This window comes from Puma concolor, chromosome B1 (assembly GCF_028749965.1).
Source record: "Puma concolor isolate L17-30 chromosome B1, mPumCon1.1.hap2, whole genome shotgun sequence".
Taxonomy (NCBI): Eukaryota; Metazoa; Chordata; class Mammalia; order Carnivora; family Felidae; genus Puma; species Puma concolor.
The window spans coordinates 103598777-103742955 of NC_141670.1; the positions used below are offsets into that span (position 1 = coordinate 103598777).

Consider the following 144179-nt stretch of genomic DNA (forward strand, 5'->3'; position numbering starts at 1 on the left):
GATTCCTAGACCCATGTATTGTACCTACTGGGGACAGAGCACCATATCAAAGTCATCTGATAATGTTTATTGCAGGATCCTGGAGGATAATGTTGTAGCCTCCAAAACTTTAGATAGTGATATGTGCTGATGAGAAAAAAAAAAAAAAGAAAGAAAGAAAGAAAGAAAGAAAGAAAGAAAGAAAGAAAGAAAGAAAAAACAAAGCAGAGAAGCAAAGGGAAGTGTAGGATGGGATGTTTAAAATTATAGATAGGGTAGCTAAGGCAGGCCTCACCTAGCAGTGACATTTGAGTAAAGATCTAAAGGAAGAGAGAAATATAGGGTAAGTATATTCCACACAGTGGGAGCAGAAAGTGCCAGGCCTGTGGTAATAGTTTTCCTGGCATGCTCAAGGAACAGTGGTCAGAGTACCAAGAGTAGAGAAAGAGAAGCAGGGTGTTGGAGGATGATGTCAGAGTGGTGATACGTGACCATATCATGTAGGGTCTTCGAGGTCAATGTAAAATATTTGCTTTTACTCTGAGTGAACTGAGAAACCACTGGAAAGTTCTGAGGTAAGAAATGATATGCTATGACTTAGGTTTTACCAGACTCTCTGTGGCATTATTTTGAGGATAGATGGAAGGGGGAAGCAGAGATACCAGTTACAAGGCTCTCCCACTGTCACCATCCTAGTCCAACCACCACGGTCTCTTACCTCATATGAGGGTAACAGCCTTGTACCCTCATATGAGGTAAGAGACCGTGGTGGTTGGACTAGGATGGTGACAGTGGGAGAGGTCTCACAGATTAGAACTTCCAGAGGCATCAGTCACAATATGTTCTATGTCAGAGGGGTCTCTTAGACTTGTATAACATGGCAGTACGGGTTAGTCAAATTCTTGCTACATTTTGAGGCAGAGACAACCAGGTTTGCTGATACAGAATGTGAGAGGAAGAATGTGAGAGGAAATATGAAGGATGGCTTCAAGGTTTGCAGCCTGAGCAACTGAGAAGTTGGGGTTGTCATGAATTGAGACGAAGAAGACAGGAGAAGGAGCAGATTGGGGGAGTAATATTAGTACTCAGTTGTAGACACATTAAGGTTGAGATGCCTATTAGACAGTCAGCTGCTAGATGTGTGAGCCTGGAAACCATGGGAGGTGTTTTGAGTTCCATACTTTGTAATCATTAACATAGATGGAATTTGAAGCCATGAGAATGGAGACAGTTTACTTACTAAGGGTGGTGAGAATAAATGATGAGCTAAGGAGTGAGTGTGGGTAAAGAGAAACAGGACACTGAACCAAGCCGGAGACTGAACCAGATGCACTCCATGTTCAGAATTTGGGGAAAGGAGGAGGACCCAGCAAAAGAGATGGAGCAGGAGCAGAGAGATGGAAGAAATCCAGGCCACAGAGCCATCTGGGAACCAAGTAAAGAGGATGCTTGAAGAAGAGCTGCAGAAGGAATGAAGGAGCCAGGCATAAGGTCTCTGGAACCAACCAGAACTGGTTCCCTTGACTGTTTTACTCTCCATACTTAGTGTAACGTTGGAGAATAAAGTGCAGCATTAGAGAAATGTGTGTTCTTGCATCCCTTTGGAACTTGGACAATAAAGGTTCAGCTTACCACTTTCAAAGCAAGTCTGGTATTCTAGAGGAGGGACCCACAGGTATAGAAGACATTTCAAAGCACTCAGTCAGGACTGTAGTTCTTTCATTTCTATCTTTCTTAAAACACCTATTTTAACAAGTTGTTTTTGGGCCCTTGCCTGGAAAGCTAAAAAAAGCCAGAAGCTGTCTGTTGTCTTAAGCCTCCAGCCTCACCCGGTACATGAGAAGAACGTGTCGGCACACATTGCCGGATTCATGCTGGGGTGCTGTTAAAGCCTCTCACAGAAGCCCCAGCAAATAAAAAGAAGGTGGAAATTTCATTCGTTACCAATCGATTTTGAGAATGCTTTTATTTTTTTTAACTTTAAAATTTTTTTATTGTTTGAGGATGCTTTTCTGTTTTTTAAAATTTGACTTTTGAGGAGAGAGAAGTGGCAATAAGAATTTTAAAACAAATATTTTCAGAAGACAAAAAGAATTGATGCATTTTGCTAATATTTCAAGTAGAAATGTAAAATCTCTTTTTAAAAATGTAGGACTCTTTTCCTGATAATACAATATTTGGGGAGAGTATGGATCGGTCCTCTTTCCAAATACTTCCTCCTGAATTGAAACATCATGACAAATTCTGTCTGATTTCACTCATTTCAAATATATTTTAAGACAGGGGAAGCATGAGGAAGGATTAAAATAAATGAATATCCAAAGCGGTTTAAAGTAACTAAAAGTTTCCTTTTCCATAGATGAAAACACTTTAAAAGTGTTCAGTGCTGTTTATTTCAAATTTAAATTTTATTCACAGGAAAGTTATTGTAACTTTTGTACCTATGAGAAAATTTCTTTTTAAAGGTAAAGGAGGGGCGCCTGGGTGGCGCAGTCGGTTGAGCGTCCGACTTCAACCAGGTCACGATCTCGCGGTCCGCGAGTTCGAGCCCCGCGTCGGGCTCTGGGCTGCCGGCTCGGAGCCTGGAGCCCGTTTCCGATTCTGTGTGTCTCCCTCTCTCTCTGCCCCTCCCCCGTTCATGCTCTGTCTCTCTCTGTCCGAAAAATAAATAAGTGTTGAAAAAAAAAAAAAAAATTTAAAGGTAAAGGAAACAAAATGTATGTTAAAAAAATTTTTTTGAGTAGCTTATTGTGAGTAAGCAGCTTTGTTAAGCAACACATCTCTTTCTAGCATATTTTTGTTAGACAGATGTTTGTGAAAATTAATTTCTTAAAACTCTGGACTTAAATATTATCGGAAATAACTCCATGTTACTGAGTTATTGCCCCAACCTGCATTCTATAGGACCTAAGTCCTTTCACGAGCTTTTATCAGTGTCTCAGTGAATCTCTGGGTTGAGGCAACAAGCCTTCTTTATAACCTCTGTGAGTGATGGAAGAGGGACCCAGTCCTATGGTGACTTCATGAGAAACCACTTGGGGGCGACATCTCACAGACATCCCTGATGTCTGTGTCCCCAAAGCCCCAAACCTTGGTTTGGAAATTGGGAGTGGGCAGCCCCCTACTGAGCTATTTCCCTTCTGTTATCTCAGCCCTGAGGCAGCTCTTTCTCCTTGTGAAACCTGTTCCTTCACATGCTGCTTGAGGCTTTCTCTATAGAAGGATTTTTCCAAATGGAAGCTGATGGGTTATAAAATCAATTTAGTCAGTGAAAGAGGGTGGTTTTAAGAATTGCACAAGGGCAGGAATTCCTTGGTGGCTCAGTCAGTTAAGTATCTGACTTAGGCTCAGGTCATGGTCTCATGATTTGTGGGTTCAAGCCCTGCGTTGGGCTCTGTGCTGACAGCTCAGAGCCCGGAGCCTGCTTTGGATTTTATCTCCCTCTCTCCCTGTCCCTTCCCCCACTTGAACTGTTTTTCTCTCTCTCAAAAATAAATATTGAAAAAACTTTTAAATTTTTAAAAAAGAATTGCACACGGACAACAGGTATAAACTGGAACTGCTCTGGACAAAGCAGGACATGTACTCACCCACTAGTTCAAGGCCAACATTAAAGAAAATAAATTGGAATCAGGGGAGAAAAGATCAGTGTGTCACTTTTGAAAATATATGTTTCATGAAACTTTTGCTGGGGGCAGGTAAAACACATTTCTTACTGGAGTCAAAGACAAAAACGGTTGAAAAATCATCTCTCTCTAGGGCTCAGACTAATCTGTAGAGGGAGCCTTGGGAAAGGCCATTATGTTTTCCTTCTCCTTCTCCTTTTTTCTCACCTACCCAGTCTCCTTTTGCCCTAAACTTCTCCAACAAAGCGATTCTTATAGCTAAACTCTTCCTGCTTGAACCCCAGCACTGGGCCTGGATTAAGCCAAGTGCCCTGAAACATAGTGCTTATAAGATAATACTGTTCTTGCCTGGAATCATTGAGGAATATAAGTGGTTCATCTATCACAAGGGTATCTAAATATGGACTTCTGTGGAATAGAAGCTGATATCTATATCTATATCTGTATCTATATCTATATCTAATCTATATCTATATCATCTGTATCTATTTCTATCTATATCTATATCTATATCATCTATATCATCTATATATTTCCCCCTCTCGCTTAGCTCCTTGAGGGTAAGAGCCTTCTGAGAGAATAGCACCCAACCTGAGAGATAGAGGTCCTCCAGAACTGCTTACTGAGCTCCCCCGGTCTGAAGACTGGATTTTCTGTCCTGCCTCGCCCTGTGAAAACTGATACCCATGTGTCGTTTCCCCAGTGGATAACTGCCCTCTTTGTGGAACTGCTCCAGTATTTTCTCTCAGAATAAGGGCAAGTGTCCAATGGGAGAAAATGTACACTCTGGAAGTCATATTGCAACAGGGGAAGGTTCAGCCAGATACTTCACATAAAGCAACAGCACAGTGCTTGGTATCCAGTCAGTGCTCAGTAATGTTGGCTGATGCTCTTATTACTATTGAGTAAGCAGAGGAGAGAAAAACAATACACAAAAATATACTGTGTCCCTTCACAGAATGAGAGAGGGCCTTTAAAACTTAGTTTGGTGGTTCTGTTTATTAGGTAAACCATTAGTGAACTATTTTTAAGTGATATGTTGGTTCTCAGGCCCCCTGATCCACTTGTTTTTTTGTGTCTTTTCCATGCTATCTCCATACCCAGATAATGCAGAGCAGACTTTATGCCAGGTTGGGAAGCAGGAGCAGGCCCATTAGCTCCATGCTGCTTCCTCTGAAATTGAAATGCCTGTGGTTTGATTCAGGGGCCTCCTGCTCTGGGCTTTGCTGGCAGTCTGAGAGAGAATCATGGCCTTCTAGACAGATGAGCAGGGATTCTCAACAGTTGACATTTGAGGTAGGATAATTCTTTACTGTGCAGGGTTGGCCTATACACTGTAGGATGTTTAGCAGTGTGTTGGTCTGTGTTCATTAGATACCAGTAACATCTCTGCGCTGCTCAAGTTGTAATAACCAAAAATGTTTTCAGACATTACCAAATGTCCCCTGGGGTCAAAATGGCCCCAGACAGGAACCACTAAGATAGATTAAGGGCAAAAGTTAAGATAATAGTCCTATGGTATACCAGTATTAAGTGACTTTAAATACATATGTTTGGATCTCAATAATCTATATGTCCGTGTGTGTGTGTGTGTGTGTGTGTGTGTACTTAACAAGTAGCCATCTTAAAGGACACTTTTGCAAGGTTTATTACTATTGTATTATGAATATTATAATTTAAAATGTCTCACCTTTTAAAATACAGCAAGAGTCAAGAAATCTCTCCCTCACATTTCCCACATACTCCACGCCCAAGCATTGCCTTCTGCTTACAATGCACTTCCCTTCCTGGGCAAACTCCTACTCATTCTCCAACGCCCAGCTCAGATGTCACATCCTTTTTAAAGAATTCCATGTGTTCCAGTGGCATTTTATGTATATCTTCTACCACCATTTTTATATTTCATTATAATTATTTATGGGTCTATCTCCTCAACAAGGGTAGGAACTATGTCTTATTCACTTTTCCACTTCCATCCTTCACTCGGCACAGTGCCTGTCACAAAGCCACGGTAAATGGCTAAGAGCCGATTGTCAGAGAGAGAGCGTGGAAGCTGAAAATTGTTTCACTCTTCTGCTTTTTATTCACTATATGACTTTGGACAAGTCATTTAACTTAATTTAACCTCAAAAATCAGCTTCTTCAGTCAAATGAAGATAATAGTATATAGGGGTACCTGGGTGGCTCTGTGGATTGAACTCCTGACTCTTGATTTTGGCTCAGGTCATGACCTTGCAGTTCTTGAGATTGAGCCCTGTGTGTTGGCCTCTGTGCTGACAGCAGGGAGCCTGCTTGGCATTCTCTCTCCCCCTCTTGCTCTCTGCCCCTCCTCTGCTTGCATGCACCCCCCACCCCAATAAATAAATAAACTTAAAAAATATATGATACTATTTAAACTTGATAGGTAGTGTTGTGATTTTTAAACACTAAGTTATATTAGTGCTTCTTTGGGAAATAAACTGTAACCTGTGGTAGACTAGAAAGTATGAAATCCATCCTTAGAATTTTGTAGTTGGGCATAGTGTAGTTTTGACTGAGGACTCCCAGGAGAAGTTTTATGCAATATTTATTATTTTATTATGACTATGTAATAATTTAATAATGACTTTCATTAAAATATATTAAAATTTTTTTTAATGTTTTTATTTATTTTTGAGATAGAGCACAAGCCAGGGAAGGGCAGAGAGAGAGGGAGACACAGAATCCGAAGCAGGCTCCAGGCTCTGAGCTGTCACTACCAAGCCCGATGCAGGGCTCGAACTTGTAAACCTCAAGATTATGACCTGAGCCAAAGTTGGACGCTTAACTGACTGAGCCACCCAGGCACTCCTATATTTTTCTTAATTCTACTTTGACTTCCAGAAATATATCCAGTGGACTACATTCAGGGCTGAAAACCCACCATTATTTGGATATTAATGTTCTTGAGACCCCATTAGCATCATAGGCTGAAAAGGCCCGGTGACACTGGATTATATCCTCATAAGTTGGTCACTGCTGTAGGGAACATTTAATTACATTCCTGTGACTCATCTGCTTTCTGCATGTTCCACTGGGAGCAGTGGAATAGAAAGATAATGGGTCCTGGGGCCAGATGATCCACTTGTTAGTGTATAATCCTTGATAAGTTGTTTACACTCACTGAGCCTCATTTTCCTCATCTTTTAAAAATGAGAATAATAATAAAAATAATAATATTAATAATATCTCTCAATTTTTTTGAAAATGTAAAGAGGTCATTTGCAGTGGACTTTTAGGACAATGAATCTACTCTGTATGACACTGTAATGGTGAATACATGTCATTATACATTTGTCCAGAATAGAATAGAATATAAAACACCAAGAGTGAACCCTAGTGTAGACTATAGATTTGAGTACTTGATGTGTCAATGTAGGCTCATCAGTTGTAACAAATGTAGCACTCTGGGGGGATGTTGATAATGGGGAAGGCTATACATGAGTGGAAAATCTCTGTACCATCCCCTAAATTTTTCTGTGAACCTAAAACTGCTCTAAAAAATAAAGTTTACTAAAAAATAGATGTTATATGTATAAAATATCTAATAGATTCCTGGCACATAGGGAGTACTTGCCCAATATTACCTATATTTCATTCACAGATGACAGAGAACATTTATATATCATTCTGCTGTCTGTCTACCATGTGGTGTATATCTGGCTTGCTTCCTTACTATCAAAGGCTCTGATGCAAAGAACCATGAACCCATGTGAGAAATTCTTCCAGTATTATTAATAGGGGTATTATTGTTCCCTAGTGATAATAATCTTATTAAAACAATATCAACCACAACAAACCCATGCTTCTGCATGCTTCATATATACTAACTCAACAACCTTATGAAGGAAATCCTATTATTACCCCATCTAACAGATTAACTGAGGTGCAAATGGGATAATTGTGTGATGTCACACAGTTGAAAAATGGGGGAACCAGAGTTGAAAAACATAGACACTTGCCATCAGAGTACATCTTCATAACCACTTGGCCTCACTGTCCGATGGCAGTTCATTATTTTGGTCACTCCCTCAACAAACATACTTTGAACAGTTATTCTGAATGAAGACAAATAAGACTTACTGGTAGTCCTCAAAGAGTTCACACTGTAGTATGTGAGACAGACATGTAGAAACAGATGACGTCCATGTAATGTAATAAGAACAACAATAGAGTTTGCTGTTAAGTACAGCAGGAGCACACAACGTGACAGTTGTCTGGGTGATGTCTCCCTGAGAGAGGAAGGGGCCCCTTGAAGGAATTAAATACATGAATAGCCTTGCTATAGCAATGAATACTCAGCAACAGGTGAGGCTGGTCAGAAGCAGATAACTTCCAATAAACTTGGCCTGAAACCTAGCTAGACATAATTTAGGTTTTCATCACTCAGCCCATTATTTTACTGCCTGGATTATCTTCTTTAGGAAAAACAAAACAAAACAACAACAAAAAGACAATAAAATATTATGTGACTTACAAGCTAGGCGGTTGCTTATATGTGTTCCTATTATCAATAAAACTGATAAAATGTGAAGCAGACACTCAACTTAGTCTATAAAAATTAACAGATGCCGTCCTTTGATGTTTATGTCTTCTGACAAGACTGTGTTTTCAGTATTAGACTGAAGTGTGGTGATCTCAAGCTTTGCTCTGACCAGGAGGAAACTAGAAAGAAAGGTTTCAGATTATTTCCTTGCTCCGTGAGGACGTTTCCTATGTTTCATATGCTTGTTTTCTGAGTTGTTAGGGAAGATGTGAATGGCAGGATGCCTCAGGACGGTTGCCTGCCAAGTGTATTTGTGCTTTTCTCATTTTCACTGATGGCCTGGAAGGGAAGTGTGGTCTCAGAGAAAAAGCCATTATCCTAGGAAGGCCCGTCTGTAATGAATGCATTGTGGCTTTCAACCAATACATCACTTAAAGATGGATAACTGGAATGTGTACTCAGTGCCTGTGGCTTTCCTCCCAGCTGAGGGGAGAAATGAGTTCCCCAGATTTTAATGTTGCAATTTGGCAAAACAGGCCTTTCCCCACCAAAATAGATTGTGAATTTAGGGAGAGTTCTTACATAGATCTCCTAGGTAGCTGGATTAAAATATGTAGGAGGAGTTTTAAGCATTTAAAAAAAGCCAGTAAGAGCTGATTCCAAGTACGATGAAATGGCCTTAATTATGAAATAAGGTCTTGTGTGTGAAAGGAGATATTCCACGGGGATGTGCTGGTGGCCTGGAAAGAGGAGCGGCTGTCTGGGGACTAGAGCACCGCTGAGGGGCGAAGCTCTGCAGAGATGATGCTTTCTCAAGTAGTTGCAGACTGTTAGCCTAGCAGAGGGCTTTTCAATGATCTAGGGCAGTGCCTCTCAAGCTTGTTTTTCTCCGTCCTAAACACCTGACAATCATGAAATATTTGTAGTAGAAACCATTGCAGGGTTGGGATCAGAAACTCTGGGGGAGAGGAATAAGGTTGGTAGGAAGGGATGTGGTGAGGAAGGCAAGGCAGTTTTAAAAACAAATGAGGCAGGTGAGTGGGAATTTACATCCTCAGCTGTGAGGAGACACCACCGCTGTTCCAGTGAGCCACTCTCCTTTGGGACATCTGTGACTGATGCCACCATCCTCAAAGGTTACTCTGGTTCAGATGTAGGCCATTCCTACATCTCTGTTGGCCTGAAGTTTGTTCTCTGGAATTTCCCAGAACATGTCTGCTATCCCTTCCCACACGACAATTCTTCAAATATTTGGAGCCAGATCCCCTTAAACACTTCGCGTTTCTAGATTAAATTTCAGCTGTTTTTTTATCTTGCCCATCCCACATCTTTTCCTGATGTCCCCACTCTGTGCCAGGTGAAACCAGATAATCTGAAAAACAAATGCATGCTACTGTGTCACCTCGTGGTAATAAGTTACTCTTATGTCTACAGTCATAAAACAGGAAGAGGAACAGGTCAGCTTACCCAATTCCACATTTTGACACAGAAAACAGTAGAGACTTCCTGTCACACAAGTTGTTGGTGGGTAAATTAGGACAAAAATGCAAGTGTCTGAGCACTCAGCACAGCAAGGTGTGTGCAAGACCACATTCTTGGGAAACATTTTAACAGTCAACACATCAAAGAGTAACTAACTGGGGAGAAACTAACAGTACAATAGAGAATCCAGTCTCCTGTAGCTTTTTGCCTATTTAAGCACACTCCATATCATTTAATTTTACAGAATAAGATCACCCCCAAATCAGTGGGGATTCCTGTTTGTTTCTTCTTCTTAAGATAATGGTTTGTTGGGGCACCTGGGTGGCTCAGTCGGTTGAGCATCTGACTCTTGATCTCAGCTCATGTCATGATCTCACGGTTTGTGGGTTAGGGTCCTGTATTGGGCTCTGCGCTGGCAGTGTGGAGCCTGCTTGGGATTCTGTCTCTCCCTCTCTCTCTGTCCCTCCCCTGCTCTCTCTCTCTGTCTCTCTGTCTCTGTCTCTCTCAAAATAAACTTAAAAAAAAAAGATAATGGTTTGTTATTATTGCTTTGTTTGATAAAATATACACAAAAAGTGAACTGTTTTTCTCTTAGTTTTGGTTGGTAATACTCTACTTTCAAAGATGTAATTCTATGGATGCAACTTAATTCCAAAATCGAAGGATCCTTAAAGGACCAACAATATTATGTAGCAGCTATACCATTTACTATGAAGGAAAGTGAGACAAAAAAAATTCAAAGCAGTATTATTGGTATGAACATTTTGCCTAGAAATACACAAACAGTTCATATGTTTTTTTTATTAATAAACTCTTAATTTTAGGATAGTTTAAGGTTTACAGAACAATTACAAACATAGTAGAGAGAGTTCCATATACCCCAACCCAATTTCCCCTATTTTTAGCATCTTACCTTAATATGGTAACCACAACACAACTAATGAGCTAATAGTGATACGTTATAATTAACCGAAGTCTTTTCTTTATTCATATTCCCTTTGTTTTTAGCTAATGTCTTTTTTCTGTTCTAGGATTCAGTCCAATGTATAACATTACATGTAGTCATCATGTCTTCTTCCTTCCTTTCTTTCTAGAGGGAGAGACAGAGAGAGAGAGAGAGAGAGAGAGAGAGAGAGAATGTGTGGGCATGCGGGAGAGGGGCAGAGGGAGAGAGAAAGAAAATCTTAAGCAGGCTCCATGTGCTCAACAAGGAGCCTGACTAGGAGCTTGATCCCATGACCCTGGGATCATGACCTGAGCCGAAATGAAGAGTTGGATTCTCAACCGACTGAGCCACCCACCCAGATGCCCCAGTCATCATGTCTTCTTAGGTTCCTCTTGGTTATGGCAGTTTCTTTGACTTTTCTTGTATTTTGCTGGCCTTCACAGTTTTGAGAGGTGTTGATGAGGTATTTTGTAGAAGGTCTCTCAATTAGGACTTGTCTGATTTTTGTCCTTATGATTAGACTGGGTTTTTGAGTTTTATGGAGGAAGACCAGCAACAATTGTATCAGGAGTATATGCTATCAACATGACCTATAGCTGATGATGCTGACCTTGATCACCTGACTGAGGTGGTGTTTGTCAGGTTTTTCCACCAGAAAGTTACTTTTTTTTTTCCTGTTTTCCATCTCTACTCTTCGGAAGGAAGTCACTACTATATGCAGCCCACACTTCAGAGATAAGTAGTTATACTCAACCTTCTATGAGATATTTAAAGTTAAGTTTTGTGAAATGTGTAACATCTGTGTCTAGTGTTATTTATTCATTTTGTGTATGAATGTCCACCTGTTGCACCACCACTTAAAGACTGAATTATCCACTTTATCCACTGAATTATCTTTGTGCCTTGTAAAAATCAATTAACTATATTTGTGTGGCCCATTCATGTGACTTTGAAGGTACATTTGAAAGCGATTCTTGAGAAAATTAGTTGGCTTTTATTTCGGTAGTCTGTGTAATTTAATTTTTTTTTTACTTAAAAAATTTTTTTAATCTTTATTTATTTTTGAGAGACAGAGGCAGAGTTTGAGCAGGGGAGGAACAGAAAGGAAGACACAGAATCCGAAGCAGGCTCCAGGCTCTGAGCTGTCAGCACAGAGCCCGATGTGGGCCTCGAACTCACCAACCATGAGATCATGACCTGAGCCGAAGCCAGACGCTCAACCGACTGAGCCACCCAGGCACCCCTGTAATTTAATTTTTTTAAGTTTATGTATGTATGTATGTATGTAAGTCATCTCCACACCCAATATGGAGCTTGGACTCATGACCTGGAGATGAAGAGTCCCATGCTCTTCCAACTGAGCCAGACAGACGCTCTTCAGTGTAATTTAATTTTACTGAAATATTCTATGTCCACATATGTAGCTAGTATAGTAGCCTTTGAAAGTGGCACCTCTTAATAAGAAACAAAAAGTCTTTAACTTCAATTTCCTCTTCAGTACATAAGATTAGCAGAATGTTAGGGTGAGAAAGGAAAGTTAGAAACCCTGCAGTCTAACAATATTGTTTGTCCTGTGAAAAAGCAAGAGGCCCATGAAGTACTTGCTCAAGGTCAAATAGTTGGTAAGTGATCAAGCCACTGACCAATGATCAGTGACTCTGAGTACTCCAGCCATGCCTGTCCCTCTACATGCTATTCTAGTTTAAACACAGATTTCTGCCTTTATAGATCTTTCTCTCCAGCCACACTAATTCATTGATATACATATTTCTCAGGTGATTGAGTAAACATTCATCATCCACAAAGTTAACCAGAAAACTAGACTGGGAGTAATCATTCTGAGAGGCCAGGTTGGTAAGAGCATGGCACTAATGAGGTAACTCCTGAATTCTTGCACCCTGGGAGACAATTAATTGGCTTCTTTTTACTCTGTAGCCCAACTGCATTTATAAAACCTCTTAACAAGCTTGTAAGGGTTTGCTTCTGGTTACAAATGGAACTCACTGAGAAAATGTTGGAGTGTATATATAATCTACTGCTATTATTGGGAAAAAAAAATAGCTCACTGGTGCATATCCTGCTGATACTAAGTCAGGAAGATAATTTTCATATAAGAAAAGCCATAGGGCACCTAAGCCTGCATGAGTGGGCATTATGTTAAGTGATTACTTTGTTCAGAAGCAAATGGACATAGGAAGAGATAATAGTTTACTGGATAAGTGGAGAGAAAAGATTTTAACTATAAACCTGAAATTCTGATTCCACAAAATTTCTTTTTTTTTCTTTTTTTTTTTTTAATGTTTAATGTTTATTTATTTTTTGAGACAGAGAGAGACAGAGCATGAACGGGGGAAGGTCAGAGAGAGGGAGACACAGAATCTGAAACAGGCTCCAGGCTCTGAGCTGTCAGCACAGAGCCCGACGCGGGGCTCGAACTCACGGACCACGAGATCATGACCTGAGCCGAAGTCGGCCGCCTAACCGACTGAGCCACCCAGGCGACCCCCCAAAAATTTCTTAAATGTATTAAATGGATTTATAAATTTATGAATATTTAAGTTTGCATGCTAAACAGATCACAAGATGCATCCTAGTCTTTCATGTATCATCCAAAGCAGCAAAAATGATGTTGAACAATGAAATGTAGCTCTGTGAGTTGAGGGCTTATTTGTACTCTTTTATTAAACTTTATTCAGATCTACTACCATAACCATCTTGCCATCTTTTAAAATATATCTTATTCCTTTAAATTTCTCCATTATTGACAAAGTCATTATAATTAATTATAAAAGCCAGCATTTATTAGGCACCTAATATTATCCTAAGCATATTTATTCTCATTGTTCTAATGAAGTCTTCACCACAATTCTAAGAGGAAGATTACCTTACACTTCACTTTGTAGTGGTTAAGAAATAACAGCCCAGTAATTTATTCTCAAAAATTGTCATGACTTTTACTTACTACATTCCAGTGGAAACACCAACTTCTTTATGTCTCTGATCACAGCTGGCTGTCCATGAAATTGAGTCATTCATTAATTCATACTAAGGTAAAAATGATGAGAAATGTTTGATCTGTCTAGAAGAGACCTGGAGAAATCAAATCAAATGACAAATATTTCTGGCAGTGGAAATAAACTGTTGGGAAAAGGAGTACAGGAGACAGGGAGAGTTTTCCTGCTGAGGAGTCCACTGTTCTTTCAAGTACATTTCTTAAACGTTTGCCTGGTAAGACAGTAAACCATCCTGTCTGTCAACAAGAACAGTGTGTACCCAAGGATGGAGACTTGGTTTATTCAGGGAGTGACTACTGCTAGAAAAAGTCGAGACCTATGAATGTGGTGGAATTTTGTTCCAAATTATCTCCCCATGGGTGGGATGAATGAATTAACTGTAGTTCTGCACTGAAGAATTCACAGGTGGCAATTATAATAATTAAAGTGTGTCCAGGCAAAAGTGTGCAAAAGTAAGTTAGGTGGTGGTTAATATTAAGCACTATTTTGGATCGAATTTCACATCCTTGTTTTTATTTTCTATTTTTAGTCTACCTAAAATTAGACACATTTCTTCTGAGTTTAGTACTTTCTGATAAGTATTACTGGGAGCATGGCTTCAAGAATACATCTCTGAGCAATTTTGGTTAAGGTTTAGAACTCACACATTCTCATCTTTTGAGGCTATGAGAAAACAGAAAACATTTTGGTGACCTGAGTAATTTGAACTGTCAAGGTCCTACATCTCTTTAACCAAAATATTATCATCTGTGGCTATTGTAGTTGTAGGAGATGGATACTCTAGATAGCACGGTGATAAAACTGAGGCCTCTCGAGTTGGACTACATGAGTTCAAATTCTAACTCTGCCATTTATAAGTCATTTGGCCATAAGCATTTATTTACCCATCTTGTGCTTCAGTTTTCTCATTTGTAAAGTGGGGGCAATAATAGTACAGTGTTTATTTCATAGGATTATTGTGAGAAATTTAAGAATCACTTACAACAATGCCTGGAACAAAATACGCATTCAATAAATGTGAAATACTAGCTTTGTGAAATTGCTAGCTTTTTGATATATTTTGTACTCTGATATTTATACTAATAGCATCCATTTTTTCATCTATTTTTCCTCAATATATTAATCATACTTATTTTAAATGTTTTTGATAACTAAAATATCTGGATCAATATGTCCATTTCTGTTTTATCTTTATGGCTTTTAGTAATTGTTTCTGTCTCCTGGAATGTCTGATAAATATCTCCTGAAAGTGCCAGACATTGTTTCTTAAACATTGTAGAGGCTTAGGGATGAAATATTTCTCTAGAGAGGCTTTCCCCCTTCCTCTTTGAGGGAGTTGACTACTTTAATCCAATCAGAGATAGACTGCAGGCTGCATTACAGGGTTTTGTTTTGATTTTAGATTTTTTTTATTTTTTTGAACAGTGTTACGTTCACAGGAAAAAAAAAAAAAAAATGAGCAGAAAGTACAGAGTTCCTGTATGCCCCTACCTTTATACATGCATAGCCTCCCCATTATCAACATCCCTTACCAGAATGCTGCTTTTTTTTTTTTTTAAACCAAGGATGACTCTACAGTGATGCATCATCATGCATCAAAGTCTGTAGTCTGCTTTAGGTTTGCTCTAGGTACTGTGCATTCTGTGGGTTTTGACAAATGTATATGACGGGTACCCACCATCATAGTATCATAAAGAATAGTTTCACTGCCTTAAAAATCTTCTATGTTCCACCTATTTATCCCTCCCAAGCCCAAACCCCTGGCAACTATTGATCTTACTTTTGTCCTCATAGTTTCACCTTTTCCAGAATGTCATAGAGTGCATTATAGTTTTTATGAGGTTCTTTTCCACCTCTGATCCATCCCTGTTCTTAGAGAGGATGCCTCTTGTATAGACTGAATGTTTATGTCTCCCCAAAGTTCATATGTTGAAATTGTCACCCTTAATGTGGTATTATAGGTGGGGCCTTTGGAGGGTAATTAGGTCATGAGGGAGAGGTCCTCATGAATGGGAGTAGTGCCCTTATAAAAGAAACCCTGGAGAGTTCTCTTGTCCCTCCCACCTTGTGAAGACACAGTGAAAAGATGGTTGTCTATGAACCAGAAAGCCTGCTCTCACCACACTGAATTTGTCGATGCCTTGATCTTGGACTTTGCAACCTCCAGAATTATGAGAAATAATGTGTTATCTTTTTGATATAGCAAAACACCCTCCAAAGACTCCATCTAAGGACCTGGGGATGCCCACTGTGACCCTCTCTTCTTGGTGAGTTTTTTGAGACTGAAAAACCTCAGCTGTACTTACACAGGTTTTCTGCTTAGTTTCTTAATATCCTGTTCCATGCAGCATAGGAATTTGGGAAAACAGGTCAAGTGTCAAGCTTGATTTTCCAAACACCCTTCTCACTGGCATCTCAGACTCATAAAATTCCCATTTTTCTACTTCCCAAAACTGCCAAAAATCCTGTTGCCTTCTCTGCCTGTTAGTGACCTCCAGCCCACATCCATGACCTTGTCCTTGGCCTCTTGCTTAGTGCTCAGAGTAAGCAAGTGCTATTTTGCCAGAGGAAAAATCAATTGCAGAATGCCAACTCTCCTCTCCAAGTTTCTTCCTTCTCCAGAATCTTGGTGCTTAAGTCTGAATTTCCCCAGAAGTTCCTCAGTGCCTTCAAGCAGATATTGTTTTGTGTATTTTGTAAGCTTTTTAAGCTTTTGTAGCCATTCCTGGTGAGAGCGCTGGCCTTCATCTTGGCTGAAAGTAGAGGTCCTAACATACATTCCTGATAGATGTTTCTGTATTCCTTAATTATTCTATTAAGATTAACAATAATATAAACAGTTTAGCCAAGCAATCTACCTATTCTATAAACCACATCCTTGATTTTATGGATGATTTGTCATTCACAAGAATAAATCTGTACTTTATTTAATATTTATTTATTTATGTATTTATTTATTTATTTATTTATTTATCAAGTGAGCTAACATACAGTGTAGTCTTGGCTTCAGGAGTAGATTCCCATGATTCGTCACTTACATACAACACCCAGGGCTCATCCCAACAAGTGCTCTTCTCAATCCCCATCATCTATTTTCCCGACTCCCCCAACTCCCACTCCCATCAACGCTCACTTTGTTCTCTGTATTTAAGAGTCTCTTATGGTTTCCTTCCCTCTCTGTTTGTATCTGATTTTTCCTTCCCTTCCCCTATGGTCTTCTGTTAAGTTTCTCAAATTCCACATATGACTGAAATCATATGATATCTGTCTTTCTCTGGCTGACTTATTTCACGTAGCATAATACCTTCCAGTTCCATCCATGTTGTTGCAATTGGGAAGATTTCATCCTTTTTCATCACTGAATAGTATTGTGTGTGTGTGTGTGTACATCTTCATTATCCATTCATCAATTGATGGACATTTAGGTTCTTTCCATAATTTGGCTATTGTTGATAGCACTGCTATAAACATTGGGGTACATGTGCCCCTTCAAATCAGCACTCCTGTATCTTGTAGATAAATTCCTAGTAGTGCTATTGCTGGGTGTAATAAATCTGTTCTTTAGCTTGTTGTTACATTAATATATTTGATCATCTCTTGTGTAAAACTTGAGAATTTTTTTTTAATTTTTTTTTCAACGTTTATTTATTTTTGGGACAGAGAGAGACAGAGCATGAACGGGGGAGGGGCAGAGAGAGAGGGAGACACAGAATCGGAAGCAGGCTCCAGGCTTCGAGCCATCAGCCCAGAGCCTGACGCGGGGCTCGAACTCACGGACCGCAAGATCGTGACCTGGCTGAAGTCGGACGCTTATCCGACTGCGCCACCCAGGCGCCCCTAAAACTTGAGAATTTTTAAATAAATTTGAAAATAATCTGGTGATCGTACTTACATTTGTGTAGTATATATGAATTTCAACTAACTAGTAGAGATATTGTAGAAATATAATATTGTTTTCATAAGCCAATTTAATTTCAATCTTGAGCTCTCATTTTACTTGGGTGGCAGAAACTTAATCTCAGTTAATTTGTAGATTTCCCCAGGATTGTGTTTAAGTAACAAGGGACACAAATAGTTCCAAAGAATCTAGGGGGGAGAGATTGTCATCTGTCCATGATATATCCAGTGACATGAGCATCATCCTGTCTCTTCATTCAGTGGTCCAGTCTGGCATTTCTTCACCTTCACTCTTGTCCTCACAGCTCTTTTAGATCTGCTGACTCTCTCCATTTACATTGTTTTCATTCTTGAATGAGTGAGAAACTTCTGGTGCTCCTGAGCCTTTCTAGATGGATGAAATTGTTCCAACTGTCTAGACACACTACCTGTTTCGTTTTGTTTTTACAGGGCTTGCTGCGTCCCTGGAACTAAGCTCTGACTCTCTTTTGGATCAGTCTTCCAATTCCAGGGAGAGATAGAGCAATGATTCACAATGTTTCGCCCCAATATTTTTGTTTATGCTATGAGTCCTTTCAATTCTCCTAAACACTGCAGCAATAGTTTGCTTTCTGTTGTCCCAAGCATTCTCTGAAAAAATGACAGATTAGCCTAGCTGGAAAGGAGAAAGTGAAATACTGGTGAGAAAAACAAAGCAAAACAATAGTTAATATTTCCAAAAAAAAAGTTTTAGTACTATATTCATTAAGACTTTACTTATTGAGCTCCTAATATATGCCAGGCAATATGCTAGAATAGGCTGGACACTAGACTGTGATGATGAATGAGAGGCAGTCCTCACCTCAGCCACCTCCAGATCCAACAGACTTCTGCTGAAATATGGTAAACACACATCTACATACCCTCCCTGCCAAAATTACATAAAAGTGACAGTATAGGGTTTTGTTTTGTTTTGTTTTGTTTTGTTTTGTTTTAAGGCACAAACCTATAGAGGCAAAAAAAGAAATACTTACAAGTAGAGAATATGGCAGCATTGGAATATTGGAAACTAGAAAGCATATGGAAGTGGCAAAATGAAATTAACAATTAAAACCAAAGCGGACAGTAAGGGAAACTGAGAAGGCTGAACAAACTATAGGAACTCAGAAATATTTAGAACTATCAGAATCGGGGTGCAGGTGGTGCTGACAGCAGGAGGATTAGTTGCAGGTCTGTAAGAGAAATGAATCGTTAGCCAAACTTCTACTTTCCAGGTGAGAGTGTGGTTGAGTCTGCTATGGGAAGCCAGCTAAACACGAAAACAAAGAAACAAAGAAAAAATAATAAATCAACCTCACCAGAGCACCCTACCGGGATGTGTACCTGCCTGTTCCAATCAGGTTCTTTTATTACTTTATTTTTAAATATGCACAGACAGCCAAGGATTACCAGGCAATTAAGGAAAGCTTATGCCAGGACAAACAGAACCAAATCAAAAACACCTGAAGAAAATAGAAATTATGTATGGGGCAGAATAAGACTCAAAAACGAACAAACTTGATAGTTCATTTCCCCAGGTGGTAAGAAGAGATGTAGCATCTGACAACAATGAGAAAAGGCTATAGAATAAAACTATTCAGAGAACAATAAATAAATAAATAAATAAATAAATAAATAAATAAATAAATAAATAAAAATTGCTCTTTGAAGTTAAATAGTAAATTCTCAGAAAAAAGTCTGGAAGATAAACTTGATGCAATCTTCCAGAAAGTCAATCAAAAATAAAGAAATGGAAAATGGAAAAGAAAAGGAAAATATTAGAGTTCAGGAGGCCCACCACTCTAGTAAGCAGGAGCTCTAGAAAGAGAGAATGCAAAAAGATAGGGTAGGGTATTTTTGAAGAAAAATTCCTTAAATAGAGGATATGAGTTTGTAGATTGAGAGAGCTCACTTATGCCCTGCGTGATGCCTGCAACGACAAAAACTCACACTAAGGTGTGCCATTGTGAAATTTCAGAACCTTGGAGATAAAAATCCTGCAAATTCCCAGAGATTAAAAATATACAAAAGATCCAGAATCAGAAAAGCACCAGGCTTTTCACCTGCCACATGGAAAGTCAGTGGAGCAATCCTTTCAAAATTCAGATGGAAAATTGTTTCAAATCTTGATTTCTGTTCTCTGCCAAATTTTCTAACAAGTGTGAAGGCAGAATAAAGACATTGCAGATATGCAAGTTTAAAAATTTTTTACCTCCTTTTCAGGAAAATACTGGAGAATGGATTCCACAAAATAAGGATAGAAACTGAGAAGAAGATCACATAGGATCCAGGAAACAGGACTTGAACCAGGAAAGAGGCAAGGGGATGTCCAGGTAGATTGACCAGTTCCAATTTGCCTGAGCCTGAGGGTGGTGCCAAATGTGGAACTTTCAGCTTTAAAACTGGGCCGATCCCTGGCAAATTGGGATGAGTTGGTCATCCGATGTCCAGGATAAGAGTGAAGAGAAGTCCCAGGCAGAGAGCTGGCAGCAGATATGGAACAACTGGACCAGATGGGAAGGCAAGAGTGCTTCAAAAAATATATATATTTTTAAATATTTATTTACTTTTGAGACAATGTGAGAGACAGAGTGCAAGCAGCGGAGGGTCAGACAGAGGGAGACACAGAATCTGAAGCAAGCTCCAGACTCTGAGCTGTCAGCACAGAGCCGGATGCGCGGCTGGAACCCACAAACCACAAGATCATGACCTGAGCCGAAGTCGGAGGCTCAACCAACTGAGCCACTCAGGCGCCCCACAAGAGCGCTTCAGATGGGTTATCTGGAAAATACATCCAGGGGAAAAGACATACATATATATACTTACATATGTGTGTGTATGTATTTCCTGGTGAGTTTGAATGTATTAAAAATTAAAGAAATTCCTCTTTTGGGGGGAGTTTAGAAAAAAATAAAGGCACACTGGCAATGAAACCAGTGAGGGTAGTGGAGACAATAGGGAAAACAAAAAGTTATAGATGAAAGAAAGTGAAACTGGGACATTACCATGGCTCTTCTGTGGATTATATTTACATAACCCTGCTAATGTAAGCACGGACTATTGCTCCAACCAGTTCTATCTATCAAAATGGAGGAGAAAGAGGGAGGAAGAATGTGTGTGAAGAAAGTTCATAAATCATTGTCTTCAATAGTATTTTTTTAGTCTCCTAAAAAAAAAAAACGCATGTTATTTAAAAACATGGAGGCCAATTCCAGAAAAAAAAAAAAAAAAAGTTAAAAGAGTTGAAAAAACCTGCTTCTGAAGAATGAAAGCAAGTAAGGGAAGACACTTCTTAATTTCATTTTATTAAAATTTTTTTTAAGTTTATGTATTTATTTTGAGAGAGAGACAGACAGAGTGGACCTTAGAAAACCAAGCAGGCTCCGCACCATCAGTGTAGAGCCTGAGGCAGGGCTCCAACCCGCAAACTGTTGAGATCATGACTGAGCTGAAACCAAGAGTTGGATGCTTAACTGACTGAGCTATCCAGGTGCCCTAAAACTTTTAAATTTTAAACATATTAGAAAAACTTGACTTTTAAAATTATGAACATGAATGTCTTTGAGAGAATAATTATTTTTAAAAGAAGTAGAGTCAGCAGCTTATCTTTTTAACTTCATTTATGCAATATTTTACAATTCAGAGTTTTTACATTTTAATGTAGTCAAATGGATTAGTTTTTTTAATGATTTGTTCTCCGATGTCTTAATTTCTTTATGAATGTGATGTCAAAACACAAGACACAGTGAAAGAATTGTTAGAGTATGTGTAGTATATTACTAATTATGTTAGAAACATACCAAGAAATACTGTGTTTTGTTTTTGATTGGAAACATAAGTAACTGGGGCACGTGGGTGGCTCAGTCCCTTAAGCATTGGACTCTTTTTTTTTTTTTAATACAATTTATTGTCACATTGGTTTCCAGCATTGGACTCTTGATTTTGGCTCAGGTCACGGTCTCACATTCCTGAGATGGAGCCAGACATCAGTGTCTGCCTCTCTATCTGCCTCTCCCCCACTCATGCTCTCTCTCTTTCTCAAAATAAGTAAATAAACTAAAAAAAAAAAAAAAAGAAACATAGATAACTAAGGTACATAAGCAGAGAATAACAATGGTAGTACTATTCTGTATCTGTAACATTTTATATCCCTATTTTAAAATATGTGTAATTAACAAGGTATTAACTGTAACAAGGTTTTCATTGGTAACAAAGTACGCTTTAAAATTTTTCTGTAGTTTCAGATATTTAACAGTTAAAAAGAAAACCAACAGACAGCCACAATACACAGAGGCAAGGCTTACCATAGTGGAAGAAAGTACTAGTGCCAGGGAGCCCAGAGAAAGGGTAACCCAGATTGGAGTGGGGGGGAAGAGGCTGAAGGGGCTGGTGGGGGTGGGGGGGTGGGGAGGTGGTTAGGAAAGACTTCCCAAAGCAACTGACATCCGAGCTACCACCTGAGGGAAACATTGGTAGCCCTGGAGCTGTGTTTCCCTAAGAAATTAAGGGGCATTTGTGATATGTGTGTTGTGGGAAAATCACAAAGACCCTTATAAATCATGTTTCCTGAGACTAGACATCCCGAGGTAAGGGTGAATCCTAAAGGGTATTGAGCAGCAGGGCACAAGCGGATCCTGGCAGACCAGGTGAGGAATCCAGGGTCTGTATTTAATTCATAGAAGCTGGAATTCTCTACAAAATGGTCCCCACCCCCCCGCCCCCCAACCCCGAAACGATGCCTTTAACTGTCTCACTGGGCCTACCGGTTTGCTTTTTCTGCCTTCCCCTTTGCAGAGGGCAGAACACTGCATTTGTTCTTAATTGCTTTCCCCTTTTGTGGCGCAGGCCCCTGGCCTTCCCGGGCCTGGGCTTCAGTGTGTCAAATGCTCCCTTTCTGTTCCAGCAGCAGCTCCTGTCTGTCCCTCTGCAGCCCTGGTTCACAACTGTGAAGGCTTTGTCAATATGTGTTTTCCCTTTTGGTCTCCTTTCTGTGCCAGAACCCCTCCCCCTCTGCACGTGTGGGATGCCTGGACGCGGAATCACACGCGGAGCGGCCAGGACTCCTGCCCACTGCCCACTGCCCTCAACTTGTTTGCTGAGCTCCGCTCCAGGGGCCTTTCTGCTGTGCGGAGGCTCCCCTCCCTGCGCAGTGTGTTTGCTGAACCCGGCAGTCTCAGAAGGGCGGAGAATTGAATGTTTTTCTGCCCAAGCCCAGCTTCAGAGAGGACGGGGCTCGTGCTAAGAATCAGCGGGTATTTATCATGGCTCAGGTGGCTGAGGTTTATTTTCTTCAATGGTAGTTTTTGGAAATATTTGGAAATATTTACTTAGTTTCACTTGTGTGATGTGAAGGCTCTTTCAGTTTGGTTTTCTGAATCCCTCTTCTAAAAGAGAAGTTACCCTAACGGGGAAACATAATTAGATTTTGGTATTATGCACTATTTTTTAATGCTGTCTTTTTTAGTATGAAGTAAAATTTACATGTAGTGAAATGAACATAAATAAATCCTAAATTGTGAGTTTTGATAACTATATACACACATGTAGTCATTACCCAAATCACGATAAAGAATGTTTCCATCACTCCCAGGAAGTTCTCCTGTTCTTCCTTTAACTCATCTTTACCCCTTCAAAAACTGCTCTTAATTTCTGTCACTGTAGCTTAGTTTCCATGTTCCTAAACTTCATATGGGTGAAATCAGATAGAATGTATCTTTTTTTTGTGTCTCGTTTCTTTTGTTCAACATGTTTTTGACATTATTCTATGCTGTTGTGTTCTTTTCTATTGCTGAGTACCATTCCATTACATGAATATACAATTTATTTACATATTCTCATTTTGGTGACCATTTCAGTTGTTCCTACACACTAAATTTTAATGTAAGTAAACTGTTTAAAACACTTTAGAACTTTTCTTTATACTAGAGATTTTTCTTTATGAAATCAAAATTAAATTTCTGATTACCTACAAAATTGGAATTAGATTCTCTGTATTCTGTAGACTCTGATTCTTGGAAAGATAGACATTTGAATATAAAAAAAATGTGTCTTGATGGTCCCTCAATTCCCATTCAGAGTCTAAAGCCACATTAAATAATGCTAGAATTTGAACTCTTCCTTTACATATTACTTTGTGAACATTGAGCAGCTAATTCACTCAAACACATTTTTTAACACAATTATTTTTACTGTGTTTCAGAATGAAAGTGGAGAATAAAATAGTTCGTGGGTATTGTTCAAAAGCCAGGTGAAGCTTAAATTAGAAAGACTGAGCCCCCTAAACTTGGAACTTGGGTGTAGAATTTCATTCCTGTTGACTTCTGCAACTAACTATTTGAATTAATCATCTGTTGCTCTGTAACAAATTACCCAAAAACTTGGTAGCTTAAAACAGCAAATAATTTTTTTAATGTCATCATTTCTGTGGCCAGAAATTCAGGAGCTGGTTAGTTGGGAAGAAGTGGCCCAGGGTCAAGGTTGCAGTCAAGATGTCAGGACATATGGTTAAGAGGAATTTTAAGAAAGAAAAATAAGAGAAAATATGCTTAAAATGGGCTTTTTTGTTTTTTGGGTTTTTTTTTTTTTTTTTTTTTGAGAGAGAGAGAGAGAGAGAATCCCAGGAGGGGTGGGGGGAGGGGGAGAGGGGGGGAGAGACAGGGCTTGAGCTCACCCATTATGGGACTTGAACTCATGAACCCTGAGATCATGACCTGAGCCACCCAAGTGCCCAATTTACAATGGGTTTTGAAGGAGGACTAGCAGTTCATCACCTGAACTAAGAGAATGTGGCAGAAGGTAGAGGCAGGCAGGGGAGATAACAAATGCAAAACCAGGAACTTTTCAGTAGTTTGTTAGCAAGAAAGCAGAGGGAGTAAAATTGGAGGAAAAGTTCAGGAACGTCACTGTTCACATTGCTAAAGAATTCTGACTATTCCACAGCAATTTGGATCTGCTGAGATATTGATTTTAAGCATGGAGTAACACCCGCAGATTTGCATTTAGAAGGTAAATTAGAGGAGAGACTAAGAGGCTAGTAGAAAACTATTGTAAAAGCAAGTGGGGAGAGGGAACTGATATAAGACAAGGAGAGGTGTTATTAGAATCCTTCCCCTCACATGTGGTGGTGGATGGGAGAGTGAAGGATCTAGAAATACTCCGAGGATTCTGCATGAGTGACTGATTAACACTGATGTCTTTAACCAGGCCAGGGGATGTGAAAGAAAGAGTTGATCTCAGAGGGAAAATGGTGAGTTAGAGTTAGCTAAAGGATGTCCTGGTTGAGATATTATGATAGGGAAAGATAGGATTCAGTAGGCAGAAAAGGAGAGGCTAAGGCTTGAAGGTCCCTGGGTGGGGAAAAATACTTATTTTAACACATTTCTTCTAGGCATGTCTGACCTCAAGCAAACTCCCTCAGGCATAAAGTTCCCTTTAAGAATGCAACGGACACGACCTCCTGCCCCTCAGGTTTCCCTGGGAAATGTGACAAGCAAAAGACCTGACTGAAAATAAGTAGAGCATAAAATATATGACCCACAAGGAACAGTATGGCCATAGGCCACCCCTCATACAATGAAAATTAGCCAGTCAAAAAGGAATGACTAGGCATTTTGAGTTACCTAGCCAATAAGGGTAGAACCTGAGAAGGAACGGGGCAAGGAGACGGGCCCACCAAAATCCTATAAAACAAGGACCCTTGCCTATAGTCGCGGGTATTCACTTTCAAAGGTCCCCTCTCTGTAAAGAGAGCTTTCATACTATTCTTACTTTCTGACCTTGTACTCTAATAAAACTTTTTATTCTGTGTCCCCCTCTTCATTCCTCGAAGCAGTGTGACAACGGCACCCCGGGCGTTGAGGTAAAAAAATCCTGCAACGGTGTGAGTTAGCAGACAGGTAGATAAATGTGTCTAGTATCATTTGATGATTTAGAAGTATAGTTTGCCATGGGTAGGCCTGCTGCAGGCTGGGTGACTCGGTAACAAGTGGAATCCAGAGCTCTGGCTCAGCAAGGAATCCCTTATATAGATCAGTGGTTCTCAAGTAGGGACAATTTTGCCCCGCAGGGGACACTTGCCAATGTTGGGAGATATTTTTGTTTGTCACAATGTGTGTGTGGGAGGTGCTACTGACAAATAGTGGGTAGAGGCTGGAAACGCTGCTAAACATTCTGTATTGCATAGTACAGCTTTCCTTGTCCCCCCAAACAAAAAATGATCCGGCCCCAAATGTCAATAGTGGCATGGTTGAGGGTCACCGGCCTGACTCAATTGGAGGAGCATGCGACTCTTGATATCTGAGTTGTGAGTTCAAGCCCCATGTTGGTTGTAGAGATTACTAAAAAAAAAAAAAAAAAAAAAAAAAAAATTAATAAACTTAAAAAAAAAGAAAGAAAGAAAAAAATAGTGCCCTGGTTGAGAAACCATGATTACAAAAATAATCTCTTCTATGATATTCTCCCACAGATCATGTGATTATAGCGGGGGTTGTGACTAGGATCTGTGACCTTGCTGGTTCAATCAGATTTTTCCAAGTTGAACTCGGGAAAGAAAGCTTTCTTGGAGGTGGAAAAATGTGATCCTGAGATAATTGCAGCCATGTTCTTGCCACAAGGAGAAAGCTGGTCTATGGAGAGAGAAAAAATGAGACAGAGAGCTATGTGCATGTCATCCGGCATACTTTCCCTTTATTGGCATTTTTTTTTTTTTTCCTCCTATGAGCTTAATGGGGGAATGCAGTTTCCTGCTTCCATAAAGTTGAGGGCCTGTGATTAGGTTCTACCACTCAGAACCAACCATGGGACATTGATTCAGGAGAGGGTAACTTTATCAGGGCTGGGCCAGGCCTGTCCTCAGTCCCCCTTGGCTACTAAACACTGTGTATGGTTGCAAGGCAACTGTGTATCTTATAGGAAAATCGTGGACCAAGTAGCAGGCTAATGATAGTGGCAGAAAAAAGAAATCATTCAGAGCTTAAAGATTAGAGCCATGTGGTTTGGGAAAGGGAAAGGTAATATGCTGTGGTGTCACAGTGGTATTGTTGGATCGATCTGGCAGGGTCTCACCCTAAATAGAAAAAATACCATTACCACGAATCCAGGCATGTCTCCCATGAAACCTGGGGAGATTTGAGAAGTCACCCCTGCCCAGACATCCCTCAAATTGATGTCTGCCGGTATGTTTTGCTGATGACATGTCCTTTACATTATTTTACTGTAACTGCCAAACTTATGCAGCAGCATGCCTATTTTTGCTAAGGCTCCAACTCACCGTATCAGTCTGGGTTCAGTTAAGAAAAGAAAAACCACTCTGTTTAGTACAGTTGTGAAAATTTTAATATAGGGTATTAGTGGCTTCACCAACTGCTAGAAAAACAGCAGCACAGATCAGGGAAACTACCACTGAATAGCTGAGTCTGAAGTGCCAAAGACAGTAGGGATTCTCAAGAGATGGCTAGGAAGTGACAGCAATCCTCAGAAAGTCCACTAACTGTCCTGTTCTGCAGCTTTCTACTGGGAGCCACTGGTTCACCAGACCTTTTCAGGAACTTGTTGGGAATTTCCTGTCTGGCCCATGCCTCTGAGTGCAACTCTCACCTCTACTGCCTTCCAAATATTGGCAAATGCTTCTCATTGACAAATGCTAGCAAGGGATTCTGGGAAATGTAGTTCCAGGCTTCTCATCCACAGTGGATAAGGGGACCTTGTAAAGAGGTGTGGATGGTGCCCCACACTCCAGTAGTGTGTGTGGTGTGACCACTCTAGCAAGGTAAGCACAGAAAACATTCCACAAAATCCACCTTTTAGAGTTCTTGGTAGAATAGGGTGGAGAGATCTAAGCTTTCAGAGGCAATAGATCTGAGCTTCTTACAGATTTGTCTCATGCATGGAGAGTTTACCAGCAGTAGCTTCTCCACTGGAGAAGTTGGCAGTGTGATTTGGGCATTGTCCAGCCTGCATGCCCACCAAGGATCATTTCTTAATCCTGCCAGACATTGTGCCAAGGTACCTAAAATCCTTTAATAATTTTTTTTCTTTCTGGGGTGCCTGGGTGGATTAGTTGGTTAAGCATCCAACTCTTGGTTTTGGCAGGTCATGACCTCATGGTTTATGAGATGGAGCCCCATGATGGGCTCTGGGCTGACAGTATGGAGCCTTCTTGGGATTCTCTGTCTCCTTCTCTCTGTCTCTCATAATAAATAAATAAACTGTAAAAAAAAATATTTTTCTTGCTTATGATAGTTAGAATGGGTTCTATTGTTTACAGTTAAAAATCCTGCCAGACACCTTAAAAAAAAATCTCTCTTTTTTACCTAAGCTAGCTTGAGTTGGGTTCTGTCACTTGAAACTAAGAGAGTCCTGATGTAAACAGCTTTGTTAATTTGGGCTGAGAGTAAGAAGCTAGTGGAGGGGAAAAAATTTAAATATAGGTAAGAGTAAGATCCTAATTCTGGAGAATGAACCTTAAGCCTCAGATTGGAAAAAGATCCTCTCACTCTCGGAGCGAGAAAGGAAGTAAGAAAGAGTGTGGACACATGAGTTTGTAGGAGAAGGTTGAGAATTCAGGACACGTAGGCTTGTTAAGTAGGAATTAAGGCCATCTACTGGGAGAAAGGGGAAGGTTAGGATCTTAAAGAGAACAGTGAAAGACTAAAATCAATATCAGGAGAAAACTGAGCAGGAGCATATTTAAAGAGTTGCTTAGAAATGCTGAGGGTCCCACTGAGACTGATGACCCCAAATTTGCTGCAGGGCCAATCTGTGGTATGATTGGTTGTGTCCAGTGACACTCAGCAGCCCATACATCGGGGCAGGTGATGGTGGGATCAGGTCAGCGCGACACATGAGGACGGTAGGCTGGACTGAGGAGGGTGGGAATAATGACAAGATGGTGGCTGTTATGATTCCTGATAGGCCAGGGGTTGGGCAGAGAAGACAGTGGAAGCAGGAGGAAGATTGGGAGGCTGGGTGAAAAGAGAGGAACTAGAAGTTTGCATGATGTCAGAGAGTAATAGGAGATGTGGTTGGGGTGGTGAGGGAATGTGGAGGACAGGAGGAAGCTACCAGCAAGGGGGAATCAGATTGGAAGATTTTAGAGGAGAATGGCAGCGTCCAGGGTGTGAGGGTGACAATTACAGCATCCTTCAGACGGTGAATTCTCTTTATCCCCTTTCCCTCTTTATCCCCTTTCTCAGGCAAAATCCCTCTTCAGTTGTTCTTCCCTGCATATCCTTTCTCATCTTATCCAAGTAGTAAGATTGCATAAAGGGGAAAAAAGGAATACTGTAGTTCCACCCATCACATGCCTCAATCCTGGTTAGGCTGACTTCCGGGATGGACACATACCCACCCCACAAAGGCTTTCCTTGTAAGAGCCTGTTTCCTATTCTCTGACCTCTGCCCGAATGTTAATGGGATTCTGCTGTGTCATCTCATTTATTCTGTTGGATTGAGTGCTCTAACTGGATAGATCCTGTGTATCTGTTTTGTTGTTGTTGTTGTTGTTGTTGTTGTTGTTGTTGTTGTTTTTAATCACTGTATACTCACTATGCCAGGGTCTGACACAATAAATCTGTTGAATAAAGAAAAGCCCCAGATAAACCATAAACTGACCCCAGGTGTGGGGAGCAGGCTGGGGTGGGGGTGGGGGTCAGTGCTGAGAAATTAGCTTTTGATAGGAAAGGCCTGTAGCAGTCGGGCAACGGATTCATAGGGACTTAATTTTGGTTTTGGAGTGGGATGGGTGGGGACTGAATCATCAGCATGGAAGATGAGGGTGGGGTTTAGTGGTGAGAGTTTTTGGCAGAATGAGGGATGAGAAATTGAAACCAGTCTTCCTGTTATTTTTAGGCATTAAATAAATGATCTCATCTCATCCTATCCACCACCCCAAATTAGGAAAAATCAAATCGTTTTCCAAGGTCACAAACTAATAAGATCACAAAACAAAACCTTACCCGCCCAAGGATGAGTCCTCTCCGGAATTCAGAATCCTTGTCTGAGAATATTATCTATTCTTTTGACAAAATTCTCTTACAAGGTTTCCTTTTAATTTTTTTTCAATCTTCCTCATCATTCTGAATATCAATGGTTTGCAGTTAATAGCAACCATTGTTAAACATAAAAACCCCACACCACAATGGATTCATTCATCCATTCACTCACCCTTTCACAATATTCAATGTTCAGCTACTAAGTGCTGGGCGCTCTGCTAGGCGCTGGGGGTTCAGCAAAGAAAGAGAAAAAGAGAGACAGGATACTTGTACTTTTATAAGTAGGCTGAGTATTTTACTGCTTGTTATTGCTAACAGCTCTGAAGATTTCAATCAAGCTTAAAACATTCTGTCTGAAAGATTCCTACGACAATCTTTTTTACCTATTTATCCAAGACCTACATTCCCATCTCCTGGTAAGGAAGTTGATTTGCATCTTACTGGGTAAATAAAAATATTGTTTTGAATAAATAGAGTGGAAGGACATCTAAAGCTAAGAATCTCCTGAGGAATCTCTGTTTGTATTCTCTGGTGAGCACATGAATCTCAATAAGGGGAGATTAGAGTCCTCTAATAATATAGCACAGTTGGCTCAGGAAAAGGTTCTGAAAGTAAATCTGGACTTATTTTCCCTAAGGATACTACACACACTTTAAATATAAAGGGCAAGGATGAGCGAGGAGCCACTGGAATGCTCTCTGCATTCCAGGATCACAACTGGAATGCCAAAGTGATGAGGCAAACAGGGCAAAATCTCCAGAGGAGAGTGGCCTCACCTCCCCTTCTCACCCAAAGATGCTCATGGATGGATGAGCTGAGGCCAGGTAGGTGGCTTGAACTAAATTCCAAGTGGTGCTTCTGGAGTCCTTGGCACCATCAGATGGGGACTGTGGGGGCTTGCATGTCAAGAGACTAGGTTAGCTGTATGTCAGTGGGGGCCACTGACAGAAGACTCTGGATGAGGAAGAATGGGGGACAGAAGGGAAATGGCACCAGGAATCATCAGGTTGGCCCCCAAAAGTTGGGGCCTACCAGACCTGATAAGACAGGCCTTGCTGCAGTAGAGCAGTGGCACCAAAGGAGGTTAATTTTGCTTTCATTAGGAGGGTGGAGGCTGAATCATCAGAATAGGAGCTGAGAATTATAAAGTTTTGGGAAGGAGGAAGGAACATGAGGAATGAAACCAATCTTTCAAACCAGTTGTTAGACACTTTCACAAAGTAGTTCATTTAATGCTAACTACCACTTTATTTTTTTTAAGAGTATTTATTTACTTATTTTGAGAGAGAGAGAGAGATGGCATGAGTGGGGGAGGGACAGAGAGAGAAAGAGAGAGAAGGAGAGGGGGAGAATCCCAAGTAGGCTCCCCACTGCCAGCGTGGAGCTGGAGCTGGGAGCCCAACGTGGGGCTCAAACCCACAAACCATGAGATCATGACCTGAGCCAAAATCAAGAGTCAGACACCCAACTGACTGAGTCACCCAGGGGCTCCCCCTAACCAGCACTTTAGATAAGGAAACCTAAGATCACACACCTGCTGCACAGCACAGTGGGGATTTGAACCCAGGTCTCTCTGACCTCAGGGGGTGTGTTCTTTCCAGCTCTTGTCCGAGAGGCAGGACATTCCTGCTTTCCCTTTGTATCTATCCCCTACTTTACCCCTCAGGCATTCTCTTGTTTCTTTCTGCCTATTGCAAATTCACATTCCTTTCTCTCTTTCTTCTTTAAATAATTACAGTTTGCAACAGCAATATTTATTAAACAAAATTAATTTTAAAAGTAGAGTAGTTGAAAGTTTTATAGTCTTTAAAACACAAGACTCCCACTCTTCTAAAATTAGGGAAAACTTGTACTTACTTGTGCAAAGCCGATTACCCATTTGTTCTCTCTTTATCAATCATTATATTTAAGAGTAACAGTAGGTCAATGGATATATGATCAAAACACTAGAGTTGAGAGATGCAGAAACTGCAACACACAGAAGCTCAGTGACTTGTTTACAATAAATTGGCTAGTTCCTGAGTGATCCAAATAATTGAGGACAAGAGTGAAAGCGGGAAAATCCCGAGTTTACAAATAAATTGAGTTTCAAATGTTGGTTTGTAAATCAGTTATTTGACATTTGGTATATTTCCCCAATGAAAAGAAAATTTTAGGTAGGAATGCAACATGATTATCTCATCAGAAAATAGCTGGCATCTATTATTTGTATCCAAGAACAGTACAGCAAACAACCCCAAATTATTATGCAATACTTAAATTTAACACAACATAAAGACAATACACTGAGTGAGAAGGATTTTGATTTTAAATGCATGAAAGAGAAAACTTAGGAAGATGAGAGAGTTCACTGGACCATCTGAGGACCATCACTGGACCTCAGATTCTGAGGTTGACTTTTGGACACTGACCGGGGACTTTTGGAAATGAATGATAGAAACTTGTTTTTAAGAGATAGTAAAGGAAATTTCCCGAGTGCCCATTATTTATAATACCCAGGAGATAAAAAAAAAACAAAACCAGTCATTCAAAATTCATCAGTTAAATATACCATTCAAAGCAGCATCTAAGTGGCAGTTTCTCTTTATGCACTTTTCACCCCATGCACAAAAAGGTACTTTCCTTCTTTTGGTTTGCTGTACACCTAACCAGATCATCCTTTCTTTCTCAATTCTTCATTGCCTGGTAAAATATCCTCCCTCAAAGCCTAATTCAAATGTCACATCCATTTTTAAAATCCCTTGAGGGGCGCCTGGGTGGCGCAGTCAGTTAAGCGTCCGACTTCAGCCAGGTCACGATCTCGCGGTCCGTGAGTTCGAGCCCCGCGTCAGGCTCTGGGCTAATGGCTCAGAGCCTGGAGCCTGTTTCCGATTCTGTGTCTCCCTCTCTCTCTGCCCCTCCCCTGTTCATGCTCTGTCTCTCTCTGTCCCAAAAATAAATAAAAACGTTGGAAAAAAAAATTAAACATAAATAAAATCCCTTGGGAAAATATTAGCTGTCCCTCCATTGAAACCAGTTGCATTTTGATTGCATTTCTTTCATAATATACAGTGTGTCTCCTGTTTTCGTTTTTGGGTGCTCAGTAAATAGTTGTCAAATACAATTAAATTCTAATAATTCAGATTTCTTCTCAAGAAGTGCCTTCAGATTGCCTTTGCAAAATTGTGTTCCCCACACCCCCGGTCCCTAGCCCTGCTTTAGTTTCTTTATAGCATGTATCATACTTGACATAATAGATATTTGTTTATTTTCTGTCTCTTCCACCCAGTGTATGACCTACTTTGTTTCATTTACTACACCATCCTTTCCTCAGCATCAAGACCTGTGCCTGGTCCAGAGCAGGAGTTGAATAAATTGATGTGACTGGAAGTAAAAGGAATATCAACTGGCATATATCAAGACTCTGGATCTAATAATTGATTATTTCTATCACTATTTAGCTGTAGGACACTGGGCAAGTCATTAACCCACGCTGGGCATTTCCCTATAAAATCAATAAGATCTGATGGAATTTCATTACTTTGAGAGTAGGAAGTGAGACAGGGAATGTGTAAGTTGAGTTCAAGTGTCTCCTGGGTGGCTCAGTTGGTTCAGCATCTGACTCTTGGTTTAGGCTCATGTCAGGATCTTGCAGTTTGTGAGTTCGAGCCCTGCATGGGGTTCTGGGCTGATGGTGCTGAGCCTGCTTGGGATTCCCTCTCTCCCTCTCTCTTTGTCCCTCCCCCACTCATGTTCTCTCTCCCTCTTTCTAAATAAATAAATAATTTTATATTAAAAAAAAAGAAATGGAGTTCAAGTAGATGTGTATGGGAAAAAGAATGCTGCAGGCAAAAGGCAGAGAGAAAGCAAAGAGCGTGTGAGGAGGGAGAGATGCAGAGAAAGGGCTGCCTTCAGGTGCATGGGCCTGTCAAGAATGCTGTGGGGGGGGGGGGAAGAATTCTGGGGGGACTGGAGGCCACATAGAGATGTTGGGCTGGTTGAAAAGAGGCTCCCAGAGAAGAGGGAAGGCAAGCTGAAAGGGGACGGTATGTGTATGTTGCAAGCTCCACACACTTTTCAGTTTTGCCTTTCTATCCGGTAAACAACCACTCTGCTGGGACTTTGTCAGGGCCTATTAAACATGTGGCTTAACAGGTGAAAGCAAATGAGATGCTCGTTTTGTTTTTTATTAATAATTTTTTTGAAGCTTATTTTTATTTTGAGAGAGAGAGAGAGCACCCGCGCAAGTGGGCGAGGGGCAGAGAGACAGGGAGACATAATCCCAAACAGGCTCTCGTCTATCAGCACAGAGCCCACCCGATGCAGGGCTCAAACTCACAAACCATGAGATCTTGACCTGAGCAGAAATGAGAGTCGGATGCTTAAGTGACCAGGCCACCCGGGGGTGCCAGCTAATGAGATGTTCTATACAAGAATCATATTTGTTCTCCATTTAATTTGACAAGACCTCTTCTTTATTCCCCAAAGCGGACTAGATTCTAATCTCTTATCCTGAATCTCCACAGCACTGCTCTTCTCATCTGAGAATATCTCATGCAGTCTAGTGTTGCAAGGTTGTCCTCTTGCCTCTCCTCCCCCACACCAGGAAGTCTACAAAGGGCACTGTCTATCTTTGCTTTTTCTGTACCAGCCTAGTACAATATCTTGGAGTCAGTCTCTGTGTGTCTCTCTCATGTACTTACAGATTTTATGTTGAACGAATACAGAGTATAGTTGAAATTTAAGTTTTGGTAAAGTTCTAGGCTGGTTTGTAAAATAGGAACTGATGCAAGCAGAGGTTTTGAAATTTCCTACATAAACTACCAAAGAGGTATCTACATTCAAGCTATATACATTATCTAGGAAGCAACCACTGACACTTTTTTGTTTGCTTGTTTGTTTACTTAAAAACAAATTTGGGAAAGGGCTCTCAAAACTTCACTCTTATTCTATACCATGGTCAAAGACCCACTGTCCTTGGCCGCAGTGACTTTCTCGCCTTGCAAAAAGTCGACTCGGCCACGCTGTCTGAGCAGCTCTGTGAGGCCACGGAGAGAAGAAAGGTCCCAGCGACCCGCAAACCAGAGGCTGGGTCAGAGTCCCCAAGCCCTTCCCGCGCGCGAACACAGGGCGGTCCAGAGGCCCTTGGGAGCCCGCCTCCTGCCGCTTCCAACGCAGCTGCAGCCCGGCCCCACCCGGTGTGCGAGGACTGGGACGAGTGGCGCCCCACGCAGGCGCAGTGAGGCCGGGGAAGGGGCGGGCCCGGTCCCCGTGGCAGGCGGCGGGCGGGGCAGGGCGGGTGGTGTTTCCGTTGCTTGGAGTTGGGCTGCGAGCAGCTGCTGGGAGCCTACTGCGCTTGCATCCCTGCCCTGCGCGCCGCCGCCCCGCGCTCCGAGGCTTGCCTGGAGGTTCGGAGCACTTGGGTCCCTCTGTCACGCTTGGGTGAGTGCTCGCCCAGCCGGAGTGGGGGCTCCGTCCGGAGAGGGGCGCTGCGGGGAGGGCCGGTGTGCGGCTCGCTGAACCCTCCGTGCCTCTCTTCTCTTGCAGGTTTGCATCACCTTTTCCTGACCTGAGCAGTCGCCATGGCACAGGTAGGGCCTTGCGCCCCCGCGCAGCGCTTGCATTTGCCAACTTCGTAAGCTGTGTCAAGGGAGTTGTAGAATTCGTCTGGAAGCCAAAAAAGTTTAGGAGAAAGCGAAATCTGCCTGGGAGAAATCTGGGACACCTTTCCTGTTTCCTCTCTCGTTGCTTCCCCCCGACCCCTTCGCTGTGCCCCGACTTATTCCGCGGAGTGCCCGCCGGAACCTGCCCGGTAGCCGCCGGTGGGGCTCTGCCGCGGGTGACGTGGCCGGATTTGGGTGCACTCCCTTTTCGTGAGTGAGTGTGTAAAAGTGCGCCCTCCCAAAGCCAAAGAACCGCTAAAATTAGAACCAGAGCAGGAACCAGCGCGTAGCGGTCATGTGAGCCCAACGCCTTTCTTTCCTTGTCTTTCTTTCTTTTCCTGCCTCCCTCCCTTCCCTTCATTTTTTTTTCCTTCCTTTCCTTCTTTCCTTTCCTCCCCTTTCCGTTCCCTGCCGTTTCCTGTATTATAATACAGTGAGTGGGCCTTGGTGTTTTTCCAGTAGAACTCTAGTGAGCTTTTTCCAGTTGCTCAACCCAATTTTATTGTTAGTTGTAGGTAGGATTTTTTTTTTTTTCATGCAAAAGATTAAACAGAAGAGGTGCTTTTCTTAAGGAACTCGTGGAACGAGTTCTGAATTGAATTTGCCTTGGGATTGTTTCAGAACTCGATTTCCTAGTATTATTAGCCTTTTTTTTTTTTTTTTTTCTGTTCTTAACATTTATCAAAATTGCAGGGAAGGGGCGCCCGGATGGCTAAGAGGTTGAGCATCCGACTCCTGCTCAGCTCGGGTCATGATCTCAGGGGATGGTGACTTGCAGACTCATGTGGGGCTCTCTGCTGTCAGTGGGAGCAGGCTTCCTATCCTGTCTCCTCCTCTCTGCCCTTCCCCTGTTCTTGCTCTCTCTCAAAAATAAATACACATTAAACAAGTGTAGGAAAGAAAAAAAAAATAGTTTAATTTATATAGCAGACTTTAAAAGATTGACAATCTTTTGTGAATAAAAATTGACAATTTTTTTGTGAATAAAATATCAGTGCTAACAACTCCACCCCAAAACTAATTTTACAGATCTCAACAATCTAACTGGCTTGGTCCAGATCCTTTTTTTTTTTCAAACATTTTTTTAAACAAGTGTTTTAACTGCTCAGACAAAACCCTCTCTTTATACTCTTCATTTATTAAAAAACAAAAACAAAAGCTCTTATCAAAATTGAATAAGGTTTCACGGTTCTTTCCAAGAGAAAAATGGGAGGATTATGATGACTTGGTAACTTTATTCATTTATACAGTGCTTCCATTCTTACTTCCTCTATTACACTTAAGGAATATTACAATAAACTGAGTCTCCTGTTACTTCCAGTGGAAACTTTGGTTTAGGTTCTTCCCCACATAAAGGATACTTTTATGTGGAACTAACTTTCCTTCATTGAGAATTATTTTTCTTATCTTGATATTGTTGGTGTGGTGATGTAAATGGAGATGAAACAAGCATCAAAGAATCATTCCCTTTATACTTGCTCATTCGGCTGTTTCTTGAATCTCTTTTGTAAGTTTACCCTGTGATGTCTGAAGTTTTTCAATCAATTCCTTTAAAATTTTTTTAATGTTTATTTATTTAATGTTTTATTTAATGTTTTAATGTTTATTTATTTTTGAGAAAGGGACAGAGTGTGAGCGGGGGAGGGGCAGAGAGAGGGAGATACAGAATCAGAAGCAGGCTCCAGGCCCTGAGCTGTCGGTAGAGCCTGACGTGGAGCTCCAACCCACGGACCAGACCAGGAGATCATGACCTGAGCTGAAGTTGGACTCTCAACTGACTGAGCCATCCAGGCACCCCTCAATCAATTCCTTTTAATTATGTAGATTCCAGGTAGCATAAAGGAACACATTTTTTCAATTGTGGACATTAATAATTTAAAATAATGAAAAGTATAAAAGCTGCTATACATATATAATCTGGGAGAATGGTGGTTTATATTACAAAATTATGTGCATGATCTCTATCACAGTATAACACCAGGACTGTTTTCTGTCAAAACCACAGTTTTTGGTCATCATAAAAGTTATAAGTAGTGCTAAGAAAGCTACAGTGTTGAATTTTGCACTTACTTTGTTATTAGTTATCCTTGGAAACCATGGAAGTAAAGCGTTTTGTTAAAATGTTTACTACTAGGATAACGTTTTGTTGTCTTTATACTTATATTTGATGGTGTGCAGAATGCCCACAATAAGGAATTGCACTTTTAGTGTCAAAAAAAATTCCCTTGGACCCCAGTGTAATTGTAGGAAGGCTGAAGTAGCTTCAGTGTTAGGTTTCAAACGGTTTCTATGGTAGTAGTTCCGTTGCCTTGTGGTTATGGGAGCCAGAGACCTCCACTCCGTGGCCATCTGTAGAGTAGTGAAATGAGATGCCTGAGACATAGAGGTGTACATTTCAGTAATTTAAAATGTATGGTTAAATATTGTTTCTTATTTATTGAGGAATTAAAATGTCGCCTCCAACAGCAATTATTCTTCATGTTTATAAGCTGTACCTTCCATACTGGTGTTTTTGTCTTTTTATTTGACCTTGGGACCACCTCCTTGCCAATCAGAGTTTACAGAGATCCAGGAAATCAATTATATAGGTAACTTCTGGGTATGACTGTCCTGCTAAGAATTTAATGAGAAAGCATTGATTAATTTTTGATAGATAATTGGAGTTTCTTTTTTTCTATAAATACATATTAGGAATACTTTATACTCTTGTGTATATTTATATTAATATTTTTATATCAATGAAAAATTTTAGTTAAATTTTACCCTGATGATGTCAGTCTAGGGGGACAAAGCCATGACAACTATTGTGAACTACATAAAAAGTGAGTTAGGGGCACCTGGGTGGCTCAGTGGGTTGGGCGTCTGACTTCGGCTCAGGTCATGATCTCACCGCTCGTGAGTTCGAATCTTGGGTCGGGCTCTGTGCTGATAGCTCAGAGCCTGGAGCCTGCTTCCAATTCTGTGTCTCCCTCTCTCTCTGCTCCTCTCCCACTCACACTCTGTCTCTTCCTCTCAAAAATAAATAAACATTAAAAAAATTTTAAAAAAGTGATTTATATTGTCTTGTTGGGTGAATACATTCAGAGCTGGTGGTGTTTGTGGGATAACCACCACTTGAGCTCTGCCCTTCTCTCTCTGGTCCTAGTCCTCATCCACTAGCATTGAAACATGTGGGAGTCTACCAAGTGATTGTTACTATGGAGAGAAGGAGTCTAACATGAGGCTTCCCAGGCTTTCTCAAAGGTAACACACTGATTAACTGTATCTTCTCCATGACATACAAGAAAAATCTGAATTACAAATGTACCTGCATGTAAACAGTTCCTGGACAATATATATATATATTTTATCTTTGAAATCATTCATTTGAATGGCTTTGGATTTATATGGCTTAAAACCACAACTTCCATGTTTAGAATAAACCTTGCTAAATAGTAAATTTTTATGATTATTGGACCACTAACATTTTTCTATGCTAAATTTGGGCATAAGCTAGCTCAAGATATTTACTAAGGAATGGCCAAAGAGCTGTTAATTGCCTGAGTTATTTATATATAGTAAAATATTTTTTGAATCCTTTCATCTTTGCAATGGTCAGCTTGTGATTATATAAATGTGAATTTTTAATTAGATTTTAGGGTTATTTCCTCAATCTGACTTAACCATATCTTGGGGTGGGTTTCTTAAACTGGACGCTGACCTATTTCTTATTGCTTAACTTGCTCATGCAGGTTTTTAAAATATCACTATTTAGCTACAGCCAAATTATTTCACAGATATTCTAATTTATTTTAGGTACTTAAAAGTACATTCTGTACTTTTATATTCTTTGGTTTCAAAAAATCAAGAGTTGGATGTATTTCAAAGATGAATGATCCATTTAATACATTTTAATTCAATTTAAGTCTTTTATATCTCTAATTTTCTTTATGAGACTGCAACTTTAAAAATACAGATTTTGGCCAATCTGAACTTAGCTTTATTTATAATGTTAATAAAGAATTAATTTAGAGCAGCAGGCATGTCATGAAGCAAAATCAGGCTACATAATTTTTCACTAGAGACTTCATGAACATCAGAGTTCTCTCTCCTATACATATTTAAATTGTGCAAGGTTTGATTATAATTTTTTTTTTTTTTTGGTTTGAAATCATTGCACTGTGACAATTTATAAAGAACAGCAGGATCAATGTAAATAAATAGATTTGAGATGAGTTTCATGCTAGAGGGGTCGATCAGATATTGATTGCATCTTTTCCACCATTCATCTTAAAATCAAATCTGTCTGTAGTGATCCCTCTTGGGATCCTAGGTCAGGATTACCTGTTTACTTATGACCTGTACTGCTGTGGGTTAGTGTCTCAGTTCCTGATTCCTTTGTCTGAGAGCGCAATCTTGTTTACATTTTGCATGCTGAGAAAGAACTAGATCCAAAACTGCGTGGCTGCTTTGCAAGCCACTGAGCAATTCATTGGGATTCAGGAAACCTTAATTCCCTTATCTAGATCTGGTACCCCTTGGCTATAGGTGGCAAGCTAGTGACAGGCAATCTGTGGTAGAAATATAAATGTAAATATATATTTATATAAATTTATTTATATAAATTTAAATATAAATTCAATATTATTCAATATTATATTCAATATAAATTTATATAAATTCAAATAACCTGAATACTATTCTAAAACTTCACAAACACATTAGTTGATCTTTTACAAAAACTTGTGCTCCTAAGGCCTTTGTTTTAAGTGTTTTTTTTTTTGGACCCAGCCTTTCAATTCAGTAGTTTATATAATATGTAAACCTATATATAATTGATTTATTGGAAATTAATACATATTGCAGTTGGTATCATTTCTTTGAACACCCGTTCCTAACTGTTCTCTTTACTTCCTATTCATGCATGCATTCATGAACGTATGAAAGTTTTGAGTTCCCACTATGTGCCAGGTATCGTTAGACATGGGAATTAAAGAGGAAATGGAACGAAAGTTTAGTGAAATAACAGATGCATTGCCAAGTCCATTGTTTGCATTATTTAGTGCTCATAATACTATTTCAGATATAAATATTACTATTTCACAGAAAAATGAGGTTACCTAGCTAGCATTAGTCAGATGGGACAAGGAGGAAAGGCATTATATGTAGAAGCAACAGCAGCAAAAGTAAATGCTCACGGGTGTAAAGGAGTTTGGCATGGCCAGGAGCAGCAGGCAGTATGGTATTGTTTGAGTGAAGCTGCAGTCAGGTAGGGACATGGAGCCCTGTCTTGGAAACAGATGCCAGAAAGAGCTAAAGAGTAGGAACCATTTGTAGATAAGGAGAGCTGTGAAAAAGTTGTAAGTTGGGGCATGCCATGATTAGATTCACACTTCACAAAAATCACCCTGGTGCCAGTGTGATGTTGCATTTGAGGGCAGCAGAGACCGCATGGTGTTTCAGGGGGTGAGGGAGGGAAGGAGAGAGAAGCTGGAAGTTGGAAGATCACTTAGGAATCTGTTGCTATGGTCCCAGTGAAATCTTAAAGACTTAAACTAGGCAGTGGCTGGGGCTTTAGATAGGGGATTGATGGAGAGAGTTGGCAGACTGGGTGCATGAGTGGGATGGTGGTAGGTGGTGAAGGGCTTGGTCAGGTCAAGATGAGTGGCTTGCTTCATTGAGTGGTTTGTCTTTTTCTTTGAGGAAGGAATGCAGGTTTGAGGTGCGGAAAAGATGGAGTTAGTGAATTTGTTGAATTCGAGTTCTTTATAAAACATTTAGGAGATGCTGTCTAGTAAACAGCAGGATATATATGATCTTTAAATCCTCTTTCATTTCTGTAGGTCTTTTATTTATGTACTATTTCTCTCCTATGACTAAAAATGGTTTGAGTCTAACATTTCCTATCTTTGTGTAAGACCAGCCATGTTTATTAGGTTTCTGCCCCTTGTTTAGATACAAAAGGAAATAAAGTTGTGAATCCATGCATACTCTTCTCTAATATGAAAAATCTATAAGCTTATTTTCTGAAGCATTGGTGAATGAATTGGTTAGTGATACAGCTTTTCAAGTACTGTTCACAGAATTCCCAGTTGAACAGTTAGGTAAAATGGAACCCTACATACCCCAAACCAAACGTATACTCATTGGGAGCTAATGCGTTTGCCCACTTCAGCTCCCTCAAGGCATCACCATTATTGACGGACAGTTTAACTTTCCATTTGTTGGTATTTGCCAAGGGAAGGCGTTCTTATCCAGGTGGGAAGTAGTCATAGTCATGGGAGCATTAAAGAAACAACAAAAACCTAAATCATATTGAAAACCTTTATTTTGTTATCAAAACTTCTTTTCTACCTCTGTGCGTATAACTTAAACTATTTATAGTGATACTTTTTTCCCTTACACTTGATTTTAAGAAAGGGGTCAAAGGTAATGGTCAGAGGCCAATTTGAATTTAAGTCTTTGAATTTAACTTTCATTTTTTTATTGTTAAATGTGTATTTATTTATTGAGAGAGTGCTTGCACATGTGTACATGGGGAAGGGGAAGAGAGAGGGAGAAAGAGAATCCCAAGCAGGCTCTGTGCCATCAGTTGGACACTTAACAACTGAGCCACCCAGGCACCCTGAACTTTCACCTTTTTTGATGGAATTGGAGCAAGGCTTAGAATTAGAGCTTGAGATTTTGTTTCTGACCCCCGATTGTGTTTGTACCTCTTGGAAGTTCTAGTTTTTTTTTTTTTTTTTCCTGATATTTACTTTACTTTGCACCTTAGATCTGAATCATGTCTGTCATACTGGTTTTTCCCTTTTTTCTTGCTCATCTCATTTCTTTCTTGGTACGTTGATTTTTAATTTTTTTCTTTGCTCATCAGTGGGACCCATTATCATAGGAAATATTAATGGGCCTGCACAGTGTGCATCAGATAAGACCTGAACTGCTCTGACTGGGGAGTGAAGGCAGAGTTCTGTCATTTGACTTTCCTTTTCCCCAACATTCTTGGGGGCCTCCAGGGGCTTTTCGTGAAACCTGAGCCTCGGAAGAAATATACTTAAAAATTACTGTACAGCTGCTTAGCAGTTGCTCGGCTATAGTGGTGTGCTTCATGGTTTCTTGCTTCCTAATTAGTATTAATGTGGAATGTTAGGTAAGGTGTTTGATGAAGTATTGATAACACTGAACTGGAAGACAGATTTAAAGAGGGCTTTCAAGTTTTCTTCTGTGCCTTCAGAAAAGCTTCAGTTTAAAATGTTCCAGACAGGTGAATGTTTTCTCATCCTTAAGTTTGAAGTTCTTTCTTTCTTTCTTTTTTTTTTTTTTAAATGCTTATCTATTTTGACAGACAGAAAGAGTGTGAGTGGAGGAGGGGCAGAGACAGAAGGAGACACAGAATCTGAAGCAGGCTCCTGGCTCTGAGCTGTCAGCACAGAGCCTAATGTGGGGCTCAAATCCATGAACTGTGAGATCATGACCTGAGCTGAAATCGGATGCCCAACCGACTAAGCGCCCAGGCGCCCCTAAATTTGAAGTTATTTCTGTGTTGTTTTCCTGTTTCTTTAAATTCTATCTAGAAAAGCAACCCTTCACTTGTGTTTAGGTTTAATTGTATTCATTTTATTTTGGCATGCCTAGTCTTTGAAGGTAAAGAAGTTATTCATTTAGAATAAATGAACAAAAAAGCCAACAAAATTATAGAGCTAGAAGAGTGGATAATTTTGAAGGTGAGAGTTAAAAGAGGGAATTATATGTGTTGGCCACGTATCATCTGAGGATATATAATTTCTTTGATCAGGCACTGGTGGCTGGGAGTGAAGGTAATTGAGCACAAGGTGGGGAATGGGTGAAGGGAACAGTACTTACTTATAGTTGGAGTTAACCTGGGTAAGGTATAAATGTTTAACTGGAGGCCAGTGGGTACTAAGGGGAAGAAGGAGAAGCCCTCCGATATGAGTCATGGAAAGTCACATTTGCTCAGGATAGACATTTTTGTGTGGGCAGGAATAGAGTTTGGACAGGATGTCCAAGCAGCGTTTCTGCCCTTGTGACTCATGTCTGACTCACATCTGGTCCGTTACTACCACTACGTGGCTTTGGCTAGCTTTGACAATGACTCGGATCATGTGGAATGTAGCACGTGTTTCCCAATTTCTAGAAAGCTCTCAAAAATACAACCAGCAGTTATTTCTTCATAGTTAGTAGCTGAGATTCTGAGGGTACACCTCTTCCTTCCATCTTTCACCTCATTTCCTTCAGTCTCAGGGGTCAGATGTATTTTTAAGGCAAATCTCTCTTGTCTCCCCTGTTCTTAACCTCTGTATCTACTAGTAACTTCATAGCCTATAAACTGGATAAAATATTATTTAGATGTTTACTTACTTATTTTGAGAGAGAGACAGAGAGAGAATGAGAATGTGAATGAGGGAGGGGCAGAGAGAAAGGGAGACCAAGAATCCCAAGCAGGCTCCACACCGTCAGCACAGAGCCAGATGTGGGGCTTGAACTCAAACCGTGAGATCATGACCGGAGCTGAAATCAGGAGTCAGATGCTTAAGTGACTGAGCCACCCAGGTGATCAGTATTTTTTTTAAAGTGAGTATTTAAAAGCTTATTTAACAGTATGGAGATTTCTCCAAAAATTAAAAATAGAACTACCCTATGACCTAGCAATTGCACTACTAGGTATTTATCCAAGGGATACAGGTGTGCTGTTTCGAAGGGACACATGAACCTCAATGTTTATAACAGCACTATCAACAATAGCCAAAGTATGGAAAGAGCCCAAATGTCCATCGATGGATGAATGGATAAGGAAGATGTGGTATGTATATACAATGGAGTATTACTCAGCAATCAAAAAGAATGAAATCTTGCCATTTGCAACTACATGGATGGAACTAGAGGGTATTATACTAAGTGAAATTAGTCAGAGAAAGACAAATATCATATGACTTCACTCATATGAGGACTTTAAGATACAAAACAGGTGAACATAAGGGAAGAGAAGCAAAAAGAATATAAAAACAGGGAGGGGGAAAAACATAAGAGACTTCTAAATATGGAGAACAAACAGAGTTACTGGAGAGGTTGTGGGAGGGGGGATGGGCTAAATGAGTAAAGGGCATTAAGGAATCTACTTCTGAAACCATTGTTGCACTATATGCTAACTTGGTTGTAAAATAAAAAAAATAAATAAAACATGAAAAAAATATAAAAGCATGTTTAAAAAAACCCCATCATTTGTAAAATTGGAGTTCATGGAGATGCTTTGCCTTACAATTCACTTTTCAGTGTTTTCCAATCAGGCTCTTACTGCCACCAAAGACCTCCTCATTACTAAGTCTAGGGAACCCTTTTCAGTTGCACCACCTGTTTGACTTCCCTGTGGTATTGGACACTGCCTTTTCTTCCTTTCCTCTTAGTACATTTTTCTCATTTGTCTTCTCCATGCCATCACCCTCTTTGGAGATTTTCTTTTTGTCTTTGGGAGGCTAGGCAGCTTCACGATTAGTAGCCCCCAGTCCCATGGCCTGTATTCAAGTACCAGCTTTGGTACTTGCTTCCTGGTCCCTTGGTTGATTCTTTAAGCCTTTCTAAGGTAAAATGAAGTTTCAGTGAGATGATCCGTGAGAAGCTCTGAGCACTGTGCCTGACCCATTGCTACACTCAGCAGATATTAGCTGCCATTATGATTGTAGGTGACCTTCCCTTCTCTGCCAGCCCTCCTTTCCACCCCACTAATATTGCTTCTGTGATAGCCTTCTCACACAGCTCCACTTACCACCAGTGTGCCCTGGTAACTGACAAAGCCTGTTTCTCTTCCAGTATGCCTCCTGGGGAGAAATGTAAAACCAGTGATCCTATTCCCCATCCAAGAAAGGAATCGTTGCAGTTGGTTCCCTTCTGCCTTGATCCTGTTCTATGTCCACTGCTCCTTCCCATGTCCTTTTCCTTTACATTTCCACTGCTCCTTACTTCGATCAGGTCTTATCTTCTTTCTGTGTTAGTTGTTTTTAAAATAGTGTCCCTATCTCCACTCTTGCACAGTCCGTTCTGTTGTTGTCTCCACTGCGGACCCAGTAATATTACTGTGCAGAATTGATGTTGTTCTTCCCCATGTAGATGTCCTCTGTGATCCTCTATGACTTCCCCTTGCCTACAGGATGAAGTCTGCACTTATTACAGTGGCTTTCCAGCTCCTCCTCACCCCCCCACCAAGACCTTCCCCTCATTTGTTTATCTATGTAAACACTTCTTGTTGCAGTCTGTTCAAACACTTAACCCTGTGTCCAAAGCACCAGATTTTTTCATTCTTTCATGTTTTCATGCATGCTGGACTACACCTCCCTGTACTTCTCTACTTTCCTGAACCTGCCTTGGAAAATCACAGGCAACTTTCAAAACATCTTTTGGGAAGTTTTTCTGATTTCTTTGCATCGTTCCCAGCTCAGTCCCTCCTTTATGTGTATATGTACCCTGATGAAACCTGTGTGTGTGTGTGTGTGTGTGTGTGTGTGTGTGTGTGTGTGTGTACTCAACTGCACTTGTTAATTATGTACCTTTCATTTCCTTTTGATTTTAGACATCATCACTTTTTCCTAGTGATTAGTACAATACTTGGCATGTGGAAAGCATTCAAAGAAACCATTCTTTGAATGAATAAACAGACTGGTGAACTAAGTCATCTGTATATTCTAAGTTCTCACCATTGAGAGAACCTGTGGTATTTATTAATTTTTTATGATGATATATTGATGGTGTTTTCATAATCAATTTGAAGTGGTCCCACTAAACAGAGGGAGACTGCAGTTTGACCTGAGAGATATGGCTTTCCCAATCCATGCCAGTTTTGAAGGACTATTTTCTCAAATCTTGATTAATTTCTCTCTCAAACTATTGCTCCTTCTAATTATGTTGAACCATGTGAAATTGTCAGAAATTTTTTCCTTGTAGGTGATTGTGCTTCCATGCATTCATAATAAAACACGCATGATTATAAACCAGACAAGTATTCTCAACCCCTTCCCCCTTATAACTGATTTTTCCTCAGTTTTAGATAGAACCTTAATAGGAGTTTTGAAGGACTTCAAAAACATTTATTAGTAAAAGTACATGGTGGCATCCTCCTTTCATCAGAACATAAAAATTTATGACTGAGTATTCATAAAGCCTTCTGATTGTAAAGAACTAGTGCTATTACAAATTTTGAGGGGGAAATACTAAAATAATTTGATGATTAAAAGCACTACACATATGACAAAATAAGTATAATGGGAAACCTTTTGAAGAATGTCTTCCAGTATACTTTATATATAAAGCTATAAATTTAAAGATTTGGCATATGAATTACCAAACATCTTTTCAGGCTTTACCAGGTTGTCTTAAAATCCCTACGTAAATATAAAGAAACAGGACTAGGTTTAAAATTATGCAGTAAGAACATTGCTTGGAGTTGAGTGTCTAGGTTAGGACATCGAGTTTTAATGCAGGTTTAGCATGCTTCTCAAGCAAAGTGGCAAGAGACTTAATGGAAGGAATCCTGCAAGGAAGTGCCCTCTGAGAATCAAGCAGTATCACTGGGGCTTGATCACTGGGGGCGATGCCCCTGGGAGGAGAGCCTTGGGAGCCAGACTTCCCATTAATGGTATTGCAGGTGGGCCGGGATAGCTTATGTACTGAATTGGTCCTGCTAATCCAAACTTTAAGTGGTCCTCTTCCCATTTCAAATGGGGTTATCAAACGGAAATTTATTTAAAGACTGAGCATGATATAGAGCAATGGCTTGCTCTGTATGTCATTTGCTTTGTCATATTAGTCATGCCATGAATAATATCACTGTGTTTCCTGTCTCAGGTTAAGGGCACTGTGACTCCCTTCCCTGGATTTGATGAGCGGGCTGATGCAGAAACTCTTCGGAAGGCCATGAAAGGCCTGGGTAAATTCAACCTTTCTTTTGTTCTTAAAAAAAACATGACATTTGTTTTTCCAAACAAAAAGTCGCTGATTTACAATAAGATTAATTTTAGAATATTTTTATCTGAAATGTGTAGAAAGAGAAAAGATAGGTGAAAGTAACAAAATAGTATGACTGATATACAATATAATCCATCTGTAGAACTGAACAGAAAGTTAAATCCAGCCCCTTTGTTTTTCACCTTTTCAGGTTTACCTGGAAGGCAGCTGATTGAGTAGATAAACAGATATTCCTGAGAGTGGTCAGCTCCGCAGGTCTTTGTTCGCTTTGCCCAATCAGCTGTCTGGTTCTGCAGGCTTCTTGCATTCAGTTGTCTTCTCTTTCCCTGGACTCCTCTCTAGCTACGTGTAATAAACCTCTCATCTCGAGGATTTCTAGACAGAATTCATCCACCGTCCTCAGCCTCCTTCTGCGCTAGTGTCTGTGTGTGGGATCTGCCTTCTCCACACTTGGCTTTGACCCCATCACTTCCCATGCTGAACATCTTGTGAGATTTCCTGTCGTAGCAGGATTAGCGTTAGCTTTCTGGCTGTGCAAGGCCTTCCTTAGTATCCCAGCGCACTTTGTCGGACTCAGCTCACATTAGCACTCCTTGTATTATCTGCTATTTGTGAAAGCCCTGTGTTCCTACTGCTGAGCTTTTCCGTCATCCTAAAAGCCTATCCTCCTTCCTTACATCACTGCCTGACAAAACCCTTCCATCCTTCAAGACTCTTTTGGGGGTCACCTTCTCCATGAAGCTTTTCCCAAACCTCCTTCCATCTGTCGACTATGAGAACCTCCTTTGAAACCCCATTTAACACCTAGACCTCTCCTGAGGCGTTTGTCACATTCTGCCTTAGCTCAAGGTTGTCTCTGCGTTTTCTTTTTTCTTTTTACCCTAAATTAGAACTTGAAACCAGGATCTATTTTCCTCCCCTCTTAATCTCCTGTAACACCCAACAGTTGGGCCTTGTGAATAGCCATTATTTGAGTAACTATCTGTTGCAAGAAAACTCAATGCACTGAGTTTTTAACAACTCAGGAGTATTTCCTACTTCACAAAAATGCGTCAAGAATAAGGGGTAGTTTATATTGAAAATATAACATGTTATAAATTATACATTTTATGGTTTAATCAATTATTTAATAAAATCTGTTTTTTGAGGTAAGGAAGTGACCGGGGGGGCTGGTCACAAAGGTTATTGAGACAGTGGGTGTGTGGAAGCCAAGATATAATTTTTGAACATAAATTGCAGGCACCGATGAGGAGAGCATCTTGACTCTGTTGACATCCCGAAGCAATGCTCAACGTCAGGAAATCGCCACAGCTTTTAAAACTCTGTTTGGCAGGGTAAGACTGTACTTCATCCTAAGTTAGAATGTAGAGCCCCTCTATGATTTTAAGACTAGTTTGAACTCTATTAGTATTCTTTTGTTAACATCATTTTGTTATTCTGACTTTACTATTCCTTTTTCTTTTTTAGTTTCTTAATATCAGCTGTTGATTTACAGTGCTCACCCAACTTATCCTCATAATTGTTTCTCCTTGCTTGATGCAAGGCAAGTGCCCCACGATCCCAAGGTGATAGCTGCCTCTATCCTTCTCTGCTTCCCCCCGAGGACTGTCTTATTATCTAGTTTCTAGGTGTGAACCTGTATTACAGTATGTTTTGTTGTGACACGGTCACAGTCTCAGTTCCCTTTTGGAGTGGTATCTTAATAAAGGAGCTTCTAATTCATTGATTTAAATGCTCTTATTTGATTAACAATTTAACATAAAAATCACATTTGTTATTTAAATGAATTATTGCCTATTTAAACACAGTTTTGTTATTCTGCAAATTTGTGTTCATCATTTCATTGCAAAATAAATGCAAAGCGCACACACACAAAAAGTATTCTAAGTATAATTTCTAGTTGCCTGTGTGCTGACACTGAAATGGGTAGGGACTACTGCTTTTGTTTTCATCATTATATACACAATTTCTCCATAGTAGCAGCTGTCTCTCAGTGGTCAGGAGCATAATTGTAAACATAATTCCTTATGTATTAAAATATTATTTGATACTGAGAGAAAAAATTGTTTTGTATAGTTATGATAAGCCAGATTTTGTCATTTGTAAAAATGCATTTATGATTTTATTTTGGGGAAATGGTTTTTAAAGATACACATTTCTCAGAACAACATTTTAAAAATATCTCTAACCTACTTTTTAAGAGTTTTCATTTTTTAACTATTGATGTTAAGAAAAACATCTCATAAGAACAAATGCCTTGATACAGAAGTGGCTTTGCTTTAGCATAAGCTTTAGGTCAGAGGTCAAAGGTGCATATTCAAAACTATGGGGATTTGTTTAACCCGTGCCTTTTTCTACTTGGAGATGGCAATATAAACAATTCATTAGAGCAAAGGGCTACGTTTTATATTTAAGAAGAATCTCCTTAAAATTTCTGCCTGTTTAGCACATTTGTATTTTCTGTGACTTAGGATCTTCTGGATGACCTGAAATCAGAACTGACTGGAAAATTTGAAAAATTAATCGTGGCTCTGATGAAACCCTCTCGGCTTTATGATGCCTATGAACTAAAGCATGCTCTTAAGGTAAAACGTTTACTGAGAGGGACATTCCTGTCATGAATAATATTATTTTGTGTTGGTAATTACATTTATAATTTTTTGAGTTATTTCTGTGAGGGTTTCTTGGGGGACAAAATTGTGTAGGAGGCAATAAGAAGAAAAGGAGGGAGAAAATTACAAGTGTATCATTTAATCTTTTTGTATAGTTAACTCAGTAGTAGTGGTTATTTAAAATTTTAATATTTTTATAGCTTTTTATATTTTCATGCCTGTTTTCTGATTTTGAGATGTGTTTTAAAAATTCCTGGTTATGAAATAACAATGTTGTTAATGATTTTAGGTTAGAAAAAATAAAGCTACAGAGCAAATTTTCATATAGGAAAGATTTTCTAATACCCTTTCCTTCTTTCCTGTAGTACTTCTAAATAATAAAATAGGATAATACTAAAATAGTAGCTGGTAAACTTGTTATAATTTCATTGTAGCAAATAACTAAATGTGTATTCCCTTGACTGATGTTTGGAATATTGTATAAATATGATTACATTAAAACCTTTGTTTCGATCTTTGGGGCAGGAAATAGTACAATTGGTAGTAGATTTTGAATGGGCAAAGTGAGATTTAACAACAAGGAGATAATGTAGCACAGGGATTCTTACTGATGGAGTGGAAGAAAGAAGGGGGCTTATCAAGTTAGGAGGCTTTCTGTGCTTTTTCTCTTTGTTTTTCTATGGTGCTTCTTTTGGAATAAAAATCTCAAGTTATTGAAAAAGGGCCTTTTTGCAGAGTACTTCTGAAATCTCAGCAGTAATTGAAATTCTGCCAGAGCATAAACGTAGATTTTTCAGTGCTTGGTTTTTGGGAAAGAAACAGGTATAAAGAGAGTAAGACTTAAATATGCTATCTTTTAAAATTAAGTTCAGCTCTGTTGTTTCCTGTATCTTCTAATTTAGATACGACTTTTATAATCAGAAAAAGGAAAACCAACTAAAATTAGAGTTGACTTTCGAACAACACAGGTTTAAACTGTGTATACATTGATTTGTTATAGTATAGTATGGCTAATGCATTTTCTCTGCCTTATGATTTTCTTAATAACATTTCTTTTCTCTAGCTTACTTTATTGTAATAATACAATATGTAATACATATAGCATACAGAATATGTGCTAATCGACTCTATGTTATCAGCAAGGCTTCCAGTTACTGAGTTACGTTTTTGGAGAGTCAAAAGTTATACACAGATTTTTGACTTGGGGGTGGGGTCATTGCCCCTAAACCCCACATTCTTCAAAGTCAACTGTATTTTCCTAAAATCCAGAAAGCACATTTTAATTCTTTTGTACTGATCTAGTTCCTAATAACTAAGCAATGCTACATTTATTATTTCCTTTGGTACAGAATTTCCCTTCGGAAATTCCACTGATAATTTAATTTGAGGTAGAGGGTTTATGTTTTGAGGTACAGATTGTTTAAGTATCACTGCTCCTCCTTGTAAATTTACATAGAGTTTTCATTTTTACTATTTTAGTCTTTTTAATTTCATGTTCATCCGCATGTGCTTTTAAACTATTTAGAGTGAAACTGATATGATTATGAGTTTGTAGAATCTGTTACATGTCATATATCACACACACACATGCAATAACCATTGTTTTTCATTAGACCAAAAAGGAAAAACATGTCTTTGGAGAAAAAATTAATTTGGAATTTTTTCTTTCTATAACTAATAGAACTTGTATACAGAGAAGTGAATATGATATTGGATAGTTTATATGTTATATTTATGTAATTATGCAATTTGGGTAACATCTATTCTAGAAAATAAATTTCTTTCATCTTATTAACATATTTTCTCTATTAAAAATAAATTTCCAAACAGGGAGCTGGGACAAATGAAAAGGTACTGACAGAAATTATTGCTTCGAGGACACCTGAAGAACTGAGAGCCATAAAACAAGTCTACGAAGAAGGTAAGTGTTTTGAATTTTATTTCCTCTTCATCTCCACTGTCATTTTTTCACTTTTCTAAAGTGAGCACAGTTCTTCACAATTACAGGAGGCAGGCCGTACATGATTGCTAGAGGAATGGGTGCGTGAATGAATGACTGAGCAACAATTCAAGATAGTTTTCTTCTTCAGTGAAGAAAAGACTGCTTTTTACTATACCTGTATTTGTTTTGGTACTTAGGAGAATCTTCTGACGAAGATGGAAGTTTACTTTTACTTTGAACTTGCAACTAGCGTAGAGACCTACAGTTTGCTTTTCTTTTACATTAACTTCAAGATGGATGTGGGTTTGCTTCCTGGAGAAAATTAGTTTAGAAGTCAAGAGTTCTCTAAAAGGCCCTTTTGGAATTTTGGAAAAGAAACTGTGTCCAAATTGGAATTGATAAAAATGTTTGAGTAAACGTGTCATTTTAGCTAATGGTAATGCTTGAATACTCTGCATTTTAATTTTTTGCCTTGGTGTACCTTTTTGTGTGTGAAAAAATAATCTGTATTTCAATCTGAATGTGAATGGAACCAAGAAAATGAAATAAAAAGTAAAGGTAGAGTGTTCTTTTCTCATCTCAAAGTTTCTGTATCAGACTCTGTCCTGACTGAGCAGGAGCAGACTATCCAGATGGTCAGCCTAGTCAACAGACCAACAAGACGAATGCCTTCAGCTAGGAAAATGGGTCCCTATCTTGGAATTAGTTTATTAATCTTGGAGATTATGTTGTAACTCAGCAAGTCAGAACAGTGTGAAATTTATAGCAACTGAATAGTTACCTATTCAGTGCTGGATATTTCTTTCCTGCTTCTCTTTTTATAGTTGGATAGGTCCCAACCACTAAGGCAGAGGGGATACATGTATCTTAACAGCAGAAAATCACATTTGAGGGTTTTTTTTTTTTTAATGTTTTATTATTTATTTTTGAGAGAGACAGAGTGAGCAGAGGAGGGGCAGAGAGAGAGGGAGACACAGAATCTGAAGCAGGCTCCAGGCTCTGAGCTGTTGGCACAGAGCCTGTCGCAGGGCTCGAACTCACAGCTGTGAGATCATGACCTGAGCTGAAGTCAGATGCTTAACTGACTGAGCCACCCAAGCACCCCTAGAGCTTTTAAACCTTTAGAAGTAGTGCCAAGCTTTTAATGTTTGTCTGCTTTCAGATAATGATTAAGTATTTAAGTGTCTTTGAGCTGCCTTCAATAGCAGCTGTTTGAAAGTTAGTGAAAAGGGCTTGTAGACTTTTGTAGATAACAGTTCTCCTCTTTACTATGGCATTATGTTAAATAACTGGAAATAGAGGCAGGAAGGGGCATGTTTTAAAATATCACTGCTATTAACTTTATTTGCTGTAGAGGAAAATATCTTATTAGGGGAAAGAATGGCCATGCCAGAAGAAAAAAAAAAAACAACTCAGAATTTTAGATTATAGAAGAGCTTCTTTGGAAACTAATTATGTAAAACATTTGAAAGAAAGCAATACAAAGTTTAAAATTATGATCAGTTGTGTTTTGGAGGCTTTCCTGTACCGTCGCTTGTCTACATAACTGCATTGGTTGAGAGCATTTCTAAATGGCTGAGTCATGGATTTTAGCTTGAATCGATAACTTTTGGGAGACTTTAATTTGTTTTCTACCAGCCACTCCTAAAGCATTTGCTTTTAGTCTTTAGAGCACTCAGAGGTGGAGTAGAGAACATTTATACTAATTAAGTATTTCTTTCTTTATGTCTCTTCTATTTGATTAATGGGGCAGGATATCTTTTTTTAGTTGAAAGAAGCTATAAATAAGTATGAAATAATTCTGTTGCAGAATATGGCTCAAGCCTGGAAGATGACGTGGTTGGGGATACATCAGGGTACTACCAGAGGATGTTGGTGGTTCTCCTTCAGGTACTGGGTGGAGAATATTTTACAGTTTGATTAAAAAATCTGAAGCTGGACTGGTCTGAATCTAGTTAAATAGATTTCTAGTACTTGCTTGCCTGTGTTTGTGTTTCAGAATATCTGACCTAAACTATTAATAGCTAGCTAACTTACAGGTTTGTTTGTTTGCTTTTTTAAGTTATCACTATTCTCTTTCATTCATAGGATTTAAAATCAAGAGGGTCAAATTGGTTTTAGACACTGCTGTGTGATGAGTGAAATATTGTAAATTGGTATCTTAAAATCATATTATTCCTAAGAGAAAGAGCTTTGTGTGCACAACCATCAGGTGGAATCAATTTGCCTTTTGAATAAAAATGCTCATGTAATTCAATAATGTGATATTATCTCTTAAAGGCTAATAGAGACCCTGATGCTAGAATTGATGAAGCACAAGTTGAACAAGATGCTCAGGTGAGATGTGATATGTGCTGACTTTATAATGACATATAAATGAAAAAAGAATCCACGCTAATGGAAAATCATAATATATATTGTGATTGCATCTAAAATAATCTTATTTATGGGCCCTATATAAATCATAAGACCCATGTAAGTATGTTTCTCTGATTTTGATGTGGCCAGTAAAATATTTTGTCCCCAAACTGAAATGAAATAAAATGAATTACATATAGTGAATTTCACCTAGATATGGTATTTTTTGTGTGATTATGGAAATCCATAAAATAGATAATTTTACCAAAAAGCATAGGTATTATTGATTCCATTGCCAGTGAGGCAGGAGGTGGGTGTCTTGACAGGAGAGGATAAAAAAGAGAAAATAAGGTGTTTTAGTGATAAATGGTTTCTGAATATATAGATTACAAGTTATTGTAGTACTTGGGAATTCACCCACCTTTCTTTTGATAGAATTCTGAATAGGATTGTTGTCTTGTCAGCTGCTTTTTAGTGACTCCCAAATGAAATTCTATACTCAAATGGCTTTTAAATCCCAGTATAGTCTTACTGTGGTTAATAAGTAATCAAACAAACTGATGGTAACCTGAGGGGAGGTGAATGGGAGGGTGGGAGGATGGGTGAAATAGGTGAAGGGGATTAAAGAGTATACTTATCATGATGAGCACTGAGTAATATATAGGATTATTGAATCACTATATTGTACACCTGAAACTGATATAACACTGCATGATAACTATACTGGAATTAAAATAAAAAACTTAAAAAAAACATAAGTAATTAAATGTAGGAAATAGTGTTAGGAAATTTTTGAAACATGAGACTAGAAAACTGGAAATTGGTAATGAAAGAATTATTTGCATTCCTAGAATCATATACCATAGTCCTGTCTCTCTGGTCACATGTTTCAATATACAATTCTGATTGTTGGTCCTACACCATTGAAAAAGGAAGGGTCATATTCACTCCTCCAGTTGACTTCTCTATGAAACAACCATTGGATGTGTAATCTGACTTTGGTAATGGGAAAGAGAAGGCGTTAGTATTCTTTTGGGTGGGTTGATTTTGTAATGGCTTTGGAATGTTAGCATCTTTTTGTCTAGCTGGAGACAGAAGGAAAGCAAGTGGTCATTTACTGAGGACTGTCTATGCAGTATTTGATGCTTCCCTTACTGTCTGTCCGTAAAATGCAAACCTATTGTGTCACAGCCCTATATAAAATATTAAAACTTCAGTGGATCCATTATCTTCAGAGTAAAGTTCAAGCCCTAAATATGGTTTATAAGCCTCTTTGTTATCCCTTGCTTTCTTATGCCTCCAGCCTCTCTTGCTTTCTTTCTCCACCTGCCCCTTCCTCCATCCATTCACCTGACTATTTCCTCTTCAGGAGTCAGTCTTCAGGTTAGCTACTTTTCAGGTCTCCCTGCCTGACCCCTCCAAGTGTATGTCAGGTGCCCTTAGGAAAGACTGTAGAATCTCCAGCTTCCTGTCACAGTCCACCCAACTTATATTGAAGCTGCCTATTCACTTGTCTGCTTACCCAGGGCACTCTGAGCTGTCAGTTTGTTTTGTATCCTCTGGATCTAGCATTTAGTAGGCATTCAGTATATAACTGGTGAATGGATTAGTACGTAATTATGAAGTAAAGGGGATGATTTTCCTCTTATCCATAAGGAAACCGAGGCTCAGGGATTTGAGAATCAATCCCATGGTTCCCACTGACTACTGGAGCTGGATTCATACCTGTGCCAGTCTAACCCTCAAGCTCTTTCTCTTTCAACTAGACAACAGTCTGTGTTTTTACCTGTTAGTTCCTCTCCCTTGATTCCTGTACCATGTAAAAGGTTTATTAAATGTAGATTTGAAGCACAGGTCTAGCTTAACTCTGCATTCTTGAAGGAAGAAATTTGGCTCCTTGAGGAGAAAGCTCTAGTCATCCCTTCAAACCTGTACTCCTGACTGTTAGAAATGACCTTATTGCTTTCCAAGCATTAATTATTTGTGGGTTTTGCAGGAAACAATGTGATTCTCATACTCCTACTCTCAAGAGTAGGAGTGCTAGATGCTTTTTAGTGGTCACTGTGGAAGAAGCCAACTCTAGTAGTCTCAGATGAATGCAGTGAGTCTTACATTAGCAGTAGGCTGATTTCTCAGCATAGCTGGTGATGTAATGAGAGCATTGCTGCAGTGTGAGGCTAGGGAGTGGAAACAGTGCATTTTTACCTCAATTTCATTGATTTCTCTCCTCAGAGTACTCAGTGTATAGCATTGCTTCTTGGACTTTTAAGTGCAAGTGAATCACCTGGGGATGTCCTTAAAACAGCAGATTCTGATTCAGTAGGTCTGGGTGGAGCCTGGGATTCTGTATTCCTAACAAGCTCTCAGGTGATACCTCCTTGGTTCTGGGACCACATTTTGAGTACCAGGTCTATATAGGTGTCACTTAACTGCTGTGCAGAAGATATGACCATTCAGAACCCTGAAGGGGGGGAAACTTTATACTTCCGAAAACTGTCTTATGAAGTTACTTTAAAATATCCCTGAAATAGAATCCAGGCTTTCTTTACACTTTTGGTGATTAGGAACAACATAGAACATGCTATACGGGCCATCAGTCTTTGATTCTATTTTTTTTTTCTTAATTTATTTATTTTGAGACAGAGAGGGAGTATGAGCAGGGAGGGGCAGAGAGAGAAGAAGCGAGAGACAATCCCAAGCAGGCCCCATGCTGTCAGCACAGAGCCTGATAGGGGGCTCAATCTCGTGAACCAGGAAATCATGACCTGAGCGAAAATTAAGGATCCAATGCTTAACCACCTGACCTACCCAAGCACCCCAGTTTTTGATTCTTTGAAATGTATTATTATTAACTAATTCAGCCTGTTAAAAATAATTATCCTTTCATCCTTAGGAAACAGAACACACCTAATTCTTGTAGCAAGGGCAGCTGGACTGTTCTCACTAATGGGAATTTAAGATTTCTTAATTGAGAGTAAGCTGAGACAAACAAAGGGCACTTGGCCCTTTTATAAGCTTTTGAATTTTTTCTCTACCGATACCTGGCGCTAAGAGGATTCATTCTGTTTCAGGAATTTGATAAGTCACAGTGAGTCATTCACCTGGGAAATTAACATTTTTGTAGATAATCCACTTTACTCTCTTACATTTTTAATGCTTTAAACTGATTTTACCTCTTCCCCCGCCCCCCCGCCCCGACTCTAAATTCTTGTTTCATGCTCATAGAGAAAAAGCTATGCTCTTAGGGGAAGGAGGGGGAAGAGAGGGGAAGGAGAAGGAATCAATGTTTACCAAGTATCTGCTTTTGATGACCTGATACTATTTGATGTAGTCATTATATAAATTACATAATCTGCATTAACGCCTCTGTAGAAATATTATTCCTACTCTGTAGGTGAAAACACTGAGACTCAAGAAGAGATTAAGTAACTCATCTAAGATCTCACAGATAAGGACAAGGACCAAATCTTTTTTGACTCTAAAACCTTTGCACTGAACCAGGGGTTATCAAACTTAGCTAAACTGTAAAGCCCACTCTGAGGGAAGAGGGGAGGATGAAAAGGTGTGAGTGTCCTTCATCCAGAGCAGCTCCGTGGTTATTTGCCATCCTCATTTAGAAGAAAGGACTCTTACATTCAAACAAGACAAAACCAAAACTTTAAAAAATCATTGTTCCAGGGCGCCTGGGTGGCTCAGTCAGTAGAGCGTCTGACTTCAGCTCAGGTCATGATCTCATGGCTCCTGAGTTCAAGCCCTGCGTTGGGCTCTAATACTGACAGCTTGGAGCCTGGACCCTGCTTCGGATTCTGTGTCTCCCTCTCTCTCTCTCTCTGCCCCTTCTCTGCTTGTGCTCTCTCTCTCTCTCTTTTTCTCTCAAAAATAAATAAACATTAAAAAAACTTTTTTTAAAATCATTATTCCATGTGAAGATTATCATTACTGCATATGATTTACTCAGTAGTTTTAGAATATGTATTGATCTAAAACATAATTCTTTTAAGAAAATTAAGAGATTCTAGTTATTTTTTTTTTAATGTTACTTATTTTTGAGAGAGAGAGAGACAGAGTGTGAGAAGGGGAGGAGCAGAGAGAGAAGGGCACACAGAATCCGAAACAGGCTCCAGGCTCTGGGTTGTCAGCACAGGGCCTGATGTGAGGCTCAAACTCACAAACTGTGAGATCATGACCTGAGCTGAAGTCGGACACTTTATCAACTGAGCCACCCAGGCACTCCAAGAGATTTTAAATAGCCATTTTGCAAATTATTTCCATATTACAGGCCTAACCCTGCCATACCTGCTAGAGAAAATTTCTAGAAATATGGAATAGTTGTTCAGAAAGGAGTACTTCAGTAATGCTTGCAGGATTGTGTAGAATGCACCCCCTCTTTTAGGTGTCAATGTGTATGTATACCTTATCTATGTGTAGAAAACGTTGTAGAGGTAGTAACTGATATCTTTAGGATATTGGCATTCATGGTAATTTTTTTTATTTGTTTTTTTTCTTTTGTTATATAAAATTTCTCAGTGAACATGTGTTATTTTTGTAATTAGGTTTAAAAGTTATTTTAAGACAGGTCTATAACACCATGATGTAGTTCTAAAATTTAGATACTTGCACAACTTTCGTTGTAACTCTTCAGTTCTGAAGAACATGCTCGCATGACCAGGATTGGTATTATTTATTTTTATCATTAAAATAAGTCATTTTCAAAATTGAGTGTAAAGATGTGACTCATTTTTTAAAATTTCCTGGAAATATAACAAAAACTAGATCTATCTCACCATAATCTACATTTTTAAACACACTATGATCAAAATTTCTACATCTAAACACGTGCTGTGATCTCATCACCTTCTGTCCTTATGTGGTATGCCACTTGTGAGCATAAAGGCAGCTGAAGGCTCAGCAAATTGCATTTGTCTTGGCTTAATAGGTATACTTACCTGGAAATGAATAAAAGGGTAGTGTAGACATTTTAAAGATTGATGCATTGGGTTTTAATAAATTATCCACATCTCAGTAAGTGGGATCAGGTTTAATGATGATGTTTATATATAATTTTATTTTATTTTTTTAGCAATTATATGAATACTAAAAACCATATAGTCTCCATTTAAGAAGTAAATCTGGACAAACTATTCAACAAGTATATGTTAATTGCCTGCTGTATGCCAAGTGTTGTGATCTACCCCCAACCTTTTAAAAAGTCATTGTGATCTTTTATTTTTATTTTTTAAATGTGCATTTGTTTATTTTTGAGAGAGAGAGAGGCAGAGAATTCCAGGCAGGCCCCATGCTTTCAGTGCAGAGCCCGACCTGGGGCTTGAACCCACGAATGCTGAGATCATGACCTGAGCTGAATTCAAGAGTCGGACACTTAACTGAATGAGCAACCCAGGCTCATCCCCCACCCCCATTGTGATCTTTTAGAAATGTGAAAGCTCTTTGTAGCTAGTTTTGGTTAAACTGTAGTTGAAAAGGGAAAATATGGAGTTTATTTTTTTATCATGTGTTCCTGAATAGCTGCTGAGTAAGCAAAACAGAAAATGTAGACCATTTAGCTTCTAGTTAAATTCTTTCCCAGTCTGTAAGTGGATGTGTCAAGAGTGAAGTGATCAGAAATTTCTGCCAACCACACCATTGCCCCTGCAAGACACAGCATGGTAGACATTTTGAGACCGTTTAACCTTGCCCCATTGTTGTGCTTTATTCCTTTGACTCACTAATCTGTGGCACAGTTCAGTGGCAAGCTCCAAAGTAGCTCCATACTCACCTCGTTGAGTTTAGGAAACAGAAATGGAAAGTGTAAGATGGTGAATCAGGCACATTAACGTACAGGGAATAAAACACAGGTATGATTCAGTACCTGGAAATGAGAGGGAGGGACAATATACTAATTGAGGTTGAAATTTTCACAGGCTTTGTTTCAAGCTGGAGAACTGAAATGGGGGACAGATGAAGAAAAGTTTATCACCATCTTTGGAACACGAAGTGTGTCTCATTTGAGAAGGGGTGAGTGAAAAAAAAAATGTGTATTCTGCTGGTACTTTGGTTAATTTTGAAAGTACAGGAGCCAGTGTGCCAAAATATGTACTGTTTAACAGACACTTACTGAGTGAATCAGTTTTTGTATTTCTTCCTTTTGGTAGCCATGAGAAATCTCACAATTCTCTTTGCTGCTCTTGTGTTTACAGAACTAGAGATCCTTAGTTCCCCCTTTGCAATCAGAGGGTGAGGAGGGAGCTAGGCCTCTAGATTTTCACTCTCATTGTCACAAATCACTGAGCTGTGTGTGGTTCACTTCGGTATTTCCTCCTAAGTAGTGGGATGCATGACCTCATCTCCAGACATTCATCAGTTCTTGTGGTATCAAGTGGGAATGAGTTCAGTGGCCTTACTAATCGGGGCTTTAAAAATTGGCTTTTCTGTAGGTAGCATTCCTTGGCTGATTTGGCAAGATCTGGGTTCTTTTTGTTTTTCTGCACCACTGTCCTTGGTATTTTGGGGTTTTCTTTCTCATGCTCTGTACCTCATTGTCACAGGATGGCTACTGAAGCTCCAAATTTATCAACCACTTTAATAGCAAGAAGAAAGGGACAAACCAATCATACCTGTTTATCACTTAAAACAAATTTTTTTTTCAATGTTTATTTTTTAGAGACAGAAAGCATGAGCAGAGCACAAGCAGGGGAGGGGCAGAGAGAGAGAGGACTGAGGATCTGAAGTGGGCTCTGAGCTGTCAGCACAGAGCCTGACGTGGGGCTCGAACTCATGAACCATGAGATCATGACCTGAGCCCAAGTTGGATGTTTAACCAACTGAGCCACCCAGGGGCCCCTGTTTATCACTTTTTAATAAGGAAAGAAAAATTTCTCAGAATCCTCTCCAGCAGATTTACCTTTGGGTCTCATTGGTTGTAACTAGTAAGTAGAGGCCAGGAAATCAGTGAACAAAGAACATTTATAATCCGTTGTTGAGGGCTTGCCATATTGAAGCTCTACAACAAAGTCCAGGTTCTGTCAGCAAGGAAAAAGGGGAGATTTGTGTTCAGTAGGACAATATATGCTTACAGTAAATACCTTCTTTCCTTGCAGAACGATCTTTACATGATTAAGAAATTATTTTCCTTTCTTATAGTGTTTGATAAATACATGACTATATCAGGATTCCAAATTGAGGAAACGATTGACCGAGAGACTTCTGGTAATTTGGAGCAACTACTCCTTGCTGTTGGTAGGTAGTTTTACAATGTATATAAAATTTATGGTGTTAAGAGCTAAAGCATTTATTCAATTGAAGGTGTATCTGAAAAGAACCACTTCTTTCTTTATGAAAAGAAGGTCTTATGATATTTGGGTGAAGCAAACTCCTCAATTTCCAATTCAAAGTCTGTTTTGATGTTGGAAATGAATTAATCTGGTTAGTTCATCTAATCCCATGGAAATACTGAAACAATTGTTTGAAAGTCATTTTGAAGCTGCATTAAAAATATGACTATTTTATTATGAATCTGAAGTGTGAGCATTATCTCAGAGGCTTTTAAATATTTCAGATTCTTGTGAATTTTAGTATTCTTTTGAATACTGTCCTCACAACTTTGAGGCTGACTGAGATATTGGAACCTGAGTTAGAAAAAGTATCTTTTGTATGATGGAAGATATAATAATGGTTATTTTCAAATTAATTTAGAAATTGGTTTCAGCTAAATATTCAGAATGATCTAGAAACATTGAAGAACTGAGTTTGTATATACTCTCTAAATCCAGGGAGAATCTAGTTTGTGAGCTCCCAGTGGCCCTAGTTTTCATATGGGTTTGGAGTGAACCTGTCTGCTGTTTGTTCTGAGTACTTGGCATTGATCTCAAGTTCTGTGCTGTTGTCTGGAGAATAAGCTAATGACGTTCATGAACCACCACTAATAGTAGCCTTTGATTTGACTTCCGCAGTTAATGAATTTTAAAAGAAAACTTTTAGACAGCCCCTTCATAATTACAATAGATTTGACATAATGACATTTTTAGTTACTGGTGGCTGTTTTCTTTAAGTGTTGGAAAAGAGAGAATAACTCCACAACCCCCAATTCATGGATTGTTATTTCTGTATATTAAGAAATTTTCATATGGATAGTTTCTGAAGTGGAGCCAACTGAGGTCTGAGCAGCCCTGAAACAGAGTAGATACATATATGTTCAGGGAAGATACTCTTTTTCTCTTATCCGTTTATCTGGGTGTTTCTACTGAGTTGGGTAAGTCTCATGCTGCTCTATGTAAATCATGGATATTAAAGAATATGGAGAGAATACCTAGGTTAAGACTATAGAAAGATAGTCTAAGATTTGTTGAAGATTAGATAGAGTGGTTACCTTGTGTTATTTGCTTGAATGTGTTGGATTTAAAACTTCTAGGATGCCTGTATAATTTATTGAAGATGAAGAAAGTTGTGGGTAATAGCCCAGGCCACCCAAACTGTGATAGCAGACAGGTACTCATAGAACAAAGGGGAGTTGAAAAACTCACGTGCCCTGTCCTACACACCTTTCTATGTAGAACTCAGAACTTTAAGTAAATCTCAACCCAGTTGCTAAGAAAATACTTGGCGAATAAGGAGATCAGATCAGCTTGCAAATGAGCAGTTTTTTAACCTGTGTTACTTTTATATTTGTAAATAAGTAGAGCAATAAGCATGAAGCAACTTTTGGTTTTTAATTACTTAATTCTTTTCCTATCAGAATAGCATCTGACCGTTGTATTATTTATTTTCTTAGTGAAATCTATTCGAAGCATACCTGCCTACCTTGCAGAAACCCTCTACTATGCTATGAAAGTAAGTGCATACCTGGAATCTTCCATCTAATTAATTTATCTTTCTAGTTATCTTTGCATATTATTATGATTTAAATGATAGACTTTGGGTTTTTTTATTCCCCTTAAAACATGCTACCAAATTGTTTTACTTTATGATTCATCCTAACTCAGGAGAGTTTGATGCCATATTTGACATTTTTAAACAATGTGCCTCTCTCTTTTTCCTTATTAAAGGGAGCTGGGACAGATGATCATACCCTCATCAGAGTCGTGGTGTCCAGGAGCGAGATTGATTTGTTTAACATTAGGAAGGAGTTCCGGAAGAATTTTGCCACCTCTCTTTATTCCATGATTAAGGTAGTAGAATCTTTCTTTAAATTATGTTCAGAAATCCAGAGCAGACCAATAGATAGCAGGTAAGACATGGATGAGAGAACCCAGTTCTTGCTTAAAGTGTACAGTTTTAGTCGTGCGATTAGAGCTATGACTTATGAAACTTGGCATAATGTTTTCTAAAGTCCCGATGATGGCTCCTAAGTGAAAGATTGGCTCTTGGTAAGGCTTGAGGCTTGTGGTGAGCCTAGCAGCATTATTTAGTAGTGGTGACAGATGACTCAACAAACCCAACCCCTGCCCCTGATGATGAGGTGTTTGTTCTTTCTCTCTTTTATCAGTTCCAGCTGTCTTTATTAGTTCCTCCTTCCTCCCGTATCAGACTTTCCTTTCTTTATTGTCTGTTATCAGCTTGTCTGTGGTATTGGTTCATAGTTCAGGAAAGAACCAACCAGGTTATATCAGAAATAAGTAAAGAGCTTGGGTATTACTATCATTTTTGTCTCTTTAAAAGCAAGGGAGACTGTGACCTAAATTTAAAGTTGGCTTAAGGCCTTTTGACTTTCTTTCCTTTCTCTCTTTTCACTCTCTCTTCTTTCTTTCTTTTAATAAAGGGGAAAGTGGGCCATATGCAAAGCAGGATCTCAACTGAGCAAGCTTTGAACTTTGTGTGTGTGTGTGTGTGTGTGTGTATGGTGTGGATGGGTTGAAGGACACTGGAGAGTTCTTGCATGCACTCTGAGCTTGAAAGATTATCCTACATATCTGTATATGAGATAAGCAGAGGTAAAGCTTATCCTGCTCCTCTGTCTTTGAAGCAAAGACATAACAGCCACACAGTCCCAGGATTGCCTCCCTTAGCCAGACACATAGTATATGATAGAAACTTAGAGGTTTAGAAACCTTGATTTTAGTATCATTGTAAAATCTTCCTTGTTCTCTGTATTACTAACTGGAGAAGAGCGTACTTCATTGTCTTAGAGCTGTGCCTTTAAGGGGTGCAATTAGAAATTAAACATATGTTACATTGGTAGGAAACTCCTGGTATAACATTCCTGATGTGAAAGTCACATACACAGAGATTATCCACTTGAGAGAAAAGTCACATGAATAAAACTTTTTGCCAGACATTTAGTTTTTTATTTTCTGAGACTTCTGTGACTCACAGAGCTTAACGGAGTACATTTGGGTTTCAGGGTGATACGTCTGGGGACTATAAGAAAGCCCTCTTGCTGCTGTGTGGGGGAGAAGATGACTGAGGTACCAGCTGGAAAGAGATTCCTGTGCCGTGCCTGCCACCGCCGCCATGACCTTCCTTCACATCTCGCTGCACTTTCTGTATGCTGGTGCTTGACACATTGCCTTATTCATACTAGTATGCTAATGACCAAAACATACATGTTGCAGAGGAAAAATAGTGGTGCTTCTTTCTGATATTCAGTTAAGATCCTTCTCTTTGTTTATTATAGTACTGAAGTGTACTTATGTTACTAAAGTCTAAAGTCTGTGTCATTTATACTTTCTTTTAAAAGATGAGACTGCTTTTAGCCTTTTTAAAAAACTTCATTTATATTAAATTGATAACCGTATTTCCTTAATCGGAACTCTAGCCTTGAAATTATGAACTCCTGGAAGTGTTACTAATCAAGTTTGCTACTAAATTAAACCTGGTTTAGTTCAAAAGATTGCATTCAAAAGATTAATGAAAAATAAACATTTCCTTCCTCCTGAATTATCTGTATGTGTTCAGAAAAATTTTTTAAAAATCATTTTTATTTGAGTATGGTTGGTACAATGTTACATTAGTTTCAGGTGTACAACATGGTGATTCAGCAACTCTACAGGTCATGCTGTGCTCACCACACATGTAGCTACTACTGTTAGCATAGAATGCTATTACAAAACCAATGATTATATTCCCTATGCTGTGCCTTTTATTCCTATGACTTCTTCATTCCATCACTGGAAGTCTGTATCTCCCTCTCCCCTTCACCCATTTTGCCCATCCCTTTGTCCTTCTCCTTTCTGGTAACCATCAGTTTGTTTTCTGTACTTAAGGTCTGGTGCTGCTTTTTGTTTCTTTGTGTATTCATTTGTTTTTTAGATTCCACATATGAGTGAAATGATATGGTATTTGTCTTTCTCTCTCTGACTTGTTTCACTGAGCATAATACCATCAGCAATGATATCTTTTTCCAAGCTAGTCATTGGCAATGGTGTCACCTGACAGCTGAATTTGCAGTTGACTTTTGGGTGATAAACGTGAATTGCAGCTGCATCCCTCTGCATGTGGAACGAGAGAGAGGTTAAGGGGTCTCTGATTGATTTATAGCATATATAGCATCAATTAAGGTGATGCTTAGGATGCTAGTTGCTTAGTAGAAAAGCTATTTTAAAACAGCCTAAAAATTAAAATAAAATAAAACAACCTAAAAATTCAGAGCATACTTTTCTCTTTCCTATTATTAACTTGTTTTTCCTATTTTCATCTGCTACCTTCTTTGAGATAAAAAAGCAGGCAACATCTGTTAGAAAGAAGCAGTTTCTTTCTTTCTTATAATATTTACCTTTCAGTTTTCTGCTTTCAAACTGCTTCTTGAATTGGTGTCAGTTTCCTTTTTTGCACTGACACCCTTAGGTAAGCATTTTTTTAAAGCATGTGATTGCTAATAATAAGACATTTTTATAAGTGGACTGCTCTCCCTTTGAAAATTTTTAAGTAGTAATTTGTTCTTGTTACAACCTTGGCTGCTAATCAGAATAACCATGGGGCCTTAAAAATTATATGTACATATAACATTGCTTTTTTTTTTCCATAAGCAATTCTGATGCAGAGCCAAGTTGAGAATCAATTGCCTACATATTTTTTTCCAGTTTTATTTGGATATAATTGACATGCATCACTGTGTAAGTTTGAAGTATACAGCATAATGAGTTGACTTACATATATATTGCAAAAGGATTACCATAATACATTTAGTTAACATCCATCATCTCATATAAATTAAAAAAAAGTTTTCTCCTTGATGATAATTCTTAGGATCTCTTAACTTTCAAATATGTGAGATCACACAGTGTTAAGTGTTGTACATTATATCCCCAGTACTTACATATCTTATAACTAGAAATGTGTACCTTTTGACCACTTTCACCCAATTACCCCGTTCCCCATTCCCCACCTCTGGTAACCACAAATCTGATCTCTTTTTCCATAACTTTGTTTTTTTGTTGTCATTTTTTGGATTCCACATGTCACAGAAGTCATAGAGTATTTATCTTTTCTCTGACTTATTTCACTTAGCATAATGTCTTCAAGTTTCATTTATGTTGTCACCGATGACAAGATTTCCTTCTTTTCTATGGCTGAATAATAGTGTGCTGTCTATATATATCACATTTTCTTTATCCATTCATCCACTGATGGAAATTAGGTTGCTTCCGTGTCTTCACAATTTGTCAATAATTCTGCAATGAATATGGACTTGTCTCTCAAATCTTTGTAATTGTTCAAGCAGCCTACTTTTATTCTTAGTGGTTCCCAGGAGTTGAAGGTGCACCAAGACCATTTAGGGTCCTAAAGGGTGGTGGGGGTGAATCTCAGTCATTACCTAGATTCAGGCTAATTGGAATCCAGATTCTCAGGCAGAAGCTTTTAAAGCATGTAAAAATCCCCTTTTTAGGGGAAGACTGAGAGATGGGCATTTCGGTTTGCTTTCTCTACGCTGAGTCCTAGGGTGACGGCCAGTTAAGAACTGTTTCTTAGTTTGGTACACTCTCACTGAACTGGTGAACAGAGGCCTCCAGGCCTCCAGAGCCAGGCTATCAAGGGATGTGTCCTCTGGCAGTAGTCACAAAAGCCGGTGCACCATACATCTACACAAACTCCTTTCTTGGACACCAGGAACATGGAGTGGGGCAAGGGAGGGAATGAAGATGGCACCTGCCAGCCTCCCTGGTTTGTGGAGAGAATTTTAGTCAGCCTCTAGGTGTATTTTTGATTAGAATCCTACCCCTTATGGGGCGCCTGTGTGGCTCAGCCAGTTAAGTGGCTCAGGTCATGATCTCACCGCTCATGAGTTCGAGCCCTGCACGGGGCCCAGCATCGGGCGCTGTGCTGACAGCTCGGAGCCTGGAGCCTGCTTGGGATTCTGTGTCTCCCTCTCTCTCTGCCCCTCCCCTGCTCATATTCTGTTTCTCTGTCTCTCAAAAATGAATTTAAAAAAAAAAAAAAAAAAGAGAGAATCCTACTTGTTAGGCCCCAGCTATGAAGATAAGCTAATAGGCTTCTTTCACAGAAAGACTGGGCACTATTCACTCTGCTGTCTCTGTGCTATGCCCTGGGGTGGGTGGCTGGGTAAGAACTACTTCACCATTTGTAACAGCCCTTCAGCCATGAGCACAAGCCATGCCGACTACTAGAACCAGGTAATTGTGAGGTGTCCCCTGGGTGGCAGCTGTAAAAATCAGACGAGTGCACAAGCTCCCATCCAGGAGTCCCAGTGAACCACAGCAAGGCAGGGGAGCTGCAATAATAGTGCCCACTGGCCTCTGTCACTGGAGAGCACTTCAGCAGGCCCCTAGGTGTGTGTTAAACCAGAAGCCTGCCCCTCAGGCTGAAGCTCCAAGACAGGCAAATAGGCTTCTTTAACAAAAAGCCTGGGGGTGTGTTTCGGTCTAGTGTCTCTGCGTTTGGGTGTGGTCGCCAGTTGTGCACCATCGCTCCCTTTGTCCCAGTCTCCTGGGACCCACGAATACAAGCCCTGCTGGTCCCTAGAGCCAGGTGACCAAAGGGTGTCTCCTGGGTGGCAGCCTTAAAAGCAGGCACCAGACTGTGTGCAACTCCTCTCTGAGGGACACTGACGATCTGGGTCACACAAGGGGAGAATGAGAAGACTGGTCTTTGGAGAGGATTACAGTCAGCCTTTAGGATGTGTGTTCATTTGCAAACCTGCTCCTCATGTTACAGAACCAGGCTGGAATGCTGCCAGAAAAACCTAGCGGCACTCGGAGATCTTGGTGGATCAGAGATTTATTTAACACCAGTGGGCTCAGAGGAGACTGTTTCTCCAAAGGTCTGAGTGCCGAGTGCAAGTGGGGAGGGTAATTTATAGTCGTCAGCTTCCATATCTGTGGGGGTTTTTGTGCACACAGCAAACAAAGGAAGAAGAACCCGGAGGAGGGGTCTCTACACTAGAGACTAGAGTCTGTTTTAGCCTTGTCGGCCATCTTTGGCATACTTTATTCACTTCTCCAACATTCCCCCTTTGATGCCTTTTAAAAAAACTTTTAGAAGGCATCACCTTTCAGTTTTACAGGTTGGTACTCTCGGAAGGCTAACATACATGCAGTAGTTTGGTGAGCAACACCAAAGTGTTTTCAATAAAACATACCAGGGCATTTAGTATACAGGGGCTGATGGATACAAGTAAAATTATGGAGAGGAGGGGCCCTGCCAGGGCAGGAAGCCAGGATGCCCAATCTGTGAGATCCCATCCTTTCCATTGATTGATACTTTCCTGTTGTCTACGTTGAATTCTTTCCTTGGGTTCCTTAACCGTAGTTGTAACTATTCCTGACTGGTTTACGAAATAGCAACATTCCTCCCTCAGAAAGATGCAAGTCCCTCCTTTTTCTGAAGTGAGGAGATAGAGGGACTTGCCTATTTTGGAGGGTCACTGCCGCCCTCCAAAGAGAGTTTATTTGGCTTTGTAAGGTTACCAGAGAATCTGCCACCCATTCCATGTCTTCATTTATCTCTTGAGATAGTCTGTGGTATAGTCCTACAGATGAACCTATGCCTCCTATTGCGGTTTCTATTCCTGTTGCAATTCCTGCTACTATCAGAACGGGTAGCAGGACTGTCTGTTTAGCCTGGGACTTGGGGCTAAAGGCTGTTAGGAGCTGATCTACAGTGTATACGGGTATCTCTGGAGTTAGGAAGTTGGAATAACATATCTGAGTCCAGTTGGCCTCTAAGCATTGGTAGGCTGAATTAGAACACAGATAGAACACCCCAGGGATTGAACACAGGGTTGCATTCCTCTTTAAGGTTATATTTCTTCTGCATAGAGAGGTACTGTTCATACCTTCAGGGACTGTACAGACTAGATTGTCGGCATTTGTGAGAAAGATACCAGTGGCCAGGGGTCCAATTAAGACAGAGGTGTTGGTTTTGAGATTTTCAGGAGCTTCCCAGGTCAAAGGGATGGGAATGCCTAAGTAAGACCTCTGGCTGAGGGGCAAGCACATCCAGCAGGTTTGGGTGTGATTATCTATTTTATGGAGGACTTATAGAGTAGTGTTGGCCCAATGCTGGAATGGGGAATTGGTAAGCATCTGGTTGACGGCTGAAAGGTTCAAACCTTGGTAGGCTGCCGGGGGAGTGGTCACTTTTATGGCTTGTATTACCCTATCCTGGGTGTCTTTTATAACTTCTTGAAGGGCCCTGTCTTTCACTCCTCCCCCGTCTGAGATCCCCCATTGAGGAAGGTAAGTGTAGCAAGCTTGCTTCCCTCTCTGGAGGCCCTTGTTGTGATATGGGTTCCTGACATTTTGGGTTATCGCTATGGTCCAATACTTAGTCCTTGGGGCACCGGGTGACTGACAGAGAGTGGGTGTTTTTCCCTTGAAGCAATCTTTGTGGAGGGAGGTGAAGGCACTGAACACCCTTGACCCCATTATTGTCATATAACAATCCTGGGGGCAAAGTAGGTAAGCGGCAGTTGTAAGGGTGAGAGAAGTTATCATAATATACAGGAAATACTTAATAATCCTCTCATCCAGAGGAGGTATGTAAGACCCAGTATGCATCTTTTGTCCCACGTCTAGCTTGTTGGTGTAGTCTCTATCAGCCCAAACAGTAAGAAGTAAGATTAGGGCTATTACACCAGTAAGGGGCAAGGGCTGGCAGAGCTGCATCCAAACTCCTGGGCTAGGTTCATGCATTGATTCCGCAAGCTTCTGCCGTGCCCAGGCCAGCCAGCTTCCGGGGTGTGGCTGGAGCAGGGCTGGAGGTCTCAGGGGCCAGTTTCCCTTTTGAGGGTCAGTTTAAGCAGGTTGACTAGATCTGGATCACTTTGCCAGGTTGTAGGTTCTTCTGAGTTGGCCTTCTTAACTCTGGAGCGATGGACCCATGGGATGATACCTGTAGGAGTATCACGTGTACAGCCTGTAGGCTGTAGGAATTGTTAAAATAACAGTATGAGGCCCTGTCCACTGTGGTCTAAGAGGTTACCTCTTCCAATCTTTAACCCACACAGAGTCTCCTGGCTGAAAGGGGTGAACAGGGGTCCCTAAGGAAATTGGGGCCCTCTCTATGGTGTATCTCTGTAACTTATTTAGGACTGCCCCCAAGGTCTGGAGCTGTTCTCTTATTCCCTTGTCTCCAAGCTGGTGTAGGTCTCCTGGGAGTTTTCCTAAACATGGAGGGGGGTCACCCATATAATAACTCAAAAGGGGAGAATCTCAGTGCCCCAGGCATGCATCGGACACGCAGGAGGGCCAGCGGTGGTAAATCTGGCCATGGGAGATTAGTCTCTTGGTGGAATTTAGCCAGGGTTTCCTTGAGGGTGCTATTCATCTGCTCTACTTTCCCTGAGCTCTGGGGTCGGTAAGCAGTGTGTAGTTTCCAGGTAATGTTGAGGGACTTTGTCAGGGTTTGTATAATGTCTGCCACAAATGCAGGTCCGTTATCACTGTGTATGGTTAAAGATAGACCAAACCAAGGCACAATCTCCCGTAGAAGGGCTTTGGCCATCTCGTGACTTTGTTCTGTTCTGGTTGGGAATGTTTTGACCCATCCCGAATATGTGCAGATTATTACAAGAAGGTATCTGAACCCTTTATTTGGTTGCATGTCAGTGAAGTCCACATCTAAGTCTTTGAAAGGGGCAGCCCCCATCTTTTGTGTGCCAGGCGGGGGCTGTGGGGCAGACCAAGCATTGTTTTTGGCACACATTACACATTATTCACTGACAGCTCAGCATAATGCCGGCAGCTGGCTGATACAGTAGTTCTTTTTGAGGAGGGCTTCTAGTGCAGTTTTCCCTAGGTGCGTGAGTTGGTGATATTCCTTCACTATGTGTTTTCCCATAGATGACGGGACAAAGATGTGTCCATTTGGCATGACCCACCATCCCTTTTTGCTTAGTGTGCCCCCTTCTGTTGAGGCCCAACTTCTTTCTTCGTTTATGTACGGGGAGGGGAGTCTTCCCTCTGGGGCGCAAGAGTCATAGTAGGTAGGAGCTTTGCCTGGGTCACCACAGGTGGCCGTTCTGGCTGTTTTGTCAGCCAGGTGATTTCCTTGAGTTATGGGGTCGTCTCCTTTCTGATGTCCCTTACAGTGTAGGATAGCTACCTTGTCTGGCAGCCATACAGCCTCAAGAAGCTTTAGTATTTCTTCCTTGTTTTTGATAGTTTTCCCTGCAGCAGTAAGGAAGCCTCTTTCTTTATAGATGGCCCTGTGTACACGCACAGTAACAAAGGCATACCAGGAATCATTGTAGATGTTAACTTGTTTACCTTTGCTAAGGATGAGGACTCGGGTTAAGGCGTACAGTTCAGCTCATTGTGCCGACCATCTTTCTGGCAAGGCCTTGGCTTCCAGAATTTTGGTGGTTGTGGTTACCGCATATCCTGCTCTTTGACTGCCCTCTTGTAAATAGCTGCTCCCATTGCTGAACAGGGGGATCTCCGGGCTTGTTATAGGCTAGTCTTGGAGGTCTGGGCGGCTGGTGTAGACTTCATCCACTACTTCAGAACAGTCGTGGTCGGGTTCTCCCTCCTCCATGGGAAGGAAGGTGGCCGGGTTTAGTGTTCTTACTGTTTTGAGAGTGACCCTTGGGTTTTCATAGAGAAGGCCTTGGTATTGTGTCAGCTGAGAATTGGAGAGGAAACGATATCCTTGGGTGCTCATGAGGGACATGACTGTATGTGAGACCTTAACATTAAGCATTTGTCCCAGTGTGAGTTTGTCTGCCTCCTTGATGAGCAGGACTGTGGCTGCCAGCGCTCTGAGGCACAGTGGCCGTCCTTTAGTCACAGGATCAAGTTTTTTTTTGACGGGTAGGCCATTGGCCATTGCCAAGGCCCCATGCTCTGAGTGAGCACTCCAAGGGCTATTTTGTCCTTTTAATGTAAGAAGAAGTTAAAGGGCCTTTCTATGTCAGGCAAACCCAGGGCTGGGGCTCATCCCAGAGCCAACTTTATTTCTGTGAAAGCGGCCCTTGCCTCTGCAGTCCATGCGAGGGGCTCCTGGTCTGGACTTGCTATGGCTGAGAATCTGGGAACCCAAATGCTACAGAACCCTGCAGCCCCTAAAAATTCACGCAAGCCTTGTTTTGTTTGGGGCTGAGGCAGTGTGGTGATAACTTTCTTCCTTTCTGGTCCTAGTTGTCTTTTTCCTTTTGTGAGGAGGAAGCCTAAGTATCGGACCTGCTGCTGACAAATCTGTGCCTTCTTCCAAGAGGTCCGATACCCCGAGTAGGACAGGAGCTGCAGGAGGGCCTTGGTACTTTTCATACAGTCTTCTTGGGTGTTGCTGGCAAGGAGAAGGTCATCTACATATTGGAGGAGGACACACCCTGTGGTTTCCCTTGGAAAGTCGGTGAGGTCTGCAGCTAGTGCTTCCCCAAAAAGAGTGGGTGAGTTCCTGAAACCTTGGGGAAGTCATGTCCAGGTCAGCTGCATCTGGAGCCTGTAACAGGCTCAGCCCATTCAAAGACAAACAATGGTTGACTTTGAGGAGCCAGGTGGAGGCAGAACAAAGCATCCTTTAGGTCGAGGCATGTAAACCATCTGGCTGACCCTGGTATTTGGCTGAGGAAAGCATACAGGTTTGGAACCACTGGGTGTAAGGAAACAGTCACTTTGTTAATGGCCCTCAAATCCTGTACTGGTCAGTTCCTCCTCCTGGTTTCTTGACTGGCAAGAGCGGGGTATTCCAAGCCCATTGGCACTCAATTAGAATACCTGCTTCTCTGAGCTTGGTCAGGTGCTCTTGTATACCCATTCTAGCCTCGAGTGGAAGGGGGTACTGCCTTTGTCTCTGAGTTTGGGCTCCAGGGATCAGGTCAACAATGATATGGGGGCCCGACTCCAAGCTAGTCCAGGTGGGTTATCTTCAGCCCATACAGAGGGGAATGTAAACCTGAATTCTGAATCCCAGGGTAAACCTTGGGTGCAGAATAGTCTCCATTCTTCTTCTTGGCAGGGTAATCGCCAAGACCAGGGTTTCCTTCTGCCTTGGGTTTAATTGGAAGTGTGTCCAGTGGGTTCAAAAGTTACCTGGGCCCCAAGTTTGGAGAGCAGATCCTGGCCCAGGAGAGGAATCGGGCAGTCAGGTAAGTAGAGAAACTCATGCCGGACCTTGTGACCCCCAAGTTCACATTGTTGAGCCTGACATAAGGGCTGCTGCATCGCCTGTGTCCCAGTAGCCCCAAGTATGGTTGCCGTCTTTTGGCTTAAGGGCACCACCAGGGAAGTAACAATGGAGTATTCAGCCCCAGTGTCAACCATGAAAATTATTGTTCGGCCCCCTACCTTCATTTCAACCGTGGGCTCATGGGGGCCAAGAGAGAAAAAGCCCAGTCTCCCTCAGTCTGATTGTACCCTGGCCAGACCAACGAGGTTCTCGCCTCAAGGTTCCTCCTGATATCGGCTGGGTTTTGAGGGCCCCTTCTGATTCAGGCATTCATTCTTCCAGTCCTTCTCTTTGCAGCATGCACATTGGTCCCTTGCTAAGGAGGCTCTGGGTTTCCCCCTTTTGGTGGTTGGGACCTTCCCATCTTAGCGGCATCTGTTTGTTTTAGTGCTGCTGCGAGAAGGGTGGCCTTCTTTTTTAGTCTTCTCTCTGCTTCTCTTTTGGCTATGACTTCTCTGTTCATGAAAACTTTATTGGTGACCTCTATCAGCTGAGCGATATTCATCCCGTCAAAGCCCTCCAACTTCTGGTTTTCTTCTGATATCTGGGGCAGCCTGTGCCACAAAAGAGGTATTTACCATCTGTTGACTTTCTAGTGCCTCGGGGTCAAATGGGGTGTATACGCGGTATGCTTCACATAATCTTTCATAGTAGTCTCCGGAAGACTGCCCAGGGTGCTGTGCTGTGTGACTGACGATATTTTAGTCATGTTCATGGGCTTTTTGGCTCCAGCTTGGACTTCCTGAAGGAGGGCTTCCTGGTATCATCGGATGTGGGCCTGTCCTTCTTCTGTGGTGAAATCCCATGTTGGGCGTTCTTCAGGTGCAGCAGCTCGAACCCAGACAGCAGGGTCATTAATCCCCAGAGGTAAGTGATCTTTTAGGTACTGTTGTGTTTCTCTCATTCTTCTTCTTTCTTCTCTCTTAAACACAGTGTGGAGTAACTGTTGACAATCTTCCCAAGTCGGTCAGTGGGTCTGGAAGAGGGACTCCATCAAGTTGACCATTGCTTGTGGCTTTTCAGAGTATGATAGAGTGCTGTGTTTCCAATTGAAGAGGTCAGTTGTAGAGAAAGGTTGATAATACATCATGGAATGGCTGGGCTGGACTGTTCTGTCCTCATTCTATCTTTCAGGCTCTCTTTTCTCCCTTGCAGGCATTTGGAGAGTGTTAGGTCTGGGTCTGGGGCGCACTCTGGCTGCTGGCCCCTGTGGGGGAGGATTCTCTGGGTCCGAGAGGGGTGGGGAGATGGGCGGCACCGAATTCAGAGGCAGGGGCTCAGGCTGGGCTGCAGCCTGGGCAGAGAGACAGATGGGGGAGGAGTTTCAAGCTCAGGGGGAGCAGGGAGGGAGGTTGGCAAGTCATAAGGAGGTGGAAAGACAATATCTTCCTTTGCATCTCCTTTAAATTTAGAGGAGTGGTGGGTCGCTTCTTTGGCTCCCTGGGTGAGCCTCCAGATAAAGTGGCTAAAACCTTTGCCTGGCTCTGTTTGCCAACGATGAATCATACCCAAGGTGGGGGATTTCGGGAAATTTCAAGCCAGGAGTTGATGTATGGAAATTGATCAGAGTGGCCTGGGTTCCCAGTGACTATTAGCCAAACCTGCTGCACTATTTGAGAATCTAATGTCCCTTCTGGGGGCCATCCTACATTGAATATGGGCCATTCTAGGTCACAAAAGTTCCTTAACTTCTTGGGTGTCATTTTCATCCTGTAATTGCCTGAAAATCCCTTTTTAAAATTTTTGAGAATGACCTCTAAAATCGTAGGTTTACTCTGTTTTTATCCCATTATTAATTTCTTTCTTGTGTTTGGTGTCACAAAGACAGACAAGGGGAGGGTATCCCCTTGGATGAGAAGACTAATCAGATACTCCTCCGGTTGCGTTCCCAAGGGAAACTTTAGGTGAGGTTTGGCTGTAGCAGACTCAGCTTTGTGACTTGCATTCGGAATCTGATCTCGTACTGCCCTAGACCTTATAGTCTCACCACGACACAAGAGAGCCCATTCAGACTCCATAGACTTTTGGGGACTTTAAGGGTGCCTGTCCGTGGAGCCACAAACTCGAACTCGACTGGCAAGCCTGGCCAAGCCACACATTCATACACACACACACACACACACACACACACACACACACATACGCACACACACACACACACACCCCAGAGTCTTCCCTTCTGCAAAATTTTCTACCTGTGAGACCTATTAAGTCCTCCAGGAATTGATCAGGTCCCCTTCTACCCTTTTGGTTGGACCTGACTTCTTTGGGGCCCCGGCCTTACCGGTTCCGACGTCGGGTCCAGGTCCTCACCTACCAGGTCTCTTTGAGTCCGGCAGGAACAATGGAGCAGAGCTGGCCCAAGGCAATTGAGAAGGAGACTGCCGACATTCAGGCAGGGCGTGCCTTCACCCTTGCGATCCCTCTCTCCATCACCACCTTGCCGTTCTCCCAAACCGGTGGCAACAATGGGCCAGCACGGTTGGGTTTCCCTGTCAGGGAACCAAGTACCTTACGGAACCAGTCTGGAACACTGGCGGAAAAACCAAGCGGCACTTGGAGATCTTGGTGGATCAGAGATTTATTTAACACTGGTGGGCTCAGAGGAGACTGTTTCTCCAAAGTTCTGAGTGCCGAATGCAAGTGGGGAGGGTAACTTATAGTCGTCAGCTTCCATATCTGTGGGGGTTTTTGTGCACACAGCAAACATAGGAAGAAGAACCCGGAGGAGGGTTCTCTACCCTAGAGACCAGAGTCTGTTTTAGCCTCATCGGCCATCTTTTGGCGTACTTTATTCACATCTCCAACACTCAGGCTGAAGCTGTGATGATAAGCTAATAGGCCTCTTCAGCAGATTCTAGGCTCCCCAGTCTGTTGCCTCTCTACTGTACCCTGGGGGTGGTCCCCAGTAAGAATTCCTTCTGTGTTGATTATAGACCTTGAGGACCTGTGAGCATAAGCCCTGCTATCCACCAGAGCTAGGTGAACTAAGGGTGTCCCCTGGGTGACAAAGCAAAAATCGGGGCTCCACGCGAGTGTACAAGTGACTTTCTGGGATTACTGGTGACCTGGAGTGAGGCAGAAGGAGAGCATAGACCTCCATATTTGGAGATTACTTCCGTAGTTCCCTAGGTGTGTGTTCAGTTAGATCCCTGCCCCTCCATGCCAATGCTTTAAGATCAACAAATAGGCCTCTTTCACAGAAAGTCTGGGTGCCTTTCCATTGGCTGCCTCCACTCTGGGCCCTGGAATGGGTGAGTCCACATGAGCCCTTGAAGAAGTGTTTCTCAGTTCGCTGTAGCCTTGTGGGTCTTGGGGATGCAACCCTGTTGGCTTTCACAGCTAGACATCCTGGGGTCACATCTCTCAAGCACAGGTCTTAAAAGTTGGGGTGTCAAATGTGGGGTTCAAATCCTTTACTGGGGCTCAAATCTAGGGAGCAGTGCTGAAGGTTTGTTTGATGTTGAGATTGTTTTTTGGAGGAAATTGTTCCATACATAGTTGTAGATTGGTGTGTCTGTGGAAGGAGGTGAGTTTTCTTCTTTTTTCTATTGATAAGGTGAATTATATCCATTGATTTTCCAATGTTAAGCAATCTCGCATTCTCAGGATAAATTCCACTTTGCTATGATGTATTATCATTTAAAAATATTGCTGGGCTTGTTTTGCTAATATGTTTTTGAAAAATTTTTTCTGTATTCACGGGGCAACTGGCTTGCAGTTTTGATTTTTGAAATGTTTTTGTCCAGTTTTGGTATCAGAGTAATGCTAACCTCATAAGATGAGTTGGGAAGTGTTCGTGTCTGTTCTGAATTGTGTAAGAGTTTGTGTAGAATTGGCATAAAAATTTTATATGTTTGGTAGATTTTCCAGTGAAGTCATTTGGGTCTTGGTTTTTTTTGGAAGTTTTAAACTGAAAGATCAAATATATATAATTTTTAATATGTAGACATCAAACATATATCTATATAGGTCACAAAGTTAGTGGCTTAAAATAATGCAGTTATAGTTCTAGAGGTCATATGTCTAAAATCAGTCTCATTGGGTTAAAATAAAGGTGTTAGATAAAGAATAAAATAAAGGTGTTGGCAGGGCTATATTCCCTTCTGGAAACTCTAGGGGAGAATCCATTTCCTTTTCTATTTCAGTTTCTAGAGGACACCTGCATTCCTTAGCTCTGGGGCCCTTCCTCCATCTTCAAAGCCCACAATCAATTCATTGTCTAATTTCTGCTTTCTGTCCTCACATCTCCTTCTCCAACTCTAACTCTATCCCTTTTAAAGGACCCTTATTGATTATATTGGGCTCATCTGGATAATCCAGGGTAATCTCCCCATCTCAGGATCATATCTGTAAATTCCCTTTTGTCAATAGGAGTTCACATATTCAGATTCTGAGGATTAAGGCATGGAGCCACATATATATAAGCCATGGAACTATATATATATATATATATATATATATATATATATATATATAGGGTGGGGGACATTTTAGTGCCTTCCACAGATAGTTTCAGAAAATGATTTTGTAATCTACACAGTCTCTGTTAGAGTAGTAATGCTGCCCTACATTCTAGGTATAAGCAGAACTGCCATTTAGTGTACTATTGCTAATTCTGCTAACATAAGTAAGGAAAAGCATTTCTCTACTTTATTTTTTACTTGTACTTCATTTCAATCATCAAAACCCTCCGGGGACAAGTTTTTCCTTCCTCATATACCTGGGGGGGGGGGGGGGGGCGGGGGGCGGTGTGGGTGTTTGCACGCGCTCTGAAGAATCTGCCAAACCAGCAGCAGTCTCTCTTATGCCCAGTGGGTGGTGCTGTTGGCATAAACTTAACTTACATCACATTCAAACCACTTCCATTTAATAGCAGCAAACTTTAAAATTTTTCAGTGTCACATGGTATTCCTATACAGTCTTCCTCACGCTACCACTCAGATAAAAACTCAATCTAAAATTTAATCCCTTATTTGATTTATCATCTGTTGCTTGTGGTTTAGTATCATCCTATTTTCTCCGGTTTAGAGCATTCTCCCCGCCCCAAAGCACTGGTTTGTCCTTTTCCCCAAGATATTTTGAAATCTCATTCCCACCTTCTTTCCTGCTCCCAACCTTTCAATGGAGCACAGAGCACATTTCCCCCTCTTATAAAAACTTTGGATATTTTTAATGGATGATGTATTTTTCTCAATTTTTGCTACCTATCAATTCTAGACAACCAGAGGTGCACATAGGGGAAAAAGTATCCGCTTTTGAAGAATGAATTTGCTTTTTGGGTTTTGATATTCAAAATGAAGGAATATTTTTGAGGAGTCTGAGTGACTCAGTCGGTTAAGCGTCCAACTTCGGCTCAAGTCATGATCTCAGGTCATGATCTCATGGTGGTCCGGGAGTTTGAGCCCTCCATCGGGCTCTGTGCTGACAGCACAGAGACTGGAACCTGCTTCGGATTGTGTCTCCCTTGCTTTCTGCCCCTCCCCTGCTCACACTCTGTCTCTCTCTCTCTTCCTCAAAAATAAACATTAAAAAAATTTCAAAATGAAGGAATATTTTAAAATTTTAAGTTCACCTTTTTTTAAACATTGTTATCTTCTCATACACAGATGTCTCAAACTATACTCATCGTATCACCTGCAGAACAGTTTGCCCTTCCAAATTCCCCAGTTTTGGTAGTAGCTCTAAAATTCTTCTGCTCATTCAGTCTCAAAACTTTGGGAGCATTTTATATTCACTCTTTCTTTGTCCTTCATGTTAAATTAATTATCAATTTTAGACAATTCTTCCTTCATTATGTCTATTACATCTGCTTTTCCATTCCTGCTGCTCCCCTATTTCTGGAACCAATTATCTTATTTGAACTACATGAATGACTTTTTTTTTTGAAAAATTTTATTTTTATCAGAGCAATAAACACACCAGTTTTAAAAGCCAGTTAGCATAGAAACACAAGGAAAAGGGGAAGTCCATATGTTTTTACTTCCTCATCCCCATTCCATTACCCACTCAGGGGAGGAGGGAAGTGTCAAAAGTTTAAACATATTTATCTATTTCCATTTTTATTTTCTTCCAGGTGGTTCTACCTATATTTCCATTTTATATATAGAAATGACGATTTCCTTCTTCATTCAAGTTTCATCCAATTCAAGTTGGTTTCCTGCTATAATAGATCTTGATTAATTTACTGTATTCACCTTTCATCTTCTCTTCTACCTCCTCTCAGCACACTTATTCTTCTTAGTTCCTCTCGTGGTTACCTGTGTACCTTTAAGCAATATGTTTGCAATTTTATTTCTTGTTCCAACAATTGTGGAAAGAATCTTTCGACTCTTCATTTTGAAAGGCTATGGTACTAGAGACTCTACCCTTCCTATCTCCTCTCCCCTTTCCATCTTCCAACTTTGGTCAACTGTAATTTTGCTTTTTAAATTGTCAGCGTTGATTCTGTTTATATTCTGTTCTATAATCTCAATTAAGTCAGTATAGTTATTTGTCAATATGTTGATTCTACAATTTGGAATTAGAAAAGTTCAGATTATCAACTCATAGCTAACTTATAATTTCATTTCTCTTCTTTTCTCATTGTATTTCCCACACTCATGATATGCGTCTTTTTTTCCTTAAGTGTTTGTAATACACTGTAATATATAAGCATTTTGTGAAGTCTATGCACCTTCGCCAAATTTCTCCTCCTGGGATTTCTTTCCTGTAGTTCAATCCTTTGATTTGACTGTTTTCTTTCTAGGCCTCCTGCCTGCCTGTCTCCATCCCTCCCTCCCCTTCCCTTCCTTTCCCTCACCTCCCTTCACCCCTTGCCTCCCTTCTTCCTTCCTTTCCTTTCCTCCTTCCCTCCCTCCTTCCTTCTTTCCTTCCATCCATCTTTCTTTCTTTCTTTCTTTCTTTCTTTCTTTCTTTCTTTCTTTCTTTCTTTCTTTCTTCTTTTCTTTCTTTTCTTTCTTTCTGGCTGAGGGCAGGGGTAGAAGGTTGGCAAGAGAGTTTCTAAGCTTCAAGGTATAGTGTGTATGTATATAAACCTTGTTTCACATATGAATTTTCAGTTAATTCTTCTGTTTTAGGTCCTGCATGTCATTCTTACCTCTATGCTACTTAATATCTATGTCACAAGATTTTCTGGAGAGCCACACTTACAACCTTCACTTGTAGCCTCCTTTATGTGTGTTTTCAGTTAGGGCTTCATCAGACATCACTTTTCCTTCAGTTTTCCATTTCCCAGAAATCTGATGACATTTCTTTTGTGCTGATGGTTTCCCTGTCATTATTTTTAGTGTCAGACTTTCAATGCATTCATCCTCATTTTAATAGTGTCCCGGGCTTATAATTGCTCAGACTGCCATCTTGAACTGAATGTCCTAAAATGACTTCCTAAGTGCCCATGCTGTTTATAGTGTCTTCTACTAGTCCTGCCTAATTTCCCATCCCCTTGTCAACCTTATTTCCCTTTGTGTGACTGGTGTGACTTCCTTCCAGAAGCCTCAGTCCTATTCCTATTATCATGCCAATGAGGTTGACCAAAACAAGGTACAATTCACCCTTGAACAACATGGGTATGAACTGTGTGGATCCACTTATATGTTTATTTTTTTTCTATAAATACAGTGCAGTACTGTATATTTATTTTCTCTTGCTTATGATCTTCTTAATAACATTTTATTTTATCCAGCTTACTTTATTGTAAGAATACAACATATAATTCATAAAACATATACAGTATGTGTTAATCGACTGTTAGGAGTAAGTCTTCTGGGTTTTTGAGAAGTCAAAAGTTAATACACAGTTAATACACTGTTAATACACAGTTTTGACTGCACAAGGATCAGCACCATTAACCCCCACATTGCTCAAGGGACAACTGTAGTATTTAAAACACCTTTGTACCTCCCTCACTGAGGATGATCATAGTTGTCCTGCTGGGCTGTGGACAGGAGTCCTAGTTCTCATCTCTGGATCCCAGATTTGTCCAGAGGACATAACTTCTCCTGGGACTCCTGGGACTTCACATCTGCTTTCTTTGTTTCTAGCAACTTTGTATTGGCCTCTTCTCTTTGCCCATTGGTGGTCTTGTGAGTCACTTTGCAAGTAATCAGGGCTATCAGGCTCCAGTCACCATCGCAGATTCCTTGATACTGTATACTATCTGTGTTACTGGGCCCTCAATATCTTCTCCTGGAAATCTATCTACAAACTGTTGTCTGCATGTCCCCTGAGGTGGCCACCTCTTTGAATGCTTTCTCATCATCCTGGTTGCCCTTCCTGCTGTTAGTTCAATCTGCCACCAACTGTGCTCTGACATAGCATATTTTCTTTCATTAGGCACCAACTTCTCCACCTCTTGCTTGCTTGGACTGCTATGAGGAAAACAGATTCTTTGTACTTTCATCTGTTCATATATCACTCTCCAATTCTACCTATTCTACAATCTATATGTCCTGAGTGGGGACACTAACACCCTTAAGAGGGTAGAAATTGGTTTTTGGGAGCCAAAAAAATTTACTCTTTTTAAATATACAGCACAGATATATATACATACAGTACATGAATAGATAAACAGCATATCTGCAGTATTAAAATTTCACAGGTGGCCATGAGGAAAAAAATGTCTATGAAAGCTCCTTGTGTGTTAGGAGGCAATAATTTTTTAAAAAGGTTAAGAAACACTGCTATGGGGGCACCTAGGTGGCTTAGTTGGTTAAGCATTTGACTCTTGGTCTCAGCTCAGGTCTTAATCTCAGGGTCGTGAGTTCAAACCTCAAGTTGGGCTCTGCATTGGACTCCACACTGAGCGTGAGGCTTACTTAAAAAAAAAAAAGAAACACTGCTATAATTTTTAAAAAATTTTTTATTTACTTTTTGAGAGAGAGAGAGAGAGCATGAGCATTAGTGGAGGAGGGGCAGAGAGAAAGGGAGACACAGAATCCGAAGCAGGCTCCAGGCTTTGAGCTGTCAGCACAGAGCCTGATGTGGGGCTTGAACTCAAGGACTGTGAGATCATGACCTGAGCTGAAGTTGGACGCTCAACCGACTGAGCCACCCAGGTGCCACAAACACTGCTATAATTTTTAAGTTTACTACTCGGGTACCATTGTCATTATGTGCGCACTTGTCCAGAAACCTTCAGTAGTTCTCATGATCAAGTCTATAAAGCCTGAATTCCTTATTCTGTTGTTTGCAGCTCTTCATATTTTGCTCCCAACTATCTTTCCAGTCCTAGCTCCCACTTCTGTCCCTACATAAATCATCCTCTCTAGTTAAATTGCTATTTCTAACTCCAAACCACAGCCCCTGCTTTCTTACTTTGTTGTTACCAGTCTATTACCCGACTGCCTTTCCCTCATCTCTTCCCTATGAAAATCCATTCAGCTTTCAAGACCCAGGTAAACCCCAGCTCTGTATTTAAATATTTCCTAACCACTTCAGCCAAAAGGAACCTCCCTTTCTTCTATGTTTCAATAGTATATCTTACCTATATCATGAAGTAGATTGGTATTTATTGCTTTGTGATTTTAATCTACTTAGATCTTTTCCCCAATAGACTGTCCTCCAAGAGCATTTCTTTTTTTTTAAATTTTATTTTTTGAATTTCATCCAAATTAGTTAGCATATAGTACAACTATGATTTCAGGAGTAGATTCCCTAATGTCCCTTACCCATTTAGCCTATCCCCCTTCCCACAACCTCTCTAGTAACCCTCTGTTTGTTCACCATATTTGAGTCTCTTATGTTTTGTCCCCTTCCCTATTTTTATATTATTTTTGCTTCCCTTCCCTTATTTTGATCTGTGTCTTAAAGTCCTCATATGAGTGAAGTCATATGATATTTGTCCTTCTCTGACTAATTTCGCTTAGCATAATACCCTCTAGTTCCATCCATGTGGTTGCAAATGGCAAGATTTCATTCTTTTCGATTGCCAAGTAATACTCCATTGTATATATATACCACATCTTCTTTATACATTCATCTGTTGGACATTTGGGCTCTTTCCATACTTTGGCTATTGTTGATAGTGCTGCTATAAGCATTGCATGTGCCCCTCACATGCCACATGGGTTTGCTAATATTGAACCCCAGAATTAGGCAGGCAAACCAGTCATACTGGATGGAGAAGTCCTTCTCAGGAAGGGGCAGAGTCCCTGGTACATCAGAGGAGCATCATTGCCCTGGAGCCAGGACGGTACCAACGGTGGTGCAAGCCAAGCACACCCAGTTATTCTTCCTAAATCTAGCAATCACATAACTCACTCTACCTCTTTAGGACCAGTGTTGAGTAAAGGGAAAAGGGGAAGTTAATGGGAGCTTAGAGAAAAATCCTTCTTATGGAAAATGGGAGTAGAAAAAGTGTTTTATTTTTACAAGTTTAAAAAAAGAGGATTATAGTATTTCAAAACTCAAACAGAACAATTCAGTGTTTTGATGGAGCTGGTTATTGTTGTATCAAGACACATGCACAGAAAAAGAGTTAACATAGCAGCACTGAGACTACTCTCCTAAAAAGGGCTGCTTGCAAGGTTGGCTTCTGACTACCATCTGGTAACTTGGGTTTGGGAGTTCCCATCATGCCTACAGCTGATAAGAATTGTTCACTCTGCCTAAACCATGCAAACAATGTGGTTTATGTTGAACACCCGCTTTCCTTCTGGCAGTGTGAAATTTTGGTACATGCTAGGCAGAGAGTGCTACAGGAGCAGCCCCAGTAAGAACCCTGGTCAGTGAGCTTCTAATAAGCTTCCCTGGCACACAATACTTCACATGTATTGATACAACTAATTGCTGGGATAATTAAATGCATCCTGTGGGACTCCACTGGAACTGAAAGAAGACTCTTGGAAGTTTGTGCCTGTTTTTTTCCACATGTTTTCCCATACTTTTCTTTTGCTGATTTTACTTTGTATCCTTTCACTGCACTTAATCCTAGTTGTGAGTATGACCTGTGAATCGTCCCTAGAGAATCACTGAAAGTGTGCCAGGGACCAGGTGTGTCCTGGTCCAGGGACCAGGAAATAACATAGCTAGTGGTTTCAACTACCCCTTTGATTCTCAGCCATTCCTTCATGAAACGAGAGTGATAAGAGTCTTGTTGCCCGAAGAAGGACAGTGAGACTTAACAGACCTGGACGGAAGGTAACATGGAGGCCATTTGTCAATAGACTCTGGTAGATTGTATTAGCTAGTCTGAAATTGTGTTTTTTAGAATTCCCTTTCCTGCATGTTTTAGGTTAGCACGAGTCAGGAGAAATAGTTTGTACAAGGTTTGGAAGGCAAAAGCGGAACAGCAGTTATCTTGATTTTTTCTGCTGTAAAGTTTAGTGAGGTGCTGTTGTAGATCAAGCATGTTATCACTTATCCCTTGGTTCATCTGGTTAGCATAGGTCAGCAGTGGGGCTTGCTCAACTGTAACTCCTGCCTCACCCTCCTCAACTCCTGGGCCAAATATTTGGTTACCTTCATGATGAAACACATCAGTATCTTCTTCAGGACACATTCACCATCAAAATTGAAGACCCAGAGGTAGTGAAAGACCAAGGCACGTTCCAGCCCATCTATATGGGTTCTAGCTAAGCCTTAAAAATATTGGAAGAGGCAATCCACAATGGGCTTGGGTGTCCCTTGATGTTCTTGCTGAGTATTCCGAGAATACAAGTCTCCTCCTACCTGGCTATTTCTCAGGGTTGTGTTTATTTACTGTGAGCAACCTTGATGATTAGACAATATTTTACTCTGGGATGAAGAACAGACTTGCTTACTGCTTATTATATGTGCTTTGGTGAATTCTCCATATTCAATGTTTCTCACCTGTGAAGCAAATTCACTGCCTGTGCAGTATCCATCTGAGTACCTTTGTGTTGCATCCATAGGAATTGGGGGGCAGCGAGAGGAACTGAGACAAACATGATGTTTCTGCTACTTGCTGTACTGTGAGTAACAAGTATTTTATCTCTGACCCTGGAGTATAGGTTCTTCTACTACAATCCATGGAACAATAAGCTATTAGTTGAAAGTGGGTTAAAATCCTAGACTCTGACAGCAGGTTCTAGTTTGTCCTTACTTCTCCCACTTCATGTCCATCTTCCCTTCCCAACTGCCCACCCTGTGGACTTCAGGAACCACAGAAACAACAGACTCGCAGGTTTTTTTTTTTTAACACTTATTTATTTTTTGAGAGAGAGAAAGAGAGCATGAGCGGGGGAGGGACAGATAGAGAGAGGGAGACACAGAATCCAAAGCAGGCTCCAGGCTCTGAGCTGTCAGCTCAGAACCTGACCCAGGGCTCAAACCCATGGACTGTGAGATCATGACCTGAACTTAAGTCGGACGCTTAAACTGACCTAGCCACCCAGGCACCCCTCACATAGATTGTTTAACCAGATCCCACAATTGTGTAGGGATAAACCCTCCAAATAAAAGCCTTTTATATATTTGTACTAGTGGATCTTCCTCTCCAATCAAACCCTCATTATTACAGTTCCCCTCACACTTAGGTCAATTGTTTGTATAAATATGTTTAGTGGAAGCAAAATATTTTGCATTGGGCATGTTCGACATAATTTATAGACCTGAATTTTTGACACAAAAAGTATTTGGGCAGTCTAATTATTTTAAAAGGAAAAGAGATTTGTGAAGTTGAATTTAACTTTGAAAATAACCCTTATTTCTCTGCAATATTAATTTTATGTTAAGTGTTGGTACACTCTGTTATGTACAATTCTGTTATTTCTATTTCATTTGTTTAGATCTGGACTACTAGCACTACAAGCATGGGAGAGAGGAAGAAAATTGCATTGAAATATTCCAGGCCTTGGTATCAAGCTCTTGTTGGGAAAAAGATACTGAAATGAGAGGGCAATGAGGCCAAGTTCAGTTAAGACCCTCCATAAATTCCATGAATATTTTCATGTATTTACTTGCTCTAAGAGTTAATTTTAAAGTATGATCAACAAAGAAACAGTCCTGAGTTTTGGATGTAAGGCAATATGAAACACACTTGGTAACAAATAATGCCTGCATTTTTTCCAATTAAGAAATCCAAATGACTCTTTTCATTAAATATAATTTTTAAAGAGGTAGAAAATCATTTGAGTTTCTTGGCAATGAAAATGGCTATTAATTTGTTCTGTGCAATTCTGCCTTTGTTTGGAGGGGGGACAAAAGATCTTCTGTAGTATAATTCTTCTCTCACAGTAAATAAAATAATTTAACTATCTTAAAATAATAACAAGTATTATAAGCAGACAGCATATATGAAAAAAAATAGTCACATTTAGTGATTGGAATGAATAATGTGACTGAATAATTATCTTTCCTACTGAGAAAGGAACAGAAGTAAAAAGCTACACTGCAGGCTTTTTAAGGGAAGTAATTACAACTGTCTGATCATCTCTATATCCCTAGGGCCCAGCACAGTGCCTGGCACAAAGGAAGTGCTTACAAATTATTTGTTTGATGAATGAAGAGGAACTCAGAAGCACCAAGATTTACTCTTAGAGGGCAGAATGCTCTTGAGCACAGATAGTCCAACGACATTCCCAAATTTGGAATTTAATTCCAACAAGGACTCATGAATCTTTTTATATATGATTTCCTATATTAGTGGTTACTACTTTTATTTATCTTATTCTTGGCCAGCATATGTTCAATAAGTTTTTAAAAATTGAGATAAAATTGATATATAAAACATTATGTAAGTTTCAGGTATTCAACCTTATAATTCAGCATCTGTATGCACTACAAAGTGATCACCACCGAAGGTCTAGTTACCATCCATCACCATTGGATGTTGGAGGGTTGACCCTCTCCACCCAAACCCCACTCCCCTCCCCTCTAGTAACCACAATCTGTTCTCGGTATCTACGAGGGGTTTTTTTGTTTGTTTGTTTTTTTGTTTTTTGTTTTTTGTTTTTTTTTTAGTATTTGTTTGTAGATGACACCCATGATTGAAATATGATATTTGTTTTTGTCTGACTTATTTCACTAGGCATAATACCCTTTAGGTCCTTCCATGTTGTTGCAAATGGTAAGATTTCATTCTTCTTTGTGGCTGAGTAGTATTCCATTGTGTGTGTGTGTGTGTGTGTGTGTGTGTGTGTGTGTGTGTGTAAATATTCCTCTTTGTCCATTCATCCATCAAGGGACACTTAGATTGTTCCCATGTCTTGGCTATAATAAATAATGCTGCTATGAACACGGGGGTGCAATTGTCTCTTCAACATAATGTTTTCATTTCCCTTGTATATATTTCCAGAAGTGGAATTGCCGAATCATGTAGTTTTACTTTTAATTTCTTGAGGAACCTCCAAACTGTTTTCCATAGTAATGGCACCAACTTACAATCTCACCATCAGTGCACGAGATTCCCTTTTCTCCACATCCTCACCAGTATTTGTTATCTTTTGTCTTTTTAATAAGAACCATTCTAACAGGCATGTGGTTTGATTTGCAGTTCCATAATGATCAGTGATGTTGAGCATCTTTTCATGTGCCTGTTGGCCATTCATATAACTTCTTTGGAATAATGTCTATTCAGTTCCTTTGCCTGTATTTTATTCAGATTTTTTCTTTTTGATATCAAGTTGCATGAGTTCTTTATATAATTTGGATGATAATAACCACTTATCAGATATATGGTTTGCAAATATTTTTTCCCATTTCATACATTGTCTTTATTTTGTTCATTATTTCTTTTGCTATGCAGACACTTTTTAGTTCAATGTAGTCTCACATACTTATTTGTTAATTTGTTTCTTGTGCTTTAATGTATTTCTTAAATCCATGTCAAAAAGCTTTTTATTTTCCTAGGTTTTCTTCTAGGAGTTTTATGGTTTTCAGTCTTACATTTAAGTCTTTTTGAGTTAATCCATTTTGAGTTAGTCTTTGTGAGTGGTATAAAATAGGGAGACTGTATCATATTAAAGGAAGACTGTGTATCCCAGCAGCTGTATACAAGCCATCAATATGGAATCTAGAAATAGGAGGATATTAAAAGTCAAGGGAGATGAGTGATAGATATTAGAGACTTGTGTTAACAATCTTGAATTGATGAGGAAAAGTACCTGGAAAGGAGAATCTAATGATAGTAGCAAAGCAGACCACCTGTCTTAGAGAGTTTGGGTCACAAGGGAAGATCCTAAAACAGAATAGACAGGGGATAGTGACCAGTGACTAGAATTGGGGCTAAAGAAACCAGGCTTGGTGGCAAGATTGGCTTGCTACTGAATGCTGAGGTTCAGCTTGCCCCAGAATGCCAAGGTCTGGATTGTACCTAGAGATGGAAAGGGGAGAGCCAGCATGTAGAAGAAGTCAAATGATTCTGGCTATGGGGAAAGGAAGGCTGAAGATTAGATGCAGGGAGCCCAGTCTGAAAATGTGATGTGCTTGTCATTAGTGATGCTAATGTAACAACATAAGTGCTCTCATCTTGTCACCTGGCATCACATACCAGACCTACCCTCTTAGCAATACATGGCTGCCTTTTCCATTCATTGTTATTCTCAATGGACCAACTTTCAGAGAAAAACATAATTTTACTTTTTCCTAGGACTTGCAGGGGGATACTATTAGAAGAGGGTGGTGGCCATGCTTAAAAAGTACCACTTTGCCCTCTCTTCCTGGAGGTGGAGCATAATCCCCCATTTCTTAAGTATGAGCTGCACAGAGTGACTTCCTTCCAAAGAGTACAGTATGGAAAAAAGGAAAAAAAAAATTAGAGTGAAGAAATCTGACACACGCTGCTTCATCCAGGTGATCAAAGTCAACATTAACAGCAGTAAGTCATGTTGATAGTATATACTCGTGATGGGATGGGATGAAAATGGCATTTCCCTTTGTGCTCTTCCTTTTCAAAATCCATAACTCCAGTCATGACAAAAACATTAGATAGATTTCAGTGAAGGGGCATCTTATAAAATACCTGATCAATAATCCTCAAATTTGCCAGGGAGACATGACAACTAAATGTAATGTGGTATCCTTGGTGGAATTCTGGAACAGATAAAGGTTAATAGGTGAATGCTAAGGAAGTCTGAATAAAGAACTGGCACTGGTTACTAATAACATATCAATATTAGTTTATTAATTACGTCATAGATACCAAACCAATGCAAAATATTGATAAAAGGGGAGCTGGAATATATGGTAAATATGGGAACTCTCTGAACTATCTTAGCAATTTTTCTGAAACTCTAGAACTATTCTAAGATAACAAGCTAGTAAAAACAAATAAAAGATTAAAAAATGTCAAGTATCATAGGAATGGGAGAAGAAGAGCAAGTTGGGATGGGATGAAACCAGTATTAGGGAGAGGGCTGGAGATAGAGCAGATGTATCAGTGCATGAACTGGGCAACAGGCTTATCTGGGTGGTTGTAGTCATGATAATGGTTGTTAAAAATGGAGGCTGTTTGCAACATCATCAGTGACAAAATAAGTGTTCTGAAACAATTTATGAAATTGGTATATTGTTATTTTATTAAGCTCTTATCTCAGGAGAGAGTGTTTCATTTTACAAACTTTTTGAGGTGACTGCTTTATTTTTTCAGAAACTTTTAATACTGATTACTTTAGGAATAAGCAAATGTGTAAGAAAAGGTTTCAAGGCAAAAAATTCACCTATGTTCACTAAAAATATATATATTTATATATCATATTATATATACATATATATTTATTTATTCTACAACAGTATTTATTTCTCTCAAAACCCCACAAAATATCCCAGACTGAATAATGGGTTAAAGAACTGTGTATAGAAGGAAGGCATAGTAGATGCATTGACCATTAACAATTAATGTTGTTATGCCATTGCTGCAGCTTTATTCTATAAACTATATTATACATCAGAGACCTGGTTCTTACAGTGTTCTCTCTCTTTCTCGTCTTTTCCCTACTTCTGTCCCCTTCAGTCTTTCCTTCTCTCTTTTTTCTGTGTTTTGGTGTGACCATATGTAGAAACTGGACACCCAAACACAATAAGAAAAGTAGAACTACATAGCATCTCTAATTCATACTTGTGGCTATGAGAAAGGCCCTGGGCCTTTTACATCCTCCGCCCCCAGATTATCTCAGGTGGTCCCATTACATTAGATACTCTACAGATGCAGGTTATATTTCTAGCTCTGACTTTTGCAGTGAGGTTGGAGGCAGATCCACCTGCCGACTTATCATTCTCACTACCCTTTCACTTGAAGTCTGCTCTTCTCTCAGTCTTTTCCAATTCAGTAAAAATGCCATTCATCCTGGTCTGTAATCATTCTCCAGGGATCAGCCAGTGATCTTTTAAAAACACAATCACATCATGCCACTTTGCTATTTATTTATTTATTTATTTATTTATTTATTTATTTATTTATTTATTTATTTATAAATATGAAATTTATTGTCAAATTGGTTTCCATACAGCACCCAGTGCTCATCCCAACAGGTGCCCTCCTCAATACCCATCACCCACCCTCCCCTTCCTCCCACCCCCCATCAACTCTCAGTTTGTTCTCAGTTTTAAGAGTCTCTTATGTTTTGGCTCCCTCCCTCTCTAACCTCTTTTTTTTTTTCCCCTTCCTCTCCCTCATGGTCTTCTGTTAAGTTTCTCAGGAAGCCACTTTGCTATTTAAAACCTTCCAGTGGCGTCTCCCACAATTAGAGTAAAATACAGTTCGTTCTGCTATAATGCTTGTTTTGAAAAAGTGACAGATATATTAAGGAACAATTTGAGCATTGTGAGTTTCACATTTGCTAATGTTTGAAAAACACCAGACAAAGCAGATGCTGCACTCAGTGAATGGAGCACGCATGCAAGCTCATCACCCCCCACCAGCTTCCTCAGTTCACTGTGTGTTATAGGCCACATCTGTCCACATCAGGTGTTACTGTTTGCCGTTGGATTTCAGATGACCCTCCTTCTGCTACCCAAAATTCAGCGCTGCAATGCTTCCGATGCCCGCTTCCATGAACAAGCTTCAGGTCTTTTTTAAGGTAGTATGCTATGGTTACTGTAGTATTTATGTAGTTAATCATTACAAGTGTGCAAAAATGTGCTGTTATTATTAGGTTTTAATCAGTTTTTAACGTGTCACAAAAATTTTAAATATTTTACCTCTCGCCCCGTGTTTTCCTGTGGTTTTTTTTTGTCTGATTTGCATTGCAGAGTGGTTTTTAGAAATGCATATGTTTTATTATACCAGAATTAACTACATAAGTTTCTTACCAGGACCTACATGTTGCCCTCAGCTTGTCTTACCTCACCTCATACTACTCTTCTGGCTCACCGTGCTTGAGGGACCCAGACACATCCCCACTCAGGGTCTCTGAGAGACTTGGTCTTTCTGCCTGGGAACCTCCTCTTTCAGTTCTTCTCATGACTGGTTCCATTGTTTCCTTCACATTTTAACCTCAATTTTACATTTTCAGATTGGCCTTTGCCAACCATTTTATCTGATGTGTCTCCCCCCAAATCTCCCTTTGATATCTCTATCATATCATCTTGTTTATTCCTTTTGGTGAACCTATCATAATCTAAAATTATCTGAGATATTTTATTTTTCTGCTTACTAAAACATGAGATCAATGAGGATATTTCTTTATATCCATCAACTTTAACAAGGCCTGGTACCCAGGGGGCACTCAACAAATACATTTTCAATGAAAGAAAATGAACATTTTGTCATCTTTTTGCTCTACCATAAGTGCTTTTACAAAAAAACCCCACATATTTTTGAGCTATAAAATCACTTCAGAAAAATTTTCAGATAGGTAGTGTGAATCTTCCTCTAAGCTTTCTCTAAAGGGAATTGTAGCATTTTATTAGAGTGAATGGACACTAGGAAAAAAGAAATACCCAGGCTTTTGAAGAGGTTGTTATACACTGGCTCTGAATTGATGCTAAATCCAAGGGAAACAAAATGCCACTGTGGTCCACTAGTCAAGGTAGGGCTCATGGTGGTCAAGTGATATATCTCTATCTCTATAATTTTGGCCTAAGTTTGAATTACTTTCTTCTCAATAGACCCACAGACTCCTGTGGTTCTTTCCTAAGTTACTGAATGTATAATTTGGATAGATACATTTGTCAACTGGAAGAATCATTACAAAGGTTCTCTGACTCATGAAGTAAAGACATTAGGTAGGAAGAATCAAATGGATTCCTCTAGAATTGCCCCTCCCTGCCAGGATGGTAAACAAAAGTAATACATCTCTGCAGAAATTTCAGGGATTATTACCACTAGCAAAGACTTGGAACATGCCGGTGTAATGAAACAAATCAGATTTCTAATTTTCTTGTTTAGACTCTGTAGAAGTATGGTGGATCTTGGAAAGTGACCTTGAAATATCATATATTTAATCAGCTCAATTGCAGCTGTTGCTTGAGATGTGGTGTCTTTAACTGAAGCAAATCAACATTGGTGGGAAGCTATTGACCTGAAAAATGCTCTTTTCTTTCCATATTAATTTGCAAGAACCACACAAAAAAGTAGTTTGATTTTAAATGGTAGGAAAAACAATATACTTTCCTATCTCAGGGCTATGTTAATTTTCTTGCTTTCTGTTACAGTATCTTCTACGGTGATTGTCTTGACATTTTAAACAACCTAACATTTCTCCACTACATTGGTGAGATCATTGTCTCTGATGAGTAGGAAATAGCAAGTTCTTTAGATGCCTTAGTAAGGCACCTGAGAAACAGAATATGTTATAAACCCCATGAAAATTCAGAGACTCACCAGCTCAGTGAAATTTCTGAGATAAACCATCTCAAGGGTAAATGACAAGTTACTGCATCTTGTACCAGCAACCAACAAAAAGAGGCACAATGCTGGATAGAATTTTTTGGATTTTGGAGGCAACATATACATGTTTGAGTATTTATGATACCTCCTAATGAATAACCTGGAGGTTGTTGGTTTTGAATGGGGAGTGCAGAAAAAGGCTCTGCAACAAGTCCAGGCTGCAATGAGAACTTCTTTTCCGCTTAAGCTTTATGAAGCAGATCTGATGATACTTGAAAAGCCTGTGGAGTATAGGGATACACTATGGAGTCTTTGGCAAGTACTATTAGGAGAATTATAGGGCAAAAGTCTAGAGTTTTGAGAAAATCTGTGCTTTCTTTTATGGATAACTATTCTTTTGGGGAATAGCTCCAGGTTTGCTACCAGGCCTCCGTAGAAACTGAATGTCTAATCATTGGATATCAAGTGATTGGTGCCCTAAGATTCCCATTATAAACTTGGTGTTCTCTGAGCTACCAAGCCATAAATTTAGGCATGAGCCACAGAAATCAATTATTAAATAGAAATGGTAAATAAGAAATTGAGTTTGAGCTTATGCCAAAAGGCACAAGGAAGTTGTGTGAGCAGATACCTGACTCTTCAACACTAACTGCTGTTGTATTGTCTTTTTTTTCTTCTATACCTATGGATTCATGGAGAATTCCTTATGAATTTATGTCTGAGGAGGAGAAAACCTTGGGCCTGGTTTACAGATGGTTTGGTGGTCTTGATTCCCAAGGGGGACCCAACAATGGTTCTATTAAACTAAAAGTTGAGACTGTCACTTAGCTGCTTGGGTCCTTATGTCATTGAATTAACAGGCCAAGAAGGAGGTTACTCTGCTGTTTGGGGGACACTAGTCCTGATTTTCGATGGAAAATTGGGTTCTTTCTACACAAGAGGGGCAATGAACATTTCTTAGTCTTTCTGTGCTGCTATAACAAAATACCAAGTACTGGGGTGCTTATGAATAGCAGAAATTTATTTCTCACATTTCTGGAGGCTGGAGGTCTGAAATTAGGATGTCTGCATGGGCAGGTGAAAGTCCTCTTTAGAACTGCAGACTTCTTGTGTTCTCACAAGGCAGAAAAGCAAGGGATATCTCTTATAAAGGCACTAATCTCATTTGTGAGGGTTCTGCCCTCTTGACTTAATCACACCCAAAGGCCTCCCGCCCCCTCAATATCATCACCTTGGGTATCAGGTTTTCAGTGTGTGAATTTTGTAGTGTGAAATAAAAATTCAGACTATGGCAGAGGCATATGGAACCAAGGAAATTCTTTGGAGTTTTATTGGTACTTCCTGTCCAAGAGTAAAATGTTAAGTTGATAGCAAACTACAGAAATTTAAAAAAGATAGGACAAATAGAGATTGAGAATCTTGATAAATGAAGGTTTGATCCTGACCAGCCGAGGCCCTGATGGGGACAAAGGAACATGAATGAGATGTAGAAGAAAGGGGTTATAAATATCAACGAGAGCTGCATGACCATTACAGAAATGAAGACTGCAGCAGCTATATATATCTTCTTGTGTGTGTTACATACACACTTTCTTTTATTTTCCTTTTCTTTAAATTGTGTGTAAGTTTTTTTGGAGGTAAAATTTACAATTTAGTCTTTATATAGAATGTTTACATGTGGCTGTGACTGAATTTGAAGTGTAATTAACATAGCTCAGAGAGGAATACAATGACTGATGGAACTTTGAATCTCATTATTTTGGGGAGAGGATGAAAATGATATCATTTGTCTAAGGGATAGTTCCATGATGTTAGGTGCAAATAGGGAGTTCGCTTTTGTTGTTGCATGAAAGTTCAAATATATGTAGAAAGAGTGTGAATAGATGCTGAGTGGCCAAAGGGGGAGATGACAGCAGTTATTCAGCAATTATGTCTCAGGTCCAAATTCACATTTAATCCCTGCTTTGTGATATCAAGGCTGGATTCTGCTAAGAGGATTTCTTTGCTAGTTGGCTCTGAGACTCTGACAAGAGGAGGCACTAGAGGTAACTGCAAGCTGAAGGAGAAAGAAGAAAAAGGTCCATCCTATTTGCTGTCAAATTGGGTTCTTGTTAGTATCACGACAGTCTCGTTTCTTCAATCTGTCAGTGAGACTTTATTTTTAGAGAAGCAATTGAATCCAGTTTGCAGATTTTCCAACCTTTGAAGAACCAGGTCTCACCATGTCTCTCAGGGACACCAAAGCTGCCATTAAACATACCTTCTGAGAAGTCTGATTCTATGCCCTTTGGGCTTCCTCTGCCAAATTCAGAGACACCTGCTCCAGCTAAGGAATATTCCCTTTTCTGAGTGTCTGCTCTATGGGGCCTTTTGTTCAAAGTTCTAATTTTAATAGTTCCAACCTCTTCTCTTTATTTTCCTAACACTAGTGGTGGTAGATGCTTCCTGCAGTTGCTAGTTTCATGACACCTTATTGTTTAAAATTATTCACTTTTGAGAGACAGAGAGAGACAGAGCATGAGCAGGGGAGGGACAGAGAGACAGGGAGACACAGAATCAGAAGCAGGCTTCAGGCTCTGAGCTGTCAGCACTGAGCCTGACGTGGGGCTTGAACCCACAAACTGTGAGACCATGACCTGAACCGAAGTCAGACACTTAACTGACTGAGCCACTCAGGTGCTCCATGATACCTTATTGTTCTTTTAATTTTTTTGTTTTCAGTTCTCCAGTTAAGAAAAATCTATTACCGGGGCTCCTGGGTGGCTCAGTCAGTTGAGCATCCAACTTCGGCTCAGGTCATGATTACGCAGTCTGTGAGTTTGAGCCCCACGTCGGGCTCTGTGCTGACAGCCCAGAGCCTGGAGCCTGCTTCAAATTCTGTGTCTCCCTCTTTCTCTGCCCCTCCCCCACTCATGCTCTGTCTCTCTCTCTCTGTCAAAAATAAACATTAAAAAAATTAAAAAAAGAAAAATCTATTACCTCATTTAATTCTTTATATTAAACCCTTTCTGTTAAAATAACATAAGTAATATTTTTTTTTGTCTCCTAACAAAGATCAGTATATGAAAACAATAGAGGCATACTTGCTTTATTGTGCTTTGCAGTCATTGCTTATTCTTTTTCTTTTTAAGGATTGAGAGTTTGTGGCAATCCTACATTAGGCAAGTTTGTCAGTGTCATTTTTCCAACAGGATTTGTTTACTTTGTATCACATTTGGGTAATTCTCCCAATACTTCAAACTTAAATTATTAAGTTTGTTGTGGCAAACTGTGATTAGTGATCATTAATGTTACTGTTGTAATAAAATTAGGCCAGGGGTGCCTGGATGGCTCAGTTGATTAAGCATCTGACTCTTGATTTCAGCTCAGGTCATTATCTCATGGTTGTGAGATCAAGCCAACAAGTTGGGTTCTGTACTGAGCATGGAGCCTGCTTACGATTCACTCTCTCCCTCCCCCTTTCTCCCTACCCAACTTGTATGCTCTCTCTCTCAAAAAAAAAAAAAAAAAAAAAAAAGGCCAGGTAATAGTCCTATAATGGCTTGTAAGTGTTCAAATAAAAGGTAGAGTCACATGTCTCTCATTTTAACTTGAAAGCTAGAAATGATTCAGCTTAGTGAGGAAGGCATGTTGAAAGCGAAGATGGGCTTAAAACTAGGCCTCTTGCACCAGTTAGCCAAGTTGTGAATGCAAAGAAAAAGTTCTTGAAGGAAATTAAAAGTACTACTCCAGTAAACACATAAACACATGAATGATAAGAAAGTGAAGTAGCCTTATTGCTGATATGGAGAAAGTTTGAGTGGTCTGGATAGAAGATCAAAACAGCCACAACATTCCCTGAAAGCCAAAGGCTAATCCAGAGTAAGTCCCTAACTCTCTTCAATTCTGTGAAGGCTGAGAAGGGTGAGAAAGCTGCAGAAAAAAAGTATGAAGCTAGTAGAGGTTGGTTCATGAAGTTCAAGGAGAGAAGCTTTCTCCATAACATAAAAATGTGAAGTGAATCAGCAAGTGCTGATGTGGAAGCAGCAGCAAGTTATGCAGAAAATCTAGCTAAGGTAACTCATGGAGGTAGCTACACTTAAACAACAAATTTTCAGTGTCAGTGAAACAGCCCTCTATTGGAAGAGGATGCCATCTAGGGCTGTCATAGCCAGAGAGGAGATGCCTGGCTTCAAAGGACAGGCTGACTCTTATTAGGGACTAATGTAGGTGGTGGCTTTAAATTGAAGCCAGTGCTTATTTACCATTCCAAAAATCCCAGGGTCCTTAAGAATTATGCTAAATCTTCTCTGCCTTTGATCTAAAAATGGAACCACAAAGCCAGAATGATGGCTCATTTGTTTATAACATGGTTTACTGATTATTTGAAGCCCACTGTTGAGACCTACTTCTCAGAAAAAAAGAAGCCTTTCAAAATCATTCTGCTCATTGACAATGCACCTCATCACCCAGGGGCTCTGATGGAAATGTACAATGAGATTCATGTTGTTTTCAGGCCTGTTAACAGAACATCCAACCTGCACTCCACAGATCAAGTAGTGATATAAACTTTCAGGTCTTATTATTTCAAAAATACATTTTGTAAGGCTATACCTGCCATAGGTAGTGATTCCTCTGATTGATCTAAAAAAGTAAATGGAAAACCTCTGCAATGGAATCACCATTCTAGACGCTATTAAGGACATTTTCAATTCATGAGAGGAAGTCAAAAGAAACAAGAGCTTGGAAGAGGTTGAATGTGACTTTCATTGATGACTTTGACAGGTTTGATATCTCAGTGAAGGAAGTAAGTGCAGATGTGGTGCAAACAGCAGGAGGACTAGAATTAGAAGTGGAGCCTGAGTGTTTCGAAGAGACACATGTACCCCAATGTTTATAGCAGCACTATCAACAATACCCAAAGTATGGAAAGAGCCCAAATGTCCATTGATGGATGATTGGATAAAGAAGATGTGGTGTATATATATATATATACACACACATACAATGGAGTATTACTTGGCAATCAAAAAGAATGAAATCTTGCCATTTGCAACTACGTGGATAGAACTAAAGGGTATTATGCTAAGCGAAATTAGTCAGAGAAAGACAACTATCATATGACTTCACTCATATGAGGACTTTAAGATACAAAACAGAGAACATAAGGGAAGGGAAGAAAAAATAATATAAAAACAGGGAAGGGGACAAAACATAAGAGACTCTTAAATATAGAGAACAAATGGAGGGTTGCTGGAGGGGTTGTGGGAGGGGGAGATGGGCTAAATGGGTAAGGGGCTTAAGGTATCTACTGAAATCATTGTTGCACCATGTACTAACTGACTTGGATGTAAATTATAAAAAATAAATTATTGAAAACAAACAAACAAACAAACAAACAAAGTGTAGCCTGTAGATGTGACTGACTTGCTGCAGTTTCATGATAAAACTTGAATGGATTAGGAGTTGCTTTTTATGGATGAACAAAGAAAGTCCTTTCTTGGTGGAATGTACTCCTGGTGAAGTTGCTGTGCAGATTGTTGAAATGACAACAAAGGATGCAGAATATTATATAAACTTAATTGATAAAAGAGTGGCAGTGTTTTGGAGGACTGACTCCTAATTTTGAAAGAAGTTCTGTGGGTAAAATACTATCAAATAGTATCACATGGCACATCTTATATATATATATATATATATATATATATATATATATATATATATATATATATATAAAAGAGTTGATCAATGCAGCAGACTTCATTGATGTCTTTAAGAAATTGCCACAGAGTGACTGCACCAGTTTGCGTTCCCACCAACAGTGTAAGAGGGTTCCCGTTTCTCCACATCCTCTCCAGCATCTATAGTCTCCTGATTTGTTCATTTTGGCCACTCTGACTGGCGTGAGGTGACATCTGAGAGTGGTTTTGATTTGTATTTAACATTGTGGAGGTTCCTCAAAAAATTAAAAATAGACCTACCCTATGACCCAGCAGTAGCACTGCTAGTAATTTACCCAAGGGATACAGGAGTACTGATACATAGGGGCACTTGTACCCCAATGTTTATAGCAGCACTCTCAACAATAGCCAAATTATGGAAAGAGCCTAAATGTCCATCAATTGATGAATGGATAAAGAAATTGTGGTTTATATACACAATGGAGTACTATGTGGCAATGAGAAAGAATGAAATATGGCCCTTTGTAGCAATGTGGACGGAACTGGAGAGTATGACGCTAAGTGAAATAAGCCATACAGAGAAAGACAGATACCATATGGTTTCACTCTTATGTGGATCCTAAGAAACTTAACAGAAACCCATGGGGGAGGGGAAGGAAAAAAAAAAAAAGAGAGGTTAGACTGGGAGATAGCCAAAGCATAAGAGACTCTTAAAAAATGAGAACAAACTGAGGGCTGATGGGGGGTGGGAGGGAGGGGAAGGGAGGGTGGGTGATGGGTATTGAAGAGGGCATCTTTTCGGATGAGCACTGGGTGTTGTATGGAAACCAATTTGACAAAAAAATTCATATATTTAAAAAAAAAAAAGAGAAATTGCCACAGCCACCCTAGCCTTCAGCAACCACTACTCTGATCAGTCATCAGCCATCAGCAACCAGGCAGGAATCTCCACCAGCAAAAAGATTACAACTTGCTGAAAGCTCAGTTGAAGGTTAACATTTCTTACCCATAAAGTATCCTTAAATTAAGGTATGTGCATTGTTTTATTTTAGACATAATGATATTTCATGCTTAGTAGACTAAAGTATAGTATCAACATTTATATGTGCTGAGAAACCAAAAAATTCATTCGACTCACTTTATTGTGTTATTCACTTTATTGCAATGGTCTGAACCAAACTTGCAACATGTCCAAAGTATGCCTGTACTATATTCACTGATTTTAACAGAGTAGACTTTAAAAATTCAGAAACCTTAACTGACCAGTCTTTGTGAATTTATGTTCCTCATAAACCATTTGATATTATCTGTACATGCATCTTTCTTTTGTTAGTGATTTGGAGACATGTGCTTTTCATTATCACCTGGTTTCCAAGCAAAAGAAATTTTAATTGATACTGTTGGTCTGAAGTCTGTTCTGTTTAACCTTTCAGATTTTCCAAATGAAATAATTCAAAATGAACTGAATTAGAGTTGGCCATATGCTGACTTAGATCAAGCAAGAAACACATTATCTAACATTGCTGAACTTTGTTTTTGATCTTTTAGAACAAATAGAATAAAACAACGTATAAATTGCTTCTGAGAAGTCAGGCTAACTGAACTCTGTTGTTTGAAACTCCAGAACAAACAAAGTTTTCATATACTATATTTGCTTTACCTTAGTCAGCATTGTTAAAAAAAACAAACAAACAACAAACAACAATAACAACAAAAACAAGAGAACCAAAGCCTACATGGTGATAAGTATACAAACCAGGCCCACAGGATGGCAGTAGTGGAAACCATGACTGTGCCTGACTCCTAGTTCACCCCATAACATAGACGATGCAGTTAAGACTATTCCAGTCTCCTCATCACTGTTGGGTTTAGGCTTCAAAATTCTCATTTTGAGTTTGGGTAGGAGCTTTCAAAGACTCCATCCATAAGGGTCCGGGAAGGTATATGATTGCAATTATTTTTTTCCTACTCTGTGGGTTGTCTTTTCATTCTCTTGATAGTATCCTTTGTTATACAGAAGTTTTAATTTTGGTGAAATCCAATTTATGTAGCTTTTCTTTTGTTGTCTGGTGTCTAAAGCCAGGTTTTGAAGCTGGGTTGGCTTATTCTAAAACTCAGACCACCACTTAAATCCCATTTTCAAGTATAGGAGGGGATTTGGCAATATATGTTTATATTGACAGAAAAAATTGGGTACACTTTATTAATATAATTATCTTGACTTAAATAAGAGGAAAACTTCCAAATGTTCAGGTGGGTTCTTTCAACTTCTTTTTCATTAGAAAGGACATTTGCTTGTGACTTGGCCTCTTATAATATATGCAAGAATGAGAATCTAACCATGCTCTTACTTAGTTCAATTAGCCCCACCAAACTCTGTCAGCCAATTGGGAATTGCGAACATCTGCTAATAGAAGAAATCTTGAAAACCAATGGTTTAAAGAAGATAAGAGCTTGCTTTCTTCTCACGTGGTATGAAGGCTGTAATTAGCCAGTCTTGGACTGGATGGGTGACTCCATGATTTCATCAGCAACCTTCTTGTTTCTCTGTATTGATTTGTAGCTTCATTTTTAAGATCATTCCATGATCAGGGTGCCTGGCTGGCTCAGTTAGTTGGTAGAGCAGGTGGCTCTTGATGTGGTTGTGAGTTTGAACCCTGCATTGGGTGTAGAGAATACTTAAAAAAAAAAAAAATCATTCCATGACCACAAAGGGGCTCTAGCTATTAAATCTGAATTGTAGAAGGATTAAAGGGTAAAAGAAAAGATGCATGCCTTCTAGATGAGTCAGGTCTGCTTAATGAACTTTTCTAGAAGCCACACCCAATGACCTGTGTTTATATACCACAGACCATATTTGCAAGGGATTCTGGGAGATTTGGGACAGTAATTAATTTTTAGCCAAACTTATTGCTGTTGTTACAGACATTTTCTGGTGCTTTGTATAAAATTTCATTCCCAAATTATTATTTATATTCTTTTGATTTATTTATTTATTTACATGAAAGGATATTTGATAGCTTTCTGGAAGCCTCTCACCAAACAAGGTTATTTCTTTCAGCCATTTGTGATAAGCCTCAAATAACATGTCTGAAAATAATAGTGCAGTCTATTTTCTGCTACGTCACCCCAACAATACAGTGGTTCCCTTGTAAGAAAGGGAGAATCAATAGTGGATAGGCAATTAGCAGGATTTTTTTTTTTAATACCTCCTGGACAGAGATTAATGTCATTTCAGCTTTCCTATTCATTTCTCTGGCCTCATTGCAAGAACATTACTTCCCTTCTCTTTTGTTATCAAATTGTCATTTTCTAATCAATTTCTACATTTTAGACTACAATGCACAATATACAGGTTGTCCTTAAAATCAATTTTCTTTATTTTTTTCCCCAGTTGAAATGATATGTAGGTCACTCAATTGTTTTTTTGTTTTCCCTTTATCTTTAATCATTCCTAAATCAATCCTGAATTCTCTAGGTTGGCCAACTAAATGCAGGTTGATGAGGTTCTCATGTGCCCAAAATGTAAAGTCTATAAGAACTCCAACTCAGTGTAAAAAAGTAAGAATAGTGAATTTCAAGAATAGAATTACCTCTTTATTTTAAATATCGGTTAAGGCTCAGAAAGCAGACATTTTTTTTATCCTTTCAAGTTTGGCAGAAGTCTAAACAGTGGTTCAAAGAAGGCTCGTTTTCCTCTTCCTCAGCACTCTGTCCAGTTCACTGTGCCTATTCATTTGCAGTAATACACTCAGGTCAGTTCTAATATGAAAAGTTCTAGTCCTGGGCAAGAATGACACAAGTACCCTACTCAGAAGGTCTTGGTCATAGCATCAAACTCCACTCTTTATATGGTACCCTGTGACTGTTCCTTTACATCTGGAGCAAATACTTTGCTTACCAGATTCCTAGAAAGAGCTCTTAGACCATTACTTCTCTGTCTTATATACTGAGTTACTGTCTTTCATTGTCTGACTTGAATTTCTGCCTTTGTTTCTTTGAACTCATTGTGCTCAATTCTTACTATCTGATTTTCTTTTTCTTAAAAAAATTTTTTTTAAATTCAAGTTAACATAAAGTGTAGTATTCATTTCAGGAGTAGAACCCAGTGATTCATCACTTTCATATAACACCCAGTGGTCATCCCAACCAGTGCCCTTTTAATGCCCATCACCCATTTAGCCCATCCTCCAACCCACCTTGCCTCCAGCAACCTTCAGTTTGTTCTCTGTATTTAAGAGTCTTTTATGGTTTGGTTCCCTCTCTGTTTTTATGTTATTTTCCTTCCCTTCCCCTGTGTTCATTTCTTTTCTTTCTTAAAGTCCACATATGAGTGAAATCATATATTTGTCTTTCTCTGACTGACTTATTTTGCTTAGCCTAGTGCATTCTAATTCTATCCACATTGTGGCAAATGTCAAGATTTCATTCTTTTTGATTGCCGAGTAGTATTTCAGTGTGTGTGTGTGTGTGTGTGTGTGTGTGTGTGTGCATGCACATATGCCATATCTTCTTTATCCATTCATCAGTCAATGGACATATGGGCCCTTTCCATAATTTGGCTATTGTTTATAGTGCTGCTTTAAACAATGGGGCACATGTGCCCCTTCAAATCAGCATTTTTGTATCCTTTGGATAAATACCTAGTAGTGCAATTGCTGGGTCATAGGGTAATTTTATTTTTAATTTTTTGAGGAATCCCCATACTGTTTTCCAGAGTGGCTGCACCAGTTTGCATTCCCGACAACAGTGCAAAAGGGTTTCCCTTTCTCTGCATCCTTACCAACATCTGTCATTTCCTGTGTTGTTAATTTTAGTCACCCTGACTGGTATGAGGTGGTATCTCACTGTGGTTTTGATTTGTATTTCCCTGATGATGAGTGATGTTGAGCATCTTTTCATGTGTCTGTTAGCCATCTGGATGTCGTCTTTGGAGAAATGTCTATTCATGTTTTCCGCCCATATATTCATTGGGTTATTTGAGGGTTTTTTTTGGGTGTGGAGTTTGATAAGTTCTTTGTAGATTTTGAATGCTAACCCTTTTTCCGATGTGTCATTTGCAAATATCTTCTCCCATTTCATTGGTTGCCTTTTAATTTTGTTGATTGTTTTCATTGCTGTGCAGAAGCTTTTTATCTTGATGAGGTCCCAATAGTTCATTTTTGGTTTTATTTCCCTTGCCTCTGGAGACATGTCTAATAAGAAGTTGCTCCAGCTGAGGTTAAAGATATTGCTGCCTGTTTTCTCCTCTAGGAATTTGATGGTTTCCTGTCTCACATTTAGGTCTTTGATCCATTTTGAATTTATTTTTGTGTCTGGTGTAAGAAAATGGTCCAGGTTCATTCTTCTGCATGTCGCTGTCCAGTTTTCCCAACATTATTTTCTGAAGAGACTGTCTTTTTTCTATTGGATACTCTTTCCTGTTTTGTCAAAGATTAGTTGGCCATACATTTGTGGATCCATTTCTGGGTTCTCTATTCTGTTCCATTGATCTAAGTGTGTGTTTTTGTGCCAATACCATACTGTCTTGATGATTACTGCTTTGCAATACATCTTGAAGTCTGGGATTGTGATGCTTCCAGGTTTTGTTTTATTTTTCAGGATTGCTTGGGCTCTTTAGGGTCTTTTGTGGTTCCATACAAATTTTAGGATTGTTTGTTCTAGCGCTGTGAAAGATACTGGTGTTATTTTTTTGGGATTGCATTGAATGTGTAGATTGCTTTGGGTAGTATTGGTGTTTAACGATATTTTTTCCTTCCAATCCATAAGCATGGAATGTGTTTCCATTTTTTTCTGTCTTCTTCCATTTCTTTCATAACATTTCTATAGTTTTCAGTGTACAGATCTTTTACCTCTTTTGTTTGGTTTATTCCTAGGCATCTTATAGTTTTTGTTGCATTTGGTACATGGGACATGTTCGATGTGCTCGTTCTGGAGGAGAGGTCTGTTGCTTTGGCTCAGAGTCAGTATTTCCCCAGTAAATAAGCAGTTGCCAGGCATGGGGGTCAGGGTTTGGTGTAAATGGGTCCTGCCTCCATTGGGGGCTGCTGTGTTGCTCCCTGAAGTCTCACAGTGTTGGTGTTGGGGAAATGGCACCACCCCAATCTCTTGTCCCTGGGCTGGGGATCTGGTATTCCCCCACTGTTCAGGCAGCCTTCACAGAATAGCAAGGGCAGTCAGCTCACAATGTGCCACAACTCTCCTGAATTTTTTCTTTGGCGTACAGATGGCATTTAAAACCCAAAGTCTTAAAGGACCTGGCCCATGTGGATCCACTCCCCTCTTCCAGAGTAGAGCCTCTCCACTGTGTGAAGTCCTCTGTCCCTGAGAAACAGTCCCACACCTGCACAGTGAATGGAATCTATGGTGTAGCACCACCAAAGGCAGCAAAGATTATATTCCCTCTGTGTGCACCTGTCCCCTGCTGATGAAATGCCTTTGGCTGGAACCTTTGGTCTTTTGTTCTTGGAGGCAATAAACCCTCTTTCAAAAGTACTCCAAAAAGGGGACTGTTATCTCCCAGTGAGCCCCAGAGATCCCTACACAATACTATGCACTCTGGGACCAGCTCCTTACTCCCCAGGAGTGTGTGCCACCGCTCCACTCTGGAGAAAGTCACACACTTTCACAACGTCACGATTTGAGCTCCAAACGCTGTTTGCAAAAGAACTGGGACACTCCGTACTTCTTGCTCCCTAGTCTGTGGTGTAGAGAGGTTTTCCTCTTGTGCTAACTCAATCCTACACTTTCTCAACTCTTCTCTCTTTTCTTTTTGTCTCTCGTCAGAAAAGTTTCCCTTTCCTTCCCAGCACCACCATTTTTCTCTCCCCAATTCACACCCATGCACCTCATACCTGCCAAGTTGTCTCCTTCCAACTGTGGAGATCCTTCTGCCAGTCCACAGATTCATTTCCCTGGGGTTCCTAGTGGTCAGACCTCAACACAACGGTGTCTGAGGGATAAGGAAAGCCCAGGGTCCCCCTACTTCTCTGCCATCTTAACTCTTCCCTCCTCTTACTCTCTGATTTTCTTTTTTTTTTTTTTTTTTTTTTTTTTTATATGAAATTTATTGTCAAATTGGTTTCCATACAACACCCAGTGTTCATCCCAAAAGGTGCCCTCCTCAGTACCCATCACCCACCCTCTCCTCCCTCCCACCCCCCATCAACCCTTAGTTTGTTCTCAGTTCTCAACAGTCTCTTATGCTTTGGCTCTCTACCACTCTAACCTCTTTTTTTTTTTTTTTTTTGTTCCCCTCCCCCATGGGTTTCTCTTAAGTTTCTCAGGATCCACATAAGAGTGAAACCATATGGTATCTGTCTTTCTCTGTATGGCTTATTTCACTTAGCATCACACTCTCCAGTTCCATCCACGTTGCTACAAAAGGCCATATTTCATTTTTTCTCATTGCCACGTAGTACTCCATTGTGTATATAAACCACAATTTCTTTATCCATTCATCAGTTGATGGACATTTAGGCTCTTTCCATAATTTGGCTATTGTTGAGAGTGCTGCTATGAACATTGGGGTACAAGTGCCCCTATGCATCAGTACTCCTGTGTCCCTTGGATAAATTCCTAGCAGTGCTATTGCTGGGTCATAGGGTAGGTCTATTTTTAATTTTCTGAGGAACCTCCACACTGCTTTCCAGAGCGGCTGCACCAATTTGCATTCCCACCAACAGTGCAAGAGGGTTCCCGTTTCTCCACATCCTCTCCAGCATCTATAGTCTCCTGATTTGTTCATTTTGGCCACTCTGACTGGCGTGAGGTGATATCTGAGTGTGGTTTTGATTTGTATTTCCCTGATAAGGAGTGACGCTGAACATCTTTTCATGTGCCTGTTGGCCATCCGGATGTCTTCTTTAGAGAAGTGTCTATTCATGTTTTCTGCCCATTTCTTCACTGGGTTATTTGCTTTTCGGGTGTGGAGTTTGGTGAGCTCTTTATAGATTTTGGATACTAGCCCTTTGTCCGATATGTCATTTGCAAATATCTTTTCCCATTCCGTTGGTTGCCTTTTAGTTTTGTTGGTTGTTTCCTTTGCTGTGCAGAAGCTTTTTATCTTCATAAGGTCCCAGCAATTCACTTTTGCTTTTAATTCCCTTGCCTTTGGGGATGTGTCGAGTAAGAGATTGCTACGGCTGAGGTCAGAGAGGTCTTTTCCTGCTTTCTCCTCTAAGGTTTTGATGGTTTCCTGTCTCACATTCAGGTCCTTTATCCATTTTGAGTTTATTTTTGTGAATGGTGTGAGAAAGTGGTCTAGTTTCAACCTTCTGCATGTTGCTGTCCAGTTCTCCCAGCACCATTTGTTAAAGAGACTGTCTTTTTTCCATTGGATGTTCTTTCCTGCTTTGTCAAAGATGAGTTGGCCATACGTTTGTGGGTCTAGTTCTGGGGTTTCTATTCTATTCCATTGGTCTATGTGTCTGTTTTTGTGCCAATACCATGCTGTCTTGATGATGACAGCTTTGTAGTAGAGGCTAAAGTCTGGGATTGTGATGCCTCCTGCTTTGGTCTTCTTCTTCAAAATTACTTTGGCTATTCGGGGCCTTTTGTGGTTCCATATGAATTTTAGGATTGCTTGTTCTAGTTTCGAGAAGAATGCTGGTGCAATTTTGATTGGGATTGCATTGAATGTGTAGATAGCTTTGGGTAGTATTGACATTTTGATAATATTTATTCTTCCAATCCATGAGCAGGGAATGTCTTTCCATTTCTTTAAATCTTCTTCAATTACCTTCATAAGCTTTCTATAGTTTTCAGCATACAGATCCTTTACATCTTTGGTTAGATTTATTCCTAGGTATTTTATGCTTCTTGGTGCAATTGTGAATGGGATCAGTTTCTTTATTTGTCTTTCTGTTGCTTCATTGTTAGTGTATAAGAATGCAACTGATTTCTGTACATTGATTTTGTATCCTGCAACTTTGCTGAATTCATGTATCAGTTCTAGCAGACTTTTGGTGGAGTCTATCGGATTTTCCATGTATAATATCATGTCATCTGCAAAGAGCGAAAGCTTGACTTCATCTTTGCCAATTTTGATGCCTTTGATTTCCTTTTGTTGTCTGATTGCTGTTGCTAGAACTTCCAGCACTATGTTAAATAACAGCGGTGAGAGTGGGCATCCCTGTCGTGTTCCTGATCTCAGGGAAAAAGCTCTCAGTTTTTCCCCGTTGAGGATGATGTTAGCTGTGGGCTTTTCATAAATGGCTTTTATGATCTTTAAGTATGTTCCTTCTATCCCGACTTTCTCAAGAGTTTTTATTAAGAAAGGGTGCTGGATTTTGTCAAAGGCCTTTTCTGCATCGATTGACAGGATCATATGGTTTTTCTCCTTTTTTTTGTTAATGTGATGTATCACGTTGATTGATTTGCGAATGTTGAACCAGCCCTGCATCCCAGGAATGAATCCCACTTGATCATGGTGAATAATTCTTTTTATATGCCGTTGAATTCGATTTGCTAGTATCTTATTGAGAATTTTTGCATCCATATTCATCAGGGATATTGGCCTGTAGTTCTCTTTTTTTACTGGGTCTCTGTCTGGTTTAGGAATCAAAGTAATACTGGCTTCATAGAATGAGTCTGGAAGTTTTCCTTCCCTTTCTATTTCTTGGAATAGCTTGAGAAGGATAGGTATTATCTCTGCTTTAAACGTCTGGTAGAACTCCCCTGGGAAGCCATCTGGTCCTGGACTCTTATTTGTTGGGAGATTTTTGATAACCGATTCAATTTCTTCGCTGGTGATGGGTCTGTTCAAGCTTTCTATTTCCTCCTGGTTGAGTTTTGGAAGAGTGTGGGTGTTCAGGAATTTGTCCATTTCTTCCAGGTTGTCCAATTTGTTGGCATATAATTTTTCATAGTATTCCCTGATAATTGTTTGTATCTCTGAGGGATTGGTTGTAATAATTCCATTTTCATTCATGATTTTATTTATTTGGGTCATCTCCCTTTTCTTTTTGAGAAGCCTGGCTAGAGGTTTGTCAATTTTGTTTATTTTTTCAAAAAACCAACTCTTGGTTTCATTGATCTGCTCTACAGTTTTTTTAGATTCTATATTGTTTATTTCTGCTCTGATCTTTATTATTTCTCTTCTTCTGCTGGGTTTAGGCTGCCTTTGCTGTTCTGCTTCTAGTTCCTTTAGGTGTGCTGTTAGATTTTGTATTTGGGATTTTTCTTGTTTCTTGAGATAGGCCTGGATTGCAATGTATTTTCCTCTCAGGACTGCCTTCGCTGCGTCCCAAAGCGTTTGGATTGTTGTATTTTCATTTTCGTTTGTTTCCATATATTTTTTAATTTCTTCTCTAATTGCCTGGTTGACCCACTCATTCGTTAGTAGGGTGTTCTTTAACCTCCATGCTTTTGGAGGTTTTCCAGACTTTTTTCTGTGGTTAATTTCAAGCTTCATAGCATTGTGGTCTGAAAGTATGCATGGTATGATTTCAATTCTTGTAAACTTATGAAGGGCTGTTTTGTGACCCAGTATATGATCTATCTTGGAGAATGTTCCATGTGCACTCGAGAAGAAAGTATATTCTGTTGCTTTGGGATGCAGAGTTCTAAATATATCTGTCAAGTCCATCTGATCCAATGTCTCATTCAGGGCCCTTGTTTCTTTATTGACCGTGTGTCTAGTTGATCTATCCATTTCTGTAAGTGGGGTGTTAAAGTCCCCTGCAATTACCACATTCTTATCAATAAGGTTGCTTCTGTTTATGAGTAATTGTTTTATATATTTGGGCGCTCCGGTATTCGGTGCATAGACATTTATAATTGTTAGCTCTTCCTGATGGATAGACCCTGTCACTATTATATAATGTCCTTCTTCATCTCTTGTTACAGCCTTTAATTTAAAGTCTAGTTTGTCTGATATAAGTATGGCTACTCCAGCTTTCTTTTGGCTTCCAGTAGCATGATAAATAGATCTCCATCCCCTCACTCTCAATCTAAAGGTGTCCTCAGGTCTAAAATGAGTCTCTTGTAGACAGCAAATAGATGGGTCTTGTTTTTTTATCCATTCTGATACCCTAAGTCTTTTGGTTGGCGCATTTAATCCATTTACATTCAGTGTTATTATAGAAAGGTATGGGTTTAGAGTCATTGTGATGTCTGTATGTTTTATGCTTGTAGTGATGTCTCTGGTACTTTGTCTCACAGGGTCCCCCTTAGGATCTCTTGGAGGGCTGGTTTAGTGGTGACAAATTCCTTCAGTTTTTGTTTGTTTGGGAAGACCTTTATCTCTCCTTCGATTCTAAATGACAGACTTGCTGGATAAAGGATTCTCGGCTGCATATTTTTTCTGTCTAGCACACTGAAAATCTCGTGCCAATTCTTTCTGGCCTGCCAAGTTTCAAAAGACAGATCAGTCACCAGTCTTATAGGTCTCCCTTTATATGTGAGGGCACGTTTACCCCTTGCTGCTTTCAGAATTTTCTCTTTATCCTTGTATTTTGCCAGTTTCACTATGATATGTCGTGCAGAAGATCGATTCAAGTTACGTCTGAAGGGAGTTCTCTGTGCCTCTTGGATTTCAATGCCTTTTTCCTTCCCCAGTTCAGGGAAGTTCTCAGCTATGATTTCTTCAAGTACCCCTTCAGCACCTTTCCCTCTCTCTTCCTCCTCTGGGATACCAATAATGCGTATATTATTTCTTTTTAGTGTATCACTTAGTTCTCTAATTTTCCCCTCGTACTCCTGGATTTTTTTATCTCTCTTTTTCTCAGCTTCCTCTTTTTCCATAACTTTATCTTCTAGTTCACCTATTCTCTCCTCTGCCTCTTCAATCCGAGCTGTGGTGGTTTCCATTTTGTTATGCATTTCGTTTAAAGCGTTTTTCAGCTCCTCGTGACTGTTCCTTAGTCCCTTGATCTCTGTAGCAAGAGATTCTCTGCTGTCCGCTATACTGTTTTCAAGCCCAGCGATTAATTTTATGACTATTATTCTAAATTCACTTTCTGTTATATTATTTAAATCCTTTTTGATCAGCTCATTAGCTGTTGTTATTTCCTGGAGATTCTTCTGAGGGGAATTCTTCCGCTTGGTCATTTTGGATAGTCCCTGGCGTGGTGAGGACCTGCAGGGCACTTCCCCTGTGCTGTGGTGTATAACTGGAGTTCGTGGGCGGAGCCGCAGTCAGACCTGATGTCTGCCCCCAGCCCACCGCTGGGGCCACAGTCAGACTGGTGCGTGCCTTCTCTTCCCCTCTCCTATGGGCGGGATTCACTGTGGGGTGGGGTGGCCTGTCTGGGCTACTTGCAGACTGCCAGGCTTGTGATGCTGGGGATCTGGCGTCTTAGCTGGGGTGGGTAGGCAAGGTGCACAGGGGCAGGAGGGGCAGGCTTAGCTTGCTTCTCCTTAGGTGATCCTCTTCAGGAGGGGCCCTGTGGCAGCAGGAGGGAGTCAGATCCGCTGCCGGAGGTTTGGCTCCGCAGAAGCGCAGAGTTGGGTGTTTGCGCACGGAGCGAGCAAGTTCCCTGGCAGGAACTGGTTCTCTTTGGGATTTTGGCTGGGGGATGGGCGGGGGAGATGGCGCTGGCGAGCGCCTTTGTTCCCCACCAAACTGAGCTCTGTCGTCCGGGGGCTCAGCAGCTCTCCTTCCCTTTGTCCTCCAGCCTTCCCGCTTTCTGAGCAGAGCTGTTAACTTATGACCTCCCAGACGCTAAGTCGCGCTTGCTGTGGGAACACAGTCCGTCAGGCCCCTCCGCTTTTTGCAAGCCAGACTCGGGGGCTCTGCTTGGCCGGCGAGCCGCCCCTCCGCCCCGGCTCCCTCCCGCCAGTCCGTGGAGCGCGCACCGCCTCGCCGCCCTTCCTACCCTCTTCTGTGGGCCTCTCGTCTGCGCTTGGCTCCGGCGACTCCGTTCTGCTAATCCTCTGGTGGTTTTCTGGGTTATTTAGGCAGGTGTAGGTGGAATCTTAGTGATCGGCAGGACGCGCGGTGAGCCCAGCGTCCTCCTACGCCGCCATCTTCCCTCTGAATCCTCTCTGATTTTCTTAAATTTTATCTGTGATGAAATTATCTTTGACTTGATTTTCATATGAACTACATGCATTTGGTTTTGCTGGATGTTTAAAATACTGTGTGTTTATATTAAGAGGTTTTTCTTTTTCCTCAGTACATTGCTAGGTCAGAGCCCTGAGCGAAACTGCCATTGTGATTTCATGATTGTGGTTATCTTTAAGATCAGTTAGCTATTGTTATTTTGTTTGTTTGTTTTGCTTTGTTTTCACCTTTAACTTCATGTGGAATGGAGAAAATGGATTAAAGTGAAGGTGTACTACATTTAGATAGGTTTCCTAATTTTTTGGCTCTTTTAAGACTTTTCTCAATTTTACCTTTTTTTCTTCCAGGGTGTTTACATCTCTTTTCTATTATGTTTTAATTATCTTGGTAAATAGGTCATAACATAACAAGGTCTTTTGTAAGAATTCCTTCACCCTAATCTATTTTTCTAACTCTTGTTTGTCTTCTTAATCTCTGAAGCACTTTCACATATTGAAACTGACTCTGTAAGGACTCAAACATATTCCTTTAAAAAAAAAAAATTATGCTCGAGGCGCCTGGGTGGCTCAGTTGGTTGTGTCTGACTCTTCATTTCAGCACGGGTCATAATCCCAAATTTTTGGGATCGAACTGCATGTTGTGTTCTGCACTGAGCGTGAAGCCTGCTTAACATTCTCTCTGTCTCTGTCTCTCTCCTTCTCCCCCACTCTCTACAATAAAACAGTAAGTTATTAGTAGTTTATATTTATTTTTTCTTGTGGTAAGAACACTGAACATGAGATCTACCCTGTCTCAGCAAAATTTTAAACATACAATAGTGTATTATAAACTGCATGCATGATGTTATATGCCAGATATCTAGAAATTAACCATCTTGTATAATTAAAACTTTATACACCTTGAATAGCAACTCCCTAACTTTCCCTCCTCTAAGCCTCTGGCAACTACCATCCTACTCTCTGCATCTATACATTTGATTATTTTATATACCTCATATAAGTGGTATCATGCAGCCTCTGTCTGTGACAGCTTATCTCACCTAGCATACTTGCTCCAGGGATCATCCATGTTGTCACCAGGATTTCCTCCTTTTACTCCTCCTTTTTTTCTAATGAGACAAAATTGGCATGTAACATTATATTGTTTTTGGTGGAAAACATGATAATTCAACATTTGTATGCGCTACACAGTGACAACCACTAAAAGTCTAGGTACCATCCATCAGTATACAATTGATCTCCTTTATGCACTGTGCCCACCTCCCACCCCTGTTACCTCTAGTTACCACCAATCTGTTCTCTGTATCTTTAACTTTGTTTTTGTTTTGTTTGCTTATATTGTTTCTTTTAGATCCTGCATATGAGTGAAATCATATGGCATTTGTCTGTCTTCATCTGTCTTATTTCAGTTAGCATACTTTCAAGGTACACCCATGCTATTGTAAATGGTAAGATTTTATTTTTTATAGATGATGGGAAGTATTCCATTGTGTGTGTGTGTGTATGTGTATATATATATATATATATACATATATATGTGTATATATATACATATATGTATATACATATATGTATATACTATACATATATATATATATACGTGTGTGTGTGTGTATATATATATATATATATATATATATATATATATAGTCATCTCTATCCATTCATCTACTGATGTACATTTAGGTTGTTTCAATTTCTTTTCTATGGTAAACAATGTTGCAATGAACATAGGAGCACATATATCTTTTCAAATCAGAATGTTTGTATTCTTCATATAATTATCCAGGTGTGGAATAAATGGATTACATGATAGTTCTGTGCTCATACAGGAATGTCTATATTGTTTTCAATAGTAGCTGCACCAATTTATATTCCCACCAGCAATAAACAAGGATTACCTTTTCTCCATATACTCTCCACCACTATTTTTATTTTGATAATAGCCCATTCTAGGATCACCTGAGTGACTCGGTTCAGCTTTCGACTCCTGATTTTGGTTGAGGTCATGATCTCAGGCTCATGAGATTGAGCCCTGCGTCAACCTCCACGCTTCACGTGGAGCCTGCTTAAGATTCTTGTTGTCTCTCTGCCCCTCTTGGCCTCTCTCTCTGTGTCAAATAATTTTTAAAAAGTCGTTCTAATGGATATGAGGTGATAGCTCATTATGGTTTGAGTTTACATTTCTCTAATAATTAGTGATATTGAATATCTTTTCCTATACCTGTTGGCCATCTGTATAAATATACATACATATATATACACACACATACATATTTTATATATTTATAAGTATATTTAGAAGCATTATTTATAATATATAAATATATATATTAATTTATTGCCAAGTTAGCTAATATACAGTACATACAGTGTGCTTTTCGTTTTGGGGGTAGATTCCGTGATTCATCGCTTACATAAAATACCTAGTGCTCATCCCAATAAGTGCCCTCCTCAATGCCCATTATCCATTTCCCCTGTCTCCCCGCCCACCCCCCCATCAACCCTCAGTTTATTCTCTGTGTTTAAGAGTCTCATGGTTTGCCTCCCTCTCTGTTTGAAACTATTTTTTCCCCTTCCCTTCCCCAATGGTCTTTTGTTAAGTTTGGATATTAATCCCTTGTCAGCTATGTTTTTCAAAAATCGCCTCCCATTCAGGAAGTTGCCTTTTCATTTTGATCCCATTTGTTCACTTTTGCTTTTGTTTCCCTTGCCCTTGGGGTCCGATCCATGAAACTATTACCAAGACAGATGTCAAGAAGCTTACTGCCTATATTTTCTTCTAGGAATTTTATGGTTTTAGGTCTTCCATTAAAGTTTTTTAATCCATTTTAAGTTAGTTTTCATATATGGTATAAAGTAGTGGTCTTGTTTCTTTCTTTTCCATGTGGATGTTCAGTTTTATCAGCACTTATTGAGTAGACTATCCTTTCCCCATCGTATGTTGTTGGTTCCTTTGTCGCAAATTAATTATCCATATATGTGTGGGGTTAATTCTGGGCTTCAAATTTTGTTCTGGCAATCTGTGTCTTTTTAAAATATCAATACCATAAGTTGAAAATTAATATAACTTTCTGGTGTGCTTTTAAACCAGGGAGCATGATAACTCCAGCTTTGTTCTTCTGTCTTAAGATGGTTTTGGCTAGTCAAGGTCTTTTGTGGTTTCATGTAAATTTTAGGATTATTTGTTCTAGTTCTGTGAAAAATGCCATTGGAATTTTTAAAGGGCTTGGACTGACTCCTTATATTGTTTTTGGGTAACATGGACTTTTGAACAATATTAATTTTTTCAATCTCTGAGCATTGACTATCTTTCCATTTATTTGTGTCATCTTCCATTTCTTTCATCAAGTTTTTCTAGTTCAGTGTACATGTCTTTTACCTCCTTGGTTAAATTTATTCCTAGATATTTTATTCTTTTTGATACAATTGTAAATGGGATTGTTTTCTTAATTTATCTTCCTGATAATTCATTATTAGTTTATAGAAATGCCACAAATTTTTATTTTTTCTATTTTTTATATTGTTTATTTTTAATTTAATTGATTAATTGATTAATTTATCTGTTTATTTATTTATTTATTTATTTATTTATTTATTTATTTATTTTTGAATTTATATCAAAGTTAGTTAACATATAGTGCAATAATGATTTCAGGAATAGAATTCAACTATTCATCCCCTATGTATAACACCCAGTGCTCATCCCAACAAGTGTCTTCCTTAATGTGCCTTACCCATTTAGCCCATCCCCCCACCCACAACCCCTCCAGCAACCCTCAGTATGTTCTCTATATTTAAGAGTCGCTTATGTTTTGTCCCCCTCCTTTTTATATTCTTTTTCTTCTCTTCCCATATGTTCATCTGTTTTGTATCTTAATTCCTCATCTGGTTGAGATCACAGGATACTTGTCTTTCTCTGACTGACTTATTTCTCTTAATATAATACCCTCTAGTTCCATCCATGTTGTTTCAAAGATTTCATTCTTTTTGATTGCCAAGTAATACTCTATTGTATATATATACTACAACTTTATCAATTCATTAGTCGATGGACATTTGGGCTCTTTCCATAATTTGGCTAATGTCAATAGCATTGCTACAAATATTAGGGTGCATGTGCCTCTTTGAACCAGCATACCTGTATCCTTTGGAGCAAGAAATAGTGCCCGCCAGCTCTTTTGTTCTTGGAGAAGTCTTCTTAATATCCATGACCCTTCAGTGCATGTTCTGAGATTTGTAAATAAATCTCTTTCCCATGTATCCCAGACACTTTTCAAATTGTTGTTCCTAATATTTTGGTGGGATTGTTATGCTGTCTCTTTAAGGGTGGGGGCTCAGTTTCCTATCATCCTCCAGCTCTTCTGGAGCTAGGCTTGCTGATTTTTTTAATTTTAATTTTAACTTTTTATATTTATTATTTTTTTAATTTAATTTTTTTAAAATTTACATCCAAATTAGTTAGCATATAGGGCAACAATGGTTTCAGGAGTATATTCCTTAATGCCCCTTACCCATTTAGCCCATCTCCCCTCCCACAACCCCTCCAGTAACCCTCTGTTTTTTCTCCATATTTTAAGAGTCTCTAATGTTTTGTCCCCCTCCCTGTTTTTATATTATTTTTGTTTCCCTTCCCTTATGTTCATCTGTTTTGTCTCTTAAAGTCCTCATATGAGTGAAGTCATATGATTTTTGTCTTTCTCTGACTAATTTCGCTTGCATAATACCCTCCAGTTCCATCCATGTCATTGCAAATGGCAAGATTTCATTCTTTTTGATTGCCAAGTAATACTCCATTGTGTGTGTGTGTGTGTGTGTGTGTGTGTGTGTGTGTGGTGTGTGTGTGTGTATGGACACACACACCACACACACACACACACACACACACACACACACACCACATCTTCTTTATCCATTCATCCATCGATGGCCATTTGGGCTTTTTCCATACTTTGGCTATTGTTGATAGTGCTGCTATAAATATTGGGGTGCATGTGTCCCTTTGAAACAGCACACCTGTATCCCTTGGATAAATGCCTAGTAGTGCATATCCTGGGTCGTGGGGTAGTTCTATTTTTAATTTTTTGAGGAACCTCCATACTGTTTTCCAGGGTGGCTGCACCAGCTTGCATTCCCACCAGCAATGCCAAAGAGATCCTCTTTCTCTGCATCTTCGCCAATATATGTTGTGCCCTGAGTTATCAATGTCAGCCATTCTGACAGGTGTAAGGTGGTATCTCATTGTGGTTTTGATTTGTATTTCCCTCATGACGAGTGATGTTGAGCATTTTTTCATGTGTCAGTTAGCCATCTGGATGTCTTCTTTGGAGAACTGTCTATTCATGTCTTTTTCCCATTTCTTCACTGGATTAATTGTTTTTTGGGTGTTGAGTTTGATGAGTTCTTTATAGATTTTGGATATTAACCCTTTATCTGATATGTTGTTTGCAAGTATCTTCTCCCATTCTGTCGGTTGCCTTTTAGTTTTGCTGATTGTTTCCTTTGCTGTGCAGAAGCTTTTTATTTTGATGAGGTACCAGTAGTTCATTTTTGCTTTTGTTTCCCTTGCCTCCAGAGGTGTGTTGAATAAGAAGTTGCTGCAGCCAAGATGAAAGAGATTTTTGCCTGCTTCTCCTTGAGGATTTTGACGGCTTTCTGTCTTACATTTAAGTATTTCATCCATTTTGAGTTTAGTTTTGTGTATGGTGTAAGAAAATGGTCCAGGTTCATTCTTCTACATGTTGCTGTCCAGCTTTCCCAGCACCACTTGCTGAAGAGACTGTCTGTATCCCACTGGATATTCTTTCCTGCTTTGTCAAAGATTAGTTGGCCATATATTTGTGGGTCCATTTCTGGGTTTTCTATTCTGTTCTATTGATCTGAGTGTCTGTTCTTGTGCCAGTACCATACTGTCTTGATGATTACAGCTTTGTAGTGTAGCTTGAAGTCTGGGATTGTGATGCCTCCTGCTTTGGTTTTCTTTGTCAACATTGCTTTGGCTATTCGGGGTCTTTTCTGGTTCCATACAAATTTTAGGATTGCTTGTTCTAGCTCTGTGAAGAATGCTCATGTTATTTTCATAGGGATTGCACTGAATATGTAGATTGCTTTGGGTAGTATAGACATTTTAACAATATTTGTTCTTTATATCCAGGAGCATGGAATCTTTTTTCATTTTTCTGTGTCTTCTTCAATTTCTTTCATAAGCTTTCTATAGTTTTCATTGTATAGATTTTTCACCTCTTTGGTTAGATTGATTCCTAGGTATTTTATGGTTTTTTGTGCAACTGTAAATGGGATTGATTCCTTGATTTCTTCTGTTGCTTCATTGTTGGTGTATAGGAATGCAATCAATTTCTGTGTATTGATTTTATATCCTGCAACTTTGCTGAATTTGTGAATCATTTCTAGCAGTTTTTTGGTGGAATCTTTAGGGTTTTCCACATAAAGTGTCATGTCATCTGCAAAAGGTGAAAGTTTGACCTCCTCCTAGCCGATTTGGATGCCTTTTATTTCTTTGTGTTGTCTGGTTTCAGAAGCTAAGACTTCCAATACTATGTTGAATGACAGTGGTGAGAGTGGACATCCCTGTCTTGTCCCTGACCTTAGGGGGAAAGCTCTCAGATTCTCCCCATTGAGGTAGATATTAGCGTTGGGTCATTCATATATGGCTTTTATGATCTTGAAGTATTATCCTTCTATCCCTAGTTTCTTGAGGGTTTTTATCAAGAAAGGATGCTGTATTTTGTCAAATGCTTTCTCTGCATCTATTGAGAGGATTTTATGATTCTTGTCCTTTTTTTTATTGATGTGATGAATCACGTTAATTGTTTGGTGGATATAAACCAGCCCAGCATCCCAGGTATAAATCCCACTTGGTCGTGGTGAGTAATTTTTTTAATGTGTTGTTGGATCCGGTTGGCTAATATCTTGTTGAGGATTTTTGCATCCATGTTCATCAGGAAAATTGGTCTCTAGTTCCCCTTTCTAGTGGGGTCTCTGTCTGGTTTTGAAATAAAGGTAATGTTGGCCTCATAGAAAGAGTTTGGAAGTTTTCCTTCCATTTCTATTTTTTGGAACACCTTCAAGAAAATAGGTGTTAACTCTTCCTTACATGTTTGGTAGAATTCCCCTGGAAAGCCATCTGGCCCTGATCTCTTGTTGTTTGGAACATTTTTTATTACTAATTCGATTTCTTTACTGGCTATGGGTCTGTTCAAATTTTCTATTTCTTCCTGTTTCAGTTTTGGTAGTGTATATGTTTCTGGAATTTGTCCATTTCTTCCAGTGTTCCCACTTTATTGGTATATAATTGCTCATAATATTCTCTTATTATTGTTCTTATTTCTGCTGTGTTGGTTGTAATCTCTCCACTTTCATTCTTGATTTTATTTATTTGGGTCCTTTCCTTTTTCTTTTTGATCAGAGTGGCTAATGGCCTATCAATTTTGTTAATTCTTTCAAAGAACCCGCTTCTGGTTTCATTGATATGTTCTACTGTTGTTTGTTTGTTTCAATAGCATTGATTTCTGCTCTTATCTTTATTATTTCCTGTCTTCTACTGTTTTTGGGTTTGATTTGCTGTTATTTTTCCAGCTCTTTAAGGTGTAAGGTTAGGTTGTGTATCTGAGATTTTTCTTCCTTCTTTAGAAAGGCCTGGATTGCTATATACTTTCCTCTTGTGACCACCTTTGCTGCATCCCAGAGGTTTTGGGTTGTGGTGTTATCATTTTCATTGACTTCCATATACTTTTTAATTTCCTCTTTAACATCTTGGTTAGCTCATTCATTCTTCAGTAGGATGTTCTTCAGTCTCCAAGTATTTGTTACCTTTCCAAATTTTTCCTTGTGGTTGATTTTGAGTTTTATAGCGTTGTGGCCTGAAAATGTGCACGGTATGATCTCTATCTTTTTGTACTTGCTGAGGGCTGATTTGTGTCCCAGTATGTGGTCTATTCTGGAGAATGTTCCATGTGCACTGCAGAATATATATTCCGCTGCTTTAGGATGAAATGTTCTGAATATATCTGTTAAGTCCATCTGGTCCAGTGTGTCATTCAAAGCCATTGTTTCCTTGTTGATTTTTTGATTAGATGATCTGTCCATTGCTGTAAGTGGGATGTTGAAGTCTACTATTATGGTATTACTATCAATGAGTTTCTTTATGTTTGTGATTAATTGATTTATATATTTGTGTACTTCCACATTTGGTGCATAAATGGTTACAATTGTTAGGTCTTCTTGGTGGTTAGACCCCTTAATGATGATATAATGCCCTTATTCATGTCTTGATAAGTCTTTATTTTAAAGTCTAGATTGTGTGATATAAGTATGGCTACTCTGGCTTTCTTTTGTTGACTATTAGCATGATAGGTGGTTCTCCATCCCTTTACTTTCTATCTGAAGGTGTCTTTAGGTCTAAGGTGGGTCTCTTGTAAACAGCATATAGATGGATCTTGTTTTATTATCCATTCTGTTATCCTATGTCTTTTGGTTGGAACACTGCATTCATTGGTGTTTAGAGTGAGTACTGAACGATATGAATTTACTGCCATTATGTTGCTTGTAGAGTTGGAGTTTCTGGTGGTGTTTTCTGGTCCTTTCTAATCTTTGTTGCATTGGGTATTTATTTATTTATTCACTTATATGTTCATATTTTCTCCCCTCAGAGAGTCCCCCTTAAAATTTCTTTCAGGGCTGGTTTAGTGGTACAAACTCCTTTAGTTTTAGTTTGTGTGGGAAACTCTTTATCTCTCCTTATATTTTGAATGATAGCCTTGCTGGATAAAGAATTCCTGGCTGCATATTTTTATGATTCAGCACGTTGAATATATCCTGCCACTCCTTTATGGCCTGCCAAGTTTCTGTGGAGAGGTCTGCTGCAAGCCTGATCTGTCTTCCCTTGTAGGTTAAGGACTTTTTTCCTATGCTGCTTTCATGATTCTCTCCTTGCCTGAGTATTTTGTGAATTTGACTATGATATGCCTTGTTGATAGTCAGTTTTGTTGAATCTAATGGGAGTCCTCTGTGCTTCCTGGATTTTGATGTCTGTGTCTTTCCCCAGGTTAGGAAAGTTTTCTGCTATGATTTGCCCACATAACCCTTCTACCCCTATTTCTCTCTCTTCCTTTTCTGGGACTCCTATGATTCTGATGTTCCTTTTTAATGAGTCACTGATTTCTCTAATTCTTAAATCATGCTCTTTTGCCTTAATCTCCCTCTTTTTTTCTGCTTCACTATTCTCCAAAGTTTGTCCTCTATATTGCTGATTCTGTGTTCTGCCTCATCCATCCTTGCTGCCATGGCATCCCTTCGAGATTGCAGCTCAGTTATAGCATTTTTTATTTCATCCTGACTAGCTTTTACTTCTTTTATCTTCACAGAAAGGGATTCTAATCATTTTCAGCTCCAGCTAGTATTCTTTTTTTTTTTTTTTTTTTTTAAATTTTTTTTTTCAACGTTTATTTATTTATTTGGGACAGAGAGAGACAGAGCATGAACGGGGGAGGGGCAGAGAGAGAGGGAGACACAGAATCGGAAACAGGCTCCAGGCTCTGAGCCATCAGCCCAGAGCCTGACGCGGGGCTCGAACTCACGGACCGCGAGATCGTGACCTGACTGAAGTCGGACGCTTAACCGACTGCGCCACCCAGGCGCCCCTCCAGCTAGTATTCTTATCATCGTGATTCTAAATTATGGTTCAGACATCTTGCTTGTATCTGTGTTGGTTAACTCCCTGGCTGTCATTTCTTCCTGCTCTTTCTTTTGGGGTGAATTCCTTTGTTCCATCATTTTGAAGGGAGAAAAGGAGTTAATGAGATAGAAAAAAATAAAATTAAAAAAGTAAAACTAAAATAATACTAAAATTAACACACACACACACACACACACACACACACACACACACACACACAAATTGAACAAATGATGCTAGATCCTAGGTGTGTTTTGGTCTGGGTGTTGAAAGTAGCTTGATAGATTAGGGAAAAAAAAAGGAGGAAAAAAGGAAATCATTTGAAAATTAGAAAAAATGAATAAACTGAATTAGACTAAAATGAAATGATGGAAGTAAAATAGAATTTGGAAAAATTTACACAAAAGTAAAGAATGTAGTAGAAAAAATTGAAAGTATTTTTAGTAAAAATTGAAAATAAATATGAATTTTTTCTCTTTCTGTATTTAAGAAAAAGAAAAGAAACGAAAAAGGAAAAAAAAAAAGAAAGAAAATTGAATAGATGGGCCAGCTAACAGACTGAAATATGACTGAAATTACTTCATTTCCCCCTAGAAGTCAAACTATGAAGTGCTCTGTAGTCCATATACTAAGCGGCAGTGAGACTTGTGTTCTTAAAGAGCAAGTTTGTCCAGTTGGGCGGTCTTAGTGTAATGGCTCTAATCTCCACTAGATGGTGCTGCTAGCCTACTGGGGTGGATTGTTGGGGCACTTGTAGATGCTTACGTGCATGTGTGGGAGCGGTGAAAATGGCATCACTCAGCTACCCTGTCTCTAGCATCGGAACTCTGTTCCTGATCAGCAATCACACACCTGTCCTTCATCTTGGACTTCTGTCCACTCCCTGCTTCCACACTGTCCATGACCAAGCCCCAGAAAGCACCTCCCTCCTGAGTTTTGTCTCAGATGCGGCTGCCTTCCCTGGCCCCTCACTTCTGAGGGACTGCAGCTTTGACTCATTCCGCTCCTCTACAGAGGGTCTCACTGATCAATGGCCGGGTGTTGGCCACACCCAGGAGCACTTGCAGGACTGTGCTGCTGTTGATGCCCAGAGACTGCAGCCAGGTGCCAGCCTCAGAAAAAGTATATGAGACAGTGTAGTGCCTCAGGGATTATGGAAAATCACAACACACATTGGGCACCAGGCTTCACAACTACCTTGTTGCAGCACCAGGGAATGTGGCCATTCTCTTGGGTCTGCTGGGCCCAGGTGGCTTCACAGCAACTACCAAATGTCCTTCTAGCAGTGGAACTGCTTCTCCCCGTGTGGCTCGAGAATCTCCCAGACCCCACTCTGCTCCTGGGGATTTGCCCTTCCCACCAGAGCACTGACAGGTATCGAGCTGTGGAGTTTCAGTCTCTGCACTCCCACTGTTTACAGTCTTAATGGAATTTAAACCCTCTCCTTTCTCCTTTCTCCCATTTTAGTTCAGTCCCTGTGGCTGTTTCCAACTTTCCACTTTCTCTTTAGCTGCTTTTGGGGAGGAGTGCTTTATCTGTACTCTTCACCCCACCCTCTACCATCTCTGTCCTCTCTCCACATGCAAAAGTGGCTCCCTGCCCTCCACAGCTTCTCTCTCCCCAAGGTCACCTCTTCATGCTCCATACCTGCTGAATTCTGTGGTTCAGGTTGTGCAGATTGTTGTGTTAATCCTCAGATCAGTTTTCTAGGATGGTTTAATGTTGGTCTGGCTGTATTTCTTTTTTTTTTTTTTTTTTTTTTTAATTTTTTTTTCAACATTTATTTATTTTTGGGACAGAGAGAGACAGAGCATGAACGGGGGAGGGGCAGAGAGAGAGGGAGACACAGAATAGGAAACAGGCTCCAGGCTCTGACCCATCAGCCCAGAGCCTGACGCGGGGCTCGAACTCACGGACCGCGAGATCGTGACCTGGCTGAAGTCGGACGCTTAACCGACTGCGCCACCCAGGCGCCCCGGTCTGGCTGTATTTCATGGACACAAGACACACAAAAACTTTCATGCTGTTCCTCCAGCTTGGCTCCTCCTCTAATTTTAATTAAAACATAATTTATTATATATATATTATAAATAATATATATATAAATTTTAAATATTATAATTTATACATATATATTAAAATTATAAATTATATATGTATATATATATATATTTAGAGAGAGAGGGAAGGAGGGAGGGATATTGGGGGAGAGGCAGAGACAGAGGGGGAGAGAGAGAGAGAGAGAGAGAGAGAATCTTCAGCAGACTCCACACTTTCAGCATAGATCCTGATGTGGGGCTTGAACCCATGAACTGGGAGATCATGACTTGAGCTGAAACCAATAGACAGATGCTTAACTGACTGAAACTCTCAGATGCCCCAAGACTGTTGATTTTTATTGTGTCCTTCCTCTTTGTGGTTGGTCTTAGTGGGAGTTTGATTTCCAACCTTGTCTCCCAACCTTCTTACCCTTTTTCAATTTGGCCTCCTCCTACAATTAATTGTGGAAAGGCTGTTCTGGAAGCATTCAGGTAATTTTCAGAGTTAGTTGTACTAATGTAGCTATTATCTTGGTACACCCATGAGATAAGATGAGCTTGGGATCCTCCTATTCCACCATCTTCAGAAACCCCCACCATATAGCCCCTCCCCCCTTTTAAGTTTTTATTTAAATTCCACTTAGTTAACATATAGTAATATTTATTTTAAGGAACTTTTAAAAAATATATTTTAAAAAATGTTTATTTACTTATTTTTGAGACAGAGAGCAAGCAAGCACACAGGAGAGGAGGGGCAGAGAGAGAGAGAGGGAGATGTAGAATCTGAAGCAGAGCCCAGGCTCTGAGCTATCAGTGCAGAGCCTGATGCTGGACTTGAACCCACAAACCATGAGATCACGACCTTAGCTGAAGTCAGTCCTTAACTGACTGAACCACCCAGGTGCCACAGAACTTTTTTTTTTTAATAGGCAAAATAGCTGAACAAACAGTTTACTCACAAAGCTAGAGTTATTGTTGCTGGGATTTGAGAGTTTTTAAATATTAATTTTGCATACCAGTCCCTTATCAGGAATGTGTTTTTCAAATATTTTCTTGGTTTGTATTTTCCTTTTTGATTAAAATATCTGTTGATAAAGTCAGTGTCTTTTGATAAAGTCTAATTTATGAATTTTTTTCTTTTATGTTTCATGTTCTTTTGCCTAGAAAGGCAATGAACTCTGCCTAATCCAAGGTCACAAAGAATTTCTCCTATGTTTTCTTCTAGAAGTTTTACAGTTTTAGACTTTATATTTAGATCTATAATTCATTTTATTTATTTTTTAAATTTACTTATTTATTTTGAGAGAGAGAGAAAACATGAGTGAGGGAGGTTCAGAAAGAGAGGGAGAGAGTGGATCCCAAGCAGACTCTAGCTGTAGGCATAGAGCCCGATGCCAGGCTCAATCCCATGAAATGTGAGATAGTGACCTGAGCCTAAATCAAGAGCTGGATACTTAACCAACTGAGCCACTCAGGTGCCCCTAGATCTATAATTCATTCACAATTTTGCCCATGATACATATGGATGTCCAATTTATCTCTTAATTATAAAAAGTTGTTAATATTTTTTTTTATCTTGGAAGGAGAGAGAGCATGAGCAGGGGAGGAGCAGAGAGAGAGGGAGACACAGAATTCGAAGCAGGCTCCAGGCTCTAAGCTGTCAGCACAGAGCCCGATGCGGGGCTCGAACTCACAAACTGTGAGATCATGATCTGAGCCGAGGTCGGATACTTAACCCACTAAGCCATCCAGACTCCCCATTTATCTCTTAATTTTAAAGTCGTTATATATAATCCTAAACTTCTCTGTTGTGTGATTCTTCCCGACAAATTCCTTTGGTTCCTGTGGGCAGGCAGTGGATCCTGCAGGAAGTTTTATTGCACATTCTTTTTAATAGTATTTGCTTCTTGTTACATATTTAATCAGTGAAGAAAATGTCAGAAGAAGTCGTGCATCCATCTGGGATTTTGAGAGCTTAATCACTCTATTATTGAGGCCTATGGACTTATAGTAGCATGATATCAAAAGGTACATACTGGGCCTCATTTTTCCTTTGTTACATCTCTAAGTAAAATTATTGAATCTTGGGAAGAGTTCCCCCTTCCCTGAGCACGCTTAAGGTCAGAGAGGAAGAAGAAGTTAGTAATCAGAGTCCAGGAAATCTTTAGAACTCATTCGGCTTGAGCAGTGCTGTAGATCCTGCTGTGTAAATAAAATGAGAGTCAAAGATACTTTGACTCTTGGCTAATGGGATTGGGGAAATCCAGAATCAGGGAACATTGATTCCCACAGAATTTGAGCAGATGTTCATGAGAGTCCAGAAGCAGGTCATGGGGAAAGACTCAGAGGAGGAATATTGAAGAAAGTCTCTGGTGGTGAAACCCAGGTAGACAAAAGGCAGGGAAGAAAGACCTTTCCTGTTAGTATTGATTTTGAATCCTAATTCCAGAGACATTTGAATATCAGATATAATGGAGAATTTTATATTAGTGAATAAGTAGAAAATTTGCTGGAAATTTATGCATTATTTTCATTTACCTCATAAATCATTTGTGTCATAAAATTGTGTATGTTTTTCCTAGTTCATATATGATGAAAAATATAGCAAAGGGAAACAAAGGGATGTTTGTTCCAAAGTCACCTTGTCCATGATAGCACAACTAGGTCAGAGATTCAGTGTTAGGCTCCATCTTCATTAATTGTTTCTGCTAAAGAAGATCCGAGTGGAACCATAGGTGATGATACATAATTTCTTTTTGGTTTTCTTTCTTTCTTTCTTTCTTTCTTTCTTTCTTTCTTTCTTTCTTTCTTTCTTTCTTTCTTCCTTCCTTCCTTCCTTCCTTCCTTCCTTCCTTCCTTCCTTCCTTCTTCCTTATTCTTCTTCCTTATTCTTCTCCTTCTCCTTCTTTCTTCCCTATGGCAGGCATTGATTCTGGAGGATAGAATAGCATTGTATCTGTAGATGGGGTTGAAGTGGTCCCAGCTTGACGATGAAGCACTATTAAGGCCAACAGCCAAATATTTGATAAAGCCATTTCCCCCTCTCCTCCCACTACACACACAACACTGAGGTTCCTTTGAATAGAATATGTTGGATGAGAACTTGAGCTTAATTTCCTTCTCTAGTAGTTGGTGCTTTTCACTCAATTTCATTCAATCCCACTGTCCCTTATGTTGTCATAGCACTTTCAAAGTACAGGTGTCAGTTAATTTTTCTTGGTGTTTCTATGTGGGAAATATACTATGAGTCCAATTTAAGCAGTATAAGCATAAAGTACAAGACCTCATTACCACCGTTTATATCTCAAGATGTGTCATCGTGTTTTATATTTTGCTGCAGAATTTAATGAGCACAGTGAGGGTGAACTTGCTGAATCATGGATTGTTTATTGCAGCCTCACCAGATCGCCCCTGGATAAATCTTCTTCTTCTTCTTCTTCTTTTTTTTTTTTTTACCTGTGGCCAAGTAAGATACATTCACCTTTCTGCTTCATAGATATTTCCATTACTCTTCCTTGTGGGTGGGTTCCTTGGATGGTTGCAAGTTGCTGATGGTTGGACTGTTCAGATCTGTGGCCTAGAGGGAGAAGTAGTCATTTCATTTGAATAGAACCACTCTCTGGTAAAAGGCACAATCAATCTCTGATTTGCAGGGCTCTTTTTAAAAATTTGCTACTTTCCCAAGAACCCCTGAAAGGGAATTATTTATTCATTAAGGAGCAGTATGGTGGGCTGTCTGGAAATCCTATTGGAACAAGATGTCAGGAGCTTCTTGACAGGCAGGTCTGTGTTCCACACTGACTTAGTGCTCCAGGGTTATCTTTGAAGAAGCATTGCTCTACAGTAATAACACTGGATCAGTTCTGCTTCCTGTTTGGGTTGTTCCAGAATGTGTGGTTATGAATTAGAACTCGAAAGTAGTTCAGTATAGGAGTTTCTTTTCATCTTGTCTCAAGATGTGGCTGGAGCTTCCTCTTGAAGACAAAGTTTTAGCCTTAATCATGTGCCTAAGTTTTTAATGACCAGCCATTGGAAGGTCTATATGTGTCGCAAACACCTGGACTCTGGGCTGAGATCTCTGTTCTTTTAAAATTAGCTCATGATTTGCCATTGTTCAGCATTTGCCACATCTTTCTCTCCATATTAAATCTTGCCATTAAAAGCAAACTACATATTGGTAATTCAGCAACATTTCTTGCACAAAGAAATGAAGCAAATTATAAAATGTTTATAAATGGGTACACTGTGTGGTTCAAGGTCACTAAAATTACTTTATAGTTATTCTATAAGCCTCATCATTTGTTGGGTAAGAATATAACACTCAGGCAGTATGCAAAAAGGGCAAGAAATCTTGCTGACTAGTGTTTCTTCTGTTAACAAGAACCAAGTCATAATTATATTTATTTTGTAATTCTGTGTCAGTTCTAATCTTGTTTAGAAATGTTACCCAGTCTTAGAAGTCTCCAAAACATTGTTCTTTATGGAAACTATGGTTCTTAGCAATGATTGTTAGAATATCTCAAAATGTTAATAGAGAATGTAGAGCTGCAATACTGATTTTTTGACCTCTTTTATTTTTCTGTTTTACCATCTAATTTCTTATATTTGGAAATATTTCTCAACTCATCTGCTTCTGTACCTTCTTTATTTTCTTCAACTTTTTCTGATGACCTTTTTCTCGAATAGAAATGGACTTCTTTCTGAATAAAAATGAAATATATTCTAGTTCAAAGGAATTCACCAAAAAAAGCCAGAAAAATAAAAAGAACTGTTAAATAACAAAAACCCAACTGAGTACACTATAATATCTAATTATTTATGTTAATCAATTTGTCAATTTGGCAGCAAACAGAAGGGAGCTTCAGAGGACTACAGAAAAGGAAAGGATTTTGAAGGTATAGAGAAAGTAGAAAAAAGGATATTATTAGCAAAGAATCCATGAATTTAGGCAAGGTTGCCCTCATGAGGGGAGCAGTAGGGGTCCATTGGTAAATTCCTTGTGCTGACCAGGAAATTCCCATGTTGACTGGTTAAAGGTTACATTTCTGGAAGGCGAGTGTTGAAACTGCAGTGAAGGTAGGTATTAAGTCTTGGTTTACCGACTTGAGGCCTTAACTTAAGTGATATTATTTTGGTCTGTGGTTTTGTTTTTAACAGAAGAAAGAAATGCTATCTTATATAATTGGAAGTTTAGTACAAGTCCAATCCTTCTGTGTACATCAAAACTTCATCACTATCAAACTGGAGGAATACTTAAAACTCTCCATTAGAAAATTTTGTTTTAATGTTTATTTTTGAGAGACAGAGTGTGAATGGGAGAGGGGCAGAGAGAGAGGGAAACACAGAATCTGAAGCAGGCTCCAGGCTCTGAGCTGTCAGCACAGAGCCTGATGCAGGGGTCGAACCCACGGACTGCGAGATCATGACCTGAGCCAAAGTCGAAGCTCAACCGACCGAGCTGCACAGGCACCCCTAAAATTCTTCATTTTAATAACAGTTTACACAATTACCATTTTTAAAAGAAGAATCTAAATGTTAACACAAATATCTCTGCAAGTATCTTGTAAGACAGGATTGATATTCAAAATATTTAACAAATATTAACAATAATTGATGGAATGACAGGATGGAGGGGTGAATACTGGCTAAATATCAGATCTACATTAAAAAAAATCTAATTCTTTCCCTTGCAGATAAATTTGAGGCACTAATTAAATACTGTGAAATGGTTCCATGCCTAAGAAGTAGCCAGGGCATCTAAAACCGAAATACTATATAAACCAAATACAATAAAACCTAAGTTTGTGAGCATAATTCATTCTGGAAACATGCTTTTAATCCAAAGCACTCATAGATAGAAGTGAATTTCAAGAACCATTGGCTCAGTTGTGATCATGTGACATTTGGCATCAGGTACTACTTGTATTGCAAGACATCACTTGTTTATCAAGTTAATATTTATTAGAAATGTTTGCTCATCTTGCAGAACACTAGCAGAACAAGTTCCTTGCAACCCAAGGTTTTACTGTATATGAGTTAGTGTGATGGCTAATTTTGTGTCAATTTGCCTAAGCTATGGTGTTCAAGTGTTTGGTAAAATACCAGTCTAGGTGTTACTGTAAAGGTATTTTTTAGATATGATTAGCATTTAAATCAGTAGATTGAATAGACCAGACTATCCTCCATAATGTGGGTGAACCTCATCCAACCCTTAAGAGAAAAAAGACTGAGGTTTCCCAGAGTAGAAAAAATTTTCCTCTAGACTATAGCATAGAAACCCGATAGCCTACTGCTCTAAGGAAATTGGACTCAAGACTGTAATATCAATTGTTACCTGAATTTCTAGCCCACTGACTTGCCCTACAAATTTCAGACTTGCCCACTCCTGCAACTGCATGAGACAATTCCTTAAAGTAAAATTCTCTCTCTCTCATCTCTATGTCTGTCTATCTCTCTATCTTTATCTCTCATATTGGTCTGTTTCTCTGGAGAACCTTGACTAATAAAGTTAGTGACTAAGGTTAAGGATAATCCTCTTTCAAAATTCCCCAGATAAGCTGAACTTGGGCAAGTGGGCAGTAGTGGTCCTCAGTCTTCAGCAGACAAGTTCTCCTAGATCCTGACTACCTTGCAATCCTTTCTTATTTCTGAATACCAATTTTGACTTCCTCATTACTGTGTTCAGCAAATGCTATCATTCCTCATATACACTATCAGCCCAGCAGCTTATCTGAATGACCGTCTATGGTTTTGATACTATGTTTTCAGAAGGATTTTGTGCAGCTTTTCTGTTTTCTGAATGAATTTGAGTAACTCCAGGAAGCAAGCTACATGGAATTGATAGGTATTCATTATTACCTATGGATTACCTGTGGATTGGAGCTCCTCAATTGCAGCTTTGCATATGGACCATGATCTTGTTTTTTGCATTTGCAGTAATGGGAGACAAATTCTCTGCATATTTTTTGCCAATTTGCTACGATGTATAGTTGTCTAGTTATGATCATCTTGAATTTGTATTTTCCATCAGGAAATGAAATTTACTTTGTCACTGCATTCTATTTTGGAAACACAGCACACTATCAGAAGTGTTTTTTCCTTAGCCTTGTTCCTTAATTAGCCTGTAAACTCATTAGAGGCAGAATAATGATGTGTTCATCTTTGAACTTTTTCTAAAATGGAGAACAGTGCCTAATAGTTGACATTTAATATAATGTTGAATGAGTAATTATCAGCAGCATTGAAGATTTTATAATATATTTTATTAACTGATAAAAAATATTTTAAAACTTTGAATCAATGGATAATGTTATCTATCCAAAATTAGTTTTTTTCTTAATGTGTATTCAAGGAAGCTGTATTCCAGAGGTCAAAGAGCAGAAAACAAAAGATCACAAGGATTCCAGTTTATTTTCTTCTCTACTCAGCTTCAGACACCTTCTATTTTATTTATCATTATTTTATGAATAATCTAATGCATCAAGTGGCAGTCAGGAGAATTTTACTATGTGCTAGGAGTCCAACTGCAATTTGATAGTGCTTAATGCATGCAAATTTACTTATAAGGTGCAATTTGACAGTACTATATTTTAAATTGTGTTTTCTTTACTACAAAACAGGCCAAGTAAATGTCTATACCCCAAATTCCATTTTGTACTACACATGGCTTTTTATTTGAGGGAATTCCAGGGAGAAATATGGTGCTTTAACCTGATATCAGATTATAAATAATAAGGTAAAGACAAGCTACTGTATGGGCAAGTTGCTATGGTATTCAATTATGCTACCAGAAAAATGAGAATTGAAGAGAAGTAATTTACTTTGAACAAAACCATTCCTTCAAATTTCTCTCTCTCTTTGTGTGTGTGTGTGTGTGTGTGTGTGTGTGTGTGTATACATAATTTGTAGATAAGTGAGTGGAATTGGAGAATAGGCAATGATCAGGGTAGACAGATGAGAATCTGAGGCAATCACACTAAGTTGCAAACCTTCTCCAATTGGGAACTTCTTATAGCCACTGTCCAGATATAATTAGAGGCGAAGACATTTTGGTCTTGAGGGAAGTTATTGATTGCTGGCAGTAAATAATCTATGAAAAGTAAACTAGGAGAAGGTAAATATTAAAGCATCCAGGATAAAAAAGTTGTCAAAAACAGGAAAGAGATTTAGAAACTAATTCTAAGTGGGGGAAATAAAATATTGAGCACACTACACTAGAACAGTAACATAAAAGCACATGTCATGCTTATAGCCAGTTAGCTACATGCCTCAACAGCAAGGGACCGGTAAAATCCTGCAGGTCTTTGGGTTTGCCTGGTCCAACCAAAACCCTTGAGAATGTCCCTGGTGATGAGTCCAGAGTCTTGGCAGAGTAAATGGGGACACATTTTTCTCATACTTTCGGTAATCTTCATGGAAACCTGGAAGAGTGGACTTTACTATTGATCCATTATATTTTCACACCAGGCTGAATCCAAGGAAGGTTCTTGCAGACACAGTGTTGCCAAAATTGGTGCCAAAAAAAAGACTTGAGTTGACCAATAAGTTTTAAGTTGAGATTATAATAAAAATACCTCAAACCCAAATGTTTTACAGATGTGTTCTACTGATTTTGCAAGTAAAAGTAGTTATTTTCTTATTTAAATTATTCTAGAAAATAAAAAAGGAGCTAAGTTTCTTGCTTTATAATATGAGGTAAATAAAATCATAATTCCAAAAATGCAAGAAAATTATGGGCCCTTATCACTTATATAGAGAAAAAAATCTTAAATAAAATATTAGTTAAAGGAATCCAATTGTGTGAACCAAAAAACATTATCAAATAGGCTCTATCCTAGTTATGGATGCTATAATTTTGCATCAGAAATTTATCAATGTAATTTATATTAAAATATTGACATAGAAAAGTAATTATCTCAGCTGATACAGAAAACGCACTTGCTATGGTACAACAGTTATTTATAATAAAATTAGAAGTGAGTTAGAAATAGAAGGTAGTTTCCTTGATGTGGTAAAAGTTACTTATCAAAACCTTACAGCAAATATTATACTTAAGGGAGAAATGTAGATACTGTCTCTTTAGGATCAGGGATAAGAAAAATCTGCTTGTTCTCATTGTAGCAGTTTAATATTGAAGGATAGGTCTTGGCTAATGCTACAAGGGAAAAAAATAAGTAAAAATTGGCAGAAGCTAAGCTTCTGATTTGCAGACTATAATGTTACATAGAAACACATCAGAATTAACAATAAACTTTTATTACTAATAACAGAATTCAATAAGTTTGCCAGATATATATGATCAACTTAAAAAGCCAATAGGCAATTGTACATCCATAGGCAAATGAACAAAAACAAAAACAAACAAACAAAAAAACACACCTCAATCTGAACCTCACACCTTCCACAAAAATTAACTCAAGATAGATCAAGGACTCAAAATGTAAATTACACAACTTCTAGAAAAGACTATAGGATAAAAATATTCAAGACCAAGAACTAGGCAGAGTTTTTAGGCTTGACACCAAAAGCATGATCCAGAAGAGGAAAAGTTGACAAGTTGTACCTCATCAAAAATATAAAGACTTTTGCTCTGTGGATAACCCTGTTAAAAGGATAAAAAGACAAACTGCAGGGAGGAAATATTTCTAAGTCACATACCCAGCAGAGATCTAATATCTAGAATATATTACACTCTCAAAACCCAACATTAAGAAGACAAATAATCCAATTAGAAAATGGGCACAAGACCAGAAACAGGTTTTTCACCAAGGAGGATATACAGATGCCAAATAAACAAGTGAAAAGATGTTCAACATCATTAGCCATTAGAGAAATGAAAATTAAAACTGCCGTGAAATATCCCTACACATCTATCAGGATGGCTATAATAAACAACGATAATACCAAATGCTGTCAAGCATGTGGAGAGATGGCATCTCTCATACATTACAAAGGAGAATGTAAAATAGTATAGCCGTGCTGGAAGTTAGTTTGGCAATAATTTTTAAAACTAAAAATGGGTTTACCAGAAGACCCAGTGATTATACTCTTGGGCATTTATTTCATAGAAATTAAGGTTTATTTTCAGTCAGGACCATGTACACGAATGTTTATAGCAGTTTTATTCATAGGATCCTCAAACTGGAAACTACTCATAAATTAAAACAACAACAACAAAACTCTGAATAGTTAAAAACAAACTATGGTGCATCTATACCACAGAATTCTACACCACAACTTAAAGGATTAAATTACTAACACATGTAAAAATTTGGATGGCTCTAAAGGGTATTATGCTAAGTAAAAAAAAAATTCAAAAAGTCACATACTAAAATGGACTATAGTCCATTTATATATCCTTCTGGCAAAATTATAGAAATGGAGAACATATTAGTTGTTGTCAGGGGAGGGAATGGTTGTGGCTTAAAAAGGTAATGCAAGGCAGTCTTGTGGTACTGAATCCAACTGTGTGAACCAGAATACATGATCAAGTAGCTTTCTTTTAGTTAAGCAAGGAGGATTTTCATCAGAAAATCTATCAATGTAATTCGCCACATTAATATAGAAAAATAAATACCTCAGTTGATACAGAAAAAAATGCACTCAATATGGAAAGAGTTATTTAAAATAAATTAAAAATTTTTTAAATGTGTATTTTTGAGAGAGAGCAAATGAGGAGGTGTAGAGAGAGAGGGAGACACAGAATCCAAAGCAGGCTCCAGGTTCCGAGGTGTCCGCACAGAGCCTGATGCAGGGCTCAAACTTACGAGCTGTTAGATCATGACCTGTGCTGAAGTCGGATGCTTAACCAACTGAACCACCCAGGTGCCCTTAAAATAAAATTTTACAAGTAAGCTAGGAAGAGAAGGGAACTTCCTTAACATGGTAAAAATTATATGTTAAAACCTTATAGCAAATATTATACTTACAGTCTTCTAGTTGTGTAAGGTGATAATGTTTAGTGGAGGTACATACACCATGAGTTTAGGTATAACCAATAAAGTGTAAATAAGCCATATGGATTGTACCAATGTCGGTTTCTTAGCTTAGATATTGTACTATAGTTGGGTAAGGTGTTAACATTGGGAAAGATGGCAGAACGGCTGCATGAGACTGGCTGTAACCTGTGAATCTAGAATTATTTCAAAATAAAAAGTTACCCTTCTCCCCACCCCCAGAGCCAACAGAATTTCTCTATACCAATTGAAACCAAATAAAAATGCAATAAAGCTGAAATAACATCATAATAAAAAATAATATATCAAAGAATTTATTTAATCAAGAAGATGTAAAACTCTGAGTAAAGTGTTAAAACACTAATAACAGACACAAAGGTGATCTGAATAGAGGGAAACGTGGTCTTTAAAGGGATGGTTCAACAACATAAAGAAGTAAAATCTCCACATTCTGAATTCCACTTGGATTTATTTGAGGTTCTTGATACCTATTAGCCATTGTGACTGAAAAACTACAAAGCCAGCATAATAGCAATAGTGAGGTATTGGCTCAGCAACTGACCAGTAGACCAAAAAAAAAAAAAAAAAAAAAACAACCTACAAAGACTTCTTAAAACAAAAGTGCACGCATTTACAGTAAGTTAAGATACAAAAACATGGCATCAGAACTAAATGGGGAAAGGAGACATACATTAAAAAAATGGTATAGGAAGCACTATATGGAATAAAATATCTGACACCACATATAACAAATTCAAGGTAGATTAAAGACTTACATGTGAAGACAGAATTAGAGTTAACAGGAGAATATGTTGGGGATTCTTTGTAAACTAGGGACAAATCAGAGAATTTGTTAAACCCTTAAAAGTGAATTGTGCAACAAATTTATGATTTTAATTAAATAAAAATTAAGAGTTTTTCAATGATGAAGAACAGTTGTTAAACAGTTGAAGAAAGGAATAGTTATTAATAAATGGATAGTTAGAGAGGAGATGATGGAATGAGAGTAATGTTTTGGATATATAAAATTGATTAGGAATTAATATCTAAAATATTAGAAGCTTGGCACCTGGGTGGCTCAGTTGGTTAAGCATCTGACTCTGAAATGACATGTCGTTATGCTGCTGTAAACCGTAAAGATAGGACTTTTGCTTGCAACCAGGTGGGGTAGCAGGTACTAGATTTACCTTTTTTTCCCCTGAAACAACTAACAGTTGGGATAAAATATATGAGAAAAAGATTTTCAAAACTTTGTTTCAAGACACTTTGAAGCATAGACAGTATGTTAAGATACAAAACTTTGAAACAAAAACCAGTAATCCTGGGAAGGCAGGAAACAAGAGGCAAGCCCCCAATATTTCTCCATTCTACTAGGTAGAGTTTCCAGGCCACCATGCAGGGAAAGCTCCCCAGGGGGAACCCTAAGCTGAGGAGATCCAAGGTGCTCACCCTCAGCACAAGAAACATAAAGGAAACCACAGCAAGACACATTAGAATCGAATGGCTTAAAAACAATAAAGAGAAAATCTTTAAAAAGCAGCCAAAGAAAAAGACTCCTTATGTACAGAGAAACAATAAGTTCGTAGCAGATTTTTCTTTTCTTTTTTTTAAATGTTTGTTTATTTTTGAGAGAGAAAGAGACAGCACAAGTGGGGAGGGGCAGAGTGGAAGAGGGGGACAGAGGATCCAAACTGGGCTCTGATCTGACAGCAGAGAGCCCAATGTGGGGCTCAAACTCAGAAATCATGAGATCATGACCTAAGCCGAAGTTGGACACTCAACTGACTAACCCAGGTGCCCCCACAGCAGATTCTTCATCAGAAACAATGCAAGCTAGAAGTGGAGCAAAACTTTAGAGCCTAAAACAAAACATTGCCAACTTAGATTTAGATACTTGTGAAAATATCTTTCAAAAATGACAACAGAGTAAAGACCTTTTCAAACATACAAAAACTGAAAGAATTTATCAGGAGTAGATCTACAGAATAAAAATGTTAAAGAAAATCTTTGAGGCAGAAGGAGAATAATACCAGATAGAAATTTGGAGCTACACAAATAAATGGAGTATACAGATATAGTAACAATGTGGGTAAATATAAAATTTTTCTTGTTATTTAAATCTCTTTAAAGGATAATTGATTAAAGCGGAAGTGATACGATGTATTTTGGGGTTGATGACACATGTAGAAGGAAAGTGTATGACAACAAAGTGAAATCCCAAGAACAGAGAAATATATTATTATGAGATTCTTATAGCATGCACAATGAAGGATAGTATCTCGTGGAGGCAGACTTGATACAAATAGAAAACAAATTGGAAGATGATAGATTTAAATCCAACCATATTGATAATCACCTTAAATATAAGTGGTCTGAGCACCCAAATTAAAGGTAAAGCTGTCAGATTGGAAAAATAGGAGACCCAGCTATATGCTACCTACAGGAAACCCACTTGAAATATACAGACAAAAATAGATTAAAGGAAGAGATAGAGAAGCCATGCTAACTCTAATCCAAAGAAAGCTGGACTTGACATTCCTATCAGATAAAGTAGATTTGAGATTAACTCATTATCAGGGATAAAGAAGGCCTTTTCAGAATGATAAAGGTGTCACTTCATCAAGAGGAGGGAACAATCCTGAATGGTTATACAACAGTAACAGAGTTTCAAAATACATGAAACAAGAAACAGAAATGCAAGGAGAAATAGACAAAACGATAACTAGAGTTGTAAATTTCAGTATCTTTCAGTAATTGCTAGAACAAATAGAAAAGCAATAAGGAAATAAACCATTTAAATCATTTTATCAACCAATTTGACCTAATGGACATTTATAGAATACTCAAGCTAACAGAAACCACATCCTTTTCAAGTGCATAAAGAACAATTATCAAGGTAGAGTATACACTGGGCCATAACAAGTCTCAATAAATTAAAAAAAAAAAAAGATCCAAGATATACCAAGTATATTCTCTAACCACAGTGTTACTGATTAATCAGTAATCAATCACAGAAAGATATCTGAAAAAAATCTCCAAATATTTAGAAACTAAATAATACACTTTCAATGGAAACTCAGTATATCATAATTTGTGGGCTATATTTAAAGTAGCACTTAGGATGAAATTTAATGTTCTAAGTGCCTATATTAGGGGTAAAAAAAGGACTCCAAGCAAAAACCTCAGTTTTGGATTTAGAAGCTATAAAAACAGCAAAAGAAAAATAAGGTTCAGAGCAGAAATCCATGAGATAGAAAGCAAAAAGGCAACAAAATTTCATGACAATACTTTTTTTAAATAAGAATACTTTTAAGAGTAATTTATAATTACTAATTTATAGTTGATTATGATAATTTCACATGTGTATACATATTTTTAAACTTAATAAATTGTATACCTCAAACACACATTTTATTATACATCATTTATATCCCAATAAAGCTGTTAAAAAATAAAGTTGGGTAGTGCCAACATTGACAGCGATGTGGGGATATAGGAATCTTTATGCATTGATAGTGGCAGTGTAGACTGGGACGTGCATTCTTGGAAGCAAAAGGCCACCCTTAATCACATTAAATATATATTATATATGTATACCTACCTTATGATGTAGCAATTTTCGTGGGTATATATCTTAAATTTCTAAATACATGTGATAGGGGACATGTATGAGGATGTTCATTGCAGGACTATTTGTGGTGTTGGAGTGTTAGTGGAAACTGGTTGATAACAGCAGATAGAGTGGATAGGTAGAATATAGTAGATGCAACCATGGAGTGCTATGCAGCCGTTTGTTTTGTTGTTAAATGTAACATAGATGGACCTTAAAACACGTGTAGAGTGAAAAAAGAAACATATATATATACATATATATATATATATATATATATATATATATATATATGCGTATGTGTATACCTCTATTTGTGGATATATATGTTCTCATTTAGTGAAATAAAAACAAATGCACATGAAATAAGCTCATACCTATGTCAAGAGCACACAGTTATACTTTAAACTTAAAAGAATGATTGTCGGCTGCTGCCACACATGTAATACATATGTCATCATGCTCCCTCCTGATGGGCTCTGTGGTGGTGGTGGTGGTGGGGTGTCACCCAGACATTTTCTCAGTCTCAGGGACCGGTGGCTGGTTTTGAACTTGTGTTGACTATTGATATTTATTTACTGTACAAATATAATTTATAATTTTTAGCATGAAAAAAAAGAGAATGATTGTGATTGGAGCTGAAGGATTGCATTGGGAAACAGGCTTAAAAGAGAAAGAAAACTTAGATGTTTTTTGGTTCTAAGCTACATCTCAGGATGGTTCAGAGAACTCAGAGCTGTTTTGTATTCTGTGATGCATTCAAATCTCTTCAGGTATAAATTTTGATGTGACAGGTGACATTGTTTGCTTGTGAAGATTCAGTCCCCTATCCAGCTCACCATCCTTAATTGACAGATGTGTGTCAGAAAGAATTCCTTAACACTCATAAATCTGGAATGAGTTCTTAAAAACCCAGAGTCTTTTAAAACTTTGTGCTAAATCTTACTAAAATCATGTTCTCTGGCATAGTAGATTTAATTTTAGCATGTTAGATTTTCAGTTGAATAGTGTTCTGATAACCAGTTCATGAATTCAAGAAATATTTGCTCAACACTGTCTATGACTAGGTGACATGGACACTGTGCTCAGTGGTAATGGATGCAAAGATGAATCAGAGGTGCTTGCTAACTATTACTGTAACACTTTAATGACCTGAGACAAAGCAAGTATAAAAATAAGTGCCATAGGTATAGTGAAGGGTGTGGTGACAATAATGGTCATAGAGTGGTGTGTGGGCAGGCACAGAAGGAAGAGTTGTGCATTCCAGCAAAGTAAGAAGAGAAATGTAGAGGTTTGAAAAAACTTTCGGAAAAGCCAAGTGGAGTCAGAATTTAAAGCAAATGTTTAAGGGCGCCTGGGTGACGCAGTCAGTTATCTGACTCATGCTCAGTTCGTGATCTCACCATTCGTGAGTTCAAGCCCTGCATCAGGCTCTCTACAGTCAGCACAGAGTCCGCTTGGAATCCTCTGTCTCCCTCACTCTGCCCCTCTGCTGCTTGCACTCTCTCTCTCTCTCTTTTAATTTTAATCTCTCTCTCTCTTTTAATTAAAAAAAATTTTTTAAATGTTTATTCTTGAGAGAGATGAAGGAATAAATAAACATTAAAAAAATTTAAAAAAAGCAAATGTTTGTCAGGTAGCTAGGAATGGGAGATAAATGTAATAAAGAGGGGTCACTTGACATCAAACAGCATAGTAAGTCTGGGAAAATGAATTTGCCCAGGTAGATTTGGAGGATCAAGTGCACTTGGTGGAAGGGGAAATGTGGCAAGAGAGGAGGCTGAGCATGGTCTCTGAGTGCTAGAATCCTGGTATCTTCTGTTCTCCTATCATCTCTTCGTCTCTCACTCTGTTCTTCTGGTTTCTTCTCCTTGTACTAGCAATGTTCTTTCTGGAAGCCTTTTTTATTTTAGCTGTAGAATTTGACTAAATTCTCTTTTATAATATTGCACACCAAAACAGCCATTCTTCAAGTTTATTCTTAATGTTAGAGTTAATGGGTAATGTGTGACAGTTAATCTAAGTCTGATGATCAATGCCATTATAAGACCTATAGCTACTTAAGTTATTAATCTATAAATTTTAGAATTAGTTGTCAAATATAAAAAGGCAGTGAAAATTGCCTCCACTTTTATATTAATTTTCACACCATCCAACTTTTCTGTTTTCTTGACTATTATTATAAAGGCTTTTGGTGGATGAATTACTTCACAGTCACTGATTTTCAATCATTAGCTAAGGTTTAGTTTCACTGCTGCAGATGTCCCAAGTTATTTGGATTGTTGTGAGAAATCTTTAAAGTAACATCTGTTGTTTCTCATCTATAGCTGATCATTATATCACCTTAGATTAGAAAATTTGTTTAGGTTATTTAATGAGGGTTTTATTTTTGTAAACTTTACTGAAGTATGAAATGCATGTGGGGAAATACATGTTTTAAGTTTACAAATCAGTGATTTTTCAGGAAAAGAACACTCTGTAACCAGTTTTCAGGTCAAGAAACAGAACATAACCAGCAGGCTTAAAAGTTCCCTCATACCCTTCTAGTTACTGCCCTGAACCCCCAACCATAGTAGCCACTATTCTAACTTCTAACACTATAGATGGGTTCTGTCAATATTTGAACTTTGTGTAAATGGAATTGTTACAGCATATATTCTTTTTGGTTCTGACTTCTGTTGCTCAACATTTTGTTTGTGAAATTGATCCATATTGTAGAGTATACTTATAGTTTGCTCATTCTCGTTGCTGTATAGTTTTCCACTACAGAAATCCACAATTTATTCATGCATCTACTGTAAATGGAAAGTTGGGCTTTTTACTTTTTTTTTTTTTGGTCCATTTTAAGTGGTACTAAACTATTGGTTGTTTGAATTTAACAGTAGTCTATCTTCAAAGATGTATTGTCTTTATGTGATAAAGTGCCCTAAGTCTTAAGAACAAATGACAGAAATTGTGTATGTTATTATTACCTGGCAGTATTGTTGATGGCAAAACAGCATGGATTAGATATCTTGTAAAATTCTCCCTTCCTTTACCCCAAATCTGTATCCCAATTTAAGCACTGCCAAACCAAACTATATGAAGATGGAGAAATGACTAAAACATGGGGATTACTTCCATTCTGTAAATTAGGGAAAGCATGTCTTACCCATGCAGCAAAATTTGATCATTTGAATCAAGAATCTATATTAAGACCTCCTTGAAACTGAATAAACCAGTTGGGTGGCCAGTAAGGAAAGTTGGCCTACAATGGCTGGACAGAAACACCTCCTGAGGTGGATCAGTGCTTGAAGAGAAGAGAAGAGAAGCATGTAATAGCATGAATACAAAATGTTGGGGCATACATGATTGCTCAAGGAGGGAGGTCTCCTTTCAGTGTAGATTACAAACCTCCAAATCCCTGCTAAAAAGAGTTTAAATCCAGTTACATTTCCACAGTGACACGGATTATGCAGGAAGGAATTTAGCTGGGAAAGAGAGTGCAGACGTAGGACAGGTTTAAGGAAGATTCCGAAACCAGCAATAATGTGGGAAGCAAGAAGCATCTATTTTTCAGAACATACTGGACAAAAGTTAGGCCTGTTTTGTTTACTGGTCTATCCTCACTGTCTAGAACAGGCATGTAGTAGGCGATAAATACTTCTAAATGTGGAATTAGAGGAAGCAAAGCCTTTTGCAGAAAATCAATGGAAAAGTGCTGGCTACCCAAATATTTAGCATATGGGTATAACCGAAGACTAAAATTGTAGCAATGGAGAAAGTGAAGCGAGAAATAGATGCCCTCAGTGCAGAGAGCAGGATCCGCAGAATGAAGCTCAGTGTTCCCCTAATCATGCTTATTAAATATCATTACTGGTCCAGAGTGAAGAAAAACTGGACCTTCACGTGAGCCTTTTTTCTAGTTCACTGATGTTCATTCACTACCATGGAGAGAACCAGAGTCCACACATCCAGTAATACCACAGCTGTGTCTAGAATCACAAAGCAGCACCTCACATTTTTGCCTGTGTTTGAGGTGCCCAGGCTTTCAAAGTCTATGGTGGCCCAGGAAATCTCTGTGTTCATAAACAAGTGACATACAGCATTTGAAATATGTAATCTGATGTGTTTTCTGATACACCATGTAGAAAGAATTTTTTTTTTTTCTGGCATTTCAGATACTCTCAGGCATGCTAGAACAATGATGATGGGAAATGAGAGCTTTAAAAATAGATATCTATAAATTAACACAGCATGAAATGTAAAATAACCAAGAGGTTGATTAATTATGTCTCTGGGGCAAGTGATGGAATTAGGGGCTAATGGTTCTTGCATCTGCCTATGAGTGAGGCAGATTAAGGGGGAGGCAGTCTTCAAGAGATGTACATAATAACTCCAGAGGATTAAGAGAGGGAACTGAAAATAGTATTTCTTGGTATGTAATTCTGAAAATGTATTCTTCATAATACACTGCAGGCACAGGAGATTGAATGTCAAAATAGTCTGCTGTAGGAACCCTGTACTTGTTTTTCTTCCCTTGAGAAAGTGCTACTTCACTTGAATTGGCAGGATTTTAATGAAATAGCAGAGTGTAACCACTCAGATTTAAATCTGGCCTGGACTGTGGAGGAAATGTGCTGGATCTCACTTGTACATAAAATACTTTGTATAGAGAAGGTCAAGAATGAATGTCTCCTTTTGGAATGAGTTTTGGGCAACTATTATCCCTCTAAAAATACTCCCAGGTGATTAATTATACTTTACCTGAATTGGTAAAGTATAATTCAGAGGCCACAGAAATGACTGATACAACAGTTTTCCGAAGCATATGGAACTCTAATTTCATTTTATTTTATTTTATTTTTTTTTTAATTTAAAAAAAAATTTTTTTTTCAACGTTTATTTATTTTTGGGACAGAGAGAGACAGAGCATGAACGGGGGAGGGGCAGAGAGAGAGGGAGACACAGAATCGGAAACAGGCTCCAGGCTCTGAGCCATCAGCCCAGAGCCCGACGCGGGGCTCGAACTCACGGACCGCGAGATCGTGACCTGGCTGCAGTCGGATGCTTAACCCACTGCGCCACCCAGGCGCCCCTCTAATTTCATTTTAAAAGAAGTGAGCATGTCAGAGGCTTAGAATTAGTGTCTGCTTAAATTTCAGTAACACAAATGTGCCAGGACAATTCAATCATTAGAAATGATTTACTCGATCAATTTTTACTGGACAGAATTATCCTAATTTCAAGAATTTATTTTCTGGTGCTTTTCAGTAACTCTTTTTCTTCCCATCTTCTCTGGCTTCTGATGAAGGACTATCAGAGTGACCCGACCGTGGGAGTGAACTAATTACGTCATGCAATATCATATTGCTGTTCATGCATTTCTGGGTTAGAGATTCATGTACTAACTGAAAGGCTATTTTTTTTCCCTTCAGTCCTCTGATATTAGAATGGGGTAAGGAGGTTGTTAAAGAATAATTAACTTTGGAAATGAGGGTACGATTTATAAACTTCTCAAGCCCATTTTTTATATCCATTATTTCATTCATTGTTTTTGTCTCCCTTTTGGCATTATGTCTTTTTCTTTTATTTTGCTTTTAATTAAGGTATGATTGACATAACATTCTATTAGTATCAGGTGTACAACATAATGTTTTCATATTTGTATATATTGCAAAATGATCACCACGGTAAATCTAGCTAACATCTCTTATAGTACATAGTAGCAAAAAATTCTTTTTCCTAATGGTGAATGCTTTCAATATTCACTATCCTGGTTACTTTCAAATATGCAAGACAGTATATTAACTATAGTTACTATGCTGTCTATTACATCCCCATTACTTATTTTAAAATAGAAATTTGTACCTTTTGACCTTCTTCACCCATTTTGTCCACCTCACCCCCCACTTCAGGCAACCACTTATCTGTTCTCTATATCTATGAGCTCATTGTTTTGTTTGTTTTTGTTTGTTTTTTAGATTCT

At 39.3% G+C, this 144179-nt stretch overlaps 1 protein-coding gene and 1 long non-coding RNA gene across 2 annotated transcripts; one reads left to right on the plus strand and one right to left on the minus strand.

The window, feature by feature from the left end:
* Positions 1 to 17501: 17501 nt before the first annotated feature.
* Positions 17502 to 22575, minus strand: LOC147581786 (uncharacterized). The gene is made up of 2 exons (XR_015250253.1): positions 22230 to 22575; positions 17502 to 18103 (listed from the first exon to the last, which is right to left on the minus strand). It is a non-coding gene; the product is annotated as an uncharacterized LOC147581786 (long non-coding RNA).
* Positions 22576 to 34723: 12148 nt separating this feature from the next.
* Positions 34724 to 64831, plus strand: ANXA5 (annexin A5). The gene is made up of 13 exons (XM_025921711.2): positions 34724 to 34877; positions 34983 to 35026; positions 46928 to 47009; positions 48287 to 48381; positions 49519 to 49632; positions 51490 to 51580; positions 53412 to 53491; positions 53882 to 53938; positions 59881 to 59974; positions 61100 to 61195; positions 62727 to 62785; positions 63001 to 63123; positions 64296 to 64831. Exons 2-13 carry the CDS (start codon positions 35018 to 35020, stop codon positions 64356 to 64358), a joined length of 963 nt encoding a protein of 320 aa, XP_025777496.1. The 5' UTR covers positions 34724 to 34877; positions 34983 to 35017; the 3' UTR covers positions 64359 to 64831.
* Positions 64832 to 144179: the final 79348 nt, after the last annotated feature.

Bases quoted from the DNA above. Each gene is read 5' to 3' on its own strand.
- ANXA5 (XM_025921711.2), top strand. The intron at 47,010-48,286 runs GTAAATTCAACC...CATAAATTGCAG, and splicing joins GAAGGCCATGAAAGGCCTGG to GCACCGATGAGGAGAGCATC. The intron at 62,786-63,000 runs GTAAGTGCATAC...TCCTTATTAAAG, and splicing joins CCCTCTACTATGCTATGAAA to GGAGCTGGGACAGATGATCA.